General features: G+C 47.7%; 1 protein-coding gene across 1 annotated transcript; it reads left to right on the top strand.

Moving 5' to 3' along the window:
* The first annotated feature begins 23,605 nt into the window (after nucleotides 1-23,605).
* On the top strand, nucleotides 23,606-134,989 carry LOC146858312 (TLC domain-containing protein 1-like). The gene is made up of 4 exons (XM_085649139.1): nucleotides 23,606-24,106; nucleotides 40,968-41,050; nucleotides 122,295-122,377; nucleotides 133,977-134,989. Exons 1-4 carry the CDS (start codon nucleotides 23,916-23,918, stop codon nucleotides 134,373-134,375), a joined length of 756 nt encoding a protein of 251 aa, XP_085505265.1. The 5' UTR covers nucleotides 23,606-23,915; the 3' UTR covers nucleotides 134,376-134,989.
* The last annotated feature ends 9,190 nt before the right edge of the window (nucleotides 134,990-144,179 follow it).

The following is a 144,179-nucleotide window of genomic DNA, read 5'->3' as shown; positions in this document are numbered from 1 at the left end:
AGACAGCGGACTACGATAAACATATCTGATTTTATGGCACTCAAACGTGCCATGATGGTACTGGTCGCCAGATGCATAATAATGCTAAATCCTAATGTTACCCGATCGCATTAAAAATAAACCAAAGGAAAATCTGTTTATAATTGCCAAGGTATGTGACGTGAGAAGGAAAGATCAGCTGTGTTGTTGAAACCTAACAATGTTCAGCGGCATAGACCGTACAAAAACACAAAGTGTGCCACAAATATAAAAAAGACAGTAACACAACATGCGACACACAATTAACAAATATTTACAACAATTCCATGTCAATATGTCAAAGCTTATTGCTTTTAGATACGAAAAAAATGAATGTAAGAAGCAACGAAGACACGCTGCTGCTTATGAAATGTGAATATGATACATTCAGCTCAAGTGTATGATGCCTAGGGTGTGTAACTAATGCAAACCTAATTAAAGAAAGCAGCTCATGTTAGTTTTATCAATGAGCCCTCTTGGAGTCATGGTGTCAAAGCATTTTATCCAATATATTTCTCTTTGCAACAACATTTTGGAGTTATTACGACTAGGGATGTTGTTAAGCACTTCTATGATTTGAAAGCGCAACTGGGCTAATGTGTGTCTGCAGTCTACCCAATGTGAAGCCAGGTTGGAGTTCATGCTTTTATTGCGGATCATGCTTTTATGTTATGTAATCTGAACTTTTCTTTTTCTTTCGGCCTTCCCAATGTACATAAGCTTGCATGGGCATTTGATGCTGTAAATCAAATATAACTAATAAATACATCTAACATTTTTATTTTTTTGCTGTGGTAACACTGCACGTGTACTAATGTTTCTTTTTTTAGATTTCCCCTGAAGAAGGGACGTTGTCCCAAAATGCATTGGGCTAGTTGGAATCAACTGTTGTTTAACCTATACATATTGTTTATTGAGACCAATGGGCTAATGTTCATTAGGTCAGGAGTGGTCTCTATATTAGTGCATGGTCAAACCACTGTATTTTTAGAATGAATGTAAGGCATTAAGAATGTATAAGAATGATTATCATTTTTTTATTTTGTGTGATAAATTCGTTTGCAATGCACAATGAGCCCAAGTTTGAAGTGGGTATTGGCCTTCATTGAGGTGTTCTGTTAACGTATGCTTGGCAGCACATTATTCAACCTTGCACCCATTTTGATATAATTTTGATGATGGGTAATATTTCTTTGTTAAAAAAATGGGAGTGCACCATATACACACGAAAGTGGGGTCTGAAGTGTCATATCCCATAAAATTCAAGAATTTATCTTTTTGATTTTTGGAACTCCCTTGTGGGGAGATGGACAATGTTCCCATTGTGTATACTGAAAATGGGTACGCTGTCCACTGGCCCTGTGCAGAAAGTGATGTCCATAAGGATGACAACAGCAGAATTTAGGTATAGATCCTCTGATTCAAAAACAGTATAATACTCTAGTTCAGAAAGCATAGAATTTACAGTGTCAACTTCCCAATCATCCACATGTTCTATTACATCACCCCATAGAAACTTTGAACACATATGGTATCTGCAAGATCTCCGTAGGGCCGAGTATGCCAAAAAAAACATTATCCTAGACAATTCCATCAGTCATGGAATGAATGGTATCTGCAAGATCTCCGTAGGGCCGAGTATGCAAAAAAAAACATTATCCTAGACAATTCCATCAGTCATGGAATGGCTGAAATGTTGAATAGGGAAAGACTCTTTTCAGTTTATGCGATGTAGAATGGGGGGCCAACACCATGTCAACCAGTTCTGTAGCAGAACGCTCTGGGAGGTAATGGCCATTGATAAACAAGAAAAAAACATTCATAAATCCAATCCACATGAATGGAAAAACCAAGGAGAGTATGATCCAGACATAGATCCAAGGCAGGACAAAGTAAGTGCATTTTAACAATGAAATAAAAGCAAAGAAATAAAAACACAAATCCATGCTGGAGGTGGATGCAACCAAGAGGAACTGTCTGAAGAAAAATCATCTCGATCCATATAGTACTCGGAGGTACTCAGTTGGAAAATAGGGAGTGTGACTCAGCAGTAGGGCTCAAAAAATCCAATTTGGAAGAATTTGCCAATGGTGAATCCGTATGAATGACATCCATTGTAGAAGACATAATCGTAGAAACAGGAATTGTGTAGATTAAATTGTTGGTGGAGGTCCGAGCCTCGCCTGCTGGGAAGAACCAGCATTGATGGTGCTCAAAGACTGTAAAGGAAAGTCTTTTAAAGAGTATCCACACTTCATGGCATATTATGGAAAATCAACCACATGGTGTAGCTTGATATGTTCAATGGAGACAAAGCGTTTGTCTTCATATCCCAGATTGGTTGCAAAATCACAGTTTGTGTACCTTGTATGCCAAGGACTGGAACAGGAGCACAGTACGTTGGGCCGAATTTCTTTTTGATTGCCACCTTTTCACTTAACCCGATCATCAATTTTTGGAAACTAGACGGAAACCGGAAGTTGATCCTCAGTACTCGAAGAGACAGATGCAGGCAAGTGTTTGTGAGATTGCGTGGCACAGAAATTCTTTTGTAGGTCCTGTAAGATAGCAGAATGGTTATCAATGTCAAAGGATGCAGCTGCTGTCACACTGTCTGGACCGTCAAGATCTGGAACACACATCTTGATGCCAAAAAGCACTTCGTAAGGGGTCCGCCCACCGAGAGATCTTTTGAAGAGGTTACTTAATGCTCGTTGAACCCTACAGAGATGGTTGAACCAGCAATGCCCTATACCTAAAATCCTTGCCGTTAAGGACTGCTTTAAGTCACAGCTCATTCTTTCCACAACAGCATTGCCCTCTGGCCTATATGGTGAAGAATAGTGTACTTGTACACCCATGGACTTCATTGAATCACAGTACACCTTAGAAGCGAAAGCCAGACCTTGGTCCGATGAGGAATGCACAGCAGGCATAAGTTCCGATGAAGACTTGCAGGGTTAGGTACATCAACCTGCCTCTAAGGTCGATTGAACAAAGTATGCACTTTGAGGTCTGTTGTATTTAATTGTTTTTGATTTGTTATTAATGATAACTACTTGTTTTGACTCTGGGCCAGTCTTGGAGGCCAACTTGAGTGGAATGGGAAACTTATATTAATGAACTATTCAAGTGTTATACAGCTCTGATTGAATGTTCTTTCTTTTTAAAATATATCAATTGTGCTCATAATTCAAGTCAGTTTCAAAATGTTATGAGCACTTAGGCACTGAAACATGGGGAAAAGAAAACACCCAGGGACGTAGACCAAATTACCACACAAAACCTGGGGGCATATTCACAAGAACGTGTGATAACTACCGCAAGTGTAGCTTAACACAACTCTCAACATCGCAGCCCATCGCGGGAAAATAACCCTGTGTCAATGTGAAATTCACAACAAGGCAATACCATGAGATAGTCCTCCGAAAACACGGCCAATGTCCGCGATACCACCAACCCGACGGAGATAAAAACACACACCACAACACCAGAAAACATGCGATGAGCCCATCCGCGATGAGGAAAGCAGGGATAAGCATTACCAGGACTGCGAAACACACGGAAGGTGGGAATAAGCACTACAAAAGCCTGAAAAAGTAAAAAAGACCAAACAGAAAACAACAGCCAACCACAATGGAGGCAACCCGAACCAGCAGACAACCCAACCAAACCCATTGGCAACAAAACATTGTACATGGCAGACCAACTTGGACAAGATGAATGCAGCCTGAGAGCAGAGGAGGACAATGGCACAAAACCAGAACTCAAGCAATGATGCGAAAGGCACAAACAAGCAGAAACACACCAACAACAACAAGGCAGCAATGCACACCGGAGGTGGGAGTTTAGCGCCACACTAGGAGCTGGATGACATGGAGGAAATGGGGTCCACCACATCAGTCTGGAGATGGTGGCAGGACTCAGGGACCACAAACTGCACCAAACAACAGACACAACAGCAACAGGGAGAGAAACCAGCAGGGACTGGGGGACGGGGGAAGATGGGCACAATGGCACACATGCACAACTAAGCACAGCACAACAGCAGACAAACCATACCCACGAGCAACAACACCAACCAGAAGCACAAGTCACACAACCCGGCAATGTCACACCACTGAACAGGCACAGAAGTGAACACAACACCGCCTGAAAGGGAGAAGGGTGAGCCAAATCAGAGCTGAAGGGACATCTCACACACAATGCAGCACACACACATAGGAAGCAGAGCACCCCAACATCCAACACAATGTGGTACAAACACCAACATGTGCACAACCAAACACAGGACCTAAGTGCACCCGCCTGTGGCCGGTAAACGGCCATACGCATCTGGCAAAGCTCGAAACAGGGACATGATAATGCACATGTACAAACACACAGTCCTGATGGGGTGGCAATGCACAGGTGTCAGGGAGCCAGAGAGTCTTTGACACACATCGGAATACAAATCAAGACACAACACAGTTGGAGACAAGTGAAAGTGCGGAAACTTTATCAACAAGTGCGAGTCAGTACGGCCAAGATAAGTGTCACGAAATGCAGACCAGTGCAGCAGCATGTCTGAATGAGGAACGTAGGAAAGCGCCCATGTCCATCTCGGGGGAGTACCTGCACAAGTCAGTGCCAACCCGCGTTTGTTGTCCGCGCCTGGAACATTAGTCATGGCCAATGTAGCCATGTCCACTGTCGTCTCTTGACTTGTGACCATATCCACAACATGCAACCATGTGTCATGTCAAGTGCAATGGCTCACATCCAGTTGTGGCTGCAGGTACCTTGTCACTCATCCATGAACGTGAGGGCAGCTGCATAGGCCAACATCTTCAATGAGAGATCGTCGGCAACCATATCTGACATGTCGTCGACGTAATCCATCAGCTTACCAGGACAGATATGCTGACTTCAACCAGTGGACCCAATGTGCACCAAAGCCCACTCGGGTAGTGGCTCAATGTGCTCACTGCACACGACGATTCGTGCAATCTCCCAGGTCCAGTTTCCAGCCTGCATGCCAAACATCCATGCATGCCATAAGCGGTCACTTGGTGACACTCCTGGTCTTGGTCCAACAGGGGGTGCACACACATGTCGAAATCCAGGTCAACTACCGTTACGTTGGAGAGACAGACATCCATGGACCACTCGAATATGCACAAGCGACAATGCAAAACAGGCTGCATGCAGGTGACGTGCACAAGGCGGAAGCCCTCCCGGTAACGGATCCACAGCACTGCCAACGGCAGTGCCCCCAGTACATGCAGCAGGACGTGCATGGTACAGCTCCGTGACTGGAGTAGACAATGTGTCCGGGATGGTCTGCCATTGCGTCAGTGGCTTTGCTTGAAGCGGCACTGGCTTGGCCTGAGACAGTCCAATGGATGAAATGGCACAGCTTGGTGCAATGAGCATTGTCTGAGTGCAACAGGGGCAGGCCTTGGGTGGGGGGGGAGTATGTGCGAAGGCCATATCACGCGCGCCAACTACGACCAAGGACCACTGCATGTGGGATGTGCACACGTTGGTCTCACGCCGGGCAGTGCGTAATGTGGGATTCGCAAGCAAATGCCATCGTACCTGTCAGGGGGTGCTGGGCACATGCAAGTTCCTGCTCGGAGCTGTAGATGTGCTACTGCCTGATAGTACAGACAAAGGACCTTTCATCCCTACGTTAACTTCGCCAGCTTCATGCATAGAGGAGACATACAGAGGCCGGTCGTGGGTGTGGTGGGACGTCTGTGACCCTGGGAATCATGGATGATATGCCCAGCACGATGCACATGAGCGGGCTCATTGTGTGTCACGTTACCACACAGCTGCTCCGCCCTGCCATGGGCACCCACACTTGTGTTCGCTGCACGGTTGCATCACGTGCACTCCTACGGGACACCATTCTAATGCCTGTCCGCGCATGTCCAGCGCCATGCCAACAACACCGCGACGCTGACCTTCAAAGGTGTGCGCCCACTTGGGTATAGGCCAATGGTCCGGACAGGGCAGACACAGGTGTCCAGCCCATGGCTGGCTGGGACCGCGCAGCAAATGAGGACAGGCAACAGAATCATGCATCCGCAAGACTGATACACATCACACCTGGCATGCATGTGCCAAGACCCCGAGCGTCCTAGTGCTCCTACATGTCCCCGTACTTGTGGGCCCACCCTCCTGGTACATGCCACATTGCAACATTGTGTACTGTGGCCCTGGTGGTGACAACACCCCAATACAGAGACACACTTACCGCACTTCCTGCACCGGGCCACATCCGGGGCTACATGTCTAGGGTCACTGCCAATGCTGAGGTGACATGGCAGCATCCGCAGAAGACAGCACACTGTGATGTTGCAGGGCCTGTGCACATCAAGCTGACACAATGAACACACGGACACACTTGCTCAGATGGTGTGAATGGCTATGGGCATGTGTGCACGGCCACATTTATTAGCAGGCACACTTACCGAGTGACACCTGTGTTGGATGTGTATGGGGTGCGTGCACACCAGCCGGCAAGGGCTGCCTGGTGCAGTCAGAAATCGACAACAGTGTACATCGTAAAGGACACAACCATACAACCATAAAGGCCCCATGATTTGTGCTGCACAGAGTTAGTGGCCCAGATGCACAACGTCCTGCATGGGCCTGCTGCCACGGGCCGCTGACTTGCGGTGCACTGGGGCAGGGTCACGGGTGCAGAGCAGGTCCACGGGATGACAAGGGGGCCTTGTCGCGGAGTGTCTCTAGGGACAGTGGAAGGTGTACCCCAAGGGCAGGATGCAGAGGGCATGCCCACGCTGATACATTCACCATTGTGGAGATGACTGGAACAGACACATGTAGGACACCAAGTCCAGTCCAGCCAGAAGAAGATGCAGAAAACCACCAGGCCATGGGCTCTGACGCCACCAGGGTCCAAACAGATGGTGCCCATGACTCATTGCGCACAGAGTTAGTGGCACCAGTGCAGTTAGGGGATGCCGCCTGCGATGAGGCATGTCCAATGGTGTTATTCCTCCACATCTTCCCCAAAACACAGTTCCACATGTGTGACCTAATGGACCGCAGTGTAGGCCTGAGGTAGCCCTCGGCACAGGCCATTCACCAAGTGTCACCGGCATAGGTTGAATGGCCCCACCAGCCTGCGTAGTTCAGGTCCAGTGGCATCACGTGACGTGGACTTGCGATGAACAGGGTTGATGGCACCAGGTCAGTTGTTGATAGTGTTCGGTCACGTCCGTGAATGTGACCTGGGTTTCGTCTGGACTGAGCCGCATCTTCCTCTTACTCCTCTCCGTGCTCCCACTTGTGTGGACTCTGTCATTCGTAATTCGCAACCAGGTGCTGGATGTGGGGCCTACTGGTCCGCAGGGTAGTCCTGGTCCCTCATCCACGTGTGGCTGGCTGGCGTTGAATAGGGTTAGTGGCACCACGTGTGGCTGGCTGGCATTGAACAGGGTTAGTGGCACCACATGTGGCCGGCTGGCATTGAACAGGGTTAGTGGCACCACGTGTCGCAAGATACCCATATGGAACTATGCCTCACTGATCGGGGGGTCTGGTGCTGTGGCCGCTTCCCAGGCTTTGGGGTCACTGCCATTCAGGACTCAGGACACAGTTTCACATATGGGACCTACTGGGCCGAAGAGGACGCCGGTGTAGTATGTGATTGTGGAAGGAGTAATGTGGGCCAGCGTCGGGGGGCCAGCGAAGGTCTGCGGAGGCTGCAGAAGTCACGGAACTGGTGCTTGGAGCTTGCACCGGCACATGGTAGACCCTCCTTGATACACGCCGGTGTCGGCAGGTGATCAGTGTGGCCTGGCTGCACAGGGCAGGCCTGGCGGTTTTGGGGTCCAGCGGGCCAAGGTACGGCAGGCGCACAGGATCGCAGGCAACTCTACTCACGAGGACGGGATCGGCCTCTTGCTGTGGTGAGAGGCGCCACCCTGGCAGAGACGTTGGGCTTTCCGGAAGTGGACCACGCCCAGGGCTACATGCTTTCTATGCTGGCCTGCCGTATGCCTGGCAATCCCACTCCGCTCACGCTTACGGGGGGACATAACAGGCAACATTTGTGCGAACTCCCACACTGGCCGGGGGGACACGGTTGCATCCACCCTCCACCACACTCCATACACCAGTGGTGTGTGTCGCCACGAATGTGGGTGTGTTCTGCATACTGCGGTCTGTCCAGCACATCTCCGCCACTCTTGGCATTGTGTGCTTTCCCAGTCATGGTTTTCCTGTCTCCTTCACACATGCCTGGTTGCAACCTCTTCCCACATTCGGCTAGTGTGTGGCTGAGGTCCAATGCCATTGATGGCTCATGTGCAGGGCTTGCCCATGTTACCATTGTGAGTTTTTCTGTCATGTCTGGTGGGTGGGCATGTTGTTCTGCATCTTGGTTTAGATATTGTGACGTGTGCATTGCCAGAGTTGTGAGTTGCATGGTTGTGGAGTTGAGGTGAGTGGGGTGTTCATTTTGAACTTGCCAGGGGGCGGTGCATTTCCCTTGGTGCCATCCTGGGGATGCTGGTTGCTGATGGACTGTCGGAGGTTGGAGGACTCGTGCACAATGGCTGGGTATTTGGAGGCGAGATTGGTGGAGGTTCCACGGTGTTCGGTTGTTGTCTGCACAGTGCTGTAAGACGTGTGCTTTCTGTTGCGGTGATTGTGTGCTGTGTCAGCAGGGGGCACAGGTATGACATGTGTACTGTGGATTGCCCCCGACACGTGCGTGCATCCAACTACGCGTATGGTCCTTGCTTGGTGTCCAGCGGATCCTGCGCATTGTGTTGGACGTATAGGGACTGGGGTGACAGGCTGATGATGATGTCCAGGTCAGGTGTGAGGGACTTGGATGTGGCTGGCTGTGTGACTCCTCAGACTGTGGCGGGTGTTGGTTGGGGGGTACCAGGGGCCAACAGGTGCAGCACAGCCAGCAGCTTTGTGTGGGGTGGGATGTTGGTTGTCCGCTGTGTTTGTGCCGTCGGCCTGTTGGGCGTTGTTGGTCAGGATGCGTAGGATGGTTGTCCTTTTGGGCCTGTAGTGGGCAATGACATTGTCAGGTGTTGGGTCTGTGAGACTGGGGCATTTCCCGGGGGTCCACTGTCTTTGTCTGCGCTGCCTCTGTAGTGGTCCAGGGGGGGGTTCTGGGTGGGATTTGGGGTCCTGAGGCGGTGGGTGTTGTGGCCCTCTTGGGTGTCCGGGCCTCATGACCAGTGGCTCCATGGCATCTGTTGCCCTTCCGATGTGGCTGTGTGCTGTGCTCCCTTTAGTGGTGAAGGCTTTGGTCCGACTTAGCACCAGGTCAGAGCAGGTGTTACCGCGCCTTATCGCCGGTTTTCTGTTTTTCTCTGAGTTCTGTCTGGTCATTGTGAATGTTGTGGAGTTGTGTTGTCGCGGCTTTTGGCATGGGAATGCCTCCTCTGCATCTCATTAGCGATAGTTGCGGGGGTCATCCGTGGCGATGTTTTTTGCAGCTGCTATCATGGGTAAGCTGGTGCTGTGGGCTGTTAACACCACCTTGTGAATGGGGCGATAAATTTATCGCAACTTTGGCTGCAATAAAGTGCCGTTAACTCGGCGATAGATCCTTGTGAATATGCCCCCTGATCTTCAATTATTAACTACATTATAGGTGCTATGGGGGCAATAGAAAAGCAGATTATAATTTCGGAAGAATCTTTAAGCATTTGCACTGAGGGCATATCCAGGCCTGAAACATTGAGTGATGTCGCAATTTCAGTTCCAGTCCTAAATAAATCTTCTAGCTGGGAGAAGTTAAGTGTAACAGTTAGAGATGAAAGTATATCCAACCCAACCTCACTGTGTGCCCCTGATTCACAAACCCCATCGAAACGACTAAGAACACCGAGTCGTCATGCCTGCCCCTCCCATAAAAATTTAGAACAGTGGGGAAGGGGAGAAAGGATTATAACCAGCAGCGGTCCGTGGAGAGAGTTTGTGGGGCGGGGGAGGGGCAGGGTGGGGGGTACTAAACACCGGAATATGGATAATTGGAGGTAAGTAAACAATTAAATAAATAGAACGAATTTCGTAGCGTGCGCTGCACCGCATTTTGTGATGCAGGGCGTGGATGTTCTCACTCCAATGTTTCTTTTTTTGTTTTGCATATTTATACAGCGCAAACTCGACCCGAAGGTATTGGAGCGCTTTACATAGCACCATATTTACATTACACATTCAGGGACAGGGAGATTAAGTGATTTGCCCAGAATCACAGGATGTGGATGCGATCCCGAGGTTCGAACCGTGGTTTCCAGCACCAAAGTCGGCAGCGCAGCCGACGGACCACATCCTCTCCCTATGTGTGCGAAGGCCCCTGTACTAGCTGATAAAAAGAGTTCTAAAACCTGTGAATTCCCACCACTTCTGCCTTTAGCCACAATCCCCACTAGAGAACTCGCCACCAACCTTCCAGTGAAAAGATTTGAATTTCTGGATTCACCCCCTGCAGTGACACCATGCGTGGTTACTCTGGATAATGTTCTAACGTTACCTATGCCAGAACACGATACATGGTGCTCACTTACAAACACATTATTAAACTCGTTAAACAACAGGGTGGGGTTAGGAGGAGTTCTTTTCGCTGACATAAAGATGCTGAGGAGAGTAAAATAAGTAGGAAGAGGACAAGGATCATTCCAGGGAGACTGTGTGGGTTTATCTTTTAAAACTCCAGACTTGGTTGAAACCATTTTAAGCAGAGACAGTTTTTCACCAATGAACTCACACCAAATTGCAGTTTTACTGCTTGGGTATTTTTATCAATCCCCTATTATGAGCCAAGTAAATAACCAGACAGTACACTACAAATCATGAGCAACCCTGCCCCCATTGTATGCCATTCAGACCCATAATCGGTCAGACAGACTATCCTCACTTAATGGAGTGGACTGACTGATGGGTGTCACCAGGACTAGCGAGGGTAAGAGTGGAGGCTCAGATAGAGGCCCTGATCGTAGTATAAGCGCTCTAGAAGGTGCAATGGCAGATTGCTGCCCTCCTCTCCTCAAGACTTCCCTGAATACCAACAATCCCGCCTACACTGTAAAGCAGGACAACCACACCCCGGTCAGCCCTAACCATACTCCCACGGTTGCTCTATATTGGAATATGGCTGGATTACGAAGTAAGTGCAATATCACAGAGTGGCTAGATGTTGTGTCTAGGTGTCAAATTGTCTGTTTACAGGAAACTTGGACGGTTGAACCGATACACCGTAATGGGTTTAAAACGTTTCATGCTCCAGCTATCCCTTCAATTTTTTGCAGACCTAAGGGAGGCATATGCATTTATGTATTTAATCAGGTAACCTCTACTAATTTTGTCGAGATGGCAACTAAAGTATATTACCAGATCATCGCTATTAGAATTTCTTTGTCAATTGTGTTGGTGATAATACATTTTTACAATAATGCATGTATCATGGAAATAACATCTGCCCTACGACAACTTGACATTGACCTTCAGTCATTAAATAATACCGACTCAAAAAAAATTATTATCTAAAGCGGGGTTGATTCCAACCTTCGCCTGTGCCCTCTGCAATCTGAAAAGGTATGTGGCTTGGCCAATTCTGATAATTGTGACACAACACACTTCTTACATACGTTATGGAGACATACTTAATAAATTACTTTTTAAATATGACTCAGCTTTCTGTAATGAGCTATGTAACCCACCAGTTGCATTTAATTGTAAATTTAATGGAAGAGAGGAAAAAAGCGTAATTGACTATATGATGTTCCCAAATAGTTACTCTGCGCTGGTTACAAAATTCATCACACATGACATTTTGATAATAGATCACTTTCTCCGGAGCGTAGATTTGAATATTAACTTCTTTAAACAACAAGTTGTATATCATAGGCCATCAACCATTGAAAATATTCAAAATTCTTGTTTAGATGGATATGCCTTGCGCTGGTCCATTGTAAATCTCAATACATTTTTAGAGCAGCTAATCACTACTCAGAGTGAAGCTTTTGGGATTTGCCTAAATGACACTGCTGGAGCACAAGAAGTTATTGATGCATTTATGTCGACTACCAAGGGAATTAAAGAAGTGCCAACCAATTATCGAAAACGAGAAAGAAAATTGAACAGCGGCTGTTCTGGTTTGCCTCTGCATGTACCAGTGCCCATAAGAGATTAAAAGCAGCCTTACGTAACCAACCTAGGAAAATTCATGAAGTACAAGACTGTAGACAAGCATACAGGCTAGTCCTAAAGCAGAGGAAAGAAGGTCTGAAAGAGGAGGCATGGGAGAATTTACACGAGGCCTGCCTTAGCAAAAATGACACCGCTTTTTGATGTGTGATCAATTCCCCTTTTTTAAGAGGGGCAGACAGTCCTCGCCTTAAGATTGCTATCACGGAAGATGAATGGTTGGGTCATTAAACAAAAGTTTATCCAAACCATGTAGAGACTCCAGTTGATCTTCTTCAACCGGTACCCACGACCGACTCCTCGACAAAGGTTCTCCCCCATGAACATAGTTATCCAACACAACCCGTTGAGGAGGTCACTATGGCTTTAAAAGGGAGTAAAGTGGGCAAAACACTGGGTCCAGGCGGTATTCTTGTCGACCTTTACATATCTAGCATCTATTTATGGGGCCCCCTCCTGACCTTTCTTTTTAGAGCCTGTTGTTGTGCTGGATTTTTAAATACTTGGTCAGAATCCTCATTGTCCCCATATATAAGAAAGGAGCTCATAATCATCCTAATAGAGCAATCTCCTAATTAGACTCTTTGTTTAAGGTGGCTGGTCGTATTCTTCTGAGTAGATTGCAGGATTGGGCTGAATCTAACAACATTATCTCTGATCTACAATATGGATTCCGCCCAGGATTAGGGACAATTAAGCAGCCACTAAACTTGAATCTCTTAATTGGGAAATATTTGCACACTAACCAAGGCAATATGACTCTTGCATTTGTACATTTAACATCTGCATTCGATTACGTTGTGCACAACAAACTATGGACCATCATGTACGACCTGGGTGTAGAGTCCTAACAGTAGTCAATTTCCTTAGAGAGTCATACTCGACAAGCAGGGCCAGAGTACGCTATGGGCCAAAAGTAGAATGTTCACAGCCCTTGAGCATAGAGAGAGGAGCCCAGCAAAGTTGTATTCTTGCTTTTTTTTTGTTTAATTTATATATTAACATAATGGGTAGTGTTTTAGTAAGTAGATGCATTGATCTTCCCCAAGTTGGTCACCGACCTATTCCGGCCCACCCCTATGCTGACGACACAGTGCTCATGGCCCAAACCCCCCCGGGCTTACAGCGACTCCTTACCGAGTATGTTAAATTAATGCAAAACTTTGGATTACAAGTCAACATAAGTACAACTTTCATAATGAAACTCGGGAAAAGAGCCACAAATTGCCGTGATATATTGTTTGAGAGCAAAAAATCACTCATACACCAACATTTTCTTATTTAGGCATTTTATTTGACTTACAGGGAACTTGGACATGTGTGGTTAATTCCAGGAGGCTCCAAATTGTTAAAATCATTTCGGCCCGGCTCAATTTTTCTAGGTAACTGAATAAAAAATCACCAAGTGAGATGACGATATATATAAAGCTAAATGTCGGACTACCGCCAAGTACGGGGTAGAGCAGTGGGGCTACGTTAACATTGAATCTTTGCAATTGGTTGAAAATGCTTTTTTAATGAATCTCCTTGCCCTTCCCAAAAGTTGCTCCACTTTTGTCGGTCACTTGGAATTGGGGGTTAACAGATCTGATTAAGATTCAGCCTGTCTTGCTCTGACACAAAATCTGGTCATCTGAGTTTACAGACTTTAACCGAGACATTATAAAGGACTTTTTCAAATCTCCATATGTCTTTAAAATCCATTGGCTCAAGTACATTAATTTTTGTTTAGCTGATCTGTGTCATTCTGAGTACTTTGATTCTCCAAAGTCTATGACTAACATCTCTAGAAAAGAACTAAAATCCGATTGTCTATTATTGCTTGAGGATTTAAGGTTATCTACAGAACTATTGAAATCTTCTGTACTTAAGAACCAATTGATCTTGACCACATACAACATGCAACCCTATCTAATAAATATACACAACAGCCGCCACATATTTATATTGACATAATTTAGGTCATTTTTCATCGTCTAATAAGCTTTCCTAATATAAATAACTGGCCACATGACTTGGAGAAATGCCCTTGTGATAACATATCTACCCAGAGCACTATGCACATTGTTTATTTCTCCAAACACAACTCAGATCTGAGAAGACGTTTAATCAAGCCATTGTTAAGGTCTTCAAACTTTGTACAGTATCAACCAACTTTTTTGTATTTACAATCTCTTCAGAGTTTGTATATCTGTGTTGTTTTGTCACAGTATTGTTGGGCTGTTATCACCTATAGAAAGTTATCCTGGTGATTTATTTAATAATATAAAGCAAATGTACTTTTAAAAGGTTTATCTGCACTGTATATATTTTAAATCATTTTTATATAGTATCTTTTTGACTAGAATATTGTACACTATGTTTTGTATACTTTTATGATTTACAATGTGAAATCAAATAAAGCTTATTTTTGATTTGATTCGACTTGCAAGTCTTTAATAACGGTTTGAGCATCAGCAAAGCACTGTGGCCAAACCAAGAGGAACCTAGAGCAAGAATCAACTGCAACCAGTATCTGAAATCAGTGGACCATAATGATCTAAGTATATACAGCCAAAGGGCTTGTTGGTAACAAAAAGAGATGTGTCTGTGGGGGTCGAGACTCAGTGGAACTTTTAATCTGCTGATATAGGTCACATCACAAAACAAATTTTCTGGTTTGTTGGTATAAACCTTCCACCAATAGCGTCGCCGTAAGAGCGAAATAGTGGCAGCCACTACTGCTTGAGCGGAAGTTACACCTTCATTTGTGGCTACAATCAGATCGTGTCTGCGGTCTGCTTTGGATATCACCCAATCACCAACACCTGGAATAGTGACATAAGGAACCTTTTGTTCATTTAAATGATTAGAATATTTTGAAGGAAAGCCCCTCGGTGAAGGGGTACCGTTCTTAAAAACATTCACGGCAGCCAAAATATCATTGTTGATATGAGTTTTAGAGCAGGTTACCAACGCTATTTTAGCTGTGACTACTGCAGATTTGGCTGCTTCATCAGTGAGAGAATTCCCTACATCGTGTGCTCCCACATGTTGATGACTCAGTGTATGCATAACATGAGTGTGTGGCCAACTATCCTTAAGATCAGCCACTTTAACCCAAAGCAGTTTGTGCTTGATTGCGCTACCATTTGCATCGCGGAACTCATGCAAAATATAAATTATCATTAAAAGATTGTACATAATATTACGAATCACACACAATAAGTGTGGGGAATTTAGGATCCATATTTTCAAGTTCAAGGAAGTAAAGCCTTCAGTTCAGTAAATTGAGCAGTGCAGTCTCCTAGAGACTGTGTGCAAATTGTTTGGGGGTGAAAATCACCATCCAACATAGTACCAGTAACAATGGGGCATGCAGCAGAATACTGCTGCTTAGAATCTACAGCAGGTTGTGCTGAACCATTGGTATAAATGATATATTTATATTGATCAAGAGGCAGAACTGAAAAAGATAAAGGACAAACATGTTCATGTTGCAAAAATGATTTTGCTTGTAAGGAAGGGTCAAAGACGAAGTCTACATCCGCAGCTTTTAAGGATGTAGCCCATTATATCCAACGAGAATGGAGGGCTTTTGCGTTAGTAACGCCGGCTTTGATGGCAACCTCAAAGGCTGGCACCGGAGAAACTACAATAATGTGTTTTTCCTGAGCATTCTCTAAGGATGGCCATCTGCATGGCAGTCTCCATTTTTTCAGTAGAAGGAAAATGCCTTTCTGTAGTCAAATATAAATGTGAGTTATATGCTATAGTTACCGTTTCACCTTCCTTAAAGGTGACATATGAAATTCCAATTGTACCCAGCAAAAAGCAGATGTCTAAATTTGTGGTATTGACATGAGTATGTAAGTGGCAAGATCTGAGTGTGCTAGTGTGTTACAACATCCAACAGGAAGCTGACAAATCAGGACTTATTAAGGCATAAAGTGGTTAAATATGTTGTGCAAAATCAGGTATGTATGTTTGCCAAAATTTAAAAATCCAAGCAGGGATTGGTACTTTTTAAGCTTACTTGGAGGGGTATTTGTGCACCTTTCACCAGAAAGTGAGGGGTAATACTCTGTCCCTCATTTATGAGTTCATATCCTAAGAAAGGAAACTCAGAAAAGCTATGTTTGATTTGTAGAAGTTAAACTTTCAGCCAAGTTCGTCAAATCGCAGTATAAAGCGATCGATCCTTGCTAGATGGGGGTTAATTCATCGTCCGTCAGGTAGATGTCATCTACATTGGACTGAGCATCAGGTTAAATTTAATGAAAAATCGACCAAATTTGTGCTGCAAGAAGTCCTGGGCTATTTTATAGCCCATGGGAAGTCGAGCATAGCGTATGTGATACCCTAAGACGCTAAAGGCGGAGCAGTCTTAGCTCTCAGGAGCCAAATTGGGACTGAAAAAACCACTGGAAATGTCCAAAGTGGTTTTATATTTTTTACGGACTACGTTATTAATGAGAGCTGTACTGTGTGCATTTTGCACTGCAAATGTGCGTGGATGACTATTCAAATGTCTCTAGTCTACATCAGACAATGCAATAGGAATGATTAGGTTTTAGCACAGGAAAAGGAGGATTATTCATTTCAGATGCACTGGGTTATATTACTCCCTGGTACTCCAGCTGGTAAAAGATTTCTTTGACGGGTGCTTTAGCATCCTGTTTAAAGGGATACAGTGGTTGTACTTGAGGAGTGGACTATATACAAATGACATGACAAGGGGAATCCTTATCCCAACCAGTAAGATTACAACAAAGTGCAGGGCCCAATTCAAGGGCCCATTGAGAAGCATAAGCCTGTTTGACTTCGTCCAGGACAAGGTGTGAAAAAGAAGGCAGAATGACATCCGTACCCTGGGGGGATGCAAGAATGAAAGGTGGGGGGCAATCGACCTCCGCCAAATATATGTCATAATATGTGGTTAAGTTGTCCCAAAATATCACTTTAATAGTGCGTTTAATTTCACCTTCAATATCTAAGTGATAGAGTCTGTCCGGAGGGGCTATGCCGATTTCAACCATAATAAATGTGTCAGTTGCTTTCGCTACCAGAAACTGGGGAAGTGTCTGGCAAAGTGTCTGGCGTACTATGGTGACTTATGCCGCGCTGCTGAGGAGAGTCACTTCCCAACTCCTGTTCAGGACGAGGGTTCTCATAGTCTGTGGCATATTTAGCAGTTAAAGCTGTAACTTTCTTTTTTCTGAAAAGGGGGTTCACACGGAGGAGGCCTGTCAGTGGTGGCCGGTAAGTTTTGGAGGTAGGGGGGTGGACAGGACACACACACACATGCTCACTTACACATAACACTCACAACCAGGCACTTACACGCATGCACACACACACACACACAAACACATTCCTTCACAACACTCTTTCCCAAACATTCATACATGCTTGCACGCACGCACCAAACAATTTAAAAAGAAAATAAATGACTTACCTTCAGCCAGGTCTGCGCTGCCTCGGCGGTGCAGAAGGCTTGGAACTGCTGCCTTCCCTCAATGACTGACCTAAGGTCAGCCAATGAGGGAAGGCAGCAGTCCCAACGTCATCACAGAGTGGGATGGGCTCAGTGAGACTCCTGACCCCACCCCACTCTGTGATGAAGTGTCACTGATTGACACTCGACCCTGGGCGCTTCAGGGCTTAAAACTGAAGCACCCAGGTGCGAGGCAATCAGTGACGCTACCCCTCGTCACTGTCGGGAGGGTCTCAGTAATGTTTGCTGAGCTGAGAACATCACTCCCAACGGAGCTCTGACTTTCTCAGCCCAGCAAAGTTCAGTTCAGGCTGCCAGGAGCCAGCGCTAAATGAACATGTCTGTCTCCTGGCTTCTTGAACTGAAAGTGAACAGTGTCTGTCAGGCTGTCTTTTGTTCAGCCTGACAGTCACTGTTCCTATGGGTAAAAAGGTGGAGGGGGTGGCCCGTCCGCCCAAATGGACCAGCCGCACCTTAGGTCTGTCCTCCTTCTTTATCTCGACAACGGGGAAACAGCGGCCCTCATCCTCCTAGACCTCTCCGCAGCATTCGATACTGTCTGCCACCACACCCTGGTGCAGCGCCTCCACAACATCGGAATCCAAGAGAAGGCCCTAGAATGGATCATCTCATTCCTCGCCGGAAGAACCCAGAGAGTCCGCCTCCCACCGTTCAGGTCCGAGGCCACCGAAGCCATCTGCAGCGTACCACAAGGATCATCACTCAGCCCCACCCTCTTCAACGTCTACATGAGCCCCCTCGCAGCCATCGCACGCCAACACAACCTCAACATCATCTCCTACGCCGACGACACCCAGCTGATCCTCTCCCTCACCAACGACCCAGCCACCGCCAGAACCAACCTACATGAAGGGATGAAAGACGTAGCCGAGTGGATGACGAACAGCCGCCTGAAACTGAACTCAGACAAATCGGAAGTCCTCATCCTCGGACCATCACCCTCTGCCTGGGACGATTCCTGGTGGCCCCCTGCCCTGGGCAGCGCACCCAAACCAACGGACCACGCACGCAACCTGGGCTTCATCCTGGACTCCTCCCTCTCGATGACCAGACAAGTCAACGCCGTCTCATCATCATGCTTCAACATCCTACGCATGCTCCGAAAGATCTTCCGATGGATCCCCACCGAAACCAGGCAGACGGTCACCCAGGCACACGTCACCAGCCGTCTGGACTACGGTAACACCCTCTACACCGGAACCACAGCCAAACTACAGAAAAGACTCCAACGCATCCAGAACGCCTCCGCACGACTCATCCTGGACATCCCCCGACACAGCCACATCTCCGGACACCTGAAAGACCTTCACTGGCTCCCCGTCAGCAAGAGAATCACGTTCCGACTGCTCACCCACGCACACAAAGCCCTCCACGACCTGGGCCCCAGGTACCTCAACAACCGCCTGACCTTCTACACTCCCACCCGCCAGCTACGATCGTCCAGCCACGCCCTCGCCGCCGTTCCACGCATTCGAAGAGCCACCATGGGAGGAAGATCCTTCTCCTACCTGGCAGCCAAGACTTGGAACTCCCTTCCCACCCACCTCCGTCTTACCCAAGACCACCTCTCCTTCAGGAAGCATCTCAAGACCTGGCTGTTCGAGCAGTAGCGGACCCCCCTTCCCCTGGCACCTTGAGACCCTCCGGGTGAGTAGCGCGCTTTACAAATATCTTGATTGATTGATTGATTGATCTTCACATCAGACGAGTGTTGTGTCTTCCTTTTTTGTTTCAGATGCTCAACTTGTCTGCGGTAAGATCCCCTTCATTTGTCGTATTGTTGATCAGATGATTCCTGAAACGAACGAAGAGAATGGGCATCAGATGCCTGATACCTGTCTTGAGTCTTTATTTTAGTGCAATCACGAAAATTGTATCGTCTTTCAGAGGTCTCCGGGGGTGGAGAACCTCCACATTGTCTACCATTCTGTAGTTGTTGTTTAGATTTATCCCATGGTTTTTTAGCTCACATGGAGGCCTGGCATCCTTGTCCAAGATAGGCTTGCCAAGTGGTGGTACTGAAGGTCTGGTTCCCAAACTATTGCATCCTAAAGACGTATATGCATTAGCAATGATAACTGGCCACTCACATTCGCGATCGACTACTGCCACTGCGGCAAGTCACTGGTGTTTAGTCAAAGATGCATCACTTTTAACAATAGAAAGAATCATTCCAGGGACAATAGAAAAATTAACCATAAATGTCATCCCCAAATTGAAGGCAGGACCTGCCCCATGCTTAATCTGTATTTGTTTGAGGATGTTCTGTAGACGGCTATCAAGAGAGTGCCATGGGAAAGAGTCTAGGCAGAGGCAAAAATAGTCCCCCAGATGTTGCAGTCGGCTAGAGTGGGAACCAGTCCAGTTGGTTTGCACACTGTTAAAATTCTGTGCTTGTCCTGTGGTCCTGTAAGAAACACAGCTTCAACTTGATCGATATTTTGGGCTATCTAAAATGGTATTTCCTCACGATTAGTGGTCCGTTTGCCCATAACTGAATGAACAATTACAGGACTTATTGGACTTATTGCAGGCGCTGCAGGCAATTGGACTTGTGCTTGCAGGCCAAGTCTAACTGGACCAGCTAGTAATGTACATGAAATAAATTGAGTTAGTCGTCGACAAGAACATTATACAATGCACAGGTTTGTACTAGATTCAAATTACCTAAATCTGGATATGGTGTATATCCAGCCAATGCCGGCTAAGTGGCACCATCATTATTGTAAATTGATATGTAAATTGATACTTGTATAGCGCACTACTCACCCGCAAGGGTCTCAAGGCGCTTGTACGAATACCGCTGTGGAAGCCATCCTGGCTTTCCCTGTGAGGCGTCCACTCCTGGGCACCCCCAAGGTGGAGGCCAGGCATCCTTAGCGTTGTGGGGGCCGTTGTGGAGATTAAGCAAGCTATTGCCCAGAGTTGCAGAGTAGGACTCCATGATTGGAATGGCACCAAGGCAAGAATTATCAGGTCCGTGGAATTTTTTGAGCCCAAGACCCGCCGAGGCAGGGAATTGAACCCTGGTCCCGGGCTAGACCTCTGCATCAGGGTCTGCCGCTCTAATCATTGAGCCACACTTCTCCACACACTTCTCTTATTGAGAGGTGCCCCTTCGAACTGGCCCAGGCACATGGGAAAGGGCGCTATTAAACCATGTCTGGTGCTCCCAGACTGTAAGAGGAATTTCAACAAGAGCATAAGGTTGATATGTTGCAGGAGGCTGGAGAATTATGTCTTCATGAAAAGTGTTAGTGTCCACAGCTGGAAATGTGACACAGGATTGAAAGAAACTTCAAAGCATAATGCAGCATGCCCTACAACCACAGAAATGACAAGATCCCCGGCATTAGGGACTCCATATTGTTGTAAATGGGCATATACTGCCGATCGACAGTTGGCCTCAATCGCAATAAGTTGTTCCATAAGAATGGATTCAAAGCATAGCACAAACAGGATATAAAACCTCTTAATATTTAAGCTTGAAAAACCAACAGAGCTAGGTGCTACCTAAACATTGTGGAGGATCCCCAACACCACGGATGTCTCCGATAAACGGTGCGAGGGTATTGTGGACAAGCACAAGCACTACTCAGGGGTCCAATAAGTAAGTACCTGATCAAAACGTTGGCGGCACCATGTTGCAGGGATTCTGCTCAGGAATAGAAGTATGCTTGGGACCATAGAACATTGGCAATGTAGGGACTGAGTCCCCACCACCTCAGTATCCATGGACACGAGTCCGCCTAACTATCAGGCCTCACTTGCCCACCTAACCTTAGCTGAGAAGCAAGGGAATTGGCACCCCAGAACACAACACTCTCGACCTTCTCAGGGATCGCAATAATAGGACACACCCTTTCACTCTCTCACTCGTACCCACCCACAATAAGATAACCAAGCGACACAGAGGAAGTTTAGAATATTTATTTAAACTATTGTGTCCTAAAATGCAGAATTCTTGCCACAATTAGAAAACAAATGCCTACCAAGAATACTGTTAGCATGGTCAATTAGCCCTATATTATAAAAAGACCTGTCATGTTATAAGACAGAGTAGCCTAAGCCCCCCTCCCCTTCTACCAAAACTAAATGATTATATATCAAAGATCTCTGCGTTTAGTGCCAAACCCCATACCTTAGCATGCACAGATGGACGTTCTACAACTCAGCTGAGGTAGCAATCTTGTCTCAGAACCCTCGCTTAGTGTGTTTTCTTAAACTCTTGTGCTCAGTTATATGGCAAGGCATATGTGCTCACAAACCGCAGCTGTATTCTTGTGTTGTGTATAGGTACTAGTTTCTGACCAGAGAGAATAACAAGGGACATTGTTGTTTGACCTTGTCTGTTATGTTGAAACGAAACCCCAGGAAACGAACAGAGCATGAAAACATATGGAGGTTCCGTGTGAAAGTACAATGTGGCACAAAAGCAAGCGTGTTTATATAGTGCCATGTGCAAAAGAAAATGAATCCTACAATGTGCACAACAACATAGGGAAAACTAACATTGGGAAAATACAATGGGTCATGCAGGAAACACATGACACCGTGACAACACATAGGCGCAAGACATCCATTCTACAGCCCACCGTCACTAGTTTCCAAACCATACAGCTTTGTGGACATCGTCACATCTTGTAGTGTGTTTATCTGAAACCTCACTTCTCACAGTGAACCAATCTGTGACCTTCTCAAATCCACATCGGTTTGTGGAACCTAGGACTAGGCTCCTCTATCTTGCAGTACACCGATATCCTTTGCAAGTTCAAAACAGCCCCTATTTCCAAATGCGGGCCTCTGTTTTTTAAACTATCTGACTCGTTAATAGAGGCCACTTTTATTTTAGTGCCCAGGCTTATTTCCTGTCCCAGACCGACCCAGCAAACTGTGCATCAGCTGGCAGCGTTGCTGCCTGGATGATGCTCCAATTATTGATTATAAGGCTATGTAACCCAATAAAACAGTATGAGGTGGGCCTACATTTTTTTAAGGATTGCTTCCTTCCACATAAAAAATGTTGGGTAGAACGGGGCCCTCGATAGACACAGGAACCTACTGCATTCTACCTCGGCGGCTCCTTTTTTTGTAAGTAAGTAGCCTCGTGCTGCTGCTACCTGCCGAGCACCTGGCATTTGTTTGCTTGTTAGAGGAGTTTGCAAGTCAGCTGCCCACGGTCGGGTGCTTTGTTAAACAGGAGTTTGTACAATTGCTGCCATGCTGTATCCGCTTTAAATGGGCAGGTGCTGTCCGGTACTAAATTCACGCACTTCTTAAAATAGGGTAACTGGACTTCTAAGCACTTGCTGCGATACATTTAATGGGAGCGGGCTGGCACTTCTTGGAAACACACTGGCACTCTGGAACAGTGAATACCTACACTTCTATATTTACACTTAAAGGGCGGGCTGTATTTGTTGTCCATACTGCTGTTATCTGTACTTTACCTGTTATATCCCGACTAATATTGGGAAAACACTTTTCACCGTACAAATAACTTTTGACTTTGTGAGTAGCCGCGGTACAGCCTCGGACATCTGATTCCCACCCGAAAAGGTGAAATACGATGATTTCTACGTACAGTATATGATGAAATCTGGTTGTGATTTCGGTGGGCATAGGCTGCTCAGTGTTTTGGTACTGTGGCCAAGCCAGCCTCTCTCGATTAAAGCTGTTCGGAGAACCGAAGGCGTGGCTGAAAAGGGTATGGCAGCCCCCCAAACATTGTGTACAATAAGATAATGACTTATGTGAGTGGGAGGAACGATCCGGCGGCGAACAAAGAAGAATAAATACCAGAAGTGGGCAGAGCCCTGAACTATTGCCCAGAGAGCGAGTAGCAACCGCATCACAACAGCGCGAGGCGCGGCAGCGGGCGGGAGCGCGCGGCCCATTCCAGCCCCCGCGAGGACAAGGGCGGGCTGCAGCCCATCCTAGCAACAAGTTCCCAGCAAGGGACACTCGCGCGGCAGCCACACGAGGGTCACTGGTCCTAGCGGGGACTCATTCAAGTGGGCGGGGTGACCGTGGGGCCGGAGGAAGAGACCTGAGGGATGGGCAGGTGACAGTTGAGCAGGCTCCTGAAGGAGTGGTCAGGAGTGGAGACTTGCGTGGGAGTGGAGCGTCTTGAGTGAAGGAAGGGTCCGCCGGAGTGTCCTGTGTGAGCGTGAGCGGCTGGCTGCACTCAGGCTCGAGCTGGGGCAGCATGGCTCTCTCTCAGTCCCCCACGTTGTTGGTGCTGGGCTCCGCTGGGACTTTCCTACTCATCGGCAGGCTCCTCCGTGCTCTTCCGATGCCCAAACTGGTGGAGAAAGACCGGACCCGTACCTGGCGCTGGCGGAACCTGACCGTGTCCATTGTGCACTCTCTTGTGATGGGTACAGCGGCAGTGCTCTGGTAAGTGTGGGACCCGGAGTGTGGGGGTTACATGGGTGGGGCTTGGCGATCGATTAAGGTAGTGTAATGTGCCAGGTTCGATAGGCTGGTGCCTTTTAGACCCACTGAGGTAAGTTACATGTTTGTTGCATGGGGATTGGGCATCAATGCCCTCGGGGTCCCAACGATGCAATGGTACTAGGGACCGGGGAGGCTAGGTGAATGGGGTGAGCTACTAAGGTAACTACAATGAGACCAGTTCTGGGGTAGTAAGGGGAACTACTGAGGTACCCAGGGTCAGCGTTCGATGGGGATGAGAGGAGACTAGCGTCTCCGATTTGATAGGTTTACGGGACCAGGGCAGGCTTTGAAATGTAGTTGCCTTCCGACTCTCCTGTTGTAAGTGTAATGGGTCAAAGTTCAAGGTTCAATGGTGGTGGCGGTGTGGAGTCTGGGAGGGAGGTCTTGAATGTGACCTCTAGGCTCTGCTTGAATAAGGGTAATGGGACCAATGGACAAATATTGAATATTTAGCAGCAGGAGGACACCTCTACGGCACGGTCACCAGGGCAGCACTCAAAGCTCAATGGTTGGGGGCCTCTGGTGGTACCGCGCCAGGGTTCTATGTTTAAGGGCTATCATGTTTGGTGTAATGGGATCACAAACCAGGGTACAATGGACTGGGCTTGGAAGGACTCCATTGTGAAGGGATCTGCTAAGAGATAGTGGCTGGGAGTGCAGTCTCCACCATTAACCACCCAATGTGAGTTATAGACAGGCCCACTGGAATTATGAGATGCTGTGGCGTTTTAGGATTAGTATGGGTTTGCCACATAATCCATCATCTACTGCACAATCTGCAGATTTGAGGTAAATGATTTTTTTCTAGCTTCATCGGATCAAAATTTACTTAAACAAGGCAACGTGTGTTCCTGCGCAGCGAAACTCCCTTTACAAAGGTTGACCTGCCCCTGCTAAATTAGATTGACTGGTACTAATAAGGTGAAATATTTTCACAGGCAGTGTTGCCATGTGTTAAAATGCCAGAATTGTGAAGGAATACTGTCATAAAATTGGTTGCGCTGCATGATTTGCATTTTCATGCTGCATAATTTAGTCAACCCTGCTGTATAACTTTGTCCTCCCCTGCTGCATAACTTCAGTGGCCCTAGGTATAGGCAGGGACTCGAGAGCTGTAATGTGGTGGATGTGATGTGGCCAGGTCACCAGGATCAGAGCCCCTTGGATAAGCAGTGGTGGCCTCAGTATGGCTCCCTGTGTCCTCAGTAGCGAGAGAGCCCTGCGCATGCTCTCAGACACTGTCACATGATGTAGACTGGAGCTAGTGCCGGTGCAGCATGGTTGACCTCAGGAACGTGTAGATCAGGCTCCTCCCTGAAGCATATAGGCCTGGCTCCACCCACCTGCTCCTCTACTCCCTGACCCAGAATCCACAGCTGTACTCCTGTGCCTCCCTGTGTAAACAGAACCTGGAAAGAGTGAAAGGTGCTGGCTTCACGTTGCTAGAAAATGATTTAATTGCTTTGCGTAGCCACGGATACCATGGTTAGGAAAGTGACTCTGCATGCTTTGTTTACTCACTAGTGAACACGTACTTAACACTGTTGTGAAGCTTCTCTTGAGAGAGAATGCAAACTTCTCTTACATGGTAACCCCCGCTTCCTCAACCATAGTGCAAGACTCCCTTCCAAGGGGTAGCGCATGCTTACATTCCAGTGCACACTTCCCTCACGCAACTGAACCCTTCCTTTAGTGTAGGTTCACTCTCCCTCATCAGGGTGCTTTAATGCTCCAGTGAAAGGCTGCCTCTGGCATAAGTGTGAAGTTTAGAGTCCATACCAATTGAGAACGTGCCCTCTTGGTGGGGATTGCCATCTTTGGTGCCTGCCAGCTCAGGTGTAGGTATTTCCATAGCCATCAGCTACAGGATATGTTACAGTGTGGGAACTGGCACCTTATTTTCACCTAGCAATAAGGCCCATTTTGAGAGCATTTGCTGCGTCCTGGTTTCCTCTTTTTAGGTCTCGCCTGGCGAAAGCAGCACATGCGCTGCCCTAGCCAGGAGAGCACCTTTTGTAATCAATTCTGCGAGGGCTCTCATGCAAGCGTCTGCAATGGACAAAGATGGCTGCTCTCGCCATTTGTCCATTGCATACAGCATGCGCGTGTCCGTGGGACTGTGGACAGTCCCACGCCATTTTGTTGCCATAGCAACCAAATGCCGCTTCGCGTGTTTTTTTTTATGTCAGTCCCCCCGGGGCACAAACAGGCATCCTCTTCTGTCTTTTTGCTGAGATCAGCTGTCCTCACAGAAGTGGATGCCTGCTTGTGCCCCTGGGGAACTGCAGGACAGCCGTTAGCATTTGCAATGCAATAGGTCTCGCATTTATGCGAGTTTGAGCTATTGACATTGCAAATGACAATGCCTTTTATTTATGTTTCAAAAACAAGAATAAAAGGCATTGCCATTTGCAATGTCAATAGCTCAAAATCGCGTAAATGCAAGACCTATTGCATTGCAAATGCTTGTTTAATTATATGATCTTTCTTGCGGTTCCATATGATATAACATGCAGCTGTAATAATCAACAGATTTGCATTCCAACATAATAATGCAATCCTCAATACAATCAGGTAAACAATTCCCAAACGGCCCTCCCTCCCCCCACTGCTCTTGTGCCAGGCCCTAGAAACATACATAGGGGTATCTTGTACTAACGTACTGTGACTAATCTTTAAGGACAACCATGTCCATAACAGGATCCAGCACATCAGCAAGATCAGCTTCCAGCTCAGTATATGGTATCCGGGCATCTGGGTGGTACCAGTGACGAGCAAAGCTGCACTGGGCCAACAGATAGTAGAGGTAGAAATTAGGGACCCTGATGCCCTCCGTTCGTATCGTAGGGTCATTGTATACCTACAAATTCTCGGCTGCTTGCCCCCCCAGGATAAGGTGTGTGAGGGTGTTCAGAAGTGTTGCCAAGAACTTGTTAGTGGAATAGGGATGTTGTGAAACATATACAAGAACCGGGGCAGGACCACCATTTTAATAATGGCTATACGGCCGGCCATGGATAGTGGAAGTTTTAGCCAGCATTAGACTTGCGTGTATAATTTATCCAGCACTGGCCCGTAGTTGAGGCGTATTATCTGCTCCTTATCTCTGTGGACATATATCCTGGGGTACTTAACGGAATCAATGCACCACACCAGTGGAAATTCGCTATCAATGCTGTTCGACACTGCTGCTGTCAAGGGAAATATCTCGGACTTGTCCTAATTTATGTATAACTGAGACAGGGCCCGTATCGGATTATTTTACTTAGTATTGGTGCCAGATTGTCATTTGGGTGTCTCATGTAGAGGATGATGTAGTCTGCCTAGAGTGTGATCAGGAGCGGGCTGGTTTTAAACTGAAGCCCTGTGTGGAGCTGCCGCTTCTGCAGGTGTTGTATCAGGGGGTCTAATGCTATAATAAATAGTAGGAGGTGATAGCGGGCAGCCTTGCCTTATTCCCTATGTCAGGGGGAAGGAGGGTATCAGCATCCCATTCAGGGGAATGCGTGCTGTGTGCTACGTATACAGCAGCGTGAGGAGCGCTGTGAATCCCATATGGAGATCCATTTTGCACCATGTGGCTTGTAGGAATGGCCACTCCAGTGAGTCAAACGCTTTCTCAATGTCCAACATCGCAGCCACTGCAGGCACGGTGGGGGAAATTCTATGTAAAATCACAAAGGGCCTGCATCGATTCAAGGATGTGGATCTGTGCCGGATAAACCCTGATGAGCCAGGGATATTATTTGGTCCAGCAGGAGGGATAGTCTGGTTGCTATCATTTTAGCTGGATGCTGCAGGTCCTTCCCGGGTTTGGGGAGCAGTATTATCACTGCTTCACGGAGGGTCGGCGGAAGGCCCCCCCCCCCTCCAAGGCCTCCCGATAGAGTTCAAGGAGATGTAGGGCCATCAAGTGTTTATATGCTTTACAGAAAATGCCCAAGAACCCTTCTAGACCCCATGCCTTCGTACCATCTATTGCCTCTATCACTTATATTATCTCCTCCACTGTGAAGGGTTCTCCAAGAAATTGTTGGTGTGCAGAGCTAAGCCAGACCATGGCTATCTCATCTAGGCAATGTGTTCTGTTGGCGGCCTTGTCTGTGACCCAGGAGGTGTATAGGTCAGTATAGTAGGTAAGTACTTCATCCTGATTACCCTGCGTGTCTGCGATATAGGTTCCATCCGGAGACCAGTTATACAAGATTGGCCCCTAGGGGGTTGTAGCAGTCAGGCAAGTGTGCAGCCTGTTCTTTCTCCCTCCCCATACTTCCTAGCTGTTGCATGTTTTCCTAGAAAATATGTTTCTCTCCCAGGCGCCTCGTGGAAGTCTGCTAGATGGGAGTCTTGGTGTTGTGGTTGCATCTGCAACCCTTGCCCTGCCTGGTCTTCATCTATCACAGATAGCTGTTTCTCGATTTGAAAGAGAGTGTGTGGTAGATATTTCAAGATCCCCGCATGTTTAGAAATGCATACCCCCTCATATAAGCTTTGAAAGCTTCCCATAGGGTGGCAAAGGAGTCCACTGACTCTTTGTTTATTTCGAAGTATTCCACTATAGCTGTGCAGAGTTCTGTCTGGAATAAATTATTTTGGAGCGCCAACCTGGGAACCTCCACTGTCTCGCCACCTCACCCACCCTTGGTATGTGAAGCCACCCTTGGTATGTGAAGCTTCAGGAGCACAGGAGAGTGATCAGACAGGGTTCGACAGAGATGCTGTATAGAGTCAATACATAGGGTCATGGTGGGTGTAAGGAGCCAATAGTCCAAACGGGTCCAGGTGTTATGCTGTGCCGAGTAGTATGTGTAGGCCTGCTGAGAGGGGCACTGTTTACACCAGGCGTCAACCAGATTATGTGTTGTGCTTAGGTCCCAAAAAGCACGCCGGGACTGTGATTTGGTACCAGGGGTGTTTGCATTGCTGTCACATTTGGGGTTGAGTAGTAGATTCCAATCTCCCCCATACAAATGTAGTCTGCCTCCACCAAATCAATATGAGCCTGCAGATTATGATAGAATTCCTGGCTATCTGCGTTCGCCGCATATATGTTAACTAGGTGTATGGTATACTCCAGCAGTCGTCACTAACACGTATTGGCCCTCTGTGTCAGTGGGGATGCGGATAGTTGGGATGGCACTCTCTTCTGTATAAGTATGGAGACTTCCCTGGCAAATGTACTGTAGCCTGCAAAGTAACAGTGAGTTCCCCATGTGGATGCAAAAGTGGGCAGTGGTGTGGGGGGCAGGTGTGTTTCTTGTAAAAAGGCATTGTGAACCTGGTGTGTCTGCTAGTATTACAATACCTGCTTTCCCTTGCATGTGTTGTTTAAGCCCCGTATATTAAAGGTCCCTAGAGTGATGTCCGCAAAGGGGTGTATCTTAACGTGCGCTGTCATTGAGGATCTGTGAAAGGAAACATTTTGTTGCGAAAAATAACGGTGCTGTATCAGCAGTACCCATAAAAGCAAGCTTTTTGCAAAACTACCCATAACTCAAAATGTGTTTCCCCTCCCACCCCACACCCATCCCCGTTTCCATTCCTACAGGGAAATCCCACCTCCAACAACAGTGCCACTATCATCAACACATGCAGAAAATTATACCCAATCAGTAATGTGTGATACACACTTGCGAGGTGGCAACGCTACACCAGTCCCCCACCTCCTGCAAATAAAGGATGCTGGTAAATTCTGCAATTTGCATATTCTAAGACATGAAATGTTAACTTGATCATAAGGAGACATGCAACAACGGAACCATATCCAAAGCAAATACATGGTCCAGATACTGTCAGGTTGAGACCAAAGAAGTTAGCCTGTGGAAAAAAGGTCAACACCGGCACCCGAATTCCATTCAGATTGCGATCTCAGAGGTGAGTCCTTCCGGTGTGCCACACGGGCCTTTGAAAACCTGTGGCAAAATTCCTGTACTGCAGTTGGAGTGTCAAAAAGCCGCTGCTTGCCCTCAACCTGCAAGCGGACCGGTACACCATCCTTTAGCGGAGAACAGGTTGCGTAGTGTGGCCTTGACACCTGTGAAGTTGCAGCAGTCGTCCTCTACCAATCGCAGTGAAATCTAGATCGAGAGAGACAGTAATGTTAATGTTAGGGGGATTTATAGAGCGTACTCTTACCAAACGGTGTCCTGGCGCTGACCAATGATCAAAAGTTTAGACACTCTTCTTTTACCAGAAATCAGATTACTGAAAAGCCATGTTTTTAGCTCTGTCTAAATTTGAGAAGGGAGGTAGCAGATCGGATGGATGGTGGGAGTAACTTCCAGATTTTTACAGTACCGAGGTAGAATCTTCTGCCAACCCAATTCTTTCTGTCAAATTTTGGTACCACCATGAGATTCAAATTAGAGGACCGTAATGTCCTATTGGGAATATAACATCTAAATTTCTGTCCTAAACATTGAGGACCTTGTTTGTGTAAGGCTTTGTAAGCAAAGCACAAAGCCTTAAGCCGGATCCTCTCATTTACTAGCAACCAATGCAACTGCTTAGTGACCTTCCTAACAGAAACATGTTTGGGAGTACGAGTTAATACTCTGGCAGCTGTTGGACCCTAAGATTGAGCTATAGACCTTCACAATAATACAGTCTTGCCAACACCAGAGCTGAGACCACCAGCCTTTGGGTATTTTCCGGGATAAATGCTAGAATCTTCCTAATTTTCCTTATAACACAGTAGATAGATGAGGTCAAGGCATTAATCTCACTCCCATGAGATAGCTTATTATCTATTATCATACCAAGGTTTTTAGCTTTTTCGACTGTTTTGGGTAATTCCCCTTAGCTGGCCGGCCACCAGCTAGGGGACCAAAAGAAGGGATCATTCCCAAACAGCACAACTTCTGGTTTGTTACTGTTTAGCTTTAAACAATTAAAGCCCATCCAGTTGTCTACTGCTGACATGCAGTCATTAAATTGCCTACTCAAAGAATCAGATTGATCTGTGACTGCTAAGACGATTTGTGTATCGTCAGCGTAAGAGGTTAGTGCAAAACCGAACAATCTTACTACTGGAGCCAGAGCTGCAATGTATATATTAAAAAGAGTGGGGCTCAACGAGGAGCCCTGTGGACTTATATGGTTCCGTAGCCACAAATTATATCCTGTCCTCCATAAAAGATTCTAGCAAACAAAGAGCCAGTCCCTGTACTCCCATTGCTACTAACCTCTCTGCCAAAATGGCCTGATTGACAGTATCAAAGGCCACTGACAGGTCTAATTATATGAGTACAGCCTTCCCACCATTGTCCAAAGCTTCCCTGACTTCCTCAACCGATTTGATTGAGGCCGACTCAGTGCTATGTCCCTTTCTAAAGCTGTGTTGCGACTCGTCTAAAAACATGTGTGCATCAATGTTGTGTGTTCACGGCTCTCGCCATGATTTTGGCAGGGAAGGGTAGTTGTGAAATGGGACGATAGCTGTTTATGTCCTCCGGATCCAAATTAGGCTTTTTAATAATAGGCCAGATTGAGGCTGTTTTCTACAGCTTTGGGAAAACTCCTGTGTCCTGTGTTTAGCTCCAGCAGTTCGTTCCTTGTATAATTAAACTGCTGTTGGGTAGTTGGTTCAAATCGGGCAGCATGGCTGGCGCTAAACACGGGCAGATCATGGACGGGCGCAGACGGGCTTGCCTTTGGTACACTGCCGGCGTGCCCACTGAGCGCGTCCGCTGCATGGACTCGCTGATGCTGTCAATTTGTAGTCTCTCATGTGGGAGGGGGTGTGTCACCAGTCCAGACCCTAGAGTCCAATCAGGTGAGGCAGGAACAATCCTCCTACGCGCACCTGAAATCGCGCGCTAATTAAAATAAACCATATTTAAAACAATAACTAACAAAACAAAGGTGTAAAATAAACCGGTAGAAATACCGGTGATGGTTAATTCCCTCATTGCAGGAGCGGGTCACCTACTGTGCCTTACAAGGAAATAAACAGAGGACTAGGTAACTCCCTCGTTGCAGAAGTCAGGCACCTCCCAGGGCTCCTAGTGTGCCTTACAAGGAAATAAACAGAGGACTAGGTAACTCCCGCATTGCAGGAACCAGGCATCTCCGGGGAGCACCTAGTGTGCCTTACAAGGAAAATAAACAGCCTTGCCAGTCAAGTGGGCCTTTTCCTCTAGCCATGAGCAAAGAGGTGTCTTGGTCCCAGAAATTTAACCTGTGGGCAATGAAAGGTCTTGGTAGGCAGCCAGGGTTCGGATGCTGCCCAATGGAGTGGGGAGCTCTTTCAACCACTAACGCTGTTGTGAAGGAGTCTCTGCCAAACATGTTGGCCAGGAGCTGCTCCACGAAATGATCCAGGAAGCCAGTTTCGTGGATTCCGGGATTCCCAGGATGTGGATGTTGTTTCACCTGCTCCTCGCCTCCAAATTCTCATTCTTCATTGCAACTGTGTTTAGAAGCTTTTCCATGCGGTCTATTTTCTTGGTTGACTGGACAGCCCCATCCTCCAGGTCCAAGACCCTTTCCTCCACAGTGTTGCGTCTCTTTTTGTGGTGGTCGTAGCGCATCCCGAGTGCGTCCAGGCATCTGTCTAGTGTATCAAAGCGGCTGTCTAGGGCCTTGAAGCCCACCCTAAGCTCCAAAATAAGGGCCGGAGCCGCAGCCGCAACAAGGGCACTTGACGTGCCCCCTCCCGCTGCCATCGACAGCCAAGGGCCCTCCCCAGGGCACTTGTTCTTGTCAAATCTCAGCCGGCATTGCATTAGGTCACTCCAGACCAGGGATACTCATAGTACGGCCCGCGGGCCGCCAGCGGCCCGGCAAGCCTTCCTTGGCGGCCCGCGGACCTTGCAGACATCGTACCTGTGCAAGCACCGCCGGTCGCAGCAGCGTGGAGCTATGGGGGCCGGGCCGGGTGATTCTTTTTTTAAAGCCATTCACTTGTTAATAAGGGTTTGTTGTATTTCACCTCTTCTTAGCGCCCCTGCATCTCCCCTCTGAATGAGGGGAGATGCAGGGGCGCTAAGAAGAGATGAAATACAACAAAGCCTCATTAACAAGTGAATGGTCTTTAGAGAGATAGAGAGAGGGAGGGAGACAGGGAGAGAGAGAGGGAAGGAGAGAGAGGGAGGGAGGGAGAGAGGGAGGGAGAGAGAGGGAGAGAGAGAGAGGGAGGGAGAGAGAGGGAGAGAGAGAGAGGGAGGGAGAGAGAGAGAGGGAAGGAGGGAGACAGGGGGAGGGAGGGAGACAGAGAGGGAGGTAGACAAACGCAGTGAGTGAGGCAGAGGGAGAGAGAGAGAGAGATAGAGGAAGAGAGAGAGGGAGAGGGAGGGAGACAGGGAGAGGGAGAGTGATAGAGGGAGAGTGATAGAGGGAGGGAGGGAGACAGAGCTAGATAGATAGATAGATAGATAGATAGATAGATAGATAGATAGATAGATAGATAGATAGATAGGATAGATAGATAGATAGAGATGTGTGAATGCCGGGTCTGGTGGCTCAGTGGACGAAGGCGTCTGCTGCAGGGGGCTGTGTTCAACCTCATGGTCACAGTTCTTTTTTTTCTCTAGCCCCGCCCCCTCCCCCACTGACCCAGCCCCCACCGGTGCGGCCCTCGGCCACAAACCACACTGTAAATTTGGCCCCCGAGAGAAAGTTTGTGAGAACCCCTGCTCCAGACCATAGCCTTTAGTTCAGTGAGTCCGCGATGGCACACTGTTCAGGGCAGGGGCGATTCCGCAGCCTGGGCTCTTTGTGTATTCAGGGGAAGCTCCACTCTCCCCCACTTCAGTATCAGCAATGACTGGAAGATATCCACCTGACACAATCAAGAGGTATTGAGTCTGGGGTCCGGCTCTGAAACGGGCTCACAGCTGTCATCCAGCACCGTTCTCCTGCCAGTCAGGGAGGAGGCACAGAACCGTCAGCCCAGCAGGCCAGGAGCCCGGCCAGGCACCAGTCCGCCCCCAGCAGGGCCAAGTGTCTCAGATGGGTGTGCTGCACCCCCCGGAGGTGACACCACCACCCATAATGTGGCGACTGACACAGGTGAGACTTTGTAGAGGGTGGTAGGTCCAGCGCCCAGCTGAGCAATGTTGTCCGCTCTTCTCTGGTCACGGCCTCCTCAGCACTGGCCTCACTGGCCCCACAGATGCACCAAGGCCCCAGCAGTCACCAGATGGAGGGCCAAAGATGCCCCACGGGCCACCAGCGTGTCCTCTTCTCCGACTTACGGGCCGGTCGCTCTAGGCCACCTCTTTCTACTGGCCTCGGCGAGCAGGCCCCAGCTGGGAGAGCAGCGTGTGGAAAGGAAGAAGGATGGGGGTAGGTGGGGGCCGCACACAGCTTCGGGCTGGCCCAGCTCGGCCCATTCGCCGACCTCCCAGGCTTGCCCATGGACCCTGTCACCACGGGGCATCTGGGGGAAGCACAAGCCAACTTATCTTGTTACTGAATGTGCCTGTTGTCAGTGCGTCCCTTTGTCAACCCCAAGGTCTCTGCCTTCACAGCCATTGTTAGCTCCTTCAGGCCTCCATTTGACGGTCTCCCTGCAATGGCTCGTGGGTCCCCAGTACGCGGTCCTGGCACCAGTCTCTTTCTTTCGCCAGGTCCATGGTTGTTTGTTGGGTGTACAGCTTAGGTCGGACAGCCGCACTGACCGCATCAGTGAAGGCCGCACACCTAGGAGAGGCCCGCCAGGCAACAAGATCCGTATCCATGACCCGGAGGGGTCTGTTCATTTGCCAGCCCGCCTCAATCACTCTGCCGCTGCTGACCTCAGGGGACACCCAGTGTGGTGGCCTGTTACTCAGGCCTCCTCTTTGGCCAGGATGGTTAAAGTAGCTCCGCTTATGGAAAGGATCGTAAACTGACCGACAGATCTTCAACACTACGTGGCCCTCTTGGTTGGCAGCTTGGCTACGCCCTCATCTAAAGGATCATTCTATCTTAAAGGCCCTCAGTATCTGTCTTATATATTTATACCTTCCCGACCAGCACGGTCTCTTCGTTCATCTAATGCCTTGCTGGTAGCGACTCTACACTGCACTGCACACTGTATCTCCTTCTCTTATCTGGCTTCCAGGGGGTTCAATGCCCTTCTTTTTCACCTCCACACTTCTAGGGACATTGTGATACTTAAGAAACTTCTTAGGATCTGGCTCTTTAGTTCTGCTTTTTAGTACCTCTGTTATTTAGGGCTCATCCTTGCTATTTAGCTTCGGGGCACTCCTTGGAGTAGCTGACATACTTCACAAATCCTTAAATAATAATAATAATAACTGTCACTGCAAGTATCACATATGATATGCAATCTTTTGGATTAAAGATAAGTTTAGTGGTAATAATTGGATAGTATCAATTTAAATATGGCTTTGGAGCTGACCACCTTCATCCCCTTTGCTCTCATGGGGTCCTCTAGCATCCCCTCCCACTTGGCTTGAATGAGGTGCGTCATTCCCGGAATGTCCTCTCGTAGTGCCCTTTATATATGAGATATCAATCTGCATCCTCCTGCCAAGTCCAACAATGTAACCAGGGTACTAGAGGGTTGTGGTGCTTCTGGAAAAGTCAGCCAGTGGTCATGTGCTGCTGCTGAGTTCTTTCCATACGGCAACTACTGTTCTATTCCTAGTGCTAAGGATTCTACAGTGTCTTCCCTTGTGATAAATCGTCCAGCAGGGTACTTATCTCCTAGTGTGTTGCAGCCACCGTTTCTCCATATCTGCACTGACATGGATTCCGTTATTTTAAAGAGTGGCTGTAGGGACCAAAGCAGCATGACCGGGGCATATGGCGCTCTTCGCAGCCCTCTTGCAACTGCACCCTCTCACAACTCACACACCTGGCGTTCAATGTAGGGTGTGTCCTGGAGGACCCTTACCCCTCCCATCAGCAAGACGGGCAGTGATCTCCCTTCATGAGAGCTCCACCGGAGTTTCCTTTCCCAGTTTCATCAGGGTCCAGCCAATGGACCGCATGCTCCAAATGGGAAGCCATATAGTAGAGCTCCATATTGGCGACCTCTAGTCCTCCTTGACCTCAGGTCCTTTTAAGTGTGGATAGTCCGACACTCTTCCGCTTGTTTGCCCTTAACATTTCTACCACAGGCTGTCTATGGTTTTAAAATAATGTCTGGTAATCACATATAGCATGTGCTGGAGGGCGTATAGGCATCTAGGGGGCATAATCACGATGGCAACCCTACTCATCGGTGATAGGAGGGGTTGTTTCCTAAAACATTCTGATGCTCATAGCCGGGTGATCACCCTCCCAATGTTAAGCTCCAAGAACCTTTGTTCTGTATGTGCCAATCTGATTCCTAAGTGCTACACCCTGTCCAACTCCCAGGGAAGCTCCAACAGCGCGATTGCCCCTATCGGTAGTCCAGACAATCCTCTCAGTAGAAAGTGCTTGGACTTCGCTGAATAGAAGCAAAGACCTGATAATTTAATGAACTCTCGCATCACATTCAGGAGTATCGGTACAGAATATTCAGCTGCCTCAGATGAATCAGAGGATCATCTGCGTAGAGGGGGACCACGTGCGAGTTCTCCCTACTGTAATCCCCAGGAGTTTAGAGTCCTCCGCAATCTCTCCGCCATTTGTTTCATTGTGAGCATGAAGAGAAGGGGCGGCAATAAGCACCTCTGCCTCATTATTCGATGTAAAGAGAAGGCTTCTAATACCTCTCCCCCGATCTTACCCTTGCGCATAGGTAAATGTAAAGCAGTTTAACCCGCTGTTTGTACTCAGGTCCCACACTCATCTTCCACAGCACTTGCCAGAGGTAGTTCCAGTCTGATGAGTTGAACGCCTGTTCGATGTCCAGAAGGGCCAAGGCTTAAGCGTCTCTCAGTAGCTGCGGGGTGTGATATATGAGCGAGAGTCTCCTCATATTATGGAGGGTAATCCATTGTGGAATAAAACCTGACTGGTCTGTGTGAATTAAACCTGCGAGATGGGGAAACGGGCGTGCCGCTAGTATGCCTTTAAGGAGTTTGACATCTACACTTAATAATGAAATTGGCCTATAGGAAGAGGCCTCTGTTGGGTCTTTGCCTGGTTGCTGTACCATTACAATTAATCCTTTTGTGCATTGTGTGCATAAGGATACCCTTTTGAAGCGCTTCCTGATAGACCTTAAGCAGTTTATCAGCCACCTGGTCTGTATAACGATATTAGAACTCTGCAGCAACTCATCGCTACCTAGAGTTTTAGCAGTTTTCATACTATTAAATGCCAAAGGAATCTCTTCTCAGGTGATGGGGCAATCAATTTTTTCACGGTCTTCCGGGTCTAGGCTCAGAAGCGGTATCCCCGCTAGGTATTCTATTGCCCGTCCCTTCCCTGGGGCAGCCTAGGCCATGCTCAGATGAGTCCTGAGCACCTCATTAATAGGTCGCTGGGTGCTAAATAGGGACCCCGTTTCATTGTATATTGTCAATACTGGGGTCTGTTGATTCTCCTGTCGGGTCAAGCATCGCTCCAGTCTTGGCGCCCTCCGCATGTAATCTTTGTCGGTATGCTGTATAGGTATGCTTCTCAAGATGGCGCCAATCATGTAGCACCATTTTGCGACCCTCCTGCCTGTCCACTAGTCTATTGGGGTGTGTATGCGCATTTTCTCTATTGCAATCAAGTCGTCCGGGGTTTTCTGAATATCCATTTCCAGTTGTCGCCTAACGCCGTATGTTGTCTTTAGGCAACCCCGACTCCCCCCCTCAGAGCACTACTTCCATTGCTTCCCATTCCAGCGCTGTATAACTCACACTACCCCAATTCTCCTCAAAGTAATGCAATAGCATCTCATTAACAGTTGCCTCACATGGGGGTCTGATAGCACCTCCACTCTTAACCTCCACAGCAGTATTGCTGTGCGCTTACGTTCACCTTCAAAGCTTATTAAGACAGGGGAATGGTCCGACACATAGTGGGCCAGGTCGGAAATCTCCTTTAAAACATGTGCCAATCCACTGGCGACCAAACCGGATTCTAACCAGTTGTGAGTCCACGCTGCTGGTGTGTAACATGAGTATATATTCTCCGTTGGGTGCTTTTTTTCTCTCCACGTATCTAGGAGGTGAAGATCCTGTATCATGTCCGTAGGGCCTTAGTCATTTTAGGCTTAGTATGGCGTCTAGATGGATTCCGGTCAAGCTTACCATCCAGGACGCAGTTACAGTCCCCCTCCACAATAATGGCCGCCTCGAGGTACCATGATGCGGCCACTTCAGCATAGAAGTCTGCATAGTCAGTGGTTGGTGCTTACACGTTTATGAGACACACCTCACAACCATTCAGGGAACCTAATAATATCACATATTTACCTTCCGGGTCGAGGACATGTCCTCTGTGATGAAAAGGGAGGCCTGAAGCAACCCATATCAATGTACCACAGGCATACCCAGAATACAAGGCAGCGCAGAGATGCCCTCTCCCCCTCTTACAACAACAAGGAATACAGTCCCCCCATGCATTTGTTTCCGGTAAGAATGCAATGGACATTCTATAACGTTTCAGGTATGCATACAACCAGCTGTGTTTCTCATACTGGGCTATACCCCTGACATTCCATCTCATTAATGTAATTGCTTGTCCCACCATTTCCAGTTATCTTCAGCCATCCCCCATCCAACAGACTTCTCAAATTTCCAACACTTCCAAGCCCTCTGGGGGCAGAAATCCAGACCACGTTGTACAAGAGCAGCATATAATTCCCCAACTTGCCCAACCTTTAAAAGCAGTACATCCCTCCAACACCTCCTTCCCTCTGGGCAGCTTAACCCTATTGTCCATTCCAGCATAGGCCAGTCAGGAACCCGTTTTTGGCGCCCCAGAACCATTTATCAAAGTGAAAACAGTCTGATTTTGATAACACATTTGCGCTTTGCTAGAGACAAGACCCCAGTGCAAGTGCGAGGCCAAAGCACAGAAGCTCCCCCCACCCCTGTATTTGCACTCCTCTCCACCTCTCCTCCCACCGGCATATTTTGTTGTTCAGTGAGTGTGAGCCTATTGTGCTACAATAGGCCATCCATCTCGTTCCACCCCGAGCAACCACACACATCGGAGCTCCCAATACCTGACTGCTTGAGCAGTGTCAATATCAGGTCCAGCCCCGTCAGGAAGACATAACAGTCCCTCAGCCAGACCCATTCACCATAGGGTTCATCAGTACTCACAGGCAAGCTGATAACGTTCAAAGAGGATCCAGGTCCGTCCTATCGCTGGCTGTTGCTGGGGCTCTTCGAGGTCTCTGGAACAAGTCCCTTGGGTCTGGCAAAACGTTGGTGTCCCCTAGAGTACCATCTGGACAAACCACGAGTCTCCCTGGTGTCTGTGTGCGTCGTCCAGGCTTCTCCTGCAACCATTCTGCCATCGTAGGCGGGATGATTGTCTTTGCCTGCTCAGCCTCGTCCAATCTCTCCATCCAATGTCTACGCTCGCCAAAGTGTCCAGCCAATCGCAGTCCTCTCCCGGATTAAAGAAAGTGAGCACATTCCCTCCATGTAGGACTCATAGTTTCGCAGAGAATATCAAACTATATTTCAGATTCAAGTATCTCATACGTTTCTTAAAAGATATAAAAGCTTTACATCGTGTACTTTTTGCATGTATTCGGGAAAGATTGGAATGGGTCCCCCTCGATCAGCGGCTAGCCCTGTGTCCTTCTAACATACTGAATAATAGCGACTCAGTCACAGAAATTGAAAAGGCAGGCAATTATGGCCCTCGGAGGGGCTGTTTTTTGGCGGGGGGGGGGGGGGTAGCACCCTGTGGGCTCTCTCAATCATGAAAGATGAGGACAGTTTCTTGAGACGCAGGTTGTGAAGGCAAATGACTTTTCAGCTGTCCTCAGGATTTTAATTCTGGGCTACCCTGGGCACGCCTCAGTTGTGTCCAATGGCCTGCGCCAACAGCTCTTATATACGGCCAGGCATGCTGGACTCACTGGCCCTGAAGATTCCTGATGTGTTCTGGTTGTGCCTTAAGGCTGCCCCCTCCTAGCCAGACATTCACTGGGCAGCGGTGTACCCAAGAGGGCGAGGTCGCAAATTCGCCATAACTATCTGCTCAGTTGTCCGGCCGTACATCCGCTTCCAGGGGGACGTAATGGGGTCTCAGCGAAGGGGAGGCCCCCCAATCAGAGTCAGGCCAGTATTGTTCGTTGAGCCCTGGGACTCCAGTTGGGACAGAGCTGTTGGCCCAGCGTGATGTTTAGATACTGGCATGTGTTATGATTCTGTCGAACGGTCTCAACTGTTGAGACTCCAATGAACTTTGATTTTGACCAGGCTTTTCTACAAAACCTTTGTCTACAAAGCCATTATGAAGTTTTTCCTTTTTATTTGTGTACCATACCCTAATCTATACATTGCACAAGCACTTTAGCACTAACCACAAATCAACTTTTCCAATAATATTGTGAAAAGTATCAATAATTTGGTATATTTTTGTTATATATTTTCGTCATAAATTGCTTGTGCTGACTTTCATTCTTGTGTGTGAAGAAAAACGGATATGAGTTTTTTCTTACAAATAAAGTGAGTCCAACAGAACCATCCTTGTATATTGCAGAAACGCTGTTGGCGGCCAGTTATGCATATATCTGCCCGCTATGTTGATACCTTTACTTAGGTTACAGAGCGGTGAAGAGGCAGTAAGCGGTCTTTCTTCCACCTATGCCTTGTCAAGTCCCATCGGTTGCACACAAAATGCACAGTCTTGGGCTCTTCCTGGCAAAGGCCGTTTGAGCCCAGGGTTGATCTGCATGACGCAATCCAAGTGTTTTTTTTTCCTGTGGCTTCATCTTTGTGCATGTTCTTTTTCTCCTTAGTGTGCTTCAGTACCCAGACATACTGACCGACATGTACCAGTACGCACCCCAGCCAACGTATCTACTTCTCTGTGCCTCTTTGGGTAAGTATTCAGGTGCTTATTCTATATGCTAAAGGCAAAGCCACTTGACTTGTGTGGTTCTGCGGCCACAGTGTTTTCTGCATATTTATGGATCTACTAAATTTGCCACATATTCTACCTCATGCTGTGTACATTTCAGATTTCACTCCCAAAAATTCTAATGCAAATGCATCAAAAGTTACTTTAAAAAAGCACAACACATGGTGCTACACAGTGACAGATCCTTTACAAACATTAACCCGTCACCTATCAAATGATGATTCCTGTAGTAAGGTGTTAAACTGCTGCTTATGAGATGAAACATTTACCCAGATAGTATTTAGAAAGTGTTAAAACAAAATAGCGAAATAATACGGTCACAAAATGTGTCAACTCATGCTGCATAATTTGCTTTCTCTTGTATAGTTCAATCAACCCTGCTATATTATTTAGATCCCATACTGCCACTAGTTCCAATGCCCCTGATTAGACGTGGGAGATGTGAAATTATGCTGCAATGTATGACCAGTTTATGCAACAATGGTCTCTAAATTATTCAGCAAAGAAATTACAAATTGTAGAGCCTTTTATGTGACTGAGAGCAAGCGATGTGGTACACCACGTGGCATTCCCTAGCTAATATCCATTTTAGCACCGAGTATTGAGGGAAAATGGAACTCACGGCCTTAGAAAACACAGGTTTCCTGTGATAGAAAACTCCACACACATTCATCACATACTCTTCACTGTGTTTTCTGTTTACCACATCATGTTAGTATGTAGTGCTGTGCATCGCGTATTTGTGTGCTATAATATTTGAAATTAATTGAAATGAAATTGGGTATTTATAAAGCGTGCGGATACTCACAGAGAGTGTCCCGGCGCTAATCTAAAAAAAGTGAACCAGAAAAAGGCCCGCCCCGATACCTTAGTGTTATTGTTGGAACAGCCACGTTTTAAGTTGTTTCCTAAAGGACAGCAAATCCTGTGTCAGTCTAAGGCAAGGGGGCAATTCATTCCACAGACGAGCAGCTTGTGCCTGAAATGACCGTCCTCCTATCCGAGATCTCATGATCTTGGGAATCACCATGAGGGATAGTTTAGAGGATCTTAGGATCCGTTGAGGCTGATAACGTTGGATCCTATTTCTTAGGTAAACCGCACCCGTATCATGGAAGGCACGATAAGCGAGCACTAGGGCTTTAAACTGGACCCTCTTTCTCACCGGGAGCCAGTGCAGCGTCTTCAGGTGGGGCGACATGCGCGTTCTGGGGTATATGTGTGCTTGTGTATAGTATATACACAAGCATGGATGCTCTGGGTTCCATGCTGGAATCCCAAGGCCTTGGAATGAAGGGCATGTGGACGTGGATGAACCATTCCTGATGGGTTTGTAGATTGCCTGCATTACTGAGAGAAGGGTGGGACACACGCACGGGGGGAATGGGGAAGCCAGGCTCTCCTGTGCTCTTCGAAGGCCTTTTGATTTTTGCAAGGTCACTGGTCAGTGGGGCCTGGGAGTATTGTCAGAGAGATGATGGGGCGTATAAGAGCAGCATGCAGAGCCAGGGAATCAAAGAGCACAGCTGGGTCCTTTGTAACCTTTTGTTGGGCATATATCAGGGAGGCTGAAATTCAGGTGTGATTCTTCGGTCAATCTCATGGCCTGTGTTGTAGGGTTTTCAAGATGAGAATTGCTCATACTGGCACAGGCTGCTCCTGAAACAAAGGGATGGACAGAGGAGTGGGCACTTCAAAGGAGGCAACACACCTAGCATGAACCTGAAAGACTTTGAAACAAATTCACATCTGTCTCTAGAAATGGATTATAAAAAGGGGAGCTTGAGTCTTCCAAATTGTCAAACTGTAGCTGCATATCAACGTGGAGAAGCTCAGCATGACTTCTGACTGTTGTGACCAGGTCTGGAAACCAAGTTCTTTTGGCCTCCTTTCTGGGAGAGGAGACATCACCCAGGAGTATCAGGACCACTTACTTGCCCTGGAGCACCAGCATCTGCTTGTCTTCCAAGACCAGAGGGTCCTTTGAGGAGGAAGAGAGTGGTTGGAGAGAGCGAGGGTCAGTGGCAATCCTGTTGAGTGGGCACTTGTAGCGAACTGTGAGATTCATGGTCCAGTCAGGACCGCCACACCGATTGGGCAGTCTGCCTGTGTGCCGCTCAATTCGGTGATGCATATGCCAGGTGGGACTGTCGTGAGGATTAAGTGCTGTCGTCCTGGTGCATCACTGTGACTGCAAAGGGCTGTCGCTCTATGCGGTGCTGTCACTGGGAAAGGGCTTTGCCCTATTTGCAACTCCTGTTTGCCACCGGGCCTGCAGAGAAAAGAGACGTCGTCACCCTTGTGTAGCATGTGAAAGTGAAGCGTAGGATAGGTGACCCGTTTTACCTGAGCATCAACTTTGTCATTGGAAACAACCGCTGTGGACGTCCAGCCTCCTTGCCTGCAGTGATTAGACTATCGATTATCGCCACGGCATCTGCTTATGTTGACCACCAAGCTCCCAGGTCTTCCTTCTGTATGGCAGCAGGAGGCATAAGTCTGATCACAGGCCGCATAGCCATTGGGAGAACTTGCTCTGACTACAGCGCTGAGGCACAATGACTCTATGAGCCATCGTGGAACTTCTAAGACTCGTACTTGCTAGCAGGCCAAGCCTGAAAGTTGCCCCACGTAAAAGGGGAATAACCACAGTTAGTAGATGAGGTTGTGGGACTCAGTATCTTTTGTCCCACACTAGTGTTCCAGCCTTACCAAGATTGTGTATATTATTTAGCATGTGCCGTATTTCACTTTATGTTTATACATAAATACAATTTTTTTCATGAAAAACCGAGTATCTGGCTGGGCATTCATTCATTTGGGTTGCTGAGTGTATTTTGAGTCTTGTGCCTGTGTGAACCTTTTCACCTAGATCTGCGTGGGAAGCCTTGGACTGCTCGACTCACACTACTGCTGAGAGTCAAACGCTGAAGGGGTAGTAATTGGCCAAGTTACTCATGATCCGTAGTAAGTCAGGCCCTTAAAAATCAGGAGTAAAAGTCCTCAACCTCCTCAGTTTGTTCCAGTAGCTCATGCTTGCCCCATGACTCTCTTAAAGGGGTTCTGACACTGTCTGTTAAGTGGCTGATGATATTTCAGGGAGTGACTTTGAAAATATTTATATATGCAACATTAGTTTTAAATTTGTTGTTGTTGTAAGTCCCATCGAGTCCTTGACGTGATTCATAGCACCTGACTGAGTTGCATAGATTAACCTTTACTATTCAGTATTGACATTAATCGAGAAGACGCAACAGATATAGTAACAATGACAATATAGGGCACGTTCTTAACAAAGGTAATAAAACTCACATCTCTCACCTTTAGGGGGGTCTCAGCATGTTTTGGTGCTTGAAGCACTTCCCAAGTGCACATACATTAGCAAATTAAAAGGAATAGGACTACCCTGCACGCTTTTACAACGCAATTCATTATAACGCATTCCCCATTACAACGCAATTTACTATTCTAACTCCACCGGGGCGTTACTTTGTGGACTGCATTGTAATGGTTTGCGCTGTAAAGCCCTGCGTTGTAAAAGATTTTGCAGAGTAAAAAATGTGGGGTAATGGCATGCGTTGTAACGCATGCGTTGTAAAGGATGTTTACCAATTAAAAGCAACTAGTAAACCACCTTAAAAATAGGAAGGCAGTAACTTATAGTGCTTGAAACATTTCAGGAATTCCAATACTTTATAACACCAAGAACATATTTCTCATCTCCTGGGTGTGTAACTGATAGTGTAATTGCTGCAAAGTAACGAATAACTTTTGTTGAGGTCTGTAAAGAGAAACCCAGTTTAAGGACAGTGTGACTTCAAATATCATCATGTTACATTCAAATAATAGTAAAACTGAAAAATACCGTGCTGATTCGTTGGCTCCTTGGAGGGATCACAATTTTAGCCATTCCTTCAGTAAAAGAGCTTAAGACGCTTTCTCTGCACAAGAGGTATATTGTGTCTATCTGTAAAATCTAATTAACTAGGGAAGCAGACTTATAAATAATACGTGTGTACAAACATTTTTTCATGCACTTCGAGCATTTCTTACAAAAACGATAACAAATAATTGAGCGTTTGTGTAAAAAGCTGGACTTTCGTGCTAATTCGTGTGTCACTACAGCTTGTGTTTCATTTGCGAGGAAAAGCAAAGCGAGATATGCCGTCCCATGCCCACTGCTCGCTAGTTACTGGCTCAGCACAGTTATCTGATTACTCCCGAGAAAAGGCTAAGCAAGGTATCCACTCATGTACAAAATGCTCCCAGGTTACTGGTGCCATCCAACACTTTCAAGAGAAAAATCCACATGTGCACAGGTGAGGAAAAAGCAGGAAACTGCAAACTTCGGGTAAGCCAATAATCAGAAATGTTGTGAGGCTAGGCTGGAATAATAAAGACACTGTACATTCATGATCACAGCTTCTGATGGATATTTTTAACCGCAGATTGCTCAATTTAAGAATATTCCTCGGGTGCCAGGCTGAATATTGAAATTTTCAAACACTGCTGCCACATGCCGCTAGGCGGCGCCGTGTGCCTCCGTGTTGAATTCGTTCTTCGGCAAAAGTGACAGCGTGAAGCCACATGTCCGTGTGTCTTGTTTTCGCCTGTCAGATTCCATCTCAAAGCGACACTCCGTGTCATCAATTCCGTTTTTTCTGCGCCTTCGTACTTAGATCCACAACTCCGTTCTCTTTCATCGGTTTACTAATTTGTTCACCAATTCGTCCAGCACGCAAAGGGACAATGTCCCCACCGAAGACTACAGGGTTCAAATTATGCTGTGATAGTCGTAAACAGATGTCGGTGACAGACTCACTCACATGAGGTCTGACTGTGTTGCTAGGGCTCGGTGCACGACTCCAAGATATGAGAAGAATGTGCCGTCATGCATGCAAAGGTGCACCGGGACTGCGAAGCTAGCTATGTGGCTAAACGCGTCTGGTGGCTTAGTTGACTTAGGTGTCCACTGTAGAGGCCTGTGTTCAACCTCATGGTCACCTGTTCAAATCCCCGGCGGGTCCACTCAGCCTTTCATCCTTCTGTGCTCAATAAAATGAGTACCATTGAGTTGGGTGACAATAAACATCTGTTATTTGGCACTAGGATACCCTTGGGTGAAGGTGTACTTCATAAATACACATTATGTACCACATGGAACGAAGTCTTGGACCTTGTGTAAGTTCCACTCGAAGTCGAGGTTGAAGACTCGTTCTTGAGGCCACTCTTGCAACAGGTCTTTTTTGCATTCTAGATCGTCCGGTAAATTTGAGAAGGAGTGCAGAAGTCAAAGCAAGATTCAACCCCATCCCTCCACTCTCTGTCCAAAGAGAAGTCAAGAGGGTGTCACAGTGCCAACTTTTCCCACTTCCGATCCCTTGTTGAAGAGCCGATTCCACAACCCTGACTTCCCGGGGCCACCAGAGATGCTGCAGCAAGTCGATGCCTTCAAGGAGGCCAAGCTTCGTATTTTTGGCATTCTTTTGGTTCCCTCTGGCTGGCACACCTTACAGCTGCAGGGGGCTCCACTCTTTTTGCCATCAGTGGGTCCTCCCTCTGCACTGTCTGAGTACTTCAAACCTACCTTGCGTTCCTCACTGACTCCGGTGCTGACTTGCACTCTAGCTCCAAGATCCGCGCCAGTTGGCTTTCCGATGCCGTTCCCGGCGTTGCTGGATGTTGAGCCCCTGCCGACTCCAGTGTCAGACCTCAACTAAATCTGCTTCTACTCCATCTAAGGTTGTGCGTAGTCTCCACTCCTGCATATCCAGTCCCTCTACACTCCGAATCAGACACAACTCTTCCTCTTCGTTTCTAAGAGGCTTCACAACATTTTTTGGGTCAGATTCTGATCAGTCTGACGATGATGATGGAGGTGATTGGGATGACGATGACATTTACACCTACATGCAAGAGGCCAGAGCGTTGCATACATCCCCAGGCACAGGGATGGTACAGTCCATTGCAGCCCCTGTGAAAGAGAGTACATCTTATGCTGTGGTGATTAGGCATGCTGTTGAGGTGCTGTACCTGCAGCTACCTTCAGTGGAAATCAAAACCAATGAGGTCAAATCCAATGTACTGACTAAAGTTTCACACCTGTTGCGGAAACTTCATAGCGTTGGGAGAGACATTGGCGCTGAGGCGGACTCACCTTGATGAATTTGTGACTCTCCTATGCCATTTCGAGCACAAACTACTGTGAAACTCGATTTTGTTCGAAGTGTGATTACATGACCTACATACAAATTACAGGTTCAGTTCTCAATCTACTTATTAAGGTAGGAAAGGAGGGTATAACTACGGCGATCAAGTAGTCCTGATGAACGCTGGGAAAGACCCAAAATCCAGCTGAAACATGTCGACTAATTTGGAGAGTGGAGGGGTGAACGGTTCATAATTTAACCTATTCACCACCATCCTCTGGTCTGAAATACCTTTCTAACCCTGACTGGGGAGTCCGTGAATAAAATAGGCCTTTGGACATCCCTGAGTTAATTGTACACTATATTTGTTTGTCTGCACTTATTATTTGCTTGATCCCCACTCTTCTATGGGTTTGTATTGTCTTCCCCACCCTATTGCTCCGCCCCGTCTGTTAGTCTATGCAGGGTATGTTCAGCAGCCCAATGTTGAAGCATGCCACAATTTATTGTGGGTGAGGGCAGTTTTTCAAACATTTTAACTTTGCCAAACAACCTCTTAAAAAGCGATTTTTCTGACTCCTACTTCTTTGTGTGTGACTAATCATTTATAGAGGAGGTCGAAGTAGGAGTTCCCCTCCTCCCCCTTTTATTGTGTGGAACAAAGCTGTGCTTTTGCCAGCTAATAAACAGACAGGGGGCCAGACGCAATAGGCCAACACTAGGAAACCCAGGCTTCCTTACTCAACAGCCGACTCCTGGGAGTCTGGTGATACAGGCTTCCACCAGTAAGGTTAAGCCAAATGCAATTCCTACGACCACTGCGGATAGAGAGTTAAAAAGGATTGAGGCATTCAGAAAATGGCTAATCTCCTCTGCCAACTTGGTGTGGCGTACAGTCCCTGCAGGCTGCCTCTTGGGACACTATGGGCATGCCCTCTGGGACATGGCCTTCTGATCTTGCTGATGTTCACAGAGGGATCTCAGTGTTCTGTGGCTCAAACTATTCAGGACAGCCACGGTGCATTCAAATATATAATGCGAGCAGGCCTGGACGCTACTGACTTCTTTGGGGCTGCGATGTGAGCTAGTGTGGTGCTCCATCATCATGCATGGATGAGATCCATGGGCTTTTCTGGAGCCAAGTTCTTGGTGGCACACAGCTGCCGTGTGGGGGGCAGTATCAGACATTTTATTTCGGGGTGGCAGACCATCACATGCAAGAGATGGTCCTCCAGATTGCTCAACAGGGCTTTGCCATACCATTTCTTTCTGACCCACCTCATTTTACTCCCACATCAGAGTGGCTGTAAGATGAATACATTTCCATCTTTCTGTGAGAGGTGGTGGCCCTATTGTCCAACGGGGTCATTGAGAGGGAGTCGGTCTCGGAAGTAGGTATGGTTTGCAACTCCCGCTACTTGTGCTGAAGGAGGGGAAGGTCTTTGCTTTATTTTAGATCTTCACCCTCTGAATGCCTTTCTCCAGAATGATAAATTGAAAGCTCTCATTTGATCCAAGTTCTGTCTGCCATGATTCCATTCAAATGGATGGTTGCCTTGGATGAGCATGATGCTTATTTTCATGTACCTGTCCTGCAGCCCCACATATGCTTCCTGTGGTTCAAGGTAGGCAGGAGCATTTTCAGTTTTCTGTGCTCCTCTCCTAACTTACCAGTGCCTCTCAGGTGTTCACAAAAGTGATGGCGGTGGTCAGGGCACTCCCTCAACGTTGGGCTTACTAGTTTTCCCCTACCTTGACAACTGGTTGCTGAAGGCAGGCTCGTCAGTCTGTTGTGGACCACCGCTAGCGAAGGCAAACTCCTAGCATTGCTTGGGCATTTCATCAAAGAGCCGACATCACACCTGGCATCTTTGCAGAGACTCCCCCTTATTTGGGCTATTCAGGATACAGTGCTGTTCTGGGCTTTTCTTCCGCCGCAGCGAGTCCAGGGCATTTGAACTATGATCCTGGATCTTGGTGAGAGCACCTTTTAGACATCTTGGTTTGTTGGCCTCATGCTTCCTGCTGTCCCCTTTGCTACATGGCATATATAGACTGTGCTGTATAAACTGAAGACACAGTGAGCCCAGCTCCAAGGAAACCAGTGGTCATCCAGGTTTCAGAGGAGATTGCACAAGACCTGCAGTGGTGACTGCTTGACTGCAATCTGACCAGTGACAGATCCCTCTCCCTACCCCACCTGGAGATGACGGTGATGATGAATGTGTCCCAGGTAGATTGGGGAAGTCACCTGGGAATAGAGGAGATCCGCAGTCTTTGGTCTCTAGCGGAAAGCCTGCTCCACATAAATCTATTGGAGTTAAGGGCCATCTACTTGATGTTAAAGGCCTTCCTGCCGTCCATCAGTGAAAGGCTAGTGCAGATACTCACAGACAACACCACTACCACATGGTACTGCAACGAGCACGGCGGAGTGGGGTCCCAGATGCTGTGCCAGGAGGCACTATGCCCCCGGAGATGGCTGGAGCATCCAGGAATTGCCTGACCGTGAACCACTAGATTGGATCTTCAAAAGACAGGCCGTAAGAGCTCAACCGGCGGCGACGGTTGGACCACGTATGGCAGATATACCCTGAGGGGGCACAGGGCATCCTCCAACAGTGGGGAAAACCCTGACTTTGTGCCACTCCCTCTACTGGCCCGGGTTATGAAGAAGATCATGAATGAGTGTGCCCAAGTTATCCTGTTGGCTCAGGCTTGTGCCAGGAGAGTGTGATAGCTGGAACATCTGGGCATGAGCATTTGTCCTCCCATTAGTCTACAGCTGCAGAACGATCTTCTGTTGCTGCTGCAGGGCAGGGTTCCTCATCCGAACCAGCACAATCTACACCTCCATTTATGGAGATTGAGCAGCGGTAGTTAACTGTGTTTGATCTGTCATTGAAGGTTGTGGATCTGATCCTTGCATCCAGGCATCCCTTTACAAAGTCCATATGTGCCAGACATTGGGACAAGTTTCTAGCCTAGTGTGAAACCCGAAGCCCACAGAACAGACTCCTTAGAGGCTAAACTCTCAGGTGTTACTGTTTGTTTTGCCTCTAGCCCAGCAAAAGCCTTGCGGTGAGCACTATAAAAGGTTATTTGTTGGCCCTTATGACCTTTTTGAATTTACTGGAACAGCTGTCCTTGTTAAAACCGCCTGTTGTGATGCCTTTTGTTATAGTTCTGAAACATGTTCCATGACAAACAGTTTGTGAGGCAACAGTGGGAGCATAACTTGGCCCTCACATTCCCAATTCATTCCTTTTCAGCCATGCACAGCTGTTTGCTGCACCTAGTGACTCTCAAAACTACCTATCTCATTAAAATAATTTCAGTATGTTGTGTGAGTGAGCTCCAGGCTGTCTCGTTGCAGTCTCCCTGCACCATCTTTTTCCTACACAATTTGGTGTTGAGAACCAGGGCAGCCTTTTTGCCAAAAGTTGTGACTTCATTTAACTTGTGACAGTCCATCACCTCCCAACGTTCTTTGCCCTGACTCACCCTCAAAAGAGGAGGAGAGACTCCATCAAGAATCCCTAGCGAACCTTAAAATTCGACATCGTTTACACCAAAGACCATTGGGTGGATGATCAGTTTTTTGTGGGGTTCTCTGAGGCAAAGAAAGGTAAGGCAGTGCAGAAAACTACCCTGTCACTGTGGAGAGTCCTCTGCATTATGACCAGCTACTCACTTGCCAAGAAGCAGCCTCCTGAAGGACTAAGGGCTCATTCCACTAGGACCAAGGCTGCTACCACTGCGTTGGCATGCGGAGTGCCTGTCCTGGACATCTCTCAGGCAGTGACATGGGTGTCTGTGCACACACTCACAAACCACTACTGCCTTGACAGCCAGATCAGACTGGAAGGGCATTTCGGCTGTTCAGCCCTGCAGGGCTTTCTGGTCATAGGCCTTCCGCTTTGATTTCTATTCTAAAGGCGAGGGATCTGCGGTTAGTGATATCCATCAGCAAAATAAGTTACTTTCCTTTGGTAACATTGGTTCTGGTGGGTAAAATAACTGCTGATTCCTCAGCACCCCTCACCTCTGCATTCTGTCAAGTGGCCTCTCTTTAACATCTAAAATGGAAGCAAGTACTCTGCTTACTGGTACCTCTGATTCTGTTATTCTCTCCGTCCGAGGAAAGAGTCAAGAAAGAAACTAACATTGCAGCGCAGATGTTGCGATATATGCAGCTTTGCTCTTTCACTTCTGGGGCGGAATTAAGTTGATGTGGAGCGGAGCACCACCACCTAGCAGCACTCAGGAGCACTGCTTAAAATTTCTAGATCCAGTGTGGTGCCTGGGGGATATCCTAAAGGTGAGCAATCTGTGGTTAGATAAAGTATCTACCAGAAAGAGCATTACAGATGGATAAGTAACTTGTCTGTCAGTTCAGTCATACAACATTATTTTTCATGGAAGAACACATAGCAACGCCACCATAAGTTATCAACTCCACATTGTATAAATATTGGGTGCTAATTCCCACTGGCCACACTGCTGTTTGTATATGAACATCCATAGTGCATTTTATAACTGTCTATAATAGACAAGGAAAGGGCCATAGCAGAGGAGACGGTATGAACAGGTTCTTTTCTGTCCTGTACTAACCTTACAAACACTCTTTACCCATTACCAAATACTCCTAATAGCGGTACCCAGTGATAGCAGTTTCTGCCCCTGTCTTTTGGTAGCCCCAGCACTGCCCTTGCTACCCCTGGCCTAAGGAGTCATGAAAGCAGCAGCAAGAAGAGTAAGTAAGGAGAGCTCTACCTGCGTTCTTTAGTCTTTGAAGTTCCAACTGTGTGCCATGACCCTAATGCCCCCCCAACAAATAAAGGCTGTTGATGAACTTGGCCACACACAAGGGGTCAACCCAATGACGTCATGTTTTGGCATACGGTGCGCAATGTTACCCATGCTGCTCTTGGAAATTTGGTGATTCAAATGTGCGCCCCTTAGCAGCTGGTAACATTCATAATATATTTGCAGCTCCCCATCCTAATGTCAGTGGCACCCCCATCACACATTTGTGGTGGTCTTATCTGCATATGCTACAGAGGGAGCCATTTTAACTGCTCGGTTTGCCTTGTGTTGTATTAAACGGACATTAATTACTATTAGTGATAGTCAAAAATGGACCATTATATCTCTGACACCGCTAGGTTCCTGTTCATCTAAATGTTGCTTTCACACAGTATTTCACATTGGTAATTAAAGTATTCTCATATTAATTCACAAATAAGCTTCTTTCTCTATAGGGCAGTTTTTCATGTGGCCAACCATGGTCACAAAGGGGGAAGAAAATGTGAACAATAATACAAGTTCGACCCACATCACGTTTGCATCATTGTGAACAAGACTGTACCCCTTTTCTCATGTCTTCAGAGGGTATACTCCATCACTAGCGAATCTCAATACACATGTAGACATACTCATATTTTAGTTTATTATAGATAAATCACGTATTTCTTCAGAGCTAATCTATGGCATGCTAACCCATCATGTAACCCATCAATGTGGGTTCACATGGAGCCCATTTCCGTTTTCTCCAGCTAAAAATGTTCTCCATCCCTACTCCATTAAACCTGCTCTTTTTAGTTTGGCCACAGTTCACTGGAGAGCCACTTGGTCATGATGCTGTCTGTTACAGTGCTCGTACAGATTCCTGTTGCGATTACCGCATCTGATGAAGCCCTTCTGTTTGTCAAATCAAAATTTTAACCACTTTATTATCATTGCAGTATTATTTTTTTTGGCAGGGACAAGTAAGGACTAAAATGAGTGCATCAGTCATTTGACTCCTTGGTATCCATAAGAGCAAGTCCACTGTTGTGGTGTGGCATGTTGTGCTACTTTTGGGCTAACACTACCCTGTCTGTTGTTTTTTCTCACTCGGGTCAGTGCTTGATCCTGAATATATTGCATTCAGAACAATTTCTATGGGTTGTCATTACTGCCTAGTGCCTAGCCTTTGACCAGTTTAAGCTAGAAATATTTTTTTGCAGAAAAGATAATGCTTTACATACACGACACACGTTAAGCCACAAACTGTGCAGAATATGAGGCACCCAGAAAATCTCAAAATACTAGTACTCTCACTCAAGAATCAAATATAAATACATCCTTCCATTTAGTTCAAACTTGCTCCTCTTGTAGACAGTGATAAAGATAGGAAGCCAGTGTGCCAACGAAGAAATTTCCCATTTGTTCCAAAAAAGTTCCTCAAAGATTTCAAATATAGAGATCACATTGTGATATTGTTTGATTCTGCGTGGAGCAGATGAGGTATTTGCAAAAACAACAGTTGATGGACAGAATGCAGAACAATGTCATACATTCACCCCAGTACAGAGATCTGGGCCTTAATCCATCATTTTCTTGCTCACCATGCTGTTCCAGTTTGAACTCAGCTATATGCAAATCAGTCTTGCCCCTGTGCCTCATGGGAACAGTCCAGCCCGAACTGCCAAGCCAGGTCCACCCTGGGGTGGTACTTGAATATCAAATAAATTAGTTGTCCTGAACACAGTTTGCTGTCTTCGTGTGTGAAGGTTGATCAAGAGCACTTCAATGCTCGAAACGCATATATATATCCATACACAATCCCTCCGACCGGAGAGACAAACGGGACGCATATATATATATTTTTTTTTCACTGCAAAAAAACAAAGGTTACAGTGTTGTTATAGTTAGGCTCCCTTGTAGAAAACTAGTGAAATTCAGCAGTTATAGTTACCTGAGCTATAATTATAACTTATGCCCCCGCAAAGCACTGATTATGATTTCACACATTACATCACTCATTACATGGTCAGTGACATCACTGATGACATTTCAAATGACATCACTGATGACATCAAGTGAGTGTAAATGTAATTAAGAGTTTATGGGTGTCAAATATATATACTAACCATACTACTACAAAAGTTAAATTAGTATACTAGCTGCACTACTACTGAGGGATACTACTTATAACAGTAGTGAGTAGCTGTTTGATTGTATGTGTCCTTGTGTGTATGGGTGTGTAAGTGGCTATATTTGTGTACAAGTGGGTTTGTGAGTAGCTGTGTGAGTGAGTGAGATGGTGTGTGAGTGGCGGTATTGGCAAGTCAGTGGATGTGTCAGTGGCTGTTTGGGTGAGAGTGGCAATGTGAGTGGCTCTATGGGTAGGTAAGTGGATGTGTAGTGACTTTATGGGTGAGTGAGTGGGGGTCTCACTGGCTGCATGAGTGAGTGACTCTATGTGTAAGTAGCTGTATGGGTGAGTGAGTGACTGAGTTAGTGTTTGGTTGAATGAGTCGGGGTAGTGGCTGCATTGGAGAGTAAGTGCCTGTGCATGGCTGTATGGGTGGGTGACCGGATGTGTGAGTGTTTGTATGGATGTGTGAATTGGTATGTAAGTGGTTGTGTGAGTGTGAGCGCTTGTATGTGTGAGTGAGAGGCTGTGTTGAGAGGCTGTATGGGTTAATGAGTGGGTGTGTGAGTGACTGTAGGTGAATAAGTGGATGTGTAAGTAGCTGTATGGGTGATTGTGTGGCTAGGTGAGTGACTCGTTGTTTGAGGGGTTGTATGAGTGAGTGAATGGTTGTGTGAGTGGCTGTATGAGTGAGTGGGCGTGTGAGTACTGGTATGGGTCTGTGAATAGGTATGCGAGTGGTTGTGTGGAAGTAGGAGTGAGTGTGAGTGTATGACAGGTTGTATGGGGGTGTGAGTGGGTGTGTGAGTGGTTCTGAGGATGAGGATGTCATCAGTGATGTCACTGATGGGGGTGTGGCTTGGCACCGATGGAGTGAGAAGCAATCTTGTGAGCTCTGGTCGGCCAGCTGCCATCTGAAGCCATCCTGATGTTTTGAGCAGGACTAAAGCCCTCAAGGCGCACCCCCACAGTGGTACAAGGTGATCAGCGGGCCCTGCGGCAATAAGATGACAGAGCAGGGAGAACCAGCGTGACTGAACAGCGACAGCTGGCTGCGGCAGATGCCCTCTTCCCCTCTTCGCTCCACTGCTGAGCTAGAAATGAGCCTCGTAGGAGATTTGCCCCTGGGTCTGCGCCGGTGGAAGGGAGCAGGAGTTCCTGTGGACCTGACAGGGTTCACAGATGACAGATCCGGTTGCCATACATGCGGGAGAACCGGAGAGTTAGAAACGGCAACCGGACAAAACACAGCACTGGCCCCATGAGGTGGGAGGGCTTAAGCGCTATCTAGCGGAGGAGAGCGGGAGATTGGGAGATGGAGGAGGAGTGGAGCCCCCCCACTGAGTCATGGGAGAAAGAGAGTGACCAGCCATGACGGGGCAAGGGGGAACACAGAGAGCCCGCCTGAGACTGCTTGGGATCAGTTAGTACTCCGGAGATCCTGAAACAGACGGCGGCAGCGAGAGCCCTGTAGAAGGCGTCGAGCACCTCTTGCGGAGACCCACCTCCCAAAGCGGGAACGCAGCGGGCAGTGGTTGGGGCACTGAGACCTGAGAGACGGAGGCACGCACCTGTGGCGCCTCACTGGCCAGCGACTGGGCCAGAGGAGAGACAGGGCTCCAGGGTGCAGGACAACCGAAATCCCCCGGCTGGACTGGCCCCCTAAAAGCTTCACTCTGGAAGTGAGAGGGCATAAGCGCTGCCTAATGGAGAATGGCGGGAGATAGTCACAATTACAGAGCTCCCTCCCCCATTTGAGTCACCGGGAGTCGAGAGTGCATGGAAGCGACTGAGTGGGGAGAAAGCTGGGGTAACCCCCATCGGAAGTTGCCCAAGGACAGCTGGGGCATCAGAGGACCAGGACTGGAGGCCGCATTGAGAGGGTGATCGGCACCCCTGAGGAGGGAGCGAAAGGAGCAGGTGTTGGGACACCGCAGCCAACGGGTCTGACAAGCGACCGATGTATTCGACCCGACTAGCGTGAGCGGGCCCAGCAGAGTCTGGCCAGCTAGGGAGAGACAGGGCCCCGGGGCGGAGGCAAGGCGCCCTAATAGTCTCTCAACCCCAATTGCGCGGCAGGAACCAAGTGAATGAAAGACCTACAGCTCCGCAGAGTCGACATGAGTGCCGGAGCCATCCTCCTTTGAAGGAGTCAGGAGAGGGGACCTCCCTCATCGTAGCCAATGAACCTGAAGAGGTCCAACACGAGGAGCCATAGGGCTGAGTGACTGCAGTGGCCAAGCTGGGCATGTGTCTTAAGTTACTTTGAACCCCCTGCCGGGTGGAGAGGTTGTGGCGTATGCTGCAAGTATAAACGGAGCCTGAGAAAGTGAGCAAACTGAAGGGGGGCAGCGATGAAGGGAGCACACACGACACTTGTAACGAACCCGCATGAGAGGACACCATGGGGAAGGTCCTCAAGAAGGAGGACAGAGAAGAGGGCCCAGTGGATAAACTGGTGGAGGGGAGGGGGACGGCCCGCCGCATGCAGAAAACCCCACGTTGCAAGACATAATGCGGGCCTTAACCTCATCTGGTGAGCGCCTGGAACCTAAAATAGACTCGTTGGGCCTGGACTTGGGCCTACTCATAGAGGATCATAAAAAATTGGCGGACCACGTCAAGACAAAGGAGAGCCAACTCTCCGACGCAATGCCAGACATGGTAGCCATGAAGCAGGGCCTATAGGGGCTCGAGGCGACAGTAAGAACATTGGAATTTCGAGCTGAAGACTTGGAGAACAGATTGCGGAGGAGTAACATTAGAATCATCGGCCTGCCAGAGAAAATAGAGGATCGCAACATGCTAGCCTATTTGGAGAAGTGGCTGCGAGAGGAAGTGGCCCCCAAAGACCTATCTAACTTTTTCGCCCTGGAACGGGTACATCGTGTCCCGACGAAACCACCCATACCTGGGGCGGCCCCGCGAGTGGTAATAGCGAAATTACTCCACTTCAGAGATCGGGACTACATCCTCCCACAAGCGAGCCTTAAGGGAGACTTAGAGATGGCCAACTCGGTTGCGAGGATTTTCCCAGACTTCTCTATAGCGGTCCAACGGCAAAGAGGGTCTTAGTGAAGCAGGGACTGCGGCAGCTCAATTACAAATATGTGACGCAATACTCGGCCACACTACAAGTCACCACAGCAAATGGTACAGAGTTCTTCAAGACTTCACAGGAGGCAGCCGACTGGCTGGATCAACATGACGGGCAGAGAACCGGAAAGGAGGAGAGACTACCGTTCTAGAGGTCGGCGGATCACGAGAGCGACCCTGGCGCCGACACAGGAAGAGGCGCAGCTCAAACGTCATAACGCAATGCAGGTTGTGGCGTTGATCAGCTGCAAGGAGAGATGTTACATATCACCGAAGGGCAGCAAGGCAGCAGCGGACTCGGGCTCAGAGCAGGGGTCCAGCAAATCTGAGGCACTGAGCGTGGTGCTCCCAGATGTCACACCGCAAACAGCGGACGGCATCGCCTAGCTGGGCTGACTGGGGCTCCCTGCTAGCACACAGGTCTGGAACTGAGCGGGATGCGACTAATCCAATTGTGAGGTACAGGGACTATCGGATGGGGAGGCAGCGTGGGTGTCCCGGTGAGTCTTTGGGACTGGGCGGCGGCTGCAGAGACTGGGAGAGCAGTGGACCAGCCGCCATCCCCCGGTGCTTGACCGAATGAACTGCAAGCAGTCACTTGCAGACCTTTTAATTGTAGTTTGGATGGGGGTGGTTTCCTACCTATCCTGGGGAGTGGGAGTTGGGGGAAATGATTGAATTTGGGACGGGATGACTTGAGTTCTACTAGAGAAAGGTACTCCCTATAAATACTTTGGAGGTCTGGGAGGAGGGGGAAAAAAGAACAAATATGTACAAGAGAAATCTCCCACACGACCTGCAATACTTTAGCTATGGCTTTACACAGCTCTTTTGGGCATCACTTCCTATATGAATCAGAACATGCTACAGAATATCATTTCAGTAATTACTTTTCATATTCCCATCAGAAGAAAGAAAGAACTATTCACATCATACCACACCTCTCATTCCATGCCATCCTCACCAGACCCAGGCACACATACACACATTCAAGACCTCATCAACTTCCCAGCCTAGATAGACGTGCTAATGGAACACATGGTAGGAATCCTTTTCAGCTATCCATGGTGTTGCCGCCAGCCGGGAATGCATCTAGCCAACGTACGTTTCGTGGATTTCACTGATTTATGTCCACCTTCCTCAGGGCCATTCAATTCTTAATCTCATACTCAATGGCAGAGGTGCGATGGGGAATCCGATTTAATTGGTCAGGATTTTTTGCTTGTCTTAAAATCCGTTCATCAGTGATAGTCTGGGGGTATTATCCTTATGTTACTGCTTCATTCTACGATCACTATTTATTATTGAGGGGATGGGGTTGTTTATCCCCGTCTCTATGCTGTAGAGCTCAGCCGCAGTACTTTAATACAGGGATTTATTTTGTTATGTTTCCAGAGCACGGCGAAGATTGTGCCTATCGGTCAGGCTTTGGACTGTGCCAGGAGTGCTAGTATTATCTTGTAACACTTTCATATTTCTTCAACTGGTTCTCTAATCACGGTCCCTATATGTAATTCGCGATTCCAGCTAAGGTTCACTTGGTATATCAATGTCACATGACCACTTTGCATTTGCCGTCAGGTCGTCGTACTCTATGTTTCTCAGTCCTGCTAGATGTATTCCCGGCTGGCGGCAACACCATGGATAGCTGAAAAGGATTCCTACCATGTGTTCCATTAGCACGTCTATTTAGGCTGGGAAGTTGATGAGGTTTTGAATGTGTGTATGTGTGCCTGGTTCTGGTGAGGATGGCATGGAATGAGAGGTGTGGTATGATGTGAATAGTTCTTTCTTTCTTCTGATGGGGATATGAAAAGTCATTACTATTTTGTTGAAAGCTGATTTGCATGTATCGCATTTTACAACATAGAAGTATTGCTTCCATGTTTGTTATGTCTTAACAATATATGTATTTTTTCTTTAAAAAAGCATTTTCAAAACTTTCCCAAAAAAATGTCATGTTTGCTTTTATAAAAAAAAGTATATTCTGAATAAAATGATGAAATGATATTCTGTAGCATCTTCTGATTTATATAGGAAGGGATGCCAAAAGAGCTGTGTAAAGCCATAGTTAAAGTATTGCATGTCGTGTGGGAGATTTCTCTTGTACATATTTGTTGGGGATGCCTTGAGTTGCAGTGAGTTGTATGGGATCGAATGGGGAGAACACACAGGTGCCATGGCCTAAGGAGGGAAGTGGCTGGTGCTTAGTAACATACCCTAATGGCTGATAAGCAACAGTACAAGTGTATGGCCTGGAATATTTGAGGTATGCATACAATGTCGAAGCGCCACAAAGTCCTTCCTTATATCCGGCGGCGGGGAGCCCAGATCGCCCTGTTGCAGGAGACCTATCTCACACAGAAAGAAGGGCAAGCCTTACAAAGACAGTGTAGGGGGCATCTATTTTACACCACCTACTCAGCTTTTGCGCAGGGGGGGCGCTAATATGGATACAGGCAGGGGTCCCATTTCAATTGACAGACTCTGTGGTGGATCCGGAGGGTCGCTTTGTGGCCATAAAGGGGCGACTGGAGGGCCGAGACATTAATTTAATTAGCATTTATGCCCCTAATGTAGATCAGGCGGCCTCCCATGCATTCACAAGCTGGAGACAGAGCTGGGGACTGCTAGACACTTGGAGAACTTTACACCCCTAAGACAGAGACTACTCCTACTTCTCAGGGGTCCAAGACGTGTATGTGCACTTAGATGCCTTGCTAAGCTCTGTAGACACACAGCAACATGTCACAACTGCGGAATACCTCGCGTGAACAATATCTGATCACAACCCACTAGTTCTGTCCTTGAGATGGGGATACCCTTTATCAGCAATCTCCACATGGCGGCTCCGCCCAGATACCCTGGAGGACCAGGTCTTCCGGGAGGAGGTCAGGGGAGAAATAGTAAACTACTTTGCAGTCAATGAGGGGACGGCCTCCTCGACTAATGGAGAATGGGACGCTTTCAAGGTGGTCTTGCGGGGCCAGTGGATGGCACGCAACACGGGGGTTAGGCGCGTTATATTAGGAGAAGTAGCAAGGGCAGAGGCAGCCCTTAAAGACCTGGAATGTAGGAGGCCGGGACACCCAGATGTTCAACAAGCCCTTATAGAGGCCAAGAAGGAAGTGGCAAAACAGACAGAGAGGCTTAGGTGTTTTGACTACAAGAAATATTTAGAGCGCACACATGCGGAGCGGGACAAGTCAGGACCACTCCTGGCATGGCTGACAAACCCGATAGGTAGGTGCTCGCCCCTAGTTGAGAATTAGAATGAGGAAGAGGTCAGGCATTACACGCAGACAAAGAATAATGAAGTCTTCGCCCTCTACTACCCTCAATTATATAGGAGATCGCGAGATGATGACCTCACAGGTGCCCGGGAATATCTCGCAGGTGGCGCAACTGACTCCGGAAGAGGCGGAGCAGTTGGGTAGTGAGGTTACGCAAGGGGAAGTGCGAGTTGCCATCGGGGGATGGCTCAGAATAAAACCCCGGGCACAGACGGCCTGTCAGCTGAGTTTTATGCAACCTACTCGACAGAATTGGCACCCCGACTGGTCACCATTTGTGCGGCACTTTTTGTACCAGTGCCCAAGCCTGGAAAAGAGCTGCATGATCGCAGGGCATACAGACCACTGTTCATGTTGAACATGATTATAAAATTTTGAGTAAAATAATAGCGATGCATCTTCTCCCCCATATGCCGATGTTGGTCCATGCAGACCAGGCAGGGTTCATCCCAGGGCGAAACACAGCTATAAATATCAGACGACTAGTGACAACAATGAGCTCTGACGGGTACGACAGGAGGGGTGCGGCGGTGTTCGTAGTGGACATTGAGAAGGCCTTTGACAGCCTCGAATGGCCCTATTTATATGAAGTCCTTGCTAAGATGGGTTTGGGAGAGGGCTTCCTGGCATGGGTACGAATGTTGTACGCGACTCGCATGGCCCGGGTACGTACTGGTAAGACCATCTCACCCAGACAGGAGGTGGAGAGAGGCACGAAGCAGGGGTGTCCCCTCTCACCGCTCCTGTTCACGCTAGCCATGGAGCCCCTTGCGTGCGGGGCCAGGAGCATACAGGCCTTTAATGGCTTGAGGGTGGGTGTGGAGCAGCACTTTATAGCCTCTTACTACTCCTCGGTAATACAGCAGACGACCTGGAAGGAGCGAGGAGCCTGCTGGCCTGATTTGGCCAAGTGTCTGGTCTCAAGGCTGACTGGCGGAAGTCTAGTCTATACCCCCTGATGCCCGATGCCCCCCCTGCCTCCAGAGGTGGACTTCTCACCTGGGAGCCTAGTTGCCTGTAGTACCTGGGAGTCAAAATTTACCATGGGCAGGCGGATTTCCTGGAAGGCAACGTGTGCAGGGCAATTAGAGCAGTGAAGACTGCAGTGGAATTTTGGGGGACACTGCCATTGTCGGTGGTGGGGCGGGTAGCTGTTCTGAAGATGATAGCACTTCCGCGCCTGTTGTACTACTTTGGGGCCCTTCCAGTGTGGATACCGCGAGCCACATTCAAGGACCTTGACTTGGCAATCACGTCCTTCCTCTGGGGGGCTGGACGCAGGAGAGTAGCTCTGATATCTTTGCGGCGCCCCACAGTGGAAGGAGGCCTGGCTGTACCCGACTTTAAGGGCTACTACATCACTGCCCAACTGTACTGGCTGATTAAGTGGTTGGCGGCGGACCGAAATCCGGGATGGGAATAGTGCCTGTCTGCGCCGGACACTGCAGCTCTCACGAGAATCATGCTATGAGATCAGCGGGTCTTGTCGGACGACTCAACATAGACAAAGATGGCGATGCGTTGCTGGGCTAGGTATCTGCAGCGAGTGGGAGTTAGGACCTCTTATTCCCCAGATATACCCATTACACTACTGCTCTACCTACCACATGGGAGGTACTGGGCAAGTCTAGAGGACTGGGTGGAGGCAGGCCTGAAAGTGATGTGAGACCTGTACTTGGATTCCATTCTACTACCATTTGCTGAGCAGCAGGTCGCGTACAACATACCGGGCGGCCACTTCCTGAGGTATGGGACCCTGACTAGAGGGATTAGCCGCCTCTGGGGAGCGGGAGATACAGAGCCACGGTCACTAGCAGGGTGCAGATATGTGGCGTTGTCTGCTGATAGAATTAAGACAGTGTCTTGCTTATACAAGGCAATGAGACAGGATGTGCAGCAGCCACTGGAGAGCTTGCGAGTACAATGGGAGGAGGACTTGGGTAAACAGATACCGGAGATAGAGTGGAACAGGATTTTAGAGTGTACCCCGAAGGTCTCAAGAAATGCACATTTTAAGCTGATCAACTTTTTATGTATTGCATAAAGTGTATCTTACCCCATCTGGCATCAGGAGGTACTTTGGCACGGACACAGCAGTGTGTCCGCGATGTGGGGAGAGGGAGGCTCATATACTTCATATGTTCTGGAGCTGCCCAGTGATGCAACCTTTTTGGGAAGAGATAGGACACATAATAGGTGAACTTATAGATAAGGAGCTCCCGCGTGCCCCGTAACACTTCCTGTTAGGGTGGTTCCCGCATACGGCCAAGAATAGGACAACTGCTCGGAGGAGCCTAGCGCTTGACCAAGATGGCCGCGTGAGCTCAGAGCTCCCGAGACCCTCGCGCCCTCCGTCGACTATCCTGTCTTTAATCCTGTCGGTATGCATGGCATCGTGTGGATGACCTGTCAGGGAGGCGATTGATGCTACCCGCGGTCGGATCGCCCACCGGGAACCGGACTTATGCCTGGCGGAAGATTGCGGCCTATCTCCGGGGAATGCCAGGGGCTAGAGTTGGCAGGATGCCCGACTCCTAGTTGAACAACAACGGCCAGGCGAGGTGTGAACTGTCGGACGGAGGTCCCCGTCCTTTCACTTTCGCTTTCTCTCCCTTTGTCAGCCCTGCCCCTGGAGAGCTCTTGGTGGCTTTATTACCCTATGGACGCTCTGCAGGCTACTCTGGCAGCCCACTGCAGAACTGATCACTCCTGAATCCTTTCGTTGAGAGGGACCCGTCTTATCTGAACCGACCTGCCTGGTGTCAACCATGTCGGGCAAAGCAGAGGTGGATCGGCTGAAGGCTAAGTCTACCAGGCGGGGAGCCCATACCCAAGTCAATAGCATGGACCGCTATGCTCTGCAGAAGGGATCACCGAGTGGGTCGAGCCAGTCGCTGGATACCCAGAAGGCGGCCTCGCCTTTGGCCCCGGAGCTCTCACTACAGGATGTCATGGGCGCGCTCGAAGGGATGCAGACTTCGATTGGGAGACAGTTTGATGCCCTGGCGCATAAGGTGGACGCCATCTTGGTGGATGTCAACTTGATCCGTGCGGACTTGGGCAAAACGAATGAACGGGTTAAGAACCTGGACCTCAAGACCACGGGCCTCACCGATGATGTCACGGAACTGCAGACCGAGGTTCGTAAGCTGAGGACCGAGAGTGATCTCGCCGCCCGCCGGCTGGAGGACTTTGAGAGCCGGGCCAGGAGCAACAACGTGCGCGTCATCGGGGTCCCGGAGTCCTCGGATGAGGCTTCGGTTGACCTGCTTGTCGAGGACTTGGTGCTTAATCATCTGCAGCCTAAGGGTCTTGGAAAGTTCTTTGCGGTTGAAAGGGCCCATAGAGTGCCGGGTGGGAGGCCCAAGGCGGGTGCCCCGCCGAGGCCGATCGTCGCCCGGCTCTTTCATTTTCGAGATCGGGACGCTATCCTGCAAGCATCGAGGGTGACGGGCCCGGTCCCCTTCCAGAACGCGTCGGTGAATTTCTATCCGGACTTCACCCAGCAGGTGCAGAGGCAGAGACAGGGCTTTCTGGGGGTGAAGAGGCGGCTCCGGGAGAGGGATCTGAAGTATGCCATGCTCTTCCCTGCCAGATTACGTGTGGTGCACGAAGATCGGACATTCTTCTTTGACTCTCCTGTTATGGCCGATGAATGGCTGGACGCTTTGCCCCGACGACGGACGGGGGCGGACACTGCCGAGGATGGAGACAGTGGCCGGGATGGGCAGGGCTGATTTCTCGGAGCCGGTCTGACTCGATTTGGCTATATTTGAAGACTTGAATAGAGTGCAGTAAATGCGGAGGGTTGCGGGAGGACGAGGGGTGCTCTTTTCCTCCCTTAGGGTACTTTTTGTAGATTTTGGGTTTTTGTAGGGCGACAGGCACACTGCAAGTTGGGGGGGCTTTGTAAGCTGCAGCAGGGGTGCAGGGTGGGGGGGGTTTCTGGGATTTTGGGTTTGTTGTTGGGGGGTTTATTACTGCAAGGCATGGTGATTATTTCCAGGACTGTTACATGGTGGCTCTTCGGGTGTGGGGTGGGCCTCTTTACGTTTGAGGATGGGGGGTAGGGGTTTAAGTGTTATAAGCTGGAATGTTAATGGTTTGGGGGATCGCATTAAGCGTGGGATTGTTTTGCAATTCTTGAAACGGTCAATGCCGGATGTTGCCCTGCTGCAGGAGACGCATCTTATAGGTAATACGTGCTATGCTCTGAATAGGAAGGGTTAAAAATTCATAGCACATTCGGGATTCTCTTCCGGGTCCAGGGGTGTGGGCATCCTAGTCAGAGCCTCGCTGCCATTTGAGGTGGACTCCACCATTGTTGATGATAGGGGGAGGTTTGTGGCGGTGGCGGGGCGGTGGGAAGGAAGAACTTTGGTTTTGGTTTCGGTTTATGTCCCGCCGGCCCTGCAGGCCTCCACGTTCACAGATCTGGGTAGGGCCTTGCTGGATCTCCCGGGGGGTATGCTTGTGGTGGGAGGTGATTTCAACGCTGTTGGCTCCGGTTTGCTGGATAGACACCCGCCCAGAGACACAGGGGGGGCTCAGAAGTGGCTTCCAGACTTCCTAGACACGCTTGGCCTGATAGACTGCTGGAGGCTCTGGCACCCCACACAGAGCCAATACACGTTTCACTCCGGGGCACATGGTAGCCTTTCCAGGATTGATTACCTACTCACTCTGGCTGCGCATGCCTCATTGGTCTCCGAGGCGAGGCACATGGCGCGTGGTATATCGGACCATTCGCCGGTATGGATCCGGCTGGATCTAGGTCGGGAGGGAGGAGGAAGGGTGGCCCCTATCAACCCGTGGTATTTCCGAGACCCCAAGATGCGCAGCGCGCTAGTAAAGAAAGTAGATAATTTCTTCAAGGACAATCAGGGATCCGTGGACTCGGCAGTGTCGCTGTGGGAAGCATTTAAGACCGTGCTCCGAGGGGAAGCCCTCTCCCTTGTTGTAGCTGCCAAGCGGCGGAGAGATGGCGAGGTTCTGCAGGTTGAGGAGGAGATCGCGGCTCTGGAGGGAGCGCTAGAGGAGGAGGTTACAGAGGCCTCACTGCATGAGCTTTGCTTGAAGCAAACTGAGTATAAGGACCTGGTGACGAACGCCGCTAAGACCCTCAGTAGGGAACAGCAGGGCCGTTTGTATGATGTAGGTGACAAGGCAGGGAAGCTCCTGGCTTGGCTGGACAGAAAAGAACGGGTCAATAGAGTTGTGCCAGAGTTGACGGGAGAGAGGGGAGCGCGATTGTGGAACCTGAGAGGATTGTAAAGTGTTTCTCGGACTATTTCTGTAGGGTTTATGCTTCAGTGTCGGACAGGCCGCCCGAGGACTCGTGTGACCTCCTCCGTGATATCGAGTTGCCCTGCCTCTCCGATATAGATAGGGACGATCTAGATCAGGGGTCTCCAACCTTTTCTGCAGTGAGAGCTACTTCTGATCCGTGAAAATCATTGCGAGCTACTAAAGGCCAAGCAACTTGTACATTATTCCCAAAGTCCCTCCATGCCTAGCTTCATTGACGAGGAATAAACAGACACCTATTTAGTGTCTGCAATGCACAATATGAAACAAGAGAGCCTGTTATTAGTCCTGGCTTTCCTCTTCAACAAACTGCGTACTCCTGACCTCTGCCATAACCAGCTAAGAAACTACAATCATAAGAAATCATACTAAAACTAGAAATTTCATACTAAAAACCATAACCTGTACATCTGTCTCTCAAAACCTTTTCATCCACCTCACTACTACGTTCCATAACTCGGTAATAGAACCTCAGTGATCATCATGCATAACATGGAACACTTCCCACATAGGCTCAAAAAATAAAGACAACACCTTTCCGACCAGAAACCCTACCTGGATTGGCTTGCACTGCAGGTTAGTAAGCATTATAAACAAACGCTGCAATACAATTATTTTATTATATCATACCTCCTTTTTCTACATCATCACATGACCAGACCTTGAAATGCCGGAGTTCAGGGTGTGCACTGAACTAATTCTCTCATAACAGACTTTAAATTTGTTCCATGTAATAATAACCGATTCCACATGTATGGTGCACATGACTTGCCACTTAGTTCAGTATTATAGAATTATCACCAGGGATGGTGGTAGTCAATGATTGGTTCATGTTCAAAAGTTATTAATTCTAAAAATGCCTCTCAATGTAAGTACTGTAAAATGCTGTTCATACGAAAGAAATATACGTTAAGATTTTCAATACATTCCATCATATTTTTATATGCCTTTTGTGCCACTATTTGCATTGTTTTCAACTCTTTACTCACGCAAGGAAGGGGCCTCAGACCGTCGCTTCCTTGGCCCATGCTCAACTCTCCTAATTAATTTATTGGCCTCGTTTACAATAGAATAGAAACATATGGCCACTGCAAGGGTGAGGAACTGTTTTGAATGGGATACAGTAGAAGTGAATTGTGAAGCCTTGCACTTCATTTTAAATTGCTCGCATGATATCATGAAACTAAATGCGTTTTACACGTATTTTGTGTTTAAAAAAAAGCACCTCTTGGAAGTTCTTCCTGGGCACAAACCGGAGCCAGTAACTTAATTTTACATTACATTTCTTAAATTATTTAATTAAAATGTAATGAAAAGACTTGTAAAATTATGTTCTTGGTTCCGTTTTGTGGCCAGGAACAATGTGCAAGGTACACTATTTCAAAATAAAAGATGCCCGTGAAACGCTGCTTTAATTTAATGATTAAATTAAAGCATAGTTTCAGATTGATTTATTACTAGTTCGAACTACTGCTCATGTTTCAGATGCCTCGAATAACGGCATGGCCCGGCATCTATTTAAAAAAAATAAAGTTTGTCTTGGCCACAAACCTGATGGCTGTCTGGTTCTGCTTCAGGTGGCTGGTACTGCATCTCCTGTGTCGCAGCATGGAGACCTAATTATGCATTCTTTGGACTGGAAGAGGAGAGTGTGTGTGTCTTCAGGCCAGCGGTCTGAGCCGCATTTCTCAGCAGTAGCAAATGACCTTATTAATGTCTGCACCAGATACAAGGACTGGACGTCTTGAGGTAGCTAGAAATCACGAGAGCTGTCACGGATCTTAACCCTGCACGCTAGGGTTAGAGGGGGCAAACAGCGTTTTGTCGAGCAAATCCTCCCTGTCTGAAGTGATCGTTGCCAGAGATGGAAAGATTACTTGGAGGAGGGAAGATCCGCGCTGTGGGTAACAGTGCAATGTTTCACCAAAAGCCCCCCCCCCCCGACCCCCTCTCACTACTCTTTTTACGGTGCCAAGGCGATGTCGTTTCCACAGCAAAATTAAAGTAGTGTAAAACAAATGTTAGTTAAGACCGCAAGACTCTTATTATTTAGAAGGCATGTGTACCTGGAGTTTACGTGGTGCTGGCCTACAAACTTTCCATCAGTGTCAGGACCTTTCCATTTGGCTAATTCTGACGCGGGCTGCCGCTCCGGACGCAAAATGCACAGGATCATGGCAGGAAGGCATGCAGCAAAAGGCGGGCAGCAAAAGGCGCGCATACTGGTTCTCCGTAGGCAGCCAACACTGCCCATGCGCTGGCTGACGCCAACAGTTTCACCCCGCCCTAGATGGGCTCAAATTGCAATTGGTTCCCACCGCGGCAGAGAAGGAACTGCAAAAGGCCTAAAAAATAAACAAAATAACAACAATAGGCTACTAAAGTGGGAGTCAGGCCGCGAGCTACTGGCAGGGCATCTGCGAGCTACCGGTAGCTCGCGATCGACCGGTTGGAGACGCCTGATCTAGATGGTGACATAACGGTTGACGAGGTGGCGGGGGCCATCCGCGCATTAAACTCGGGCAAGGCCTCGGGACCGAACGGCTTGCCGGTCGATCTGTACAAGCTGTTTCCGGATAGGGTCGCCCCTCACCTGCGCGCCATGTTTGTGGAGGCGCGGGGGAGTGGGACCCTCCCGTTGGACCAGCGACTGGCGACGATTGTGGTTATACACAAAGAGGGCAAACCCCGAGATAAGTGCGCCTCATATAGGCCTATCTCACTCCTTAACGCAGAGCCGAAAATTCTGGCCAAAATCCTGGCGACCCGATTGATTAGGGTACTCGGTGACTTGGTCCACCCGGATCAATCCGGCTTCATCCCGCACCGAAACACAGCGTTAAATCTTCGGCGCCTCCATGGCGTAATCGCCAGGGCGGGCACGCTGCGTGAACCAGCTATTGTGGCGTCTCTCGACGCCACGATGGCCTTTGACACGGTCGAATGGGCATATTTGTGGGCCGTGCTGACCAAGTTCGGCTTTGGCCACGGTTTTGTGAGCTGGGTGAGGTTGCTGTATGAGGGGCCTCTTGCGAGTGTGGTGGTGAATGGTTGGGCGTCGACTCCGTTTCAGCTTGGGAGGGGTACTCGGCAGGGTTGTCCCTTGTCGCCTTTGTTGTTCGCCCTCGCCCTTGAGCCGCTGGCTGCGTGGATACGTTGGCACCCGGATATACGGGGCCTTAGATGGTCGCCTGAACACGAGGACCGTATTTCGCTCTATGCTGATGATATCCTGCTGTATCTTGCCTCACCCAAGAAATCACTTATAGTGGTCTGTGACGTACTCACATCATTTGGTAGGAACTCGGGTCTCGTTATCAACTGGAGTAAATCGTATTTGTATGTTCTTAGTGGCGAGGTACCACCGATCCCTAGAACATGCTCGATACAGGTCGCTCAGCAGGGCTTCGTGTACTTGGGGATCTTTATCTCCATGGACCCTGCTGTGCGATATGAGAAGAACCTGCTCCCCCCCCTGGCATGCCTGAGGCGGGATGTTGAAGGCTGGCGGAGGCTGCCGCTCTCCCTCGTTGGGCGTGCGGCCCTGTTCAAAATGATGTCTCTTCCCCGCTTCCTCTACGCACTGCAGAATACTTTGGACTGGGTACCGGCCAAATACTTTCGGGAGGTCGAAGGCCTCCAACGAACGTTGCTGTGGGATGGGCGGCTGCGAATAGCTATTGCAAAGTTGACGCTTCCATGGTACGACGGGGGCATTGCGCTCCCAGACATCCGACGGTACTATTGGGCCACCCAGCTGAGCGCGATTAATCATGGGTTGTATGGCCCTGCCCTCAGCCCTGGGTATGCCATGGACAGGTGGCTGCTGCGTGGTGGTAACTACTACAGGGCGTTGTACTCGCGGTCCCTAGACTCGTCCCTCACGGGGCCCACTGGTGTGGCAGTGCGTGTGTGGAAGATGGCAACTGACTCGCTGGGCTGGAAGGGTAGGCTCACCCTCGCTACCCCGCTGTTTGAATCGGAGATGCTGGGAAGGCTTTGGCACACAAAAGGTTTTGATAAATGGGACCTGATCGGCATCTCCAGGGTGGGAGATGTGCTGAATATGGGGAAGGTAAAGTCCTTTGAAGAGTTGCAGATGGAGTATGAGCTGGGGCCTTCCGAGTGTTTCCGATATATTCAGGTGCGTCACGCCCTCCGATCAGTCCTCGTAGAGGGTGAGAAGGTGCCTGAGTCCTCTCCTTTGGAGGACCGGGTCCTTGATGGCCATATGCCCGAAAGCACGATCTCGCTCATCTATAAGAAACTGATCAACGTCCGGGCGGACATGCTTCTGGGGCTGAGGGACCAGTGGACTAGGGATGGCCTTGAGTTGGACGATGAGGATTGGCAGTCTGCTGTTTCCTCTCCTAAGGAGGTTGCGATCCCGTCGCGTCTGAGGCTGGTGCAGCTTAAAATACTGCATCGAGTGTATGTGACGGGGCCAAGGCTGATTCACATGGGATTCTCGGAGGACGGCCTATGTAGGAGGGGATGTGGTATGGTGGGTACTTTCCTGCATATCATTTGGGAATGTGGTGTCATTACGGAATTCTGGAGGAGAGCCCATGCAGTGATGGGGGAGGTGACGGGCGTTGCTATGCAGCCGGAAGCGCGGTGTTGCCTCCTGAATGTCTGGGGGCCCACTGACCACGATGCGGCACAGACCCAATGGGTGACTCTGGGCAACATGGTCGCTAAGAGAGATATCGCGCGACTGTGGGGCTCCGCGGGGCCCCCCACATTGACCGCGTGGAAAGAAAATATGGACTGGAGTATGCTAAGGGAGAAGACGGTATATTGCGCTAGAGGCCGCCCCCGGAAGTGGCACGCCATCTGGGGGCGGTGGAATCAATACAGGGGGGGAATATGTGTTGCCCCGGATCTGGATCCTCCCGAGGAACAGCTTTCCTCCTGACCTTCTTTCCAGCTCAGTATGGTTAATGGACCCTTTTTTGGCCTCTGCTCTCCCCCCTTCTTCCTCTTTACACTGTACTGTAACTGGTAGATGAGTGGGGTCCGGCCTCCCCGGGGGGGCTTTCACCATGGGCTTTCACTGTTCTTGCCTTGCTGGGGTTTGTTGTGTGTTTTGTGTTTACTTAAAATTGAACCTTTGCACTTCTCCTGTCACGCTACTGGGGACGCATCTCTGTTTCTATATATCGATGCTGCCGAACCTCCGGGTTGTCGGCTGAATAGCTGTGTCCTCACTTTTGAAAATAAAGGTTTTTATAAAAAATAAAAAAAAAAAAAAAAAAAAGAATAGTACAACTGGAAAGTTCCAAGACTTGGCTTACGTGTTGGCCAAACGGGAGATAGCCAGAAACTGGAAGGCACCAGGAGGATCTAGGATTGTTACTTGGGCCAAAGAGCTGGAGAAATGGGCTGGTGTGGAGGGCAGGGTATTGCTCAGGGAGGCCAGCAGGGGGATAGGCAAGCTGGACAGGGCCAGGACCTGGGAAGGACTAGTGAGTGACCTGATTGCCAACAGACAGGACCCTGATAGCAGGGCAAGCACTCTGCAACCAGCGGCACTAGAACAAGGGGGAGAAGAAAGAGACCGATTAGTAGGCCCTTGATTAACGCTGTGGTGCACGCTGAAGTGAAACGTCTGAATCACAGAATCCTGCAGACATGTAGAGATCATCAATACCTATGCAACTGCAACTCAAGGAGGGAGGGGGGATGTTTAGTTATTTGGGAATGTTACATTAACATGCCAGAAGAAGAAGCTTCCATGTAATAGATGCAGTACCTGATGATTATGACTGTTTTTTGATGTCTGTGTTCTAAAACCAATAAAATATGGCTGGAAAAAATGTCATGAGTGATGTAATATGTGAGGTCATAAGTAGTGCATTGTGGGGCGTACGCTATAGCTCAGGTAACTATAACTTCTGAATTTCACTAGTTTTGTACGAGTGAAATCTGAGCCTAACTATAACCTCCCTGTAACCTTTGTATTTTTCAGTGACTTTTTAAGTTTTTTAAAAATTCTATTTGCTAACTATAACGACCCTGTAACCTTTGTTTTTATGTAGTCACGTTTGCAGAGTGGTAGAGAACAGGGGGCGGGCCTCTGACCAGCTCTCAGGAAGCCTGCTATGTCAGATTTAGGTCCCCAGGAACCCTCAGCATCCAAGAGGACTTCATCCCCCAACCAGCAGTGTGCCAGGAGGCACATTTGCAGAGTGGTGGAGAAAGGGGATGTGGCATCCGAAGACCTCTCAGCAGATCTGCTGTGTGGGACTTGTTAGCCCCTAAGGACAATCTAGAGCCAAGGGGACTTTGTCCCCCAACCAGCAGTGCACTAGGAGGCTCGTTTGGAGAGTGGTGGGTAAAGGGTGTGTGGCCTCCGAAGTCCTCTCAGCAGTCACGCTCTGTGGGACTTACTGGAGGTAACAAAAGGGCTTGTTGGCCCCCAAAGACCCTCAGCATCCATAGGGACTTCAGACACCAGCCAGCAGTGTGCCAGGAGGCGTATTTGCAGAGTGGTGGAGAAAGGGGCCGTGGCCTCTGAACACCTCTCAGCAATCCTGCTGCGTGGGACTTACTAAAGGTAACAGGAAGGCTTGTAGGCCCCCAAAGACCCTCGGAAGCCAAGGGGACTTCATCCCCCTACTATTAATGCGCCAGGAGGCCCTTTTACAGAGTGGCGGAGAAAGAGGGCGTGGCCTCCAAAGACCTCTCAGCAATCCCACTGTGTGAGACTTACTGGAGGTAACAGAAGGACTTGATGGCCCCCAAGGACCCGCAGTATCTAAGGGGACTTCATTCCCCAACCAGCACTATGCCAGGAGGAGTACTTGCAGAATGGTGGCGAAAGGTCGCGTGGCCTCCAGCGACTTGTCGGTCTTTTTTTTTCTATTTATTCGTGGAGGGGGGGCTGCTTGGCCCACCCTTCCCTGGACCAATTTTGGCCCGCTACCATCCCGGGGCCCGGCCTAATTTTTGAGAAAAATATTTTAAAACTAAAAGGAAAGGGCCTGGCCCTTAAAAAAAAAATAATTACAAAACTTAAAGGGAGGGGGGCCAAGCGGTCACCCTCCCCAGGTCAATATCAGCCCGAGGACCCCATTTCCCAAGGCCCGGCATTTATGTGGATGCCCTGGTCCCACTAAGCTCACCCACTTACAAGTCTTGCCGGATGAGGGGGGAGCAGCAAAGGCCCCATGGTCCCTGCCGGCACCCTGCCTCCTGTGGGAGCCGCCATTGCTTTGACAGATACAGAGCTGCTAACATGCAGCTCCCTCTCTGACAAAGCAATGGTGCTTCGCTTTGAGCAAGCAAGAGCAAAATTCTCTTGCTTGCTCAAAGCGTAGCACAGTTTGCTATGGCTTGGCAGGAGCGGTAAAGCTCCCGCCAAGCCATAGCAAACAGCTATGACCAGGGTTGGGATATAGCAAGAGTCGGCCCAGGGAGGTGGCAGTCCCAATGGCCGTCCCAATGGCCATCTTTGGCTCCTGGAGGGGGGGCCGAGAAGCCCCCCTCCTATGGACTACACAGCCCTGGGGAGGTGGTGGTCCCCAGGGCTGCAGTTGGCCGCATGGCCCCCTATCTTTAATTATGAAGAGTTGCCCCAGGGAGGTGGCAGTCCCAGGGGCTGCAGGGGTACCCCATGGGCCCCCTGCACTAACTTTATTTTAGCCATGTGCCATGCAGCTCCCCCAAATTAATGTTTTATTTTGCCCTGGTCAGGTGGCAGGCCCCTCTGCTGTGTGGGAGGGGGTGCATAGCCCCTCTGCAGTAACTCCACATTTTGCCCTGGGGAGGTGGCGGTCCCCAGGGCACCGCATTTCTATGAAAAATAAGCCCCAGGGAGGTGGTGGTCCGCTGGGCATATTAAAGTCCCAAGAGGGGTGGGGGGGTCATGCGCCCCTCCTTTATTTCTACAATGCCCCCGGCACCTGGCCCACCCAGGGGGTTGTTAATAGCAAAGCGTGGGAGCCCGTGCTTCATTCTTTTTTTATTTTCGGTTGGTGGCAAGAGGCCTGGAGGACAGGGTGTTTATACCCTGCCCCCTTTTCTTTTTTTACATTTTTTTCTGTGACTCGGTTCAACATATTCACAAGATGGGGAGCGATTAAGGAAAGAGTAGGTCCAGTACCAATGCTCCCAAGGACGTATCTGTACTCACTGGTTGGTGACTGTTCCTATCAAAGAGGGCTATAACCAATTTGGTTACTAGAAACAAATGTAAGTGGATGGTCTCTAAGTAGGTTACTGATCTGATGAAGATGGGGAATTTCTCCTTTGGAAAGTAGTGCCCTCACACACTCTTGCGAGTGTCATGCTTCATCATTGGGCGTTGCTCCTCGTGGGTGTGGCGCTGCTGTCCTCCACGGGCCCCGTGAGAGGGCTCTTTGTCGGAGATCTTTTAGGAGATGCCGCAGTTGTGCATGTGGGTGTGTGGGACTAAAAGAGAGGTGTGGTGCTGGTGTCTTAAAAATACCTCACCAGTACCTTAAACTGAATTTTATTTGTAGGTCTACGAGGTATGGATAAAAAGCAAGTATGTGGGAGACTAGGGCACCTCTTGTAAACAAAATAAGGTAGAGGTCGAGGTATTACTCTGCTGCTCTCAGTCCCATGCGTGTTAGTGAGAGTGAAGCCTGATCGATGTTTCGCGCTGTGGAAGGGGTCTCTAGTGGATCCCAGTGCGCTTCGTCAGGAACGTGTGGTGTGATAGAGTGCATAAAAAGGTTAAAAAATAGGAGCAGGGAACTAAACCCCTATAGTCCTATGGTACCTCAATTAAGGTTCTGCTTGAGTTACAGTACTCAGGGGAACAACTCAGTTGTGGTGTTCCTGTTAATTACCCCTTCGAATTGGTTGGAGTGCCTATACGGCGGGTCCCAGCGGTTCTAAGGAGGGGCCTATATGCGCCCCTTCGGAGTGGCTATTATGCCTACCCACCGCTTGGAAAATGCTGGAGGAATCCTCAAGCCAGTAAGTATAATATATCTCTCTCTATATATATATATATCACTGAAAGAACCATAGGTTTCACACATGTTATAGTTAGCTGGACATTTCACTCGTAAAAAACCAATGAAATTCCCCTGTTATAGTTAGCTGAACTAACTATAACTCGCGCGCCCGCAATCCACTGCTGATGACGTCACATATTACATCACTCATGACATGGTCAGTGACATCACTCATGACATCACTGATGAATTCTCAAAGGACATCACTGATGACATCACTGATGACATCATCCATTGAGTATGTGTTTCTGAACAATTTTAATATGTTTAATATATATAGGGAAAGGCCTGTTGAAGAATGAGTGGGTGTACAAGTGTGTAAATGGATGATTTTCTTTGGTGCGTAACTGACTCTATAAGTGAGTCATTAAATGTATCTTACTGCAGACTAGTGACTAAACTGTGTAAATGTTTGTATGTGTCTGTATGTTGGTGTATAAGTGGCGGCATGGTTTTGTGAATACCTATATAAGTGTCTATATGAGTTATTGATTGCTTGTCTCAGTATCTGTATGGGTTTCTGAGTGTTTGTGTGGGTAGGGTGTGTGTGACTCTATGCATAGATGTGTGAGTGGGTGATTCTATGGGTGCATGGTTTTAAGAGTGCATCTGTGATGGACTGTATGGTTGACTGAGTGTATGTATGGGTGTGTTAGGGATTGAATGTATATCTCAGTGGTACATTTGTGACTAACTACATATCTGAAAGGCAGTATATATGCGTGTAAGAGTATATAAGTGGGTAGATGTGAGAGTGTGTGATTGTGAGAGTGACTGTATGGATGAGTGTGTGCTTGTATCAATGATTCTATAAGAGCGTAAGAATGTGATACTATTTTTATGAGTAAGTGAACTTGAGTGTGTATAACCGCATAGGTGAGTAAATGGGAGTGTGATTATTTGCATGACTGAGTAGGTGTGAGAGTACCTCTATGGATGATTGGTAGTGTGTGAGTGTCTATATAGGTGTATAAATGCATATGATAGTTTTGTATGGAGTGACTGTAAGTATGAGTGACTGTACAGGTGAATGAGTGGAGGTGTATGTAGACCTAAGAGTTAATAAGTGGGTATGTAGTTATTGGTATTGCAGTATGTATGGTTTTGAGAATGGAACTCTTAAATTTTGAGTCGGTGTATCAAAGGTTATATTACGGTGTGAGAAGATGTGGTAATTTATCACATGGATGACGTCATCAGTGATGTCATCAGTGATGTCATTGGAGATGTCATCAGTGATGTCATGAGTGATGTCACTGACCATGTCATGAGTGATGCAATATGTGACGTCATCAGCAGTGGATTGCGGGCGCGCGAGTTATAGTTAGCTGAACTAACTATAACGGGGGAATTTCATTGGTTTTTTACGAGTGAAATGTCCAGCTAACTATAACATGTGTGAAACCTATGGTTTTTTCAGTGAATTTGCAAGGTTTTTTAAATGCTAATTCCTAACTATAACGTGTGTGAAACCTATGTTTTTTTTAGTGAATTTCAAATGTTTTTTAAATGCTAATTTCTAACTATAACGTGTGTGAAACCTATGGTTTTTTAAGTGAATTTGCAAGGTTTTTTAAATGCTAATTTATGAATGTATTATATTTTTTAAATATTTATTTTACAATAAGCTACCTATATATATATAGTTATAGATTAATTTTATCCTGTAATATGGAATGGCTCAGTTTTTTTTTTTTTACATTTGGATAGAGTTGAACAGCATAGTTAATATCTTCTATAAACTTATAAACACTTAAAAAAGTATTTTTTTTTAAGGGTTTTTGTCCGTGCGTGCACCGTGCACGCATGCGTACGTGCTCCGTGTGCGCATGCGTACGTGCTCCACGTGCGCATGCGTATGTCGTGCGTGCTCCGTACGCGCGTGCTAAGTACGCGCATGCGTGCGTGCCCCGTGCGCGTACACGCATGCGCGCGTTCTCCGTACGCGCATGCTTGCGTGCTCCGTGCGTGCACCGTGCGCGCACGGCAAGTCATTTGATTTAGAAACAACACTTTTCATTGGTTTATAGTAGTTTCAGGTCATGTGATTAAGAAACAACACTTTTCATTGGTTTATAGTAGTTTCAGTTCCAGAAACTTCCAACACCACACCCACTCCCCTCATTATTACTTCTGATTCCAGTACTTGAGAATGGCAGAGCAGCAGTCATCTTCTGGGAGTGAGCAGGAGACCCTTGTGCCACAGAGACAGAGGCAACAGAAAAACTCTTTTATATGGCAATTTTTCACTTTTCCAGAGGGGCAGAAGAAGGTGAATGCTCCAAAAGTCACCTTCACTCTTTGTGGTGGTGTCTTATCAAGAGGAGATCCTAAAAAGAAATACTCTTTTAGTATCTTCACTGCACGGTTCCTACTGAGACCGCGACACCAGCTGCCGATCCCTGGGAGGGATTCCCACCTCTCGAGATGTCCCGCGATCCCCATGATGCCGATTTCACCGGCCCCAGTGCTCCAGGTACGATGCTCTGGGAATCAATTTAAGTGCCCTCACCTCGCCTGCTCCTGCTTCTACCCGTGAAAACTCCTCGCAGCTTTTGCCCCGGATCGCCTTTCCCCACTCCTTTCTCCGTTGCTATGGATCTACAATTGACCAGCATTCCTGCTCCGCCCTGACCTCCACTATCGAGTTGGCCAGGGAGCCCCCTGCACAGATCCTACCGAACCAAGAACCTCTCGCCTGACTCCAAAATGGCGCCCGTCCAGGACATCCTCACTAGCCCCTCAGTGCCTGACCTTAAGATGGCGCTACACCTTAAATATGCTGCTCTTCCCTTATGATCCCTACTCTTTTGTACTACACTGCTACCCAGGACATACCACTGCAGCTAACACTCACACAAAAACTAATCCTCGTCTCAACATTACACCCTTCGACAGACAAAAATAGCCTCGACCCGCCCCACAGTACAGGACCCCAGCGCTGGCTCTTTCCTCGATTATCCTTACACCCTGATCCTGGGCCAGGCCCGCAGATGCGGCTACCTATGAACCGGCACGCCACTTCCTCATATCGCTCCTAACTACACCTGCGTCTGCGTTAGCCCTTCATTACCTTCTCATACTCTAGGGTCCTCCCTACGTACGCCGGTCACACGGGAATCCCTCCAGCGAGCCCTGCTGCTCCCAAACCTGCCCACCGTGAGGCCCTGCCCTACCGCTACCCCACTACTCTCATCCCACTTCAGGGCCCCTCCCCTGCCAACATGTCCCGCCCGGCCATAGCGAAGGCGGGGGACAATTCCTTTACCCTGGTCTACCCCCCCAACCTTTCCAAAACCGCTGCAAAGTCATTCAAACACACCACCCTAAAAAACCACCCTGAGACACTGATATCAGACCTTCGCGTCAAATCGGGCAGTGGCACCTGCATAAATGACCTGATCTTCTACTCGAAAAACACCGCCGCCTGGCGAAAAACCCTAACACACCTTCTTAATGTTCACTCCTCTAAAAACATTCCCTATGGCACCAAACTCACTATTATACCCTCTTCTACCCTCAGAGCAGACCTCACCATCACCCTCTACAAAAGCGGCATAGTCCTGATCCAAGCCACAGCCAATAACCTTAACAAATTCGCTGACCGTTTCACCCTCCTCAGAAACCACGTTCACGACACGGACAGGAGAACTGATTCCACCGCCAGTAGCCCTCCGTCCTACCCGCCCACTATGTCGTGCGTCCCGCATACTCCCATTACAGCCCCCACCATAGCCCCTCCTTCCCCCCTTTCCCCCCCAGCATACTCTATGACCCCAACCAGGGACCACCCCCCTCTCCATCACCGGCTCCTATTCCCTCGCCCCCCTCCCTGCCAACACCCCCTGCCCTCATCGATCTCAAATCCTTGCACTCCAGAGCGTCCAAGCTAACTCAGAGCATCCATTGCTCCATTCTTGACCTTATGAACCTCCTGCACCTTGCTGAGCTCTCCCTCTCAAACCTCAAACCACACCCACCCTCCCCCCCACAGTCAAATGAGCCCCCCATGCTCCCTCTCCCGCTCCCCCTAAGACATCTACGCCCGCGCAAACAACCCGGCCGCATCTCGGAAGAGGAATCCCGAGCTCTGGCACTCTCCTACATGCCTCCCCCCTCCTCCCCTACCCCAGCTGACCTTACTGAAGACAAAATCCTCGCTATCCTCCAAGACTACAACACTGCCCCAGTCAACTCCTGCCCTCTTGACATAGATCATGCACACCACATCGGCACGGTCACCATCAACCCCAACAGGCCAACCACAAGACGTAATAGAAAAGTGGTTAAAAGCAATCTTGCGCCCATTCTTCCATCCTCCCAGACACCTGACACTCCCCCAGACCCCCCACTATCGGGTCTCCTAATCAACTGCCGTTCAGCAGTCAAACATGCAGCCGATATCGCTGACCTCATCCTGCTCAAAAACCTGGACTTAGCCATTCTTACTGAAACCTGGCTAAATGAATACTCCTCCCCTTGTTTGGACTTATTAGTCCCCCCTAATTACAACATTGCCAGGCTAGATAGGCAATCTAGCAGAAAGGGCGGAGGCATAGCCTGCATCTACAGATCCTCCCTGCTGGTCAAGGAACTCGGAACGCTCACTACCGACTCCTGCGAGTACCTTGCCCTCTCCCTCTCCAACAACGCCCTACATCTTGGTAACTTGCACATCTTTTACCACCCCCCAGGCTCTAATGACTCTTTCACCGATCACCTACTGGAAGTCGTCACCTCAAAAATGTCCTCTAATTCCAAAGAGATCTTCCTCGGTGATTTCAACCTGCATTGGAATGACCCCAATGACCCTTACGTCAATACCATCAAAGACCTCCTAAATGACCAAGCCCTTACTCAATCCTGCTCTCTACCAACTCACTCAAAAGGAGCCACCCTGGACTGGATCATATCCAAGGAGTCAGTAGTCAAAATCATCTCGATAGACCCTTGTGACTGGTCCGACCACCACACCATATCCTTCATCTTACCCGGATCACTCAAGACTAAGCCCCTTCAACCGATGATTCCCAAACGCTGGATTAGGGACACCAAAAACCTGGACCTTACGAAGCTGAAGACTCGCTGCAAACTTGACCTCTACCCGACCTCGAACACAACCTCAATCAATGACCTCTATGATCACTACTCGGCATCTATGTCGAACATTCTAGACGACCTTGCCCCTCTGAAACTAAAGAGAACACAAATCAAAGACAGAAGCCCCTGGTTCTCCGCCTCCCTCAACTCAGAGAGGAGATCCCTACGTCAAGCCGAAAGAATCTGGAGACAGCACCCGTCTACTGAGCACCTTAAACTTCTCCGACGGGCCAGAAACTCCTACAACAGACATATCCTCAATTCAAAAAAAGAATACTTCAGAGCCGAATTGGGCAATGCCACGAATAGACCCCGCAAGCTCTTTGAATTGGTTAAACACCAATCAAACAAGCTGGCCAAAACCCCTAAAGAATCCCCGATACCTCTTATATTTTCGGATGAATTCTCCTCCTACTTCGCCCTAGGAATCGAACTCAGCACCATCTCTTGCTCTCAACCCCCCCATGACCAACTGCCTCCCGCTGCACCCTCTTCTCTGACCTTACCCAAAAACGAAGCTTGCTGGACTAACTTCGAAGTCTATGACGAAGACTCCATAGCTAAAATCCTCTCTACATTAAACCCTAACAACCACTTCAATGACCCGCTACCGTCCAACTGCCTAGCTGCGGCCTCCCGTGCCATTGTTCCCTGCTGGACCGCGATGATCAACGCCTCTCTCCAGCAGGGATCGATTCCGGACCCCTTGAAAGCCGGCCAAGTCCTTCCTATTCTAAAAAAACCAACGCTTGACCCAGCCTCACCAGACAATTTCAGACCCATCTCCAATATACCCTTACTAGCCAAAGTGTTAGAGAAATGCGTACAATACCAGCTTAGTCAACACATCAACAACTACCATCTTCTGGATGACTTCCAATCGGGATTCAGACCAGGGCACAGCACCGAAACTACCATGCTCCACATTGTGGACGACGCCCTCCAAGCCCTACACCAAGGCAAAACATGCCTCCTAATCCTTTTAGATCTATCTTCCGCCTTCGACACGGTCAATCATGAAAAACTACTTGAACGCCTTAAATACAGGATGGGTATGAATGGCGTTGTCCTCGAATGGTTCAGGTCCTTCCTCCACAACCGATCTCAAAGATTCCTCATTGACGGCAACCTATCAGCTCCCACCCCGGTCACGGTTGGAGTCCCTCAAGGCTCAACCTTGTCTCCTACCCTCTTTAATCTTTACTTAGAGCCTCTCACTGAAGTTCTTCGCTCCGCCAATATCTCCTACCACATGTACGCGGATGACACACAAATTTACATCAATATCTCTTCACTCAAGGAGGTCCTTGCCCTGAACGAAACCCTGAAACTAACCGTTCAGTGGCTCGCCACTAACCAACTAAAACTCAACACCAAGAAAACTGAATTTCTCCTGATCTCCCCCTCCAAAGCCAACCCGGAGCTACAGGAGTGGTTCAAGGCCGTCACAGCTCTAAATTGCCAGCCGACCATCGTGGACTCCGCCAAATCACTTGGCATATTTCTGGACTGCAACCTGAACATGCGTGACCACATTAATTCAATGGCCAAGGCAGCCAGATTCCACATGAGCTACCTCTGGAAATTAAAACCCTTCATCGAAGCTCCGGATTTGAAAATGGCAGTCCAAGCTCTAGTCATATCCAGGCTGGAATATGGATGCTCCACCCTCACAGGCCTACCCAAGCGCTCCCTGGCACCGCTAAAAGCCTGTCTCAATGCGGCAGCCAGACTTCTCACCGGCACCAGGAAATTCGACCACATCTCTCCACATCTGAAAGCCCTAAACTGGCTCCCTCTAGAGGCCAGAATACAGTTGAAACTGACATGCATTACCCACAAGGCCTTATACGCAAACTCCCCTGCTTACCTGTCACAGAAACGGGTGCTATCGGGAGGAAACAGGAACTCTCGATCCACTAACAGTCTCCTGCTCCGGCCCGCCCACTTTCGTAAAAAAAGAACTTACAATAGGGCTTTCTCCGGAGCAGCACCAAGAATTTGGAATTCCTTCCCGCCCGATATCAGAAGAATCCCCTCTCTAGCTCGCTTCAAGAAGAAGGCCAAAACCTTCCTCATGGGTAAATTCCTGTACTAAGACCCCTTCTCAGCCGCTATGACTCGCTGCCTGAGTCCAAGACTATTGCGTCTTCCGCAACTCTACAACCGGACACCATTGTGACCTCAGGGGGCCACGGTCTCCGCCAACCCTAGCTGTACTTTAACCTCTTATTTATGTCCCCTTGCCCCCATGCTCCCACATCCCCCCCTCTATATTGTATATTTCTCCGCTTTTAGAGACTTCTGTTTCTGCTGTTTTTTATTGTCTTGTTTTCTTCCCTATAACCATGTAAAGCGCTCTGATACCCGCACGGGTCATGTTCGCGCTCTATAAAACATTAAAATAAATAATAAAATAAATGATCAGGCACGTTAGAGATGTACATCCTGTGGCATATGCTCGAGCTGCTAGAGAAAACCCTCCAGCAGCTCAGCCGAGCACATCCGCAGCAGCTCAGCCGAGCACATCATCGGCAGCTCAGCCGAGCACATCATCGGCAGCGGCAGCTTCACCTGCTTCTGTTCCTCTGGATATACACCCTCTGTTTAAGAGGGTGCATATACGGTGCAATGCGTGCAATGCTCTTCTCTCTTATGGGGACACCAGCATTCCCCTAATAGAGAGCAAGATACAGCAGCACACGTGCGGCACCCTATAATTTTTGCCATTTTTTTGTTCCACTGTCCCTCAATTAACACAACGGCTCTTTTTGGAGCCACCTAACATCTAAACACTTAAATTTGATTTTTTTTTTTTTGAAAAAACCTTTATTTGACACAGCAGTTATGTACAGTCACGGGCCTACAACCTCCGAGGCCGGCCGCTAGTGTGCAAAAAGGAAAATCAATACAGCGAGCAAATGAGCAACCTGCACGAGGGGGCGGCTAATCGGCCCACAACTAGACTCCATACAACAAAAAGGTTTTGAATTAACATTGTATGAGAAAAAAACAACAGTACAAAACTAAAACCAGGCATGAAAACTATATAAGCAGGGACTTGCTCTCCCATGGGGGGGGGGGGCAGCCGCCTCTCAGCGGCACTATAGGCAAAAGCTAGTATTAGGCGAGGCGGGAGGGGGGGCAGGGATGTACACATGTACCGATTCCAGGAAGGAACAGGAATATCCGAGCTAAGGGGACAGGGCTACATCGGAGGCGATCACCAGGGGGGGCGTGCATATATCACCACGGTAAGAATTCCACGGACCCCACATCTTATTCCATTTTTGGGGTTTGCCTCTAGCAACATACACGGTTTTCTCCCGGAACATGCACCAGTCCATGTTTTCTTTCCACTTCGACACCGTAGGAGACCTACCCGAGCCCCACAGCTGCGCGATGTCTCTTTTGGCTATCATATTACCCAGAGTCACCCAGCGCTCCTGGGCCGTGTCACAATCAGTCGGTTCCCACACATTCAACAAACAGCGCCGCGCCTCCGGGAGTAGGGCCACACCAGTGACCTCCTCCATCACTGCATGCACCCTAATCCAGAACCGGACAACCACTGGACATTCCCACAAAATATGCAGAAAAGTACCAAGCAGGCCACAGCCACGCCTACATAAACCATCACTCGAATATCCCAAGCGAAGCAAGCGGGGACCGGTAACATAGACCCTGTGTAGTATCTTTAACTGCACAAATCTGAGGCGAGCGGGTATGGCCACCTCTCTCGGCGAGGCTACAGCCGCAACCCAGTCCTCATCATCCAGCTCTAGGCCATCAGCGACCCATGCTTCTCGCAGGCGGGTGAGGAGGTCAGCGCGAGTATTAATCATTTTTTTATAGATCAGGGAAATGGTGCTGTCTGGCAAGTAACCATCAAGTATACGGTCTTCCAAAGGGGAGGCCTCAGGGATATCAGCCGGGTTCGGAAAGGCAGAAAGCAGGGCGTGGCGGATTTGCGCGTAACGAAAGAATTCCCTATCGCGCAGGCTATATTCGGCCCGAAGGACATCGAACGTTTTAAAAGCGCCCTTCGCCCACAGATCCCCGACGCGGCTAATACCAATCGTGTCCCACTTCTCAAATCCCTTAGTGCGCCACAGCCCGCCCAACTCTTCAGAAGCATACAGCGGAGTCGCCCGAGTCAGGCGACCCTTCCAGCCCGTAGCAGCAGTGGCGCCGTGCCATGCGCGTACAGCATTGTTCGTGGGGCCCGTGAGTTTAGCGCGTCCCTTCTTGGAATAAAGCATTCGATTGAAATCCCCACCCGGCAACTGTAGCTTATCCATCTCATACGCAGGGTTCAAAGCCGGGCCATACGTCCCATGGTTCACTGCCACCAGCTGGGACGCCCAGTAATACCGTCTGATATCAGGAAGAGCTATGCCACCATCGTACCATGGAAGAGTCAGCTTAGCAAGAGCGATGCGTGGTCTCCCATCCCACACCAGCTGTCGCTGCAGGCTTTCCACCTCCCGAAAGTATCGTGCAGGCACCACGTCCAGCGTATTCTGTAGGGCGTACAAAAAACGTGGCAGAGACATCATTTTAAATAAGGCCGCCCTGCCCAGCGGCGATAACGGAAGCCTCCGCCACCGGACTACGTCCGCCCGAAGCCGCTGAAGCGGTGGCAGCAGGTTCAGAGAGTAACGATCCGCTGAACTCAGGGAGACGTGAATGCCTAAATATTTAAATCCAGCCGGAGAGATTTGAATCGGACAGCCGCGAGGGAGAAGAGGGGGGGGTCGCCAACCAACACATATACACAGGACTTAGCCCAATTAATAACAAGCCCAGAATTGCGGCCGAAGGAGGTCAAAACATCGAACATCACCATCAATGATTTCCGCGGCGAGGTGAGGTAGAGCAAAATGTCATCAGCGTATAGTGACACACGGTCCTCAAACGTCGGAGTCCACCGGATACCCGCCATAGAGGGTTCCCACCTCAGCCATGCCGCCAGGGGTTCCAGCGCAAGAGCAAAAAGAAGTGGGGACAAGGGGCAACCCTGGCGGGTGCCCCTCCCGAGCACAAAGGGGGCAGACACCCTACCATTCACCACCACCTGCGCCAGCGGCTCCACATACAACAGTTTCACCCATTTAATGAATCCGGGTCCAAAACCAAACTTGGCCAGTGCTGCCCAAAGATACGACCATTCCAGCGTATCGAACGCCATCGTGGCGTCCAAAGACGCCAAAATGGTGGGCTCCTGGATACAGTCGACTTTTGCGAGAACTCCATGTAGGCGCCGCAGGTTCAGCGCGGTGTTGCGATGCGGAATAAAACCAGACTGATCCGGATGAACCAGGTCGCCAATTACAGTAATCAATCGATTTGCCAGGACCTTCGCAAGAATTTTTGGTTCGGCATTCAGGAGTGAGATAGGCCTATAGGATGCACAACCGTCTCGCGGCTTCCCCTCTTTGTGGAGAACCACAATCGTTGCAAGCCGTTGGTCCAACGAAAGGGAGCCCACCTTAAGCGATGCATTAAACATCTCACGGAGATGAGGCGCCAGCGTCTCAGGACGAAGCTTGTATAACTCGATCGGCAGACCATTCGGGCCCAAAGCCTTTCCGGAGCGGAGTGCGCGAATCGCCAGTGCTATCTCATCATTCGTCAATGCCGCGTCCATCAAATCCCTGTCGGAGACAGAGAGGCATGGCAACGTAATATCTCGTAACAATTGACGAGAGTCATCCTCCGGCCTATCCGAAACCGACGTATAGACGTCACGCAGATGATCTGCAAAACAAGTCACTATCTCTCCGGGATCCGTGACACTCACACCGTCAGCACGCACAATCACCGGAACCACTCGATTCACTCTTTCGCTCTTTTCCAGCCACGCAATCAGTTTTCCAGCCTTGTCACCCACATCATACAAGCGCCCCTGCTGTTCCCGACTAGCGAGCTTCGCAGCATTCGTAACCAGCGCCCTATAGTCCGACTGCTTAAGGCTAAGGGCGTGAAGTTTCTCCCTCGTGACTCCCCGCCCAAGATCCCCTTCCATACTAGTTATGTCAGACTCTATGTGCACTACCTCTTCGTTTTTACGCTTTTTAGCAAGGGAAATCAGGGATAGCGCCTGCCCACGGATCACCACCTTAAAGGCCTCCCACAATGTCAAAGCCGACGCGACGGAACCCTGGTTTTCCGCGAAAAACCGGTCCAGGGACTTCACCAATTGGGCACGAACTGTGGGGTCACGGAGATACCAGGGGTTAATCGGCGCCACCCTCCCCCCAGCCCCCAAGGCAATATCCAAGTGGAGCAGCACCGGGGAATGATCCGAGATTCCACGAGCCAGATGTTTAACTTCCCTAATCATTGGGGCTTGGGCGGCCGGCATCAGTACATAATCCAATCTAGACAGGGAGCCGTGGGCCCCAGAGTGAAACGTAAACTGAGCCAGCCCCGGGTGCATCGTTCTCCAACAGTCAACCAGTCCCATAGTGTCAATAAAACCACCTAACCAAGAATGCGCCCCAGGGAGGTCTCTGGGCGGGTGTCGATCCTCTCTACCAGACACAACAGAGTTAAAATCCCCACCAACCAGCAACAGGCCCTCAGGGAGCCCAAGCAATAGACCTCCCAGATCCGCGAAGGTGGTAGTCTGCAACCCAGGGGGGACGTAAACTGAAACCAAACAAAGTTCTACCCTCCCACCGGCCAACCAGCCCTATGTAACGCCCCCGGTCATCGTGCTTCACCTCATCGATTTCCAGCGGGAGAGGCTCGAACCATAATGCCTACCCCTCTGGACCCAGTAGTAAAGCCGGAATGGGCCACCAAACGGTAGCCCCGTCTATTCAATGCCTGACAGGAGTTGCCCACCAAATGCGTCTCTTGCAAGAAGACGATATCAGGAGAGAGACGCTTCAGATATTGTAGCACCACCCCTCGCTTCACACGATCCCCCAACCTATTGACATTCCATGTTAAGATATGCAACCCCCTACCCCCCATCCCAACCACAGCAATCGTCCCACCCACTACGAGAGCAAAAAACAAAACATCGATCACCTGGTGTAAAACTAACCTGAAACAACAACAACTCCCCCACCACCACCCCCCCAACTCCCATGACACACCCCCCCACCCTGCACCCCTGCACTAGAACATCTAGCCACCCCAACTCGCAGTGTGCCTATCGCCCCGACATAAAACTAGTCTACGAAAAGAAAGAAAACTCCCCCGGAGGAGGAAGAGTCTCACCAGATACCCCGCAGCCCCCCAACACAAAAGGAAGGGCAATGCAGTCCCATGTACTAGGTCACCCCTGACCAAAGTCTGAGTTCAACACACGATTAGCCAGGAACAATAGTTCAGTAGTTCACGGGTGCTCCGCCGAGCCACCCCCGTCGTCCTCGGTCCGTTCATCCCCCCCGCGCCGACGATGCAATGTATCAAGCCATTCCTCCACCGCATCAGGCCGGTCGAAAAAGTGGGTTTGGTCCTCCAGTTCAACACGAAGCTTAGCCGGGAAAAGCATGGCGTACTTCAGGCCCATGTCTCTCAAACGCCGTTTCACAGTCAGAAACCCCATGCGCTGTTTTTGGACTGTCTGAGTAAAGTCAGGATAAAAGCTAACGTCCACGTTCTCATACTTCAGCGGGCCATTTACACGGGAGGTCTGTAGGATGGCGTCGCGGTCCCTAAAGTTAAAGATCCTGGCGATGATGGGACGCGGTGGGGCCCCCGGCTTCGGTCGACCCCCCGGGACTCTGTGGGCCCGCTCCACCATGAAGTATTTACTGAGGCCCTTCGGCACGAGGTGGTTCAGGATCAATTCCTCCACAAAAAGATCCACTGACCCATCCTCCGACCTCTCCGGCACACCTACAATGCGCACGTTGTTTCGTCGTGCCCGACCTTCAAAATACTCCAACCGCTTGGCCGAGAGGTCGGTGAGGGCCCTCAGACTGTGAAGCTCCGTCTGCATGTCAGTAACATCTTTCGTGAGGCCCGAGGTCGTGAGAGCAAGTGAATTGACCCTGTCGCTGGTTTTCGAAAGGTCCGCTCTGAGTAGGTTAACATCAATTGACACGGTGTCCAGCTTGTGGGCCAGAGAGTCAAACCGCTGGCCAACCGATTCCTTCATGGCGTCGATGGCACCCATGACATCGTTAAGTGTCAGCTCCGCCGAGGATGACGGTCCCTCTCGAGCCACCTCTGCGAGCCCACTCGGACCAGGAGACCCCTTCTGATGGGCATACCGATCCATGTTATTCGTCTGCACATAGCCACCTCTCCGGGTAGCCTTGGGCCTCAGCTTGTCCCCGTCTAGTCGGGCCGCCATTACACGGCAGGGGAAACCAACCACCGGATGCTCAGATGTGGAGCCTTCGCAGGCACCCGCTCTCCACGTCACTGAGGAGAGTCAAAAGCGAAAGTGAAACCCGGGGTGCACGGGTCAGCCCGACGCTCCGGATCCGTTGTTGTTCAATTGGGACACGGGGAAGATGCCAACCCGAGCCCGGGGCAGCGTCGCGGAGCAGGCCTCTTTCCCAAAAACCGAAGAAGTAAAGTTCCCAGAGTCCGATTTGAGTTTTGAGAACAGGGGTGTCCTCAGCGTAGGTGCACCCGTAGTATTCCTTCAAAAGATCAGGATGAAATCCAGGATAATCGTGGGAGGCTGCGTGAGTCTCGGGAGCCCTGTGCCTACGCGTCCATCATGGTTGCGCGCTAGGCTCCTCCTCCCTTAAATTTGATTTTTAATTCTATTTTTTTAATGATTTTTTTTCCGCCGATTTAAAAAAAAAAAAAAATCACCCTTCATGGTCCTTCAGGGACCCCCTGACAAAAGCTAGGGGGTCAGGAACTCTGTACCCTGCCCCCTTTTCACGTTCTCCACCTTTCTTTTTCACTGTCACACACAAAATGGCGGACAACACTTCCTGATTTCGACCGATTCGAATGTTGACTGACATGTGACCACCAATCAGAATTACGCTCGCACACGGCACCGTGCGCGCACGGTGCGCGCCTATAGATATTATGTACATTTAACTGCAATTTTCTCAGGAACTACTGAACAGATTGACACCATATATGCAAAAGGCACATCCCTGACCTGAGGACTACCTCTTTGCCAAATTTCAAGTAATTCTGTTCAGCCGTTCGGGCTGTACCTTCGACTAAAGGTCCTATGGGAAAATGCATGGGGAAAACGCGTTTTGGGACCCCCTTTTTTCTCAGCCCCCGCTTGACGAATCACCCCGAGACTTCCAGGGTAGGAGCTGAGCGGAGCGCCTCATTAGTTTTGATAATTTCGCAAGGATCCTTCAACCGCCAGTAGATTATATATATATATATATATATATACCAAAACACCTCCTTTTTACTCTAAAAAGCGTCCTTGCACTCCAAGGAGGGTCGAACAATGAACCTTTATTTGAATACTGTTCTTCCCCCAGAGACGTGTTTCAGCAAACAAAATTGCCTTTTCAATCTGGAAAACAATGCTTGCTCTTTGGTTTCAAAATGCTAATTATTTCTCCATCCTCGTCAGCATGAAGTGAATGCCCATCATTCTTTAGAGTCAATCCGGCGTCATGGTAGACAAGAAATGTCCGGGGTGCCTGGTGAGTATTCAGTTGTCAACGATGTGTAAATTAGAGCAGGCACGGTAAAAAGTTCTTTCTTTTTAAAAACAGCATGAACGTTAACAGTTCACCTCTTTACAAAGTTGCTGCTCTCCCTTCTCTCCACTGCCTGAACAGGCAGTGCCCTGCCCGGAGTCCTCTAAATATATATTTTCTTGTTTTTGAAATTTTTTTATGGTATGTACTTTCCATAACTCAGTTTTCACTAGGGAAATGGGGTACAACATGCAGAATTTTGCACTTTCTGTGCTAAATTTCGCATGTATTGGTAGTTCCAAACATTTTTCATGCAGTCAATTTCTGAGGGTTGACCTGACAAAGTTGACCGTGGAAAAGTGCATCTTGGGTAATGTCTGCTAAATTCAAAATTCCAATGTGTGCAGAAATATATTTATAATTGTATGAATCCAGTTGAAGACGCTTAGGTCTCAGTCTGACCAATTGTGACTTCCTCTGCATGAAGTTCCTCTATTCAGTAGGCAGAACAATTCAAGTTTTTCTTGAAAGTCATGTAATTCGATAGAACTCTTAGGGTTGGTTTCACTGGATTCCACAACCTGGGGCTCTGGTTTCTCAGGGGCCTGCCCCTACGATTCACGCATGCGTGTTCTGGGTGATAGGGTGTGCAGGTGCGGTGTGCAGACTTCTGTGAGGCACGAGGTGCGATGCTGCATTTTGTATGAACATTGCTCCTTTTACAAACGTCTTGTCTTTGGTGCAGAAAACTTTGTCCTTTCGTCACCAGGCCTGGGCTAAATTTCAATTACACCAAAATAATGTGTCTAATTCAGGAATTTCAGGTTACATTTGTTACGCGTGAACCTTTTGAACGATCAGAACACGATTGGCTGTTACTGGTTGTTTTTATCACCATTATTATAGCGCATAATGCATCCTTGCATCCAAAATGTAGATAAGGACGCATTTTGTGCTAAGTTATAGCACTAAATGCAGATTACCATTTGTATAATTGCTCATAATTTGGTGTCATTTTCCCCAAATTGTACACAATTACATAAAAAGCATATTGAGTGAATATCACACAGCCCCAGCATACACCACATGCGAGCACTTATCACCTATTTGAGGAGATTTGAACACCGGGCTGGCGGAAGTGTGTGTGGGGGGAGGGGCGAGTGCGAAGCAGTCGTTGCTGTGGTGATTTCTGGATACAATCTAAATCTAGGGGGCATACTATCAAGCGAGTTTTCGCTAGTTTAGCGGCACTTCCCAGCGATAAAGCGGCGATTTTTATATCGCACCATTAACAAGGACTCTCTAACAAGCTTTAGCGCTTGTTTTCCGACGATATTAGCCATTTTCCTTTTCGCTTTGCATGTCAGCGATATATATCGCTAACGACATGCAAAGTAGGCGTTCCTGACTTAAACTCCATTGAAACAGTTGAAAACACAACTTCCCTCTATTATCAATGCCCGCGAAGCGATAAGAAAACTCGCGCTTATCGCTGGAATTTAACACCTGAAAAAAACTTGACTTATCCATCTTGTCAAAGGGAGGTGGATTGTTAGGTTAAGTACACACTTGCCTATTAGCAAGCATTTCATTAGCGCAGTTGATTTGTCGCTGGAATTCTCACGCTATTACTGGTTTTACACGCTATCGCTGGATTACCTATCGCCTTTGCAATACGCGTTGACAATACAACGCTATCATGGCGAGGAAATCCAGTGATAGCCGGCGATAAAAAAAACAGCGCTAAGCGCGCTTTGCGATAATTATCGCAAATGGTTGATAATATGCCCCTAGTACTTTACACCCGTACGTTATTTCAGTGGGCTGAGACCTTGTGTAAGCTCTTACAGGTCCCCAGTCAAATTCCAGCAGGGCCAACAGAGGACCTCGTTATAAGTGCCCCGGGTAATTCTGGTGGGTTCGATAACAAGTTACTGGGCTCTTCTGGAATACAAGTTGTGTTTTTTCATATAGATATTTCTTCAAGGCAATTCTGTAGCAATGGTAATAACAGAGATTAGTCAGGGCGTTTCGTAATCAGATCCGTTGCCTTTTCGATTCTTTATAATTTGGTGTACTCGCACTTTAACACCATACCATAGGGAGCAAATAGTGACGTGCTTTTACAAGACAAGGGCCACAGCTGGAGGCATTGGGTGTATCTAACCACAGCGCCACGGTGTTTTTCGCGTGGCTATGAATTTGCTACTCTTGTCAGAGAAATATTTATTTTGTTGAATTTTGTGACATAATGTTGCAGAGTTCAATAAAGTAAACACCTTTTCCCAATAGCAAATTCAAGTCATTAAAAATCCCAAATGTATTTTAATTTACAAAAATCTGGGAACAATGAACAAATCATTCCATCAAAATACACAGGGCTTATTTACGCCCCTTGCGCCACCCGTACGTCACTTTCCCCATGTTAAAAATTACGCAAAAGGGGCTCCAGGGGTTTGTAAATAAGCCCCACAGTGTAGTGGTGCATATCGTGAAGTATATAACAGTCAAAGTAACAATCCCTCAAAATTCATATCTCTGGCCCATCACTTAATACCAGAACTGCTTGAAACAGTCAGGCCATTCGGAGAAAACATTATCCCTGCGTAAGGGTTTTTACATGAGCTATAAAAAGCCTATAATGAAACAGAGCAACACTTTCTGACAGGTTAAATAGCATCACGTCTAATCCATTAGCTTAATTGATTGAATGACATCAGGCATTTCAAATTCAAATCCCCATTCCCTCAAATCATTAATAATGTCAAATCAATCAAAATCGAAAAACTAATTTTTCTTATTAATGCAGCTTTAGTCACAATTGAAAAGCGTGTCAGAGTAGTAATCAGTTCGCATATAATCTGTAGAAGACAACTTCATTAATACATTTTTAGCTCAAATGTGCCACCTACTGGCATAAATTCAAATCGGTCTTATTTAGCATTGTTTCATCGTAGAAGAAATACTGCAAGGACGATTTTTTACATTTTATTTAATTAACACAGCTCGGGAAGAAGCTTTTCAGGAGTAAAAATACATTCGGTTTCCTGTTGTTTCAGCAACATTCTGTCACCACATCTTAAATTGCTTTGTATACATTCGAATCCTAAAATTCGAATGCCTGTTGTGTCATCGATATGCTCCAAATGTACTAGTGCCAATATCGTCAACACACCCAACCCACAAACACAGCAATACCATAATAAAGAACACACAATACACATTGGTTGTTGGAGAAAACATTGCTGCAGGTTTATTTTGCATAAGAAATATGCCAACGTGGTGGGTCAATTTACGGGCGATCCAAGTGCTGCCTGCCCACCTGATGAGCCAAATTGCTCCGTGGCATAACCAATCAGTGCAAACCATTTTGGGGGGTTACCCCTTACATCCTGTGGACCACCAGTCCACCCATTTTCTCATGCCCCTTGAGGGGGCAGAACGTATCCAGGCAAGCCCCAGGTTGCTCAGATTTACAACCGCCCGAAGGACTAACGAGGCACCATCGTTCCTCCAGGCTCTTGCCGTAAGGACTTCTTGGGGCTATTTGGCATTTGTACCCTTCTTCTGGTCCTGAAGAGGGCACCCCTATTTCATTCAACTTCTGGATCACCCTGTAACTTCGCCTGCAACACAAAATAACAAGTTAATGTCCTTCCTACCCTAGCCACCCATGCAGCCGAAACGCCGGGTAAGCGGTGAGGAGAGAGACGGCGTGGAACCTCCGCGCGATAGGATCGGGGGATGGGCGAGGGAGGTAATTGTACTTGGCCCCCACCCACTCGGTGTGCCGGAAATGAGGACAGGAAGTTCCGGACCCCAGCGGTCCAGAAACTAGCCTGTCGGGTTCGTGCCTAATGTGGAACTAAGGTGGCCGCTCTCCTATGGAGGCCCCCTGCGTGGGCTGCGGGCAGCCTCATAATGCGAATATCGGCAACACACACAACCCACAAACATAGCAATACCTTAATAAAGAACACACAGGACACATTGGTTGTTGGAGAAAATATTGCTGCAGGTTTATTTTGCATAAGAAATATGCCAACAGGGTGGGTCAACTTACGGGCGATCCAAGGGCAGGCAGGCCCTATCTTGCCTGCCCACATGATGAGCCAAATTGCACCGTGGCATGACCAATCGGTGCAAACCATTTTTGGGGATTGCCCCTTTACATCCTGTGGACCACCAGTCCACCCATTTACTCACACCCCGTGTGGTGCCTGCCACATACTGCAGTGAAATGCACAACAGCTTAACACCAGCAAGTCTGAGGTTTTGCTGGTAGGGAGAGACTCTGAGCTGTGGAGTGAACGCTGGTGGCCAGCTCCCCTGGGCTGTGCACCTGCCTCCAAACAAGTGGTAAAAAATGTAGGTGTTTGGGTTGACTCGGCCCTTAGCTTCCAGGTCCAAGCTAAGAAAGTGGCAGGGACCTGTTTCGGTATACTGCGGGGGCTCAAACCGCTGCTGGATTTTTTCGATCCGTCCATCAGGCAAGTTATCATTCAGGCCTCTATTCTGTCGAGACTGGATTACGCTAGCTCGCTCTACCTGGGGACGAACAAGACTGAAATCCCGAGATTGCAGAGGGCCCAAAACGCAGCTGCTAGAACTCTCCTTGGCCTCCCTAGAACCTGCTCTGCTACTAGTGCTATCTGTCGGTTACCGTGGCAGCTGTGCACTTTATAAAAATGTATAACTTAACATAACATGCTATTTTAACATTGCGGCGGGTGCTTCTATCAGCAGCACCTGCCGCAATGTTAAAATGCAAGATCTGACCGCCATGGTGGCAGTTGCATCCCAATCGGGTGTGCGGGACCGCCGCATATATTGAGGGCGGTCCCGGTCACCACCACGATGGCAGATGGACTCCAGTCCATCCGCCAATGTAATTGGCCCCTTAGTTTGCTCAGAAGTCGTGGTGCACACATATTAACACCTGGTGCTCCAGCGCACCTCAGCCCTGAAGCCTAAGCCCTTGTTGTACACCCGTACTTGTTTATTGCTGATAACCGTGTACTGCACCAGCAGTGGAAGTTTACCTGCTCCTTCCAAATTTGAATTTTCCTGGCTAATGGACATGCCAAGTATTCCTATTACATTGTAGCCTTTTTATGCTTTTACCCCTTGTTCCTCCATCTTCGGGACAGCAGCACCCTTGTCAGTTGACCCTTCCACATACAGCCTAGCTACTAAGGCTAGCAGGGCTGGGTATTTTTTGCTTGACTCGAGCCGCCTGTAACCTATCCTCAGTTCCAGGCTGCAATACTTTGCTGAGTTTAACTAGACATTAGCAACGTTGCACTTGGTTTGCTCAGAAGTTGTACTGCACACATTCACACATGGTGCTCCAATGCACTTCACCCATGAAGACTAAGCCCTTTCTTTACCCCCAAACTTGCTTATTCCCAAACTTTGGGGGTTCACGCTGATAATCGTGTACTGCACCAGCAGTGGAAGTTTACCTGCTCCTTTCAAATTTGAATTTTCCTGAATAATGGACATGCCAAGTATTCTTAATACATTGTAGCCTTTTTATGCTTTTACCCCTTGTTTACCAGAGTGCTGGAAAAGTTAGTCAATGTTGTGGGTTTGAGGACACAGAGTAACATATGAGCAATTTTACCTGCACCTTCTAAATATGACTGCAAATGTGTTCTGTGTCAGCATTGGTGCTCCCAAACCCATATTTTTCAACACTCCTGGAGTAACAGCACCTATTTTTGGCATGCCAAACTAACGCAACCACCTGGCTGACTGTTGGGTCTAGCGTATGTGGCCCATAACTCACCTTTTGCTAGAGGTATACCAGTGTGTCAGACAGGGCCAGTTCTTTTTGCTGGTGAGACCCTGGCTTAAATCATACGCTCAAACTGCCTGCCCTTTATTTTTCCATTGCCTGCAAGTCCATCACCGTCTAAATGCGATCTATAGCTGCTGAGTCACCCTGCTGTTGCCCCCTACCTGGCGTAAGTGGCCCAGTGCAAAACGTCTGTTAATGTATGCCAGGAAGCAGACAAGTGGATGTTAAGAAGGGTAGGACAGTCTGAACAGGATTGAATCCCAGTCTGCCAGCGGACTATGCCTGGATGTTATGTTGCCGTACCGGTGCACCCCCCTGATGTGGATCCCAGCACCCAGGTTGCAAGTATTGCTGGGATGCTGCGGAGGAAATGTAGGTGGCATTACTACACTGTCAGCCAGCGTCCTCTAACAAGTGTACTCCAAACCTTGATGACACTGCCCCCCTTTAACGGGCACCACTCCTAAACCACCTATCTGGACCAGCTATGGGACAGGCAGTCTTCATAACAATAAGTGACGCATCCAATGGAACCCCCTGGTATGCAGGGACATTCCTGTTAACTGGCCACTAACTTTGCACCTCACCCAAATTATTGATACTACAGTATTAAACCAATATTGTGTCATAGTCCAGTACCGTTGGGGAATTGTCTTTTTGTGCCTCACCAAGTCAGTCAGTCCCTTCCTCATTTATTCCGATCAAAAAATTCACAGTAATTGTATACTATCTAGGATGAAAGGTTGATAGACGCAACAGGGATTGATCCTGTGACCATGAGGTTGAAACCACCACTATACCCAGCAGGTGAATCAGTCCAGGCTTTCTTTGCCATGACCCCTCCTATGCCCTTTGAAATCACCATAAAACCTGCAAATGGCCATGTGACAGGCACTCAAGCGGGACCTGGCAGTCCTCTTTAGCCTTCCTATCTTTGCCTCATAGCAGCACTCACTGCTGCAGATGTCTTGTTGCTCGAGCATCCAATAATCGCCCCTATTGGACTTAGTAAATATTTAAATTACTTTAAACAGTGTATATGAATGTAACGATGCACAGGCAATTGAAAATTCAACACGTACTGTAAAGTGAAACATTTTGGACTTGTCTGTCAGAATAAGTTGATCGTCTTAGATAAATTTGAGTGACCAGTGCAAGTGAATCATACAGAACCAAGTGTGGATGATACGTTACACCAATTGATCAGACAGAAGCTTACTGTGGGTGGGCTGTCCAAATGTAGTTTGGATGTGGTGGAAATACCCAGCCCATGTGCATCAAATTACAGTACAGCTCCGCTCCCACGCCCCAGGATGTAAATGTTAGCAATGTGAGTGGTCCAAATGACATCCATGTCACATCTAAGATTTGCAGATTATGTTCCAAATGCAGCCCCACCCCAATGGAGGGTCTTTTTTTCAGTTTGAAAAGCTTTATTGAATAAAATAGTCAATACATACGGAGATCAGCAAATACAGAAGAAAGAATTTGGATATGAAGTTAAACAGTAATTTAGGCTAAAATCCATATAGAAAAGTTAAAAGCATTTTGTAAGATTTAAAAAGTGAAGGAAGGGACAAAAGGGGAGAGGAAGAGGAGAAGGGGAAAGAGGGGAGGAGGCAATAACATCATAAAATTATGAAATAGAAAGAAAAGCATAGAACCCAAAAATTGTGAATAAATCATACAAAAAGTACGGTATACAAGATATGAAAACGTTAGAGTCATATTAAAAAGAAACAATATAAAAGAGAACAGAGAGAATACTCATCAAGGGGGTTTGAAATTTTCTGAGTTGTTGTGTGGAATTTTCTTTAGGGCCATACGATCCAAATAAGTAGTAAGTGGTAACCAAAAAAGGTCTCTGTTAAGGACCGGCTTACAGGATGAAGCAAATGCAACATCAAGTCTATGAAAATGACAAAGAGTATTCCACCAACACTTTATGGAGATGTTTGTAAGGGATTTCCAATTAAATGAGATGTGTTGGAATGCAAGAGCAAGCATAAGATCAAGTAAGCCAAGGGAGTGGAAGGAAGGTCTGAGGAGTCAGATAGAGAATCAGATAGAGAGTCAGATAGACTGCCCAGGAAGAGAAGAGACATAGAGTGAGGGATGGATATATTAAAAATTTGAGAAATGTAGATCCAAATCTCATCCCAGAATTTAAAAATATCAGCGTCAGGAGAGCCGCAAATCCAGCACTTAGAATCAGAAGAATCAGAAAAACGTGCCAAGGAAATCGGAGAAAGAAACAGCCTGTGGTATAGGAAAATAAAGATTGAGTAAGAGAGGCGGAGCGGGAAATTTTTAAGGATCTGGACCAAACTTTATCCCAGAGAGCAACAGACCAGACACAACCCAAATCCGTTTCCCAGAAAAGTTCAACTTTCGATTTGGCCCGGTTAGGATCGGGAGATAAAAAAAATTTATAAATGAGAGAAGCTTTGGGGAGGGAGAGAAGTAAATTCAGAAGAGGGTTTTGGACAGAAGGTGAAGACAAAGAAGGAAGGGAATAGTAGGTGTCTAGAATTATTGTCATAAGCGTGGAGAATTTTCGTAGAAAAGATCGGGGGCACTGAAATAAGAGCTGAAATTGGGGAAAGGAGCAAGGAGTAGTTCCACCAAAGAACTGATTGATCCATTTGATACCAAGACGTCTCCATGTGTTCCAAAAAATGGGTCTATTATTTAGAAGGATGAGTGAATCATGCCCGATAGGGGAATCTAAAAAAGATTCACGGGTAACAATAGAAGGATGAACTAAGGATGACTAAGGATGATAAAAGGGATGAGGTATATCGAAATAAAGGGAGAAATGTACAAGAGTTTTTAGAAGAGAAACGTATGACCTCATTGAATGAAAAGGACAGCAGCAATACTTGTTCAATGGAAAGCCAAAGAGGAGTAAAAGGGGAAGATTCGGGAGAGAGCCACCTAGAAGCTTGACGTAGAGAGAAAGACTTATGATAGTGAAGAAAATCTGGGAAGTTGACACCACCATTGAGTTTGGACTTTCGGAGGGATGATAAGGCTATTCTAGATTCTTTACTTTTCCAAAGAAATCTTGAAAGAGATGAATCAATACGTTTAAAGTGGACAGCAGGAATATGAACAGGAAGCATGGAAAAAATATATCTGAGGATAGGGTCAATCATCATCTTTATCGAGTCCAGGCGGCCCCACCAAGAAAGAAAAAGTGGATTCCAAGAAGAAAACATCTTTTCAATGCGAGATAGGACTGCGGACATATTTAATTGAATTGAGGAGGAAATAGAGTTAGAAAACCATATACCTAAATATTTGATCTTCGAGCTGTTCCAAGCAAACCCAGTAGAAGAGAAGAGGTGAGGAAGGCAGAATTTAGTAAGGGGAAGAATTTCAGTCTTATCTGAATTGATTTTGTATCCGGATACTTGCGAAAAGGAGTTAAATGCCAATAACAAAGGGGGGATGGAAAGATCTGGAATAGAAATAAATAGTAGAACATCATCTGCATAAGCAGAAAGCTTTAACTGATGGTAGCCATAGGGAAAGCCACAAATAGAATCATTATTACGAATCGAGACCAAAAAAGGTTCAAGGGCCAAAACAAAAAGAAGAGGAGATAAGGGACATCCCTGGCGAACCCCTTGTTGAAGGGGAAAGTAAGAAGAGACCTGACCATTAACTAGGACCAAAACCATAGGAGCAGAATACAGTAGGGAGACAAGGGAAATGAAATTAGGACCAAAACCATGCCAACGTAGTGAAGCAAATAAAAAAGACCAGTCTACTCTGTCAAAAGCTTTCTCCGCATCAACAGAAATAGCAGCCAGAGGAATAGAAAGAGATGAGGCTTTATTGAGGACATTGAGAAAAAGACGAGAATTATCAGAGGTAAGTCTGCCTTTAACAAAACCACATTGTTCCTTGCCAATTAGATGGGGTAAAAAGGGATCCAGACGTAAAGCAAGAAGTTTAGCAAAGAGTTTATGGTCGACATTAACTAAAGAGATTGGACGATAATTTTTACAAAATTGGGGATCGCGGCCTTCCTTAGGAATAAGGCAGATGGTGGCCTCCTGAAAAGTACCATCAGCCTTACCAGATAGATAGAATGATTGAAAAAGCAATAAGAGTTTGGGAAGTAAAAGATCAGAGAAATGCAAATAAAATTCAACTGAGAAACCATCGGGTCCAGGTGATTTTCTTTTAGTAAGAGCATTCAATGCTAGGGAAAGTTCGTCGAGTGAGAGGGTGCTTTCAAGAGTGGAAAAATTAAGGTGAGATGTAGAGGAGTAGGAAGTTTCTCCAAATAGGACTGAATAAGAGAAGCAGAGGGAGGGGACTCAGGAGTATAAAGGTTTTGATAAAAAAGTTGAAACTGCTCAAGGATTTCCTGATCTTTATGAAGAAGAATATTATCAGAGGAGAAAACAGAGTCTATAAAGGAGCGCTCTTTGCGCGACTCAAGATAGTTGGCCAAGAGTTTCCCTGATCTGTTGCGGCCTCCATAGTAACGAGCACTGCTGCGAAGAAGTATTGAAGAGGCGTTGTCGGTAGTAGATTTATTGAATTCAAGTTTCGCTTTTATGAGATCCGGTAAGATGGATTTTGAAGAAGTGTAGAAGTTATGTTCCAGAAATTTAATATGGGTCAAAATATCCTTCCGTTTCTGAAGGTATAGTTTCTTCTTCTTAGAGACAAAATCAATAATGAAACCTCTTGCAGATGCTTTAAAGGAATCCCAAAGAATTTATTTGGGAAGAGATATTGGGAGTACTATTAAGTAAAAAGAATTCGTCGGTAAAAGAACGGAAGGAGGAAGAAAAGTGAGGATCAGTGAGAAGAGAATTATTAAAACGCCAACGAGAAGATTTGGGATGTGGGAGTAGCAAGTCCAGGTCCGTTACAATTGGGGCATGATCCGAGATAACAATGGGTTCAATAGAGGAGGAAAGTAGATTCTGAGATAAAGACTGAGAGAGAAAAATGTAGTCCAAGCGAGAGAGAGAAGCATGGGGAGGAGAGAAAAATGAGTAATCAAGAGTATCAGGGTGAACAAGCCTCCAAGAGTCAATGAGTTGTGACTGAGAGATAGTATCAAGGAATTGTTTGTGAGTCTTATGAGGCGTGAAGCGAACAGTTGATTTCCGATCAAGAAACGGATCCATAATCTGATTACAATCACCCCCCAGTATGAACAAGTAATTTCGATATTGAATAAAAAAAATTGTAATTGAGGGCCAAAAGGAACAATCCGCAGCTGTAGGGCCATAAATATTAAATACAGTTAAAGGCACAGAGTTAATTAACAGCTTAGCAACAATCCATCTGCCATCAGAGTCATTCTTTTGAAACATAACTTTACATTTTAATTTTTTATGACATAAGATGGCAACACCGTTTTTCTTATTGGTTGAAGGAGAGAATAAAACTGTTCCCACCCAGCTTCTTTTGAGTTTAAGAGACTCAATCTCTGTAAGATGAGTCTCCTGCAAGAGAACTAAATCAGGATTATACGAAGCTAGGTGGGAAAGGACTCTCTGACGCTTAATAGGATTAATAAAACCTTTCACATTCCAGGAAATTACTTTGAATTAAGAAACAACAAAAACTTGATAGAAACAAGGACTACAGAGAGAAATAAGGAGAAAGAGAAGAGTCAACAAAAGGAAGAAAAGTGAGATAAGAGAAAATGGGGGGTTCAGAGAGGAAGCAAGGAGAACACAGAGAAAAGAGTAATACCGCACCTGTAAAGAAAAGGAGAAGAGATATAAAAAGAGGAGATCGGAGCTAAGCGGGTAGGTAAAAGGAAAACAAGAAGGTAGGAAGTGGAGGGAAAAGAGAGGAAATAGAAGAAGGGACAGTACATATCCAAAAAGGATGAGTGATAATAACATACCTGAGGGGAACATAAAGAAGGACAACGGGGCAATGGCGACACTCAGCAAGACGAGCCGCACAAAAGGGAAATCCATACCACACCAGGATGAGAGAAAATAGTAGGGAGCCATATGGATCAAGGAGAAGAGCACCAACCAGTCTATGTAAAATAAAAAAGGGAGAGGAGAACATCAAGAGAAGAAGCATGTAAGGGAAACCAACAAAGAACCATACTGAAGCTTCTTAAGAGACATAAAAAAGGCAAAAACGCAACATAACTAATAAGAATGCGAATTAACAGTTCACTGATAATATCAAAAATAACAAAACAGTGCATAGCAAATATAGAAGAAAACTGTAAAATATCAACGAAAACCTGTACGGAAAAAAGAGAAGATTAAATGGTCAACCATTAGCAGAGTTAGTAGTGTCCATGCCGCTGGTGGTATGAAGAAGGATAAAGTTCTTTAGTTCTGCAGGATCCTGGAAAGACCAAGTTTGATTTTGATATGTCACTTTGAAGAGGCATGGATGGAATAAACCATATCTGGCACCGAGAGTTCGGAGAGGAGCACGAAGAGTGAGGAATTCTTTTCTTCTAGAAGCAGTAGCATTAGAAACATCCTGAGAGAGGAATACTTTCTGACCCATTCAGGAAAGTTGACGTTTAGATCTGGCCGCTGTAAGGACTGAGAGAAGGTCCGTAAACTTCAAGAAGAGGATGATTGTCGGAGAGTAGGGTCTGCTATCCTGTGGTCACCCCAAATTTTTGCTTTTTGCTTCACTGGTTTTTTGACATATTGAGGCTGTGGGCCTGCTAATCAGACCCCCAGACTGCTGTTCTCTCTACTAAATTGACACTGTGCACCCTAGGTGCATAACCAATTGGAATTGGATCACCCTGTGAGCCCCTGTACCAGTGTACACTAGGTACCCAGGGCATTGGTGTATCTAAGGCCTACCAGGGGCTGAAGCATGTATTGTGCCACCCCTGGCCTGGCCTAACAAATTTGACACAACTGGCTGATCACTCAGCTGGGGTAAGTGGGTGTAACCACCCCTTACTTAGGTGTAGTATACCTATACCTAACCTTAAATGGGACACCTGGTAACCTATAAGTCACTCCTATGGCAGGCCTTAACAATCCTGAAGGCAGAGTGCTTGGTTCCATGTGAGATGGTGCTCTGGCATGAGCTGAGCCTGTCTGCCGTGGTCGGAACAACTTCCTTCTACCGTTTCCAGATATCGTCATACCATATACTCTTAAGTGCATTATGAACCTCGCGGTTAAATGCTATCTTTGGTTTGGCTTTATCAAAACATGTCGAGTAAGGTGTCATACGAATTGGAATACTAACCCCTCGCCAATTCTGGCGACGGGGTTAGCATTCCACCCTTCTAGAGGGACACGACATGTACAGTACCTGAAACCCGGGTAAAATCAGACATAGCCTCAGCTCCACAAAATGGATGCTGCCACCACAGACACAAGTCTGCCCTCCTGCTGCTGGGAGTCCTTCCAGCTTGGGAGACGTGGACAAAGGGTTTCCTGCCAGGGGAGGTGCGAGCACCACCCCAGACAGGATTTTGTGTATTGGTCAGGTAGGGCTTGAATGGAATCAGACATGCCTGAGGCTCACAAGGAGCCTCGGTGCATATGCCAGTTCAAACCGGTCCTGGGGCACACCAGCCCCGGACCTGGGGCGAGCTGGACAAAGGATTGGGGGTGTAACCACCCCCCTTCCTGGTCCCACCCTTAGGGAGGGACCTAGCAGGTAGTCCGGCCCCTAGAATCCGCTTAAAGGTAGGAGCTGTGTCCTAAGACTTCAGACATCCTAGAATCAACTTACCACAAAGAAGAAGACGGGAACTTCGATGCTCTGCTGCACAGAGGACAGAAGGAAATCTCCCCTATGGTCAGGGAGTGACCATCTTGCTAACGCAAGCACCAACCAGCTATTCAACATCTGCTTTGCCACCGCCTCCCGCCGGAGCCCGAGCCCAGAGCCCAACAAGACCTGGACCTCCAGACCTCTCACCACCCGATCCACAGTCCCTGAAAAGAAGGAACCCGTGGAGGCACCGAGACACGTGGAGCCAGCCATCTTGAAAGACACACGACAAGCTGCAAGCGTGACAACAGAGGCTCCCTCCAAGTTGTGCTTTGGGTCCTGAGAAGCCCAACATCCGAGCAGCATCTGCACCAAAGGTGAGCCCTCCAGCATCTCCACGATCTGCGCGGGGCCCCTCTGCACTTTGCATCTCGACGCGCCTGCCCGGTCCTTGGCCCGTTGGCTAGTGGCCATTTTGGCGACGAACCTTAAAATCTACGATGCTGGTCTGGTTGCTCCAGACTGGCCCCAGCTGCTCTCCAAAGGAGCAGCCCCTCTGACCTTGCTGGTCAGAACAATCAGCTTTCTTTACTTTCCACGACTCCTGCCTTTGCCAAGGCTTGTTTGCTTCTTTCGAGTCGCCGACAGCGAGGGCCTGCGTGGGACAGCTCGTGAACCGACTCCTGGACGTCGTCGACCTTCAGGGACCACGTGGCTGCGGAGACAAGCTACACCTCATCACCTGTTTGCACCCGACATCGCCTGGTACCTACCTGGTGCCACGCCGGTCACTGGCTAGTGACTGTGAACACTGTCCCCTCTGCTTTCAGGTCTTCTACAACTCCGATCCACTCTTGGATCCACCGCATCTCTTCTGGACCGACCGCCTGCTGCATCTTTGTCATCAGGCTCCATTGAATCGATAGACGAAACCCGACGCACTTCGAGACCTATGCACCCGCTTCCTGTGGGTGAGATAAAGCTGGCACTCCGGTGCCCAAGTGTAGAGAAACATCTCTAGTGTCTGTGTTTAAAGTCTTAGGTTCGTAGTCCATCCAGAAGACCCTTCTAGCAGTAACTTTTGAACTTTTACGCACCCATTGAAAACCTATGGGAGCACGCGTGTAACTTTCCTCACTGCACACGCGACCCGTGGACCTCCTGGTCACTAACTGAAGTTAGCTCCTTGTAGGCCCAGCGATTCTAGAGGCCCTAGGCCTTTTCCCTTTCCTAGTCGTGGTACTTATACCACTATTTTAGTATATGGTTTGAGTGGCCACCAGGGCCCATCCATATAAAGTGCAACTTCTGTATATTGTGAGACTTTCTTGTTTAACGATTTGTGCTCCTGTGCTCATAAAGAGTCTAGGGGATACTTTGAGTAATAAATACATATATATTTTGAATATATATCTGTGTGGTGTCCTTTCATTGGTATAAAGGGGGGTTACATATGGTAAAACAGCCTGCTTAACACGCTTTAACGAGTTTAGCCTCAAAGACTGCTTAGCCTACGCTACCACTAGGGCAGCTAGTCCGAAAAGGTTGACTTACAACCACACCATAAGGGTTGCTTGGCATGGTACAAGGTGGTCACTTTAACTAGTGAACATCATATACCAGGCCAACTTCTCACATTGGTGAGCAGCGGTTGGATTTGAGCTTGCTGTGTTTAACCTCTGTAATCTCTTGGTTACCAATTGAAAGATCACATAGGTACCTGTAGGTACATATAAAACAAGATTAGATATACTTAAGTTCTACTGAACTTAGTTGTTGTAGAGCAAAGGGAGTAGCACACCCTGACTACAACTACTAGATAGGTTTAGTAGGAAAACCGAAGTGTAGGTAGTTGCAACACATCCACCCACACTTAAGAGCAATGGCTGGGGCAGAGGGGTCCAATGTACCCATCTCTGTTGAGAGTGACCCCCAGAGGGCACCATCCATCTTTGCTACCCTAAATCAAAATGAGCTCAGGCAGTTGGCAAATATCAGGGGCCTTAAACAGCCCAAGAACCCTACCTCTGCTGAACTCAGAGAGCTCTTACAATCTGATGAAGATCAGAAAGCTCTCAAGAAAGCCTCCCAGTTAGGCCCCTTAGGGACTGGAACAGGAGGCCCCCCTTCTGAAGATGCTACTGAGGTACCCCTTTCCAATAGTCACCCCTTAGATGAGAATCATACTACAGAGGATGAAAGTGATAAGGGTACTGATACAGAAGGTAGTGGGGATGAAGGGAGAACTAGCCCAGTGCCAAGTGTTATACGTGGCCCAGCTAACTTAAGGCTACTGGGGACTGACAATGGGATCACCCCATTGGATCTCCCTAGTGGACTTAACCAGGGGTTTGGGAGGCAGAGGAATCACTCAGGTGACTCTAATGCTTCTCATGCCTCTAGAGGCTCTCGAAGTCGCTCCAGAAGGGGGATGACCAGCCCTCAGAGGAGGGAGCATGAGGCCAGAATGAAGGAAGCTCAGCTGAGAATCAGGAGACAGGAGCTAGAAGTAGCTCTGATGGAAGAGAAACTGAGTAAGGCTAGGCAACCTAGAGAGAGTGGGTCTATACCCACTGGTGGCAGCATTGTCCCTAAGGACAAAGATATGGTCTTTGACAATAGGAACCTGTCCAAGGTTGTGCCCCCCTACAAAAGTGGGGATGATATCCACAAGTGGATGACTGCTCTTGAGAGAGCCTGCAAAGTGCAGCAGGTTCCTGAAGACCAGTGGGCAGCAATCTTATGGCTCTCCTTTGAAGGAAGAGGCAGAGATAGACTCCTCACAGTTAGGGAGGAGGATGTCAGAAACTACAGAGCCCTGAAGAGTGTCCTAGTTGATGGGTTAGGCTTAACCACTGAACAGTACAGGTTAATGTTCAGAGACACCCAGAAGACACAGACTCAGGACTGGTCTGAATACATTGAATGTGCCACTAAGGCTTTGGAGGGTTGGTTGCTGGGAAGTAAGGTATCTGATTATACAGGATTGTACAATTTGATGATGAGAGAACAGATTTTAAATAACTGTCAGAACCAGCAACTGCATCAACACTTGGTTGACTCAGATCTGACCTCTCCCCAAGAATTGGGAAAGAAGGCAGACAAATGGGTCAGAACCAGGGTTAAGCAAAAGAACCAGAACCAGGGCCAAGGGGGTGATCAGAAGAAAACAGACCAAAAGGGTGGAGATCAGAAATCTAAAGACCAGAAGTCTTCAACAGGGCCCCAAACTAGTACTAACGAGGGTGGGTCCCAGCCTAAAGGGAAGAAGAAAGAAGGTCCAAAGAAACCCTGGTGCAAATCTTGCAAGAATACAACTCACTGGACTAGTGATTGTAAGAAGGGTGGAGCCCCCAACACTGTTGCCCCTAAGGCACCTGCTCCCAGTACTACTTTTAGCAGTGTTGGTCCCCAGACAAAGGGTGTAGTGGGAATCACTATGGGAACTGAAGGAGATTCTGACTTAGACAGAACCCTGACACAGGCAGTCTTGATCTGTGATGGGGACATGGATTTGTCCCTGATTGTGAGCCCCAGTAACCTGGGCAAGTACAGACAGACTCCTTTAATAAACGAAAAAGTGGCTCAAGCCTACAGGGACACATGTGCCAGTGTCACTATGGTGACACCAGGCTTTGTGGACCCTGGACAGTACATACCAGGTGAGAACTACCTGGTGACCAATGCCAGCAATGCCACTACTTCACATAGTGTGGCAGTTGTTAACTTCTCATGGGGAGGGGTAACTGGCCTCAAAAGGGTTGTGGTTAGTGCAGACCTCCCAGTAGAACGTTTGTTGGGCAATGACCTAGAGAATTCTCTATGGTCAGGAGTGGAGTACAGGACACATGCAGAGATGTTAGGTTTATCACCACATGTCCTTTCTGTGACCAGGTCACAGGCCAAAAAGTGCCTTACTGAACCACAGGTCTTGGATCCTGGAACAATGGACCAAGCACCTACCAAGAAGAAGAACAGGAGGGTTAAGGCTGCGCCTTCCCCCCTGCCTCCAAGTGATGATCAGCCTTCCAAGGAAGATGATCTTGAGAACCCTGAAGGAACTGTTCCTGAAGAGCTTGAACCTGACCAGGTTGAGTTTCTGGGGACAGGGGGACCTTCCAGGGCTGACTTGGGGCAGGCTCAGTTATCCTGTCCATCTCTTGAACCCCTCAGACAGCTGGCTGCTGCTGAGGCTGCTGGGAATGCTCAAGGTACCCATAAAGTGTATTGGGATGATGGGCTCCTTTATTCAGAGGCTAGTGACCCAAAACCTGGTGCAACCAGGAGGTTGGTTATACCTCTGCAATTTAGGGGCTTCCTTCTTACCTTGGCCCATGATATTCCTCTAGCAGGACATTTAGGCCAGAACAAGACTTGGGACAGGCTTGTCCCTCACTTTCACTGGCCTCACATGAATGAAGATACCAAGGAGTTTTGTCGCACCTGTGTGACCTGCCAAGCCAGTGGCAAATCAGGTGGCACAACAAAGGCCCCCCTAATACCACTACCTGTGGTGGGGGTCCCCTTTGAAAGAGTGGGAATAGATATAGTGGGTCCCATGGATCCTCCCACTGCATCTGGGCACAGATTTATACTGGTGGTAGTGGATCATGCCACCAGGTATCCAGAGGCAATTCCCCTTAGGACCACTACAGCTCCTGTTGTGGCCAGGGCCCTGCTGGGAGTATTCTCCAGAGTGGGGTTTCCTAAGGAGGTGGTTTCTGACAGAGGTACCAACTTCATGTCAGGATACTTGACAGCTATGTGGAAGGAATGTGGTGTCAACTACAAGTTCACCACTCCTTATCACCCACAATGCAATGGGCTTGTTGAGAGATTCAACAAGACCCTAAAGGGTATGATCAAAGGATTACCTGAAAAGCTCAAGGGAAGATGGGACATCCTTCTACCCTGCCTTCTGTTTGCTTACAGAGAGGTCCCACAAAAAGGAGTTGGCTACAGCCCCTTTGAATTGTTGTTTGGGCACCCTGTAAGAGGCCCACTGTGTTTAGTGAAGGAAGGATGGGAGTTACCTCTCAAAAAGCCTAAACAAGACATAGTGGACTATGTACTTGGTCTCCTCTCCAGGAGGGCTGAGTATATGGAGAAGGCATCCAAAAACCTTGAGGCAAGCAAGGCCTTACAGAAAGCTTGGCATGACCAAAAGGCTGTCTTGTTTGAGTATCAGCCAGGACAGAAGGTATGGGTGTTGGAGCCAGTGGCCCCAGCAGCACTCCAAGACAGATGGTCTGGACCCCATACAATCCTGGAAAAGAAGGGAGAGGTTACCTACTTGGTGGACCTAGGAACTCCCAGAGTCCCCACAGGGTACTCCATGTTAACAGGTTAAAAGCATATGTTGACAGGGCAGACATGGGCTTGCTCATGGCTACAGATGAGGGGCAGGAGGAAGAGAGTGACCCTCTCCCAGACTTGTTGTCTCAGAACCCTGAAGATGGTTCAGTTGAAGGAGTGACCCTTGGGGGCAACCTCACTGAGCATCAGCAGATTGAATGTAGACAGGTTCTACAATCATTTCAGCATATGTTTTCATTGATACCTAGTCAAACTGACTGGTGTACCCATGTGGTGGACACTGGTGACAGTCTGCCTGTGAAGAACAAACTTTACAGACAACCTGACCACGTCAGGGACTGTATAAAGGCTGAGGTACACAAAATGCTGGAATTGGGTGTCATTGAACCCTCAGAGAGCCCCTGGGCTAGCCCAGTAGTTCTGGTCCCCAAACCTCACACCAAAGATGGCAAGAGAGAGATGAGGTTCTGTGTGGATTACAGAGGACTCAATGCTGTCACTAGGACAGATGCACATCCTATTCCAAGGGCAGATGAGCTCATACTCATAGATAAACTGGCTTCTGCTAAGTTTTTGAGCACATTTGATTTGACAGCTGGCTATTGGCAAATCAGGTTAGCTGAGGAGTCCAAGGCCAAAACAGCATTCTCAACCCCAGGTGGGCACTATCAATTTTTGGTGATGCCCTTTGGTCTGAAGAATGCACCTGCCACCTTCCAAAGGTTGGTGAATCAAGTCCTTACTGGGTTGGATGACTTTTGTGCAGCATATCTTGATGACATTGCTGTCTTTAGCTCCACCTGGGAGGATCACCTGATCAACCTGAAGAAGGTACTTGAGCCTCTGCAAAAGGCAGGCCTCACTATCAAGGCTACTAAGTGCCAGATAGGGCAGAGTAAGGTTGTGTATTTGGGCCACCTTGTAGGTGGAGGCCAAGTTCAGCCACTGGAGAGCAAGATACAATCCATCAAGGGCTGGTCTCCTCCAACCACCCAGACTCAAGTTCGAGCTTTCTTGGGCTTGACTGGGTACTACAGGAAGTTTGTTAAGAACTATGGGTCCATTGTGACTCCTCTTAATGATCTGACATCCAAGAAGATGCCCAAAAAGGTTCAGTGGACAGTAAGCTGTCAAAAGGCATTTGATGACCTGAAGAAGGCCATGTGCTCTGCACCTATCCTGAAAAGTCCTGACTACTCCAAAGAGTTTATTGTCCAAGCAGATGCTTCTGAGTTGGGTGTGGGAGCTGTGCTGTCACAACTTAATGTAGATGGTCAAGACCAACCCATTGCTTTTATTAGCAGAAGGTTGACCCCCAGAGAGAAGAATTGGTCAGCTATTGAGAGGGAGGCCTTTGCTGTGGTGTGGGCCCTGAAGAAGCTGAGGCCATACTTGTTTGGCACTCACTTCAAGATTCAGACCGACCATAAGCACCTCTTGTGGCTAAATCAGATGAAGGGTGAAAACCCCAAACTGCTTAGGTGGTCCATTTCCCTACAGGGGATGGACTTTACAGTGGAGCACCGGCCAGGTACAGACCATGGGAATGCAGATGGTCTCTCCAGGTACTTCCACTTAGGACATGAAGACGAGACTGGTCAAGGCTAGTTTAATGTCCCTGCGTTTGGTGGGGGGGGGTTGTGTAGGAGAGTAGGGTCTGCTATCCTATGGTCACCCCAAATTTTTGCTTTTTGCTTCACTGGTTTTTTGACATATTGAGGCTGTGGGCCTGCTAATCAGACCCCCAGCCTGCTGTTCTCTCTACTAAATTGACACTGTGCACTCTAGGTGCATAACCAATTGGAATTGGATCACCCTGTGAGCCCCTGTACCAGTGTACACTAGGTACCCAGGGCATTGGTGTATCTAAGGCCTACTAGGGGCTGAAGCATGTATTGTGCCACCCCTGGCCTGGCCTAACAAATTTGACACAACTGGCTGATCACTCAGCTGGGGTAAGTGGGTGTAACCACCCCTTACTTAGGTGTAGTATACCTATACCTAACCTTAAATGGGACACCTGGTAACCTATAAGTCACTCCTATGGCAGGCCTTAACAATCCTGAAGGCAGAGTGCTTGGTTCCATATGAGATGGTGCTCTGGCATGAGCTGAGCCTGTCTGCAGTGGTCGGAACAACTTCCTTCTACCGTTTCCAGATATCGTCATACCATATACTCTTAACTGCATTATGAACCTCGCGGTTAAATGCTATCTTTGGTTTGGCTTTATCAAAACATGTCGAGTAAGGTGTCATATGAATTGGAATACTAACCCCTCGCCAATTCTGGCGACGGGGTTAGCATTCCACCCTTCTAGAGGGACACGACATGTACAGTACCTGAAACCCGGGTAAAATCAGACATAGCCTCAGCTCCACAAAATGGATGCTGCCACCACAGACACAAGTCTGCCCTCCTGCTGCTGGGAGTCCTTCCAGCTTGGGAGACGTGGACAAAGGGTTTCCTGCCAGGGGAGGTGCGAGCACCACCCCAGACAGGATTTTGTGTATTGGTCAGGTAGGGCTTGAATGGAATCAGACATGCCTGAGGCTCACAAGGAGCCTCGGTGCATATGCCAGTTCAAACCGGTCCTGGGGCACACCAGCCCCGGACCTGGGGTGAGCTGGACAAAGGATTGGGGGTGTAACCACCCCCCTTCCTGGTCCCACCCTTAGGGAGGGACCTAGCAGGTAGTCCGGCCCCTAGAATCCGCTTAAAGGTAGGAGCTGTGTCCTAAGACTTCAGACATCCTGGAATCAACTTACCACAAAGAAGAAGACGGGAACTTCGACGCTCTGCTGCACAGAGGACAGAAGGAAATCTCCCCTATGGTCAGGGAGTGACCATCTTGCTAACGCAAGCACCAACCAGCTATTCGACATCTGCTTTGCCGCCGCCTCCCGCCGGAGCCCGAGCCCAGAGCCCGACAAGACCTGGACCTCCAGACCTCTCACCACCCGATCCACAGTCCCTGAAAAGAAGGAACCCATGGAGGCACCGAGACACGTGGAGCCAGCCATCTTGAAAGACCCACGACAAGCTGCAAGCGCGACAACAGAGGCTCCCTCCAAGATGTACTTTGGGTCCTGAGAAGCCCAACATCCGAGCAGCATCTGCACCAAAGGTGAGCCCTCCAGCATCTCCACGATCTGCGTGGGGCCCCTCTGCACTTTGCATCTTGACGCGCCTGCCCGGTCCCTGGCCCGTTGGCTAGTGGCCATTTTGGTGACGAACCTTAAAATTTACGATGCTGGTCTGGTTGCTCCAGACTGGCCCCAGCTGCTCTCCAAAGGAGCAGCCCCTCTGACCTTGCTGGTCAGAACAATCAGCTTTCTTTACTTTCCACAACTCCTGCCTTTGCCAAGGCTTGTTTGCTTCTTTCGAGTTGCCGATACCGCCGACAGCGAGGGCCTGCGTGGGACAGCTCATGAACTGACTCCTGGACGTCGTCGACCTTCAGGGACTACGTGGCTGCGGAGACAAGCAACACCTCATCACCTGTTTGCACCCGACATCGCCTGGTACCTACCTGGTGCCACGCCGGTCACTGGCTAGTGACTGTGAACACTGTCCCCTCTGCTTTCAGGTCTTCTACAACTCCGATCCACTCTTGGATCCACCGCATCTCTTCTGGACCGACCGCCTGCTGCATCTTTGTCATCAGGCTCCATTGAATCGATAGACGAAACCCGACGCACTTCGAGACCTATGCACCCGCTTCCTGTGGGTGAGGTAAAGCTGGCACTCCGGTGCCCAAGTGTAGAGAAACATCTCTAGTGTCTGTGTTTAAAGTCTTAGGTTCGTAGTCCATCCAGAAGACCCTTCTAGCAGTAACTTTTGAACTTTTACGCACCCATTGAAAACCTATGGGAGCACACGTGTAACTTTCCTCACTGACCACGCGACCCGTGGACCTCCTGGTCACTAACTGAAGTTAGCTCCTTGTAGGCCCAGCGATTCTAGAGGCCCTAGGCCTTTTCCCTTTCCTAGTCGTGGTACTTATACCACTATTTTAGTATATGGTTTGAGTGGCCACCAGGGCCCATCCATATAAAGTGCAACTTCTGTATAATGTGAGACTTTCTTGTTTAACGATTTGTGCTCCTGTGCTCATAAAGAGTCTAGGGGATACTTTGAGTAATAAATACATATATATTTTGAATATATATCTGTGTGGTGTCCTTTCATTGGTATAAAGGGGGGTTACGTATGGTAAAACAGCCTGCTTAACACGCTTTAACGAGTTTAGCCTCAAAGACTGCTTAGCCTACGCTACCACTAGGGCAGCTAGTCCGAAAAGGTTGACTTACAACCACACCATAAGGGTTGCTTGGCATGGTACAAGGTGGTCACTTTAACTAGTGAACATCATATACCAGGCCAACTTCTCACAATGATGACACCTCTGGGCTTCGCTGGAGCTGTAGAAGAGGAGAGGTGAGGACCCAATCTATGAGCCCGTTGAATACTGAGAGAGGTTGACGAAGGCATGTCCAATAGTTTCGGGAGAAAAGAGGAGAAAAATGACACTAGATCATCACCCTCAAGGGATTCTGGCAAACCATAAATACGAAGGTTATTCCGTCTATTTCGATTTTCCAAATCCTCAGTATGTTGTTGGAGACTGAGAACTGTCTTCTCTAAAGAGGAAATCCGTTGGGAATTAACCTGTATCTCTGATGTTTGTTGTTCCAATGAAGCCACTCTGTTATCCATAGTAGACCATTTCTCTTCCAGAAATTGCATTTTATTATTAGTCTCTTCAACAAAAGGGCGCAGCGCACGTATCTCCTCTAAAAGCAGTTCCATAGAAACAGAAGAAGGTGTTTTATCTGGTGAAGGAGGATCTTGCTTCAAGCGCTTAGTTGAAGAAGTAGGCGGAGAAGATTTACCTGGGGTAGATTGTGATGAGGAAGATGAGGAAGAGCGGCCAGTGGTTACTCCAGCCATTTGAGAAGAATTTGAAGCAGACAATACAGAGGTTGAAGATGTAGTCTTTGAAGGAACAAAAACAAATTTTGGATTGCGCAACCTTCCCATAGGTAACCACCAGAATTTCAGAGGGATGGAGCTCTATTGTGTTGATGGCATCAGAATAAAAAACAACATCAGCAAAGATACTTGCTCAATATCACTGTGACCCATGGAGATTAAAATAACAAGTATTGTGGGTAACCATCTCCTGGAGATAATAAAGATGCAGGCAGAATAGGACAACAGATCGTAATCTTCAAGGAAGCATAACTGAGTAAAGTATGAAAAAGTCGCAGTCATAGACAGCAGCGAAGCACCACATAGACAGGTTAAAATTCATATGAGGAGTAATGGGAGGAGCTCCAACAAGCAACAGAGCATAGACAAAAATCTCCTTGATAGGTGAATGAGATATAAGTTGTAAAAAACAGAAAGTCGCAGTAATAACTCTGAGAAACTTCAGCGTTTAGCTCTCTCCTACTGCCGACCACAACTGCTCCCTGAATACACCTTTATACACACCATCAAAGACAGCTACATTTGATGAAATAACCATAAGCATTAGTGAACGACTGCCTTCGGTGAACAATGAGCCTTTGTGAGGCAAAAGTCTGTGAAAGACAGAAGTAGCCGAATGCTTCCAATGCGCAGGGAAGGAAGATGAAACTCTGGTGCTGACAGAAAACGTGACAAATGTCCATTAACTAGCCAGTGGCAAGGACAAAAGCACGTGTCTCAGGAATAAATGTTAAATCAAAATTTCCATTTTGGTTGAGAAGCCAGGTAGAGCAAGCGGGAATTGCATTATGTCAAGAGGAGAAGCTCACTCATTGCTGTAGAATGTGACGCGTTAGCGAGAACGATAACGCGCGCGTACAAAATGGCGGGTGTTTTGAGGAGAGGAGCGCAATCTTGAAAACTCGATGAAGCGCGTCGCGCTTATGTTTTAAAAGCAGCTCACCCGGTAGAGGAGATATTCCGATACAATGCGGAAGCCATTACGAAGGTAGGGGTAAGCAGAACAGGCATCAAAAGGCTCCTGACAGGTCCCGGAGCGGCGGAGTGAAATCCCTACGCAGCCATCTTGGACGGCGCACATGCATGTCATTAAGAGAGACCCTAGCAACAACTTGGTACCCTGCTGCTACAGTAGGATACAATCTGTTGCCCCCGACTCTATGTGGACACTTGTTAACATTTGGATGGCCACTACCGTGTCTATAGCTATTTTTACAATTGCATCTGACTGGGGGGACATCTAGAATGACTTTGTCCTGCAACTATGTGGAATCACAAAACTGTCAGCATAACTCGCCCATGTTCCTAAATAGGGACATAATCGAGCACCATGCCCCAGGCGTGCATGGATTGCCTGCAGGGGGGTTTAGTGTGTATACATAACTACATATACTAGGCTCAGAAAGGGAACACTTGCTCTATAATCCTCTAGTTTCTTGCCTGGCATTCCTTTATGCCCAGACATACAAAGCGATAATGGCTCTGCTCGGTCATCATGAACCGAAAGACACATCAAACCCGCAGAGACAAGATGAGGTGTGGTAAGCTGCCGCAAACAGTGCGGAAACAACATGTGCGAGCTTGTAACAAACATCTAGAAAAGCATGCCAACCAACAAACCATCTCCAGCACCCAGTGGTCATGCAGCCACTCCTTGACCTGAATACTAACCAGGCTAAGATTATGGATGGTATCAAAGGACCCATCTCTTGTCGCATGCTTGCAAACTTACCACTGCATCACCCTAGTCAGTAAAACTAATGCAGGTTAGCATGCAAAGCTAAGCCCAGGCACCAATCGCCTGCCTGTGGGAGCAGACCAAGATTTCATCGCTCCCCAAGCCATCCGAACTGTCGATGATAACCCTCTGCTGTGGTGCCCCTTTGCCCCACCCAGCTTACCCAGTTTCAAGAATAACAATCAAAGTCAAGGGCATGTCAGAGGTAATGCATGTCAGAGGTAGGCCAATCCCACCTTCAGATTGAAACAAAGTATTGATTAACAAGCATGCTCATCTATTGCAGAAGTTGTCCCCATTTTCTGGCCCAGGTGTACCTTAAGGGGTAATTATCTTACACTGTTATCCGAACCTAGATGCTCTCTTGACATTGGATTAAAACATATAAACTGGCGTCTGAGCTTAGTATTGCGTACCGCATGGTCCAGCCTCCTCTGCTATTGTACCCATCAATTAACTCATGCCGTAACATTGGACCTATAGCCCGCCAGGACTATTGATTTTGCCACTGGTTGGGTTGGTGATAGCGTAAGGTACATGAGCAACATTGGCTAACTCATACGTATAAAACACCAGATACCACATTGTTAGATGACATAATTAGTGTGTACCTAATCGAATGTGCCACCTGCAGGTTTAAAATTATTTTGTTGTGCCACCATGTGGCCTAATGGTTCACACTTGTTCTGTCTTTGTCATTGGATTACAACATTTTAAGCTGAAATCTATGTTTTTGCACCTCCTACCCCCATCGTGGCCTAAATGTTGTTAACAAAAATATCCTCTCATTGGAGCTAATCCTAGAAACATCTATACACAATAGTGGTAGAGTCTTTACTTTTTCTAAAAAATATGACTACCTTATCCCAGGTGATACGAATAAATTGACTTCTCAACCACAGTCCACCAGTTCCAGTAATACCTCTTTAAATACAGTACCCACCAGTGGTAGTGATGTGGAAGGGGGGTCTGGAGTTGAGGGAAGACAGGCCCACCCTTTGGGGAATTCATCTTTCTTGTAGGAGGTGTATCGCATCAAAAGGGGAAATCGAGAGCTGAAAAAAAGAACAGAAAATATAAGAAAACAAGGAGGGGCAACAGGAGTAGCAGCAAATGGAGACAGAACAGGGATGAAAACACGATCCTGGGACAAAAAGGATCAGAAGTAATTGTAGGTGGGGAGATTGAAGTGATTAATTTATCTGATCGCATACTCACAGAGGAAACGATTATGTTACTGAAAAAAGGTTTGGGATTCTGCCCATTCTTTAGGGGTGATATCTGTGACACTAAAATTGATTTATTTAAATGTGTGAGAAGTTTAAAACTAAAGAAATACTTTGCAATGAGTCCCATACCTAATAAAGAAACTGTATCACCAAAGAGCAATCCATTGTCTAATACAATTTCAATTAAGGATGTACAGGATACTATGCTGTTACTCGCAATCACCGAAATGGATGAGAATCCGGTTACGATAGGGAGGGTACATTCAGACTTAGATATTAGACCAGACTATTCGATATCCAGTGGCTTAAAAGAGAAATCTCGGTGGTCTCCGAATCTTGTTAGTGGTAATAATATTGAAATATTCCATACTTTGGTTACCAATGATCTAGACAAAGTTGTTAAGAACACTATATCTTCTTTTAGATCTAAGCAAGATAATTTAACAGTACAAGAAAGGCAAGCGTTAAGAAGCTTAGTTAACGATTCTGATCTGACTATTAGAAAAGCAGATAAAGGTGGTAATCTGGTTATAATGAATACAGTTGATTATGAACAAGAAATATATTCACAACTGAACAATGTACAGTGTTATCAGAAGATTCCACATAATCCTGTATTTTCTCTTAGAACCAAGATTAATGGATTGTTGAAACATTGGCATTATAATCACCTTTTGGATGATGATGAGTTTTTATATTTGAAGGTTAATCGCCCCCGTTATCCCTGTCTGTACACGTTACCGAAAATCCACAAGGACCTCCCTTTCCCACCAGGGAGGCCAATTGTGTCGGGAATTGGGGGAGCCACAGAACGTCTATCTCAGTATGTTGACTTATTTTTGCAACCATTGGTCATCAATCTGCCCTCCTATATTAAGGACACTAGGCATATTCTGAATATTTTAGGAGATGTGAGTTGGGAAACTGGCATGTTATGACACTTGATGTAGTATCACTTTATACCAGCATACCGAATGATTTGGGTTTACAAGCTATTCAGTTCTTCCTATCTAAAAGACCGGCAAGCCATTGGGAGCATGCCTAAATGTTACTGACTATGACTGAACTGATACCAGACAATATTTTTTTTCTTTTCAAACAAGATTGGTTTAAAAACAACCCAAGGAGTAGCCATGGGCTCAAAACTTTCACCAGCATACGCCAATCTATTCATGGGCTGGTTGGAAGAAAAGGTGGTATGGGGCCCATCGGGTAGTAAATGGCTAGATTATATTTTATTTTGGGGGCGCTACATAGACGATTGTCTTATGATTTGGACGGGCACAGAACAATTGTTACAAGAGTTTATTGGGTATCTTAATAACAATTAATTGAATATTAAGTTCACAACATTTTCAAGTGCATCAAAATTAGTATTTTTGGATGTAGAGCTGTATGTCATCGACAACAAGATTCACAGCAGAATGTATCGTAAACCCACATCATGTAACGCCATTCTTCATGCAGATAGTGCACACCCCAGACATCAGATTAGAGCAATTCCATTTGGCGAGATGGTTAGAGCTCGTCGCAATTGTAGTGACACTGTAGAATTTGTCAATTGTATCGAGGATATGGAGAGAAGATTTTCCCAGAGGGGTTACTCAAAAAAAGACATTGCATTAGCTAAACAGAGGGTGTTTAAGATCAAACGGCCATCCACATTGAAGCCTAGTCAAACCACTATTCCGAAAACAACACCGATTAGAATGATTACGGATTATATCCCAATCAGTTTGACTTTACGTAAAAGCCTAAATAAACATTGGCATATTTTACAAGCCGATAGGACTCTGCAAGAATTTTTAACGGATAAACCGCAGATTACATTTCGTAAGGGCAGGACCTTAGGATCTATGTTGAGTCCCAGTTATCCCTATGACAATAAGCAAGGAACTTGGTTGAGGCAATTTACCAAGGGTTTTTTCAAATGTGGACACTGTGGCATGTGTAAATATGCTAAAGATAAAACTAAACAGTTCAAAGACAAGCATGGTCGCATATATAATATTCTTTCTAATATTAGCTGCAGCACTAGATATGTAGTATATGTGATATTATGCAAATGTGAACAAATTTACATAGGCAGTACAATCAGAGCCTTAAAGGATGGTGTTAGCGAACACATGAGAGCTATTAAAAACTATGATGCGAGATATCCTATTGCTGAACATGTGTATAATTGTACAGCACAAGGTCAGATGAAATCTTTTCAGTTCTATGGTATAGAACATATTGGACTTGATCCACGTGCTGGAAATAGAGAGCTGAAACTGCGCAGACATGAGGCACGGTGGATCATGCGTTTGAAGGCGGTGGAGGATGGTCTTAATTATGAACGGGAGCTGCAATACTTTTTAGGAGATTAGTATCAGTGGATATTTGTAGTAGAATTTTCATTAGGTTTGGTAGCCTGATTATTTTACATGATGGTTTTACTTGTTCATTGGTATGCTAATGTCAATTGAGTCTTTGGGGGCACTATCTGCTCTTGAATTCCTCCATTACGACAGATTTGTTCTCCTTATATCAATACACCTTCGATTGTGTTAGACGGCCTGAGCATTTCTATATTCAACTTTGTCACACATGGGTGTATGGTTCTGAGGTTTTTTTGTGTGGTTAGTACTTTTATCATCCTGTTAATATTTAATGGATCTGGTTTAGTTTAGTATCTATGTTGTCTATTGAGGAGTAGCGTTTTATCAAACTGAATCTACCGTAATTACGATATACTATTATGCTTATGACACTTTATTATATATCTGTACTGTCACAGTGCAGCAAAAATGATCTGACTCTTTACGGACATATTAAAGTTTGGTTTAGAACGTCACGTTTCAGGCTTCCTAGATAGTTATTTATGTTACATCGTTTTGTATATTGGCTTAGAGCATTATGCTTGTGGTATTTTCGAGGAAGTCGTATATGTCACATCGCCATGTTATGATTGCGCTTATAATTATAGTTGTAGAGTCAGCCACTTTCTTTATTTTACTTCCGTATCTTTACGGGAGCAGCATCTTGGCTGGAGTATTTGTTATCGTCATATGGGTTTTCACTTCTGCCCGAGGTCAATCGGTTTTGTAGTAATGCAATCTTTAATTTATATTTGGCGCCTGGATATATTTTTTGAATTACTGATTGTGAATTATACAATGGATGCGTGGCATGTATTGTCAGTATTTTAAGTTCAATTCAAATAGATATATGTGTGATAATGAACTTTAAACATGGCGCTCCTGATCATGGGCTTGGAGCTAGTCACTTCTTTTGTTTTTACTCTTTTTACTTATACGGAGTTGCTTGACGGAAGCACTCGCTACCTGCACTCGGGTTTCCATAGCGTTTTTGAGGTGAGTCGGGTCAGGGTTGTTGTCCGTAGTTATAAATTGGTTTTGTGTCCGGAGTACTGTATGGACTTTAATAACCACAAGATTATTTTGCTTGTAGGTTCTACGTACATCAGTGACGATTTGTTGAAACGTACTCGTATGCTAGTGAATTGTTATTCGACACGGCATAGCCGTTAATAGGGTAAGCGTTTGGGATGTGATTTTTATCGCTGCCTAAATTTGCGTTCTTGACCAGTTAAGTGACGAAATCTTGATATTTAATGTTTTTTTAGGGTGTTGCGTTTTCGGGCCATATACATTTTGGCTGATTCATAAAGATTACGTACGATTCTGATATTGGAGGATATTTTCTGCAGTTATACAAGACTTTGGAAGGTATTGTTATTTGTACTTTAGATATTTCATTAGCGTTTTGGTTTACCTTGCCTCATGTGTGACGCAGTTATTAATTTATTAATCTAGTACAATTTGTACCACTACAGGTTTTCAATACTTCAGAAACAGAGGTACAGATTTATTTATGTCATTATTTATTAGCTGCACAAAGCATGTAACTCACTAGGGTTGGTGAGTGAATCAACTATTGGTTACAAATTATGTTGTCACAAAAACTAAATTGTATTTTTGTTTTTCACAATGTGTTTATTTTGGTCATCGATTATTTTGTATGCTGATGGCTCTAGAATTTTCACATTTGTGTATACATATGAAGCACCTGTATGCACCTGTGATTCCTCTGCACTAGTACACAATTTTGGGGCATGTATCTGTTTGTTGCCCAATATTATTATAATCCTCTACAATTGATATTTATGTTGCTTCCAGCCCTGAGAAAGTCGTATGGGTTATACCCTTCAAACGACGAAACGCGTTGGGAGTGGAAGAATCCTTTGTGAATAACTGAAGTCTCTATTGGATAATTGTTTCTACTTTGTACATATGTTTTAAGCGTATGCATCAATAATATTTACTATCTATACACAATGATTTGATATATTTTGTAAACGATATTTAGGCCACAATATTTGTGTGACCATTGTGCCAATATGATCAAGATTCCGACATACAGCTGCAACTAACACTGAGTCGAGAATCGATCAAACCATTGAATGTAGGAGAGAAGCTTCATATATTGAGGGGGTATGTAGGCAGCCACTACACACAGACCTGTGCGAGGGAACAGCAGAAGGTGTTGTCATTGTTCTGCTGGCAGACTGTCTGCCTCTTGTTCCTCTAGCGGCATGATGGCTTGTTGATAGCTTGTTGAGTTGAATGCACATTTCTGAGAAGTGTGAGGATCTGCAGGTCTCAAAGATATTTTTCCATCCTTCTGCGGTAGGTATGTCAGCACCATTAAACCTGGGTAATATTTACAGCACTGGTAAATGGCGCAAGCACTCATAGAAATAGGTTATCATCATGTGATTCTTCTGAGAGTGCGCTGGCTGCAACTATGACCCACATGTCACGTGGGCATCTGCTTTAAGTGCCATGCCTACCTCTACCAAGACCCACAGTGGTTAATCCAGCCGCAGGTAAGTGTGTTTGGCCACACAGAGAATCCCTCTTTAGACATCCAAATGGGGCAGCTACTCAGAGGAGGCCATGCGTATACACGATCTAATCCTGCTCTGTGGTGAAAGACTTGCGCTTCTTGAGGGTCACTAGAACATGAACTGTTTTTTTATTCCACCGATGTACTCTGTTGGTGCCAGAACCATGCCTTTTCTGGGCCTGACACTTCCGGAATAGCAACAGTGGTCAAACACCCAAAGGATTCAGATCATAGGGCTGATTATCAAACCGCACAACCTGCTGAAAGCCTGCTGGCTAGTCATTGCCAACATCTCCCTATTGACTGAGTAAGGGCTGATGCCAAATGACCAGCACCCCCCTGTATTATACCCTCATACTGCTTTTCAGCACTTCCTAATGGAGCCGATCAACTCAAGTGTAAGACAAAGCGAGAGACTCTGGCAACTGCCCCAAACATCTACGGCAACCAAGGCTGAGATGCGTGTAGTGGCTGTGATTGCGGGGGACTCGAGTCTTAGAAATGAGTTTATTCTTGAATGAAGCTCTGTAAATAACTGGACATATTCAAGAGGTCTATGATCATCATCTGGGGTGTCCACTCTGTGTGTGCTCAAAGCCTCTCCGCTCATAATGTTTCAGGGTTTTGGCAAAATAAGTCATCACCCTTTTTCTTCGAGACATTTTCACTTCCAAATTGGGACAGCGAACTATTTCTTCTAAGGTAGAAAGAGGGGGCATGCCGCTCGCCCACTGAGACAGATGGATATAAGATGGATTCATTGTCGGCCCTGGTTTCTCATTACCCCTCTCCGCTCAGTGTTACTTTTTGAGGCCAACACTGACAGACAAATCACCAGCATGGACAGAACACACCAAGTGAGGAGGGACACATTGGGAAGACATATCTAGAAAGAGGAGGCTAGGCGGGAAGCCTTGGAGAAGGTTCAGATAAACACACATTATTAAGTAACGACAGTACATATAAACTGTTGGCAATGTCGGTCTTTGGTGGGCTGAAAATCTGTCTGGGAAAAGTCACCATCAGCAATTCAATAGAGTTTCTTTTTTTTCCCGCAGGGTATTTCTACATGGACGCAGCTGACATCATTTTAAGTGGCCAGGCCAGTGCTTCCTGGGAGTTCCTGTTTCACCACGCACTGGTAACTACACAGATGGGGCAGCGGGTAGTAAAGACACTCATGGTTTATCTTCCAAAGTTCTAAAAAAGAAATGTTAGGATCCTTTCCACTAAGGCGATGCCTCATAGTTCCTTGATACAACTCTGATTCAATCTCTTTATTCTGTCGAAGCTGAACCTGACCTTTTACTTCGATTGCAACCTCCGCTGTATCACATCTGTATCACTCAGGTCACCCTCTGCTGTTACCTGATCTCGCATCATTTTTGCATATTTAAGTTGGCATGCTTCCACTCAAGTAGTTCTTAAGAAATCCACACTTAATCACTTGTTCCCACTACCTTGCTATCAATTTCTCTTCTCCAAATCCTTACCAAGCTAGGTCTACAGTCTTTCATATACAACCATGTAGGAGAGTAGGGTCTGCTATCCTATGGTCACCCCAAATTTTTGCTTTTTGCTTCACTGGTTTTTGACATATTGAGGCTGTGGGCCTGCCAATCAGACCCCCAGCCTGCTGTTCTCTCTACTAAATTCACACAATACACCCTAGGTGCATAACCAATTGCAAGTGGATCACCCTGTGAGCCCCTGTACCAGTGTACACTAGGTACCCAGGGCATTGGTGTATCTAAGGCCTACCAGGGGCTGAAGCATGTATTGTGCCACCCCTGGCCTGGCCTAACTAATTTGACACAACTGGCTGATCACTCAGCTGGGGTAAGTTGGTGTAACCACCTCTTACTTAGGTGTAGTATACCTATACCTAACCTTAAATGGGACACCTGGTAACCTATAAGTCACTCCTATGGCAGGCCTTAACAACCCTGAAGGCAGAGTGCTTGGTTCCATGTGAGATGGTGCTCTGGCATGAGCTGAGCCTGTCTGCAGTGGTCGGAACCACTTCCTTCTACTGTTTCCAGATATCGTCATACCATATACTCTTAAGTGCATTATGAACCTCGCGGTTAAATGCTATCTTTGGTTTGGCTTTATCAAAACATGTCGAGTAAGGTGTCATACGAATTGGAATACTAACCCCTCGCCAATTCTGGCGACGGGGTTAGCATTCCACCCTTCTAGAGGGACACGACATGTACAGTACCTGAAACCCGGGTAAAATCAGACATAGCCTCAGCTCCACAAAATGGATGCTGCCACCACAGACACAAGTCTGCCCTCCTGCTGCTGGGAGTCCTTCCAGCTTGGGAGGTGTGGACAAAGGGTTTCCTGCCAGGGGAGGTGCGTGCACCACCCCAGACAGGATTTTGTGTATTGGTCAGGTAGGGCTTGAAAGAAACCAGACATGCCTGAGGCTCACAAGGAGCCTCGGTGCATATGCCAGTTCAATCCGGTCCTGGGGCACACCAGTCCCGGGCCTGGGGCGAGCTGGACAAAGGATTGGGGGTGTAACCACCCCCCTTCCTGGTCCCACCCTTAGGGAGGGACCTAGCAGGTAGTCCGGCCCCTAGAATCCGCTTAAAGGTAGGAGCTGTGTCCTAAGACTTCAGACATCCTGGAATCAACTTGAAACTAAGAAGAAGACGGGAACTTCGACGCTCTGCCGCACAGAGGACTGAAGCCAATCTCCCCTGTGGTCAGGGAGTGACCACCTTGCTAACGCAAGCACCATCCAGTGAATCAACGTCTGCTTTGCCGCCGCCTCCCGCTGGAGCCCGAGCCCAGAGACTGACAAGACCTGGACCTCCAGACCCCTCACCGCCCGATCCACAGTCCCTGAAAAGAGGAGACCCGTGGAGGCACCAAGACACGTGGAGCCAGCCATCTTGAAAAGACCACGACAAGCTGCAAGCGCAACAACCGAGGCTCCCTCCAAGTTGTGCTTTGGGATCTGAGAAGCCCAACACCCGAGCAGCATCTGCACCAAAGGTGAGCCCTCCAGCATCTCCACGATCTGCGTGGGGCCCTTCTGCATTTTGCCACTCGACGCGCCTAACCAGTTGCTGGCCCGCTGGTTAGTGGCCATCTTGGCGACGAACTTCAAGAAATACACCACTGGTCTGGTTGCTCCAGACTGGCCCTTGCTCCCCTCCAAAGGAGCAGTCCCTCTGACCTTGCTGGTCAGAACCATCAGCTTATTTCGTTTTCCACAACAATTGCTTTTGCCAAGGCTTGTTTGCTTCGACCAAGTCGCCGACACCGCCGACAGCGAGAGCCTGCGTGGGACAGCTCGTGAACCGACTCCTGGACGTCGTCGACCTTCAGGGACCACGTGGCTGTAGAGACAAGCTACACCTTTCTTCCTGTTTGCACCCGACATCGCCTGGTACCCACCTGGTGCCATGCTGGTCACTGGCTAGTGACTGTGAACACTGTCCCCTCTGCTTACAGGTCTTCTACAACTCCGATCCACTCTTGGATCCACCGCATCCCTTCCGGACCGACCGCCTGCAGCATCTTTGTCCACAGGCTCCATTGAACAGATAGAAGAAACCCGACGCACTTCGAGGCCTATGCACCCGCTTCCTGTGGGTGAGGTAAAGCTGGCACTCTGGTGCCCAAGTGTAGAGTAACATCTCTAGTGTCTGTGTTTCCAATCTTGAGTTCATAGTCCATCCGGAAGATCCCCTTTGCAGTAACTTTGTAACTTTTACGCACCCATTGAAAACCTATGGGAGCTCGCGTGTGACTATTTGCTCTGCACACGCAACCCGTGGACCTCCTGGTCACTAACTGAAGTTAGCTCCTTGTAGGCCCAGCGATTCTAGAGGCCCTAGGCCTTTTCTCTTTTCTGTTCGTGGTACTTATACCACTATTTTAGTATATGGTTTGAGCGGCCACCAGGGCCTAGCCATATAAAGTGCAACTTCTGTGTATTCTACTGTAATCTTGTTTGACGATTTGTGCTCCTGTGCTCATAAAGAGTCTAGGGGTTACTTTGAGAAATAAATACATATATATTTTCAATATATATCTGTGTGGTGTCCTTTCATTGGTATAAAAGGGGGTTACATTTGGTAAAACAGCTGGCTTAACACGCTTCACGAGTTTAGCCTCAAAGACTGCTTAGCCTACGCTACCACTAGGGCAGCTAGTCCGAAAAGGTTGACTTACAACCACACCATAAGGGTTGCTTGGCATGGTACAAGGTGGTCACTTTAACTAGTGAACATCATATACCAGGCCAACTTCTCACATTGGTGAGCAGCGGTTGGATTTGAGCTTGCTGTGTTTTACCATTGTAATCTCTTGGTTACCAATTGAAAGATCACATAGGTACCTATAGGTACATATAAAACAAGATTAGATATACTTAAGTTCTACTGAACTTAGTTGTTGTAGAGCAAAGGGAGATGCACACCCTGACTACAACTACTAGATAGGTTTAGTAGGTAAACCCAAGTGTAGGTAGATTGCAACACATCCACCCACACTTAAGAGCAATGGCTGGGGCAGAGGGGTCCACTGTACCCATCTCTGTTGAGAGTGACCCCCAGAGGGCACCATCCATCTTTGCTACCCTTAATCAAAATGAGCTCAGGAAGTTGGCAAATATCAGGGGCCTTAAACAGCCCAAGAATCCTACTTCTGCTGAACTCAGGGAGCTTTTACAGGCTGATGAAGATCAGAAAGCTCTCAGGAAAGCCTCCCAGTTAGGCCCCTTAGGGACAGGAACAGGAGGCCCCCCTTCTGAAGATGCTACTGAAGTACCCCTTTCCAATAGCCATCCCTTAGATGAGAATCATACTACAGAGGAGGAAAGTGGTGGGGATACAGAAGGTAGCGAGGATGAAGGGAGAACTAGCCCAGTGCCAAGTGTTATACGTGGCCCAGCTAACTTAAGGCTATTGGGGACTGACAATGGGATCACCCCATTGGATCTCCCCAGTGGACTTAACCAGGGGCTTGGGAGGCAAAGGAATCACTCAGGTGAATCCAATGCTTCTCATACCTCTAGAGGCTCTCAAGGTCACTCCAGGAGAAGGATAACCACCCCTCAGAGGAGGGAGCATGAGGCCAGAATGCAAGAAGCCCAGCTGAGGATCAGGAAGCAGGAGCTAGAAGTAGCTCTGATGGAAGAGAAACTGAGCAAGGCTAGGCAGCATAAAGAGAGTGGGTCTATACCCACTGGTGGCAGCATTGTCCCTAAGGACAAAGATAGGGTCTTTGATAATAGGAACCTGTGTAAGGTTGTGCCCCCCTACAAAAGTGGGGATGACATCCACAAATGGATGACTGCTCTTGAGAGAGCCTGCAAAGTACAGCAGGTTCCTGAAGACCAGTGGGCAGCAATCCTCTGGCTCTCCTTTGAAGGAAGAGGCAGAGACAGTCTCCTCACTACTAGAGAAGAGGATGTCAGAAATTACAGAGTCCTGAAGAGTGTCCTAGTTGATGGGTTAGGCTTAACCACTGAACAGTACAGGTTAATGTTCAGAGACACCCAGAAGACACAGACTCAGGACTGGTCTGAATACATTGAATGTGCCACTAAGGCTTTGGAGGGTTGGTTGCTGTGAAGTAAGGTATCTGATTATACAGGATTGTACAATTTGATGATGAGAGAACAGATTTTAAATAACTGTCAAAACCAGCAACTGCATCAACACTTGGTTGACTCTGATCTGACCTCTCCCCAATAATTGGGAAAGAAGGCAGACAAATGGGTCAGAACCAGGGTTAAGCAAAAAAACCAGAACCAGGGCCAAGGGGGTGATCAGAGGAAAACAGACCAAAAGGGTGGAGATCAGAAATCTAAAGACCAGAAGTCTTCAACAGGGCCCCAAACTACTGCTAAAGAGGGTGGGTCCCAGCCTAAAGGGAAGAAGAAAGAAGGTCAAAAGAAACCCTGGTGCAATCATTGCAAGAATACAACTCACTGGACTAGTGATTGTAAAAAGGGTGGAGCCCCCAACACTGTTGCCCCTAAGGCACCTGCTCCCAGTACTACTGTTAGCAGTGTTGGTCCCCAGACAAAGGGTGTAGTGGGAATCACTATGGGAACTGAAGGAGATTCTGACTTAGACAGAACCCTGACACAGGCAGTCTTGATCTGTGATGGGGACATTGATTTGTCCCTGACTGTGAGCCCCAGTAACCTGGGCAAGTGCAGACAGACTCCTTTAATTAATGAAAAAGTGGCTCAAGCCTACAGGGACACATGTGCCAGTGTCACTATGGTGACACCAGGCTTTGTGGACCCTGGACAGTACATACCAGGTGAGAATTACCTGGTGACCAATGCCAGCAATGCCACTACTTCACATAGTGTGGCAGTTGTTAACTTCTCATGGGGAGGGGTAACTGGCCTCAAAAGGGTTGTGGTTAGTGCAGACCTCCCAGTAGAATGTTTGTTGGGCAATGACCTAGAGAGTTCTCTATGGTCTGCAGTGGAGTACAGGACACATGCAGAGATGTTAGGTATATCACCACATGTCCTTGCTGTGACCAGGTCACAGCCCAAAAAGTGCCTTACTGAACCTCAGTCTTGGATCCTGGAACAATGGACCAAGCACCTACCAAGAAGAAGAACAGGAGGGTCAAGGCTGTGCCTTCCCCCCTGCCTCAGAGTGATGATCAACCTTCCCAGGAAGCTGATCTAGAGGACCCTGAAGGAACTGTCCCTGAAGAGCTTGAACCTGATCAGGTTGAGTTTCTGGGGACAGGGGGACCTTCAAGGGCTGACTTGAGGCAGGCTCAGTTATCCTGTCCCTCTCTTGAACCCCTCAGACAGCTGGCTGCTGCTGAGGCTGCTGGGAATGCTCAAGGTACCCATAAAGTGTATTGGGATGAAGGGCTCCTTTATTCAGAGGCTAGAGACCCCAAGCCTGGTGCAACCAGGAGGTTGGTTATACCTCTGCAATTTAGGGGCTTCCTTCTTACCTTGGCCCATGATATTCCTTTAGCAGGACACTTAGACCAGAACAAGACTTGGGACAGACTTGTCCCTCACTTTCACTGGCCTCACATGAATGAAGATACCAAGGAGTTTTGTCGCTCCTGTGTGACCTGCTAAGCCAGTGGCAAATCAGGTGGCACAACAAAGGCCCCCCTCATACCACTACCTGTGGTGGGGGTCCCCTTTGAAAGAGTGAGAATAGATATAGTGGGTCCCATGGATCCTCCCACTGCATCTGGGCACAGATTTATACTGGTGGTAGTGGATCATGCCACCAGGTATCCAGAGGCAATTCCCCTTAGGAACACTACAGCTCCTGTTTTGGCCAGGGCCCTGCTGGGAGTGTTCTCCAGAGTGGGGTTTCCTAAGGAGGTAGTTTCTGACAGAGGTACCAACTTCATGTCAGGATACTTGACAGCTATGTGGAAGGAATGTGGTGTCAACTACAAGTTCACCACTCCTTATCACCCACAATGCAATGGGCTTGTTGAGAGATTCAACAAGACCCTAAAGGGTATGATCAAAGGATTACCTGAAAAGCTCAGGCGAAGATGGGACATCCTTCTACCCTGCCTTCTGTTTGCTTACAGAGAGGTCCCACAAAAGGGGGTTGGCTACAGCCCCTTTGAATTGTTGTTTGGGCACCCTGTAAGAGGCCCACTGTGTTTAGTAAAGGAAGGATGGGAGTTACCTCTCAAAAAGCCTAAACAAGACATAGTGGACTATGTACTTGGTCTCCGCTCCAGGATGGCTGAGTTTATGGAGAAGGCATCCAAAAACCTTGAGGCAAGCCAGGCATTACAGAAAGCTTGGCATGACCAAAAGGCTGTCTTGGTTGAGTTTCAGCCAGGACAGAAGGTATGGGTGTTGGAGCCAGTGGCCCCAGCAGCACTCCAAGACAAATGGTCTGGACCCCATACAATCCTGGAAAAGAAGGGAGAGGTAACCTACTTAGTGGACATAGGAACTCCCAGGAGTCCCCACAGGGTGCTCCATGTTAACAGGTTAAAAGCATATGTTGACAGGGCAGACATGGGCTTTCTCATGGCTACAGATGAGGGACAGGAGGAAGAGAGTGACCCTCTCCCAGACCTCTTGTCTCAGAACCCTGAAGATGGCTCCGTTGAAGGAGTGACCCTTGGAGGCAACCTCACTGCCCATCAGCAGACTGAATGTAGACAAGTTCTACAATCATTCCAACATCTGTTTTCCTTGATACCTAGCCAAACTGACTGGTGTACCCATGTGGTGGACACTGGTGACAGTCTGCCTGTAAAGAACAAGCTTTACAGACAACCTGACCACGTCAGGGACTGTATAAAGGCTGAGGTACACAAAATGCTGGAATTAGGTGTCATTGAACCCTCAGAGAGCCCCTGGGCTAGCCCTGTGGTTCTGGTCCCCAAACCTCACACCAAAGATGGCAAGAGAGAGATGAGGTTCTGTGTGGATTACAGAGGACTCAATGCTGTCACCAGGACAGATGCCCACCCTATTCCAAGGGCAGATGAGCTCATAGACAAACTAGCTTCTGCTAAGTTTTTGAGCACATTTGACTTGACAGCTGGCTATTGGCAAATCAGATTAGCTGAGGAGTCTAAGGCCAAAACAGCATTCTCAACCCCAGGTGGGCATTATCAATTTGTGGTGATGCCCTTTGGTCTGAAGAATGCACCTGCCACCTTCCAAAGGCTGGTGAACCAAGTCCTTACTGGGTTGGATGACTTTTGTACAGCATATCTTGATGACATTGCTGTCTTTAGCTCCACCTGGGAGGATCACCTGATCCACCTGAAGAAGGCTCTTGAGGCCCTGCAAAGGGCAGGCCTCACTATCAAGGCTACTAGGTGCCAGATAGGGCAGAGTAAGGTTGTGTATTTGGGCCACCTTGTAGGTGGAGGCCAAGTTCAACCACTGGAGAGTAAGATACAATCCATCAAGGACTGGTCTCCTCCAACCACCCAGACTCAAGTTCGAGCTTTCTTGGGCTTGACTGGGTACTACAGGAAGTTTGTTAAGAACTATGGGTCCATTGTGACTCCTCTTAATGATCTGACATCCAAGAAGATGCCCAAAAAGGTTCAGTGGACAGTAAGCTGTCAAAAGGCATTTGATGACCTGAAGGAGGCCATGTGCTCTGCACCTATCCTGAAAAGTCCTGACTACTCCAAAGAGTTTATTGTCCAAACAGATGCTTCTGAGTTGGGTGTGGGAGCTGTGCTGTCACAACTTAATGTAGATGGTCAAGACCAACCCATTGCTTTTATTAGCAGAAGGTTGACCCCCAGAGAGAAGAATTGGTCAGCTATTGAGAGGGAGGCCTTTGCTGTGGTGTGGGCTCTGAAGAAGCTGAGGCCATACTTGTTTGGCACTCACTTCAAGATTCAGACCGACCATAAGCCCCTCTTGTGGCTAAATCAGATGAAGGGTGAAAACCCCAAACTGCTTAGGTGGTCCATTTCCCTACAGGGGATGGACTTTACAGTGGAGCACCGGCCAGGTACTGACCATGGGAATGCAGATGGTCTCTCCAGGTACTTCCACTTAGGACATGAAGACGAGACTGGTCAAGGCTAGTTTAATGTCCCTGCGTTTGGGGGGGGGGTTGTGTAGGAGAGTAGGGTCTGCTATCCTATGGTCACCCCAAATTTTTGCTTTTTGCTTCACTGGTTTTTGACATATTGAGGCTGTGGGCCTGCCAATCAGACCCCCAGCCTGCTGTTCTCTCTACTAAATTCACACTATGCACCCTAGGTGCATAACCAATTGCAAGTGGATCACCCTGTGAGCCCCTGTACCAGTGTACACTAGGTACCCAGGGCATTGGTGTATCTAAGGCCTACCAGGGGCTGAAGCATGTATTGTGCCACCCCTGGCCTGGCCTAACAAATTTGACACAACTGGCTGATCACTCAGCTGGGGTAAGTTGGTGTAACCACCTCTTACTTAGGTGTAGTATACCTATACCTAACCTTAAATGGGACACCTGGTAACCTATAAGTCACTCCTATGGCAGGCCTTAACAATCCTGAAGGCAGAGTGCTTGGTTCCATGTGAGATGGTGCTCTGGCATGAGCTGAGCCTGTCTGCAGTGGTCGGAACCACTTCCTTCTGCTGTTTCCAGATATCGTCATACCATATACTCTTAAGTGCATTATGAACCTCGCGGTTAAATGCTATCTTTGGTTTGGCTTTATCAAAACATGTCGAGTAAGGTGTCATACGAATTGGAATACTAACCCCTCGCCAATTCTGGCAACGGGATTAGCATTCCACCCTTCTAGAGGGACACGACATGTACAGTACCTGAAACCCGGGTAAAATCAGACATAGCCTCAGCTCCAAAAAATGGATGCTGCCACCACAGACACAAGTCTGCCCTCCTGCTGCTGGGAGTCCTTCCAGCTTGGGAGGTGTGGACAAAGGGTTTCCTGCCAGGGGAGGTGCGTGCACCACCCCAGACAGGATTTTGTGTATTGGTCAGGTAGGGCTTGAAAGAAACCAGACATGCCTGAGGCTCACAAGGAGCCTCAGTGCATATGCCAGTTCAATCCGGTCCTGGGGCACACCAGTCCCGGGCCTGGGGCGAGCTGGACAAAGGATTGGGGGTGTAACCACCCCCCTTCCTGGTCCCACCCTTAGGGAGGGACCTAGCAGGTAGTCCGGCCCCTAGAATCCGCTTAAAGGTAGGAGCTGTGTCCTAAGACTTCAGACATCCTGGAATCAACTTGAAACTAAGAAGAAGACGGGAACTTCGATGCTCTGCCGCACAGAGGACTGAAGCCAATCTCCCCTGTGGTCAGGGAGTGACCACCTTGCTAACGCAAGCACCATCCAGCGAATCAACGTCTGCTTTGCCGCCGCCTCCTGCCGGAGCTCGAGCCCAGAGACTGACAAGACCTGGACCTCCAGACCTCTCACCGCCCGATCCACAGTCCCTGAAAAGTGGAGACCCGTGGAGGCACCAAGACACGTGGAGCCAGCCATCTTGAAAAGACCACGACAAGCTGCAAGCGCAACAACCGAGGCTCCCTCCAAGTTGTGCTTTGGGATCTGAGAAGCCCAACACCCGAGCAGCATCTGCACCAAAGGTGAGCCCTCCAGCATCTCCACGATCTGCGTGGGGCCCTTCTGCATTTTGCCACTCGACGCGCCTAACCGGTTGCTGGCCCGCTGGCTAGTGGCCATCTTGGCGACGAACTTCAAGAAATACACCACTGGTCTGGTTGCTCCAGACTGGCCCTTGCTCCCCTCCAAAGGAGCAGTCCCTCTGACCTTGCTGGTCAGAACCATCAGCTTATTTTGTTTTCCACAACAATTGCTTTTGCCAAGGCTTGTTTGCTCCGACCAAGTCGCCGACACCGCCGACAGCGAGAGCCTGCGTGGGACAGCTCGTGAACCGACTCCTCGAGGTCGTCGACCTTCAGGGACCACGTGGCTGCAGAGACAAGCTACACCTTTCTTCCTGTTTGCACCCGACATCGCCTGGTACCCACCTGGTGCCACGCTGGTCACTGGCTAGTGACTGTGAACACTGTCCCCTCTGCTTACAGGTCTTCTACAACTCCGATCCACTCTTGGATCCACCGCATCCCTTCCGGACCGACCGCCTGCAGCATCTTTGTCCACAGGCTCCATTGAACAGATAGAAGAAACCCGACGCACTTCGAGGCCTATGCACCCGCTTCCTGTGGGTGAGGTAAAGCTGGCACTCCGGTGCCCAAGTGTAGAGTAACATCTCTAGTGTCTGTGTTTCCAATCTTGAGTTCATAGTCCATCCGGAAGATCCCCTTTGCAGTAACTTTGTAACTTTTACGCACCCATTGAAAACCTTTGGGAGCTCGCGTGTGACTATTTGCTCTGCACACGCAACCCGTGGACCTCCACTTCTACGAGGCTTTTATACGGGGGAACGCCCACCTTGCATACATCATACCTGGTGCAGGTATAATGTGGCGCAGAGGTTTACAAAGTGACGCCTCATCCTAGATATGCCACTTTGTGTAAATAGAGTGCAATGGGGAGAATTTTTTATGCCATCGGTGTGTCACAAAAAGAGACGCACCGGCGGCCTAAAAGTGTTGCAAGGGCTCATAAATAAGCCTTTGAGTCTTTAGAACTAATCTAGGGTCTCTGTTCCTAGAAGAGGTTATTATGGCAATTGACCATAAGGGGAATTAACACATTCATTTGACTCCATGCTACAAAGAAGAGGGTCCAGGGTTCCTGAATCTCCTTCTACTGCTCTTGAGCCTAATGCCAGGTGTTAGTCTGACTCCTTAAAGAAGGTACCTTAGTCCCAAATACAAAGATATTAAAGCCAATGATGAAGGTTTTTTTTGTAATCCCTAACTCTATGGGGTGGTGTTAGGATCCCTAACGTCAGCTGAAGCTCTGGGGTGACAGGAAAGTTTGCAGCAGATGGCTTCTGACAGTGGGGTCAGTGGCTGCAGATGGAGCTCAGTTGGATTAGTGTTTCACCCTCAGGCGGCAAAGACCCAGAGTACTGCCACTCGTTGGCATTATTCTGGCTGTATTGATGTGCATCTACACATGAAGGGACCCAGATCTCTGTCACTTTTCCCTATTCAGTTTTACTGCCAAACGAAGGGGCTTATGTTTGTTGTGCGATACCACAGTGGTGTCCACGTATGATAAAATGTGAATTGATGTAATTCAGGAGGACCCACTGCTAGGATGTAAAGACACTAAGATCCAAGTATAGTCTACTGTCTCATCATGTCCCATTTCTGTTCTCTCTTAGGTCATTTCCTGTTTCACCTTCGCAGCTTTCACAGGACTCTACGTGGCGGGCACCACGGTTGCTCTCTTTGTGGAGGTGAACAGCGTCTTTCTGCACACCCGCCTCCTGCTGAAGCTCAGCGATGCCCACAACTCAGCCCTCTACAGGGTGAACCGCTACCTGAACATGCTAACCTTCATCTCCTTCAGGCTAGGTGCCCACGTCTTCCTCACCTGGTACCTCCTGGCGAACATCTGGATATTGCCACACAGCACTTTCTTTTTGGGCGCAATGACCGCCATCAACATTGTCATCCTCGTCTACTTCTACCGTCTCATTCGGGCAGACTTCTTTCCTCGATCGAGAAAACAGGCACATGCCAGGCGAGGCTATGACAAGAATAAATTCCTGACTGATTGAATGGCAGCAGGAGCTCAACATATGGGGCAGACAGTGGCTCCAGGGAGCCGAGTGAAATGGGTGCAAGGTTCAGGAGGTAACACAAGGAGCCACCAGCAAAGGCGTGAAACGTCGAGGAAGAGTCATAGGAATGAGGAAGGAACTGTGGAGGTATTGAGTCTAGGACGGTTTATGGTGTCATTGGGTCTAAGAACTGAGGGTGCACATTAGTCTGCAATGTTTGGGGCTTCAGGAACCAAAGGTCTAGAAACGGATGTAGGAGTCACGGGCTATTTGAGTCACGGAAGAATGACAAAGTTACCGTGTTTATAAAGGAGTGGGGGCGGCGGGGGCAAACATTTCAATCAAAGCATATTAGAATCATCAGTGGCACATAGAGGAACCCTGGACTTGCAGTATTGCTACACAGACAGACCTCAGACTCTTACTAGTTACAGAATGATGGCCCCCAAGCTCATAAGGATATCCAAAGGAACCCCGACAACCAGGGGTAGACCGTATTCATAGTAACCTCAGACTTGCCAATGACACCAGAGGACCGGGAGATGCGTCTTTAAATATGATCAGAACTTGGAATATTTTTAATCATGATATTAAAAGGAATGCTAATTTTATTTTAATAGTGATTCTTATTTTCCCGGGGGGGTGGACTGGGGGGGGTAAGTCGGGGAGACAGCGTGAGAGCATGCTTTACCCATTGAGGCCCTGAGAGGTCCTCTGATGTCCTTACTCAAGGCTCTCAAACTGACAACCTGGAAACTATCACAGGAACACCAAGGGACTATCACGCTGACACCAGGAAACTATCACATTGACCCCATCAGACTATCACACTGACAGCACAATACCATCACACTGACAATCCGAGTCCATTGCTTTGACACCAGTAGACTCTTGCACTGACGAGCTGCATCTATCGAACCAAGATCCCATCACACTGACATCAGGAGACTATCACACAGACCGCGCGAGCCTCATACCGACAACCTGAAATTATCTTACTGATGCCAGAAGACTCTCACACTGACACCTGGTACTATCACAGTGACAGTGCAAGGCGTATCAAACTGACAACCTGGGTTTATCGCAGGGACACCAGGAGACTTGCTCTGACGATCTGCGTCTGTTACACCACGATTCTCTCATACCGACACAGGAGACTATCACAATGACAACCTGGCACTATCACGCTGACACCATCAGACTATCACAGAGCTTGGAGCTAAAATGCAAGACTATCACACTAACATAAGGAGAGAATCACTCTGACAGCGCAATACAGTCACACTGACATCCTGGGACTAGCACTTTGACACCAGGAGACTATCACACTGACAACCTGGGACAATCACACTGACAACCTGAGACAGTCACACTGACAAACTGGGACAGTCACACTGACAACCTGGAACCTGAGAATATCACACTGACACCATGAGATTATCACCATGACAACCTCGGATTAGCACTCTCATACCAGAAGACTATTATACTGACAGCGCAAGACTCTTAAGCAATATTTCATGGAAGCTGCTTGGATGGATCCTTGTAGCCCCTGTTTTCAGGTAACCCCTGTAGCTCAGACTCGCCTGAGGGTATGCTAAGCAGAGTGCATCCACTTGAGTATCAGACCTCTAAGGAGCGAGCCAATGCTAGTCAGAAGTGGCCATTGCACTAAGAACAATCATCAGTCTGGGAGTGGTATCTCCTTTGTCTGTGTTTCATGCACAACCCCATCTTTCTTTCATTTCCATCCCAAAAATATGAGGTGTCTGACTGCTCTTAGGACGCTGCATGGGGGAAGCGCTACATTGAGTGTGAGAAGGACAGGGGTGTGGGCAGGTATTTACGGGGGATGAGAGAGCTGGTGGGGGTCTCTAAAAGGAACGTGGCCAAAGAAAGGGAACTTGGAATGCTTTGCAGAAGGCATAATCCATATAGCACCGGCTGTGGCCCAAAATATGGAAATTAGAACCTTTTAATGACAAATTCATAGCGTACAGCTTCTCACTCAAGAGCTGTTCTCGGGTAATACAGCTCTTAGACGCTCAGCCCTCGAATGGCAATGCCTCTGGTTACAGGTCATTTTACCTGTAGAAGAACACGCATGCTCCCCTTGGCAATTTAATGAACGGCAACTTCATCTTGCTCTATGAAATGAAGCTTACAGAGTCCGACCCTAATGACGCCCATCACTCACAGCCACTTTTGCTCCAACCTGTGTTGCTCAAAACAAGGGTGGCCAAGTTTCCATGATCACGTCTCAAGGACACTACGCACAAGACACTATGCGGATATGGACTTGGACCCATTTGAAAATATTTTTGGGGGGGAGTTGGGAGTCATGAAGCGATAGGTGGGGGTTTTATTTCAGACTGAGCTTCTCTAAATTAGGCCTTAGTCTCTTGAAAAATACAGACCTGAACAGATATTGATCTGATCAAGTAAATGAAAATGTGACAAAATTATTTAGGAGATCCAACCACTCTGTGGCTGCCCTGGTAGGATGTCCTTGGTGCAACTTACCTCTATTAAGCCTGTTTGAAACTCCTCTCATTAGGGCAGCTAACAGTACACAAGCGAAGGGAGAACACGATGCACTCAAGACAATCTGGTTGACAGAGCCACGAGCACAACGAAAGACCGCTTGGTGTAAGCAATCCCACTTTCCACTGTCACCTTTTCTGAATGGACGCATTCGCTACCTGGATAATAAACAACTTACTTTGAAAGGGGTCGCCTAACTAGACAGGCAAAACCACTGATTTCATTCTCCACACCAATTGCAAAAACCCTTAGGGTACTGAATGTCAGTGATGCAGTTCTTATTTAAATTTCACTTTTTACTTCATTGTGGGGGCTAGAATTATGAATAATGAAGATAACCAATAAGTAATCCTAGACATTTATTTATTCATTTTTATATAGCGCATACTTTACCCGAAGGTGTCAGAGCGCTTTACATTAGAACCAGTTACATTACATAAGGACTTCAGAGTACATGAATTACATGTAAGATACGAAACAGATACATGAATCTAAACACAAAAAGAAAACATTACAATGGTGGGTACGAAAGATGGTCAATTTAAACACCTTAGATATAATCTGTCAATATTGGTGGGAAGTGAGCACATAGCATTGGCGGGAAATGAGCGCAAAGAATATAGAAATTGCATAATGATATAATATAGCATAGCATTATGATATCTACAGGTTGGTCAGATCGTATGTTCCCCCAAAAATATCCAAGGGCTTTATATCCTAGCTTAGTGTGCCGCAAAGTTTCAACACAGTTTTCCGAGGCAGAATCTGTGTAAAGCGCAGTGTCCCCTGAGGTCAAATGGATGCAGGGACAGGTTTTCTTCAGCAGGAACTGGAACAAAAGCTTCCTCCTCCGGTATGATCAGCACCCACATTCTGCTCAGTCTCATGATTTTCCCTTTTTCCAAGCCACGAAACCCGGACGCACAATCTCCCAGTCTCCTGGTGCGGTAAGTCGGGAGTTTGTAGGGGATCGATTGTCGTCCTATAGCCAGGGATGAGGCTTCATGGGTGGATCAGGTCTAGTGGTCATTGGAGGCAGGGTGGCCAGCACCTGGGTCCACGGTGGCCGGCGGTGCCGTCTCAGACGAGGCTTTGGAGAGCCCTTGGTGCCTGGTATGATCCACAGGTACGGGGGCAGTGGGTCCGCCTGCTTCACCGCTGAGAACGGGGTCGGGGTCTCGTCATCTCTGCCAACAAGGAAAACCTCCCAGGCTTTTCCCGGTGCTGCATGATCCTCACCCGTGTCCTCACTCATTGTGGACTTTGTGGTTAGCTGTGCAAGATCACCTCCTTTGGTTCCCGATCTGTGGTGGTTCAGAGGGGGCTGGGGCGCTTTTCCTGGAAATTACGCCAAACGGCAACCCTTCGCCCGGGAAGCTCCCAGCAACAGCCCCTTGACAGTCGGCCACTACGTCCTGCATCCCACATCCCAGTTATCACATATGAGGGTCACTCAAGCAAAAATCACTTTAAAAAAACCATTGTAAACAATACCTATCTAAAACACTATGTTGCTACACCCAGTGAAATAATAAACCTTAATAAATACATTTACATCAGTACAGACTAAAAACCCCAATTCCAAAATTATTCTCATCATAGCTAATATGAGTATTGAGAACCACCAATGTTGCTGCCCTACATATCTGAGAGATGAACTCTATTTACCTCCACCCATAAAACAGCCAAACCTTTTAAAGCCCACCCCTGAATACAGTCTGGAAGGGGATTTACAGCCAATGAATATGCCAATAAAATCCTGGACCGGATTTGTCTACTAATAGTCATTGCTGAGGCTTTTTCTTCCTTGGCCTGAGGTTCCAAAAGTCACCAACTGAATCAGGTTTCCTAAATGAACAAATTGTTGCAGCATTCAGCAAATGCAATTTCTTTTCTTCCTGTGTAGAAGGGCAGGGAAACATTTAGGCAACGTCTTCTCTGTTAATGGCCCAGGGACCTTTACGAAGAATGATAGGTTGCAACTTCAAAACAACTATGTCATTCAAAGGAGACAAAAAAGAGGAACACCATAACAAGGCTCTCAACTCATCCACTCTCTTTTCTGATGTTATTGCCACTAGAAAAAATACTTTCATTGTTAAAACAATATAAAAATTAATCAACTCTAGAGGTTCAAACTGATGCTCTTATAACACTACAAGTACCAAGGGGAATCAAGTTCTGATCTTTTCTTTGGGCCATTCCAGAGAAAAACTTCAAGAAATCTAGAAACTCAGGGGCATATTATCAAGCACGGCGTTAAAATTATTGCCGCTTTAGCGGCAGAAAACTGCAGCTAAAGCGGCGATAATGGGCTTGATAATATGCCCTTGAGAATTCCCACAGAAGCCCATGTTGACACCTGAACATGGGCTTCTATGGGATTTCTCAAGGGCATATTATCAAGCCCATTATCGCCGCTTTAGCGGCAGTTTTCTGCCGCTAAAGCGGCAATAATTATGACGCCGTTTCTTGATAATATGCCCCTCTGTTCTCTGCTCTCACATTTTTCCGATGGATCTCAGAATGCTTTTATTGACGCCCACTGAGGCCTTAAAGTAGAAACTGACATATCCCTATCTAAAACCTCTACAAAGAAATTGCAAAATAGAGGGAAATTGACACTCCAATTGTGATATCAAATGAGTTGCACTCCATTGGTGATAACTTTTCCAATGTATTGAATAAGCTTTCAATGTTTTAGCCGTATGTAATAATTTTCGTATGACTTCTGCTAAGAATGAAAGAACTTTCCTTTGTAATCTCTACCTCTCAACTTCCAAATCAAACGATGTAGGTAGTTTGGAAATTGACAATTCCGATTCCTCTCTGGCAATCGATGCATAGAAAAAATCTAAGGGGATGACATTGCCATGGTCTTCAACGTGGGAACCATGACCTCCTCAGCGAGAATGTAAAGATTAATATTACTTTCTGATAATGATCCCTTATCTTTTGCAGGACATTTGATATTAACCAGAAAAGGGCGAAACCCATAAAGGAGTTCCCGTGGCCACTCCAGGGTTAGGGGATCTACCTTCCATGCGCCCTTCTCCAGAAATCTAGAACAAAACCTTTTGAGCTGTGTTGTTCATGGTTGCAAGTGATCTAGATATGGAGCCCAAAGATAAACTTGGGAACAGAATTTTTTTCTGGGTCCTTCTAATCACCTTACACCACATTCTCACCTCAAACCACAGCTCATTGGTCAATTCACCCCCCCACACTGCTTTTCAGTGTTAAACTCATCCTGGCCCTGAATTCTTCATTGTACCTATACCATACAAAGCCCCCAAATCCATCCGAGCCTTTCTTACTAATTCCCTGTATTTAAAATCGCTACTGGCCTCTTATGGTATTTTTTGAAGTTGACCCAAAAATTAGAAAGGCTCATGTCCATGTGTCCACTGTATTTGGAGCCTATGGTCTATTGGCTAACTCCCATGCTTCTTCTTTTGACCCTTCTTTTGTCTGCATCTACGCATAAAGAAGCTTGAAACTGTCAATGTACTCCCCTTTCCGAATTTTCTTCTTTCGTAATATTTGATAAATAAAGCTCAAAGTGGCAGAGATATGCATATATAAAGCAATTTCTTTTGGTACTAGCCCCTTCATTCAACCACTTTTTAACATTCCCCCAACATTCTCCCCATTAGCAGTCTTCCCATTTTGTTGTGCCTTCTTCTCCTTTTTTATACCTCCTTGGGTTGCAGTCCCCCAATTCAACAGTACCCACTGACTTGTGTAGGTTTTCACTACCTCTTGGATTCTTTGTGTCGGCCACCCTGCCTTCCTCAACAGTGTTTTTGAACCCCCACTGTATTCTTTGCACTCCTAGAGTCATCCGACTAGTGTCGCCATTTACACCCACCTTGTTGCAATCTCACCTCTCTCCTCTTCATCTCCTTCGTCTCTCTGACAGCTCTCTTTTCATACCTACAGCCATCCTCTTGGTGCCGGAATGTGACATTAAATCTGTCTGAAAAATAAGACTGTTCCATGTCATTAGGTGCCCCACCCCCTATCTCTCACTCCCAGCCCCCTCCTCCTTTTGTAGTCTGCCTTTTTCTTGCACCCAGTGCATTTATTCGCTTCCTTCCAATTTTTCATCATCCTCGTCATTATCCAACTCCAACAAATCATCTAGTGTCTTCCCACACCACACAAAAGCCACTCGCAGCCAGTCTGTCCCCATCTCCAACCCCTCCATCATAAGCATTCCAATCAATACCAGCATCCTCAAAACACTTTTCCAGTGATGTCTGCTCCCGCAATGTCGGGAGGGTCACCCCTGCCACTGCTTCCCTTCGGACCGGCGTTCCTAGGCCATAATAGACCTGGCAAGGTTCAGCTGCACAGCCCCAGTCTCAGCCTCATGTTGTTGGTTTGTTTCCTCCTTGTCCCCCAAGTTGCTCCAACCGCTCTGGCTGTGATCCTGTCCAAAGGGGCAGTCACTTTAATCTGCTCCTCCAACCACCATTGTCTGCTATGGTGCACTGGACAGTGTGCCCTCATACACCCTTTACTGGCCAGGACCCAACACCATGTTGGTTGCAACCGGCGCTGACAGCACCTGCCTCCGTACTGCGGAAGGCTTGCCTCGCGCTTTCTACATGCAGACTAGGGTGACCAACCTTCCATAAATTCACTGACCGTCCGTTATTTGAGCCATGATGGTCCCTTTCACAGCCACCTTTTGTCAGTAATTCTGGACATTGGAGCGAGCTGCGCTATCCCCTAAAAGAAGTCTCAGAGTTCTGCAACTCTCACTATAGCGGCCAGCTCCTACTCCTGTTGTGAACTCAAGGGCCTGCAGCAACCCTCCCCGACCTGGCACAGACTGCTATTGGCCCATTATCATTCTGTTTTGCCGGCTAATTGTCACATACAGAATGATACTGGGCCTCTCTGTGCAGTTACACTTTTTGTGACATACTGATGGCGTATTCTACTGCTCCATATTTACAAGGACTAGAAAATCCACCCTGCGTGGCTTTTCCTGTCCTTGCAAATATGGCCCCTTTACACACAGCACTGTGTGTGAAAGAGCGTTCCATGGGTGTTGCTGTCAGTGTTCCCACGCAACACCCATGGAACAAGACACATTTCCAGATTTACGAGGATTCGTAAATCTGGAAATGCGTGTGAATGCTACGCCTACCGAGGGGAGGCATAAGGAGGCTCTACGAGGAGAAATGTTTTCATTTCTCATTGTTTTTTCCTCTGTCAATGCGTACTGTATTCTACAGCAAGCACTGGAAGAGGAAAATGCCTGTAGTGATTTGTTTTGTGCAGGAAGGTGCCCCTTCCTGCACAAAAACAAGCTCCTCATGACGCAGGCATCCCTGCACCATGGTGCAAGAGTGCCTGCGCCGGCGCATGGCAGCAGTTTGTGCGCCAGCGCAGGGGGAAGCACAGGAATGCGACATATCATTGTAAATATGTCGCATTCCTGTGCTTTTGGAAGTGCCGCAGTGTGGCGCAGTCAAAAGGCTTGCATTGCCACGCTGCAGCACTTCCTCGTAAATCTGCCCCAGCATTTATTGGGACTCCTCCTGCCCCAGTCTAGGGCATGGCATTCTCTTTAGTACAGGGGCTGGTGTCACCTCACCAGGGGCCAAGAACTGGGGAGGTGGAGGTAGGGTGTTGCATTGTGTCACCTTTTACGGGGTTAAAGGCACAGCCTTCAGATCCCTTGTGTGCCAGCAATTTATACACTAAATGTGTCAGTTTAACTCTGGTGCATAATGTGTCTGGTTGAGAGATCTGAGTTTTGTCTTGTCTGAGTTTTGACTTATCATAAAGTAAAACAGAGGGATAGTGTGCCTCCAGCAAAGCACAATGTGCATAATGCAGATCAGAGAATTGTTTTTTAGGTTGAGCCTAGCAGCGTGCACGCCCTGGTCTGCGAGGTTTGGTGTATCTGATCGGGGTATTTAGACCACACCCACCACTTGCCCCTTTGTCTGCTTTTCTAAATTCCTTTCATCTTATTGGTAAAAGGTTACTCTTTATCCCTCCTTCAGGCGTGTTTTTCACTTTGTGGCGACTGCCCCTGGTACGTGTCCCCTTACATTTCGATATATTTTTCATTTGTGTGGCACACTCTTTTTTGACAGAATTTGCCCTGTGCCATGAACGTAGCTTCAACATGGCCTTGCTATATTTTTTACGCCTTATTGGTTACGGCTGCTTGCGTAGCACATAACAGGCACTGGAGGCGTGTGGGGTGAACAGGGCAGCTTTACCAGCGCACACCAGACGACCGCGGGCGTGCTGCTGTCTTCAGCTGTCTCCCCTCACACACCGGCCCCCTCCCTCTGCTCTGCGGTGATTAGTGGCAGCAGCTCCCCTTGCCATGGCCAGCACAGGACAGGGGTGGCAGCAGCAATGCTTCTCTTTATTACAGTGGCATTTGCAGTAAGTCCCGCGGAGGAGCTGTCTGTACTTTTCCTCGTGTTGGTTCGTGTCACGCTGAGGAAACTTAAGCATTACAGTTGGAGGCGGGAAGGAGTTTGTCTGCACATCAGTGTGCTTCACAACATAAAAAACTCAGGGGCATATGTACAAGGAGTTAACGCTGCGTTAGCAGCACTTTTCCGTTGCTAATACGGCAATATTTTAATCGCCGTATTCACAAGCTGTCGCTAACAGCTGTTAGCAACAGATATCAGGTGAAAACGTCCGTTTTCACCATTGCCACTTATGTTAGCGATAACTATCGCTAATGAGATGCAAGGTAGGCATTCCCATGCAAAAACGCCCGCTAACCCCACTTCGCGATATTTACAATGATCGCCCGGGCCCGCGATTCGTTCAGAAAACAGTTGCTAAAGGCCGTTAGCGGCTGGGACTTAAGACCAGGGAAAAGGTGGTCTTAAAAATGGTGAAAAAGAACGGTACATAAGGGAGACTAGCCCAGAGCCTCATATGAAGAACCACTAATGCCAATGAGGTACTACTCATGCAGCTTGGAGCACCAAGAAGACCACAACAATCACCGCCACCGCCCCCAGGACCACCACGGTGGCAACGCCGAAAAAGACAGCGGGTCCATGGCCCATGCCTCACCCTCATAGACCTAATGCCAGAGGATGTGATCTCCCACTACAGGCTTAAAAGGTCATCCATCTTGTGCATCCTGAAGGCACCAACAGAGCGGAGAACCAACGTCCCTCCACAGACAAAGCTGCTGGTAGTACTGCATATGTTGGCCTCTGGAACCTTCCAACCAACAGCTGCCACAGTTGGGGGGAG

This window comes from Triturus cristatus, chromosome 3_2 (genome assembly GCF_964204655.1).
Source record: "Triturus cristatus chromosome 3_2, aTriCri1.1, whole genome shotgun sequence".
Classification (NCBI taxonomy): domain Eukaryota; kingdom Metazoa; phylum Chordata; class Amphibia; order Caudata; family Salamandridae; genus Triturus; species Triturus cristatus.
Note: the sequence above shows the minus strand (reverse complement) of the source record. Positions and strands in the feature narration are given on the sequence as shown.

Excerpts from the sequence above, each read along its gene's own strand:
- LOC146858312 (XM_085649139.1), top strand. The coding sequence starts at position 23,916 with ATGGCTCTCTCTCAGTCCCCCACGTTGTTGGTGCTGGGCTCCGCTGGG. Across the intron at positions 24,107-40,967 it reads GGTACAGCGGCAGTGCTCTG|TGTGCTTCAGTACCCAGACA; the intron begins GTAAGTGTGGGA and ends TTTTCTCCTTAG. Across the intron at positions 41,051-122,294 it reads ACTTCTCTGTGCCTCTTTGG|GGTATTTCTACATGGACGCA; the intron begins GTAAGTATTCAG and ends TTTTTCCCGCAG.